At 34.1% G+C, this 144,179-nt stretch overlaps 9 protein-coding genes, 1 long non-coding RNA gene, 1 other non-coding gene and 5 pseudogenes across 17 annotated transcripts; 7 read left to right on the top strand and 9 right to left on the bottom strand.

The window, feature by feature from the left end:
• Positions 1 to 14,224: 14,224 nt before the first annotated feature.
• On the bottom strand, positions 14,225 to 15,891 carry LOC120196359. The gene is made up of 4 exons (XM_039198184.1): positions 15,508 to 15,891; positions 14,622 to 15,145; positions 14,443 to 14,575; positions 14,225 to 14,344 (listed from the first exon to the last, which is right to left on the bottom strand). The coding sequence occupies exons 1-4, from the start codon at positions 15,889 to 15,891 to the stop codon at positions 14,225 to 14,227; spliced, it is 1,161 nt and encodes a 386-aa protein (XP_039054115.1).
• A 3,303-nt stretch (positions 15,892 to 19,194) lies between these two features.
• LOC120196292 (elongation factor P-like) lies at positions 19,195 to 24,109 on the top strand. The gene is made up of 11 exons (XM_039198127.1): positions 19,195 to 19,438; positions 19,712 to 19,742; positions 19,836 to 19,849; positions 20,053 to 20,103; positions 20,421 to 20,490; positions 20,645 to 20,711; positions 20,830 to 20,897; positions 21,219 to 21,342; positions 22,219 to 22,258; positions 23,825 to 23,892; positions 24,098 to 24,109. Exons 1-11 carry the CDS (start codon positions 19,292 to 19,294, stop codon positions 24,105 to 24,107), a joined length of 690 nt encoding a protein of 229 aa, XP_039054058.1. The 5' UTR covers positions 19,195 to 19,291; the 3' UTR covers positions 24,108 to 24,109.
• Positions 24,110 to 52,408: 28,299 nt separating this feature from the next.
• Positions 52,409 to 53,395, top strand: LOC120196262 (potassium channel SKOR-like). Its single transcript, XM_039198104.1, has 2 exons — positions 52,409 to 52,693; positions 53,148 to 53,395. The coding sequence occupies exons 1-2, from the start codon at positions 52,431 to 52,433 to the stop codon at positions 53,299 to 53,301; spliced, it is 417 nt and encodes a 138-aa protein (XP_039054035.1). The 5' UTR covers positions 52,409 to 52,430; the 3' UTR covers positions 53,302 to 53,395.
• A 321-nt stretch (positions 53,396 to 53,716) lies between these two features.
• On the top strand, positions 53,717 to 59,551 carry LOC120196358 (potassium channel SKOR-like). The gene is made up of 11 exons (XM_039198183.1): positions 53,717 to 53,761; positions 53,818 to 54,154; positions 54,572 to 54,867; positions 55,783 to 55,863; positions 56,392 to 56,490; positions 56,841 to 57,062; positions 57,205 to 57,393; positions 58,100 to 58,175; positions 58,276 to 58,570; positions 58,846 to 58,967; positions 59,225 to 59,551. Exons 1-11 carry the CDS (start codon positions 53,717 to 53,719, stop codon positions 59,464 to 59,466), a joined length of 2,004 nt encoding a protein of 667 aa, XP_039054114.1. The 3' UTR covers positions 59,467 to 59,551.
• Positions 59,552 to 60,050: 499 nt separating this feature from the next.
• LOC120196273 lies at positions 60,051 to 68,819 on the bottom strand (annotated as a pseudogene).
• Positions 63,297 to 63,622, top strand: LOC120196274. Its single transcript, XR_005523151.1, has 2 exons — positions 63,297 to 63,437; positions 63,492 to 63,622. It is a non-coding gene; the product is annotated as an uncharacterized LOC120196274 (long non-coding RNA).
• Positions 68,820 to 70,925: 2,106 nt separating the features above from the next.
• On the bottom strand, positions 70,926 to 79,719 carry LOC120196272. 2 transcript variants are annotated; one of them, XM_039198114.1, is made up of 8 exons: positions 79,715 to 79,719; positions 79,378 to 79,380; positions 73,858 to 74,088; positions 73,576 to 73,752; positions 73,222 to 73,335; positions 72,746 to 72,928; positions 72,171 to 72,335; positions 70,926 to 71,464 (listed from the first exon to the last, which is right to left on the bottom strand). In XM_039198114.1, exons 3-8 carry the CDS (start codon positions 74,083 to 74,085, stop codon positions 71,159 to 71,161), a joined length of 1,173 nt encoding a protein of 390 aa, XP_039054045.1. In that variant the 5' UTR covers positions 74,086 to 74,088; positions 79,378 to 79,380; positions 79,715 to 79,719; the 3' UTR covers positions 70,926 to 71,158. The 2 variants fall into 2 exon arrangements, with proteins under 2 accessions (XP_039054045.1, XP_039054044.1); XM_039198113.1 differs by lacking the exons at positions 79,378 to 79,380; positions 79,715 to 79,719 and having other exon boundaries at positions 73,858 to 74,284.
• Positions 76,553 to 78,517, bottom strand: LOC120196357 (isoleucine N-monooxygenase 2-like). Its single transcript, XM_039198182.1, has 2 exons — positions 77,501 to 78,517; positions 76,553 to 77,390 (listed from the first exon to the last, which is right to left on the bottom strand). The coding sequence occupies exons 1-2, from the start codon at positions 78,515 to 78,517 to the stop codon at positions 76,743 to 76,745; spliced, it is 1,665 nt and encodes a 554-aa protein (XP_039054113.1). The 3' UTR covers positions 76,553 to 76,742.
• LOC120196356 lies at positions 78,554 to 96,749 on the top strand (annotated as a pseudogene).
• On the top strand, positions 94,284 to 94,356 carry TRNAK-CUU. Its single transcript has one exon. It is a non-coding gene; the product is annotated as a tRNA-Lys (tRNA).
• A 6,339-nt stretch (positions 96,750 to 103,088) lies between the features above and the next one.
• LOC120196250 lies at positions 103,089 to 104,961 on the bottom strand (annotated as a pseudogene).
• Positions 104,962 to 109,109: 4,148 nt separating this feature from the next.
• Positions 109,110 to 110,485, bottom strand: LOC120196355 (annotated as a pseudogene).
• A 15,182-nt stretch (positions 110,486 to 125,667) lies between these two features.
• Positions 125,668 to 126,698, bottom strand: LOC120196254 (protein CHLOROPLAST IMPORT APPARATUS 2-like). 2 transcript variants are annotated; one of them, XM_039198100.1, is made up of 3 exons: positions 126,153 to 126,698; positions 125,857 to 126,009; positions 125,668 to 125,759 (listed from the first exon to the last, which is right to left on the bottom strand). In XM_039198100.1, exons 1-3 carry the CDS (start codon positions 126,678 to 126,680, stop codon positions 125,733 to 125,735), a joined length of 708 nt encoding a protein of 235 aa, XP_039054031.1. In that variant the 5' UTR covers positions 126,681 to 126,698; the 3' UTR covers positions 125,668 to 125,732. The 2 variants fall into 2 exon arrangements, with proteins under 2 accessions (XP_039054031.1, XP_039054032.1); XM_039198101.1 differs by having other exon boundaries at positions 125,857 to 126,006; positions 126,159 to 126,698.
• Positions 126,699 to 127,898: 1,200 nt separating this feature from the next.
• Positions 127,899 to 130,013, top strand: LOC120196253 (protein FLC EXPRESSOR-like). Of its 4 annotated transcripts, none has more exons than XM_039198096.1 (5): positions 127,899 to 128,454; positions 129,221 to 129,281; positions 129,315 to 129,396; positions 129,488 to 129,555; positions 129,803 to 130,013. In XM_039198096.1, exons 1-5 carry the CDS (start codon positions 127,958 to 127,960, stop codon positions 129,959 to 129,961), a joined length of 867 nt encoding a protein of 288 aa, XP_039054027.1. In that variant the 5' UTR covers positions 127,899 to 127,957; the 3' UTR covers positions 129,962 to 130,013. The 4 variants fall into 4 exon arrangements, with proteins under 4 accessions (XP_039054027.1, XP_039054026.1, XP_039054028.1 ...); XM_039198097.1 differs by having other exon boundaries at positions 127,901 to 128,454; positions 129,315 to 129,365; positions 129,803 to 130,002; XM_039198095.1 differs by having other exon boundaries at positions 127,900 to 128,454; positions 129,221 to 129,363.
• Positions 130,014 to 130,647: 634 nt separating this feature from the next.
• Positions 130,648 to 133,550, bottom strand: LOC120196251 (transcription initiation factor TFIID subunit 15b-like). 2 transcript variants are annotated; one of them, XR_005523146.1, is made up of 7 exons: positions 133,374 to 133,550; positions 133,118 to 133,226; positions 132,253 to 132,970; positions 131,921 to 132,071; positions 131,717 to 131,789; positions 131,097 to 131,308; positions 130,648 to 130,977 (listed from the first exon to the last, which is right to left on the bottom strand). XR_005523146.1 is itself a non-coding variant. In XM_039198093.1 (6 exons), exons 1-6 carry the CDS (start codon positions 133,510 to 133,512, stop codon positions 131,197 to 131,199), a joined length of 1,302 nt encoding a protein of 433 aa, XP_039054024.1. In that variant the 5' UTR covers positions 133,513 to 133,550; the 3' UTR covers positions 130,779 to 131,196. The 2 variants fall into 2 exon arrangements, 1 of the variants encoding a protein (XP_039054024.1); XM_039198093.1 differs by having other exon boundaries at positions 130,779 to 131,308.
• A 6,081-nt stretch (positions 133,551 to 139,631) lies between these two features.
• LOC120196312 lies at positions 139,632 to 141,862 on the bottom strand (annotated as a pseudogene).
• Between the last annotated feature and the right edge of the window lie 2,317 nt (positions 141,863 to 144,179).

The following is a 144,179-nucleotide window of genomic DNA, read 5'->3' as shown; positions in this document are numbered from 1 at the left end:
ATGGCTGAGAGTAAAGCATCCGGGTGGAGATGGTCTACGATTCAGACACGATGATGTAGGCCGGTACACTCGTCATATCACCCGCCCATCATGGTTATCCAGGGTTTTTCCTGATGAGTCAATAGAAAAGCTGAACTTACACATCGACGACATGAAGAAATTGTTTAATAAGAAAGATGGTTTTACTCGAATGAATGACGTCGATGTTGTCCGAGTATGCCTTCTACTACTTTTGTATGCCGGCTTTTTAGGCAGAGAGGTCAGACAACCTATTCCTCGGGAGCTAATATTATTGGTAGAGGACCTAAATGCATGGAATCTGTTTCCGTGGGGTTCGTATATATGGAAAGCTACCTGGACTAAGTTTTCGTCTGCCTTTGATGGCCGCAAAAGTTTGCGGGGCGATGGGTCGAAATACACTTTGTCAGGCTTGGTTTGGGCCTTTAAGGTAATAATTTATATATAATGTTTTCAAAATTATAATTAATTATTTAATAATTACTAATGTTTGTTATATTGTTTGTAGATTTGGATATTCGAGGCCTTTCCCGCCATGAAGACATGCAATAAAAACTTCAAATGATATTCCCAGGTATTTCCTGGAAGAGGAAACGTCTGTTGGATTGGGAAGACTTAATACCATATTCAAAATTATAATTAATTATTTAATAATTACTAATGTTTGTTATATTGTTTGTAGATTTGGATATTCGAGGCCTTTCCCGCCATGAAGACATATGCAATAAAAACTTCAAATGATATTCCCAGGTATTCCTGGAAGAGGAAACGTCTGTTGGATTGGGAAGACTAATACCATCTGCGACAATAAATAATGTAAGTTAACAAATACTATCATATATAAACAAGTTATTAATAGTAACGTTTAACTTTGTTTGAGTTTTTATATTTTTTAGGAGGCCAACATTCATTAATGAGAATGACACCCACGGAGGCTGAGCTTGCACTGATTGGTGGCAAGCTAGTCAGCGTTTTCTTGATGGCACGAATGATGAGCAGCCTCCACTTCCTGCACTTCGAGAGCCATCACCTCACCCAGAGCCATCACCTGATCAACCGACTATACACCTCTACAACGAGAGCCATCACCTATCCCGTCACATCATCGAGCCTTCTCCACCCATCACCTCAGATAGGAGACCGACAAAGATGCCACGACTTATATCTCCCTGTTCTCCACCTCCACGTGATGAGTCAAGGGAGTTACGTGATGAGGTCAATGTCTTGCGGTGAGGAGATCGGTACTCTAGCGATACGATGATGCATGGCGTGTGAGGTGTCTACTTTACGTGGTGAGGTTGCCGCTCTACGTGAGATGGTAGTATCGTTGCAGAATGAGGTTCATACTCTACGCAACGAGGTAAGTTTAAGATTTTCCATATTTAACTTGATGATAAATTTACTCGTAATTTCACTTAAATTAACCATTTCACTTAGATTGCTTAGTAAATTTATTCGGTTGCTGCCAATACTGCTAAACTGTTTATTAACACTGTGAAGTTAGTATTTGTCTTTTTGTTTTTCTTTTGGTTGAAGTAAATTTATTTGGTTGCTGCCAATTCTGCTAAACTGTGTATTCTTTAACACTGTGAAGTTAGTATTTGTCTTTGTTTTGTCTTTTGGTTGAAAGTTTGAAATATTTGTCTTGTTTTCACTGTTTAAATATCATGTCTGTTTTTTACTGATATTTGTATTTAATTATTTAGCGGACCGATAAGGTGGATGCTTTACGTCGGGTTTTTTTCTTGCACGACAGAGTTCACGCATCAGACGGCGCACGTGCTATTAAGTCCCGTATACCCCAATAGTACGAAGACACCGCAAGAAGAAGCCTGACTCGCCTGTCATCCCTCAAGAGTCCACTCCTATCGTTGAAGAGGCCCCTATCATTCCTCGAGAGTCCCCTCCCACCGTTCAAGAGACCACTGTCATCTTTGAAGAGGTCCCTCCCACCATTCAAGAGCCCGATTCACATGGCGTCATATGTAGGATTCTTGAGAAACCCTCTGACGTGCCGGACATGAGGGATTCAAGTTGGCTCTGTAGAGTGACCGGCCAGTACATACCGGTATCTGAAGTGGAGAAAACAACTACCGGAAACAATTCTGGATAACACCCTTTGGGCTAAGACCGCAGTTGATTTTTATCTACATGAGCGGAGCCAGGGGTGTTTCACTGACATATGCAAGCTCAACGATGATATCTATTTGTTGCTTGATCAGTTGGTGGGCGTATATTAGGGTCGAAGACAATGGCTATTTCGATGGAAGGTAAGTCTTATATTTTTCTATATTTTAATTTGATTATTTTTTTTAAATTTATGTAAGTTACTAATATATGTCTTTTTTGTAAACAGCATATCGATGCTGGGTGTCACGTCTTCTAATAATTAGGAAACTTAAGGAAAAATAAAAGAAATACATGATATACAATTATGCCGACGTCTTTACGCCGTTCACTTGAAGAATCAACGAGATGAATCATTTGCGTTGGGCAATGGACAAGCTAAACTTTTCCTGCATGGTGGGAGGTCGATAAGGTTAGTGTTTATTTTAGATTGAGTTTAAAGGTATCATAATAAGTGCGCAAATGAATGAATTATTACTTATGATTGCAGTGTTTATCCTGTTTTGGAACGTAAACATTGGCTTCTCGTTGAGCTTCAGATCCCATCCTTAAGGCAATAGTATGACAGCATGATAAATTACATATCATTGGCTGATTTAAGAGATATTATTAAGGATAGAGCTCTCATTTGGCTAAATTCTTGGATGCGATAAATTATTGGACTCGTTCTGGAAACAAGAAGCCAAAGAAGCTCAATATTACAGTTAGCAGAGACGAGACCGCCCACAACAAATGAAAGGACCCAGAGGGATTGTGGTCCTCTCGTATGCTTGGCGTTGGACCGTTGATCACAGGAAGTATAAAGTATCTACCTCCCACCGATAGAGATAGAGTGCAGTAGGCTTGTGGTTTCGGCATTATGTGGCTAGATCGATATATACGAGACGCTGCCTACCTGCATCCGCGTTTATAAAATCCATAACAATTGGTATGTTTATAGGCCTTGTGGTTTGAAAAGTTTGGTTAAGTCCTAGAATTCAATAATTTGTTGTTTGTAGGTTTTAGATGTGTTAAAGTGTTGTTTGAGCAATGTTTGGTTTATACAGGTTAATCTCAGAAGTGAGCTGCGTGAAAATGATGTATGGCTGCAAAAGTTGATTCAATAATAGATGAGGAAATAATAATTGTTGCTTATTTTTTGATTGTTTAATTGATTTGTAAAAGGTGATTTGTAAAAGTTGATTTGTTTAATTGATGTTAACATAATTCTTATTTGTGCTTGTTTAATTGATTGAAATGTAATGGTTGATTTTGTTGATTTCAATCTGCATTATGTTGAAGGCAAAAAGTACTATCGCAATGCGAAATGAAAATCGCAACGAGAGAATCGCAACGCGAAATGAAAATCGCAACGAGAGAATCGCAACGCGAAATGAAAATCGCAATGACAAAATTGTAACGCGAAACTAAATTCGCATTGCGATTTTCATTTCGCATTGCGAAATTCGCGTTGCAATTTTCATTTCGCATTGCGATTCTCTCGTTGCGATTTTCATTTCGCATTGCGATAGTAATTTCCGCGTTGCGATAGACATTAATATGATTACCTATTAAGTGATAACAACTGAACAGATCATAGCAATTTTCAAACTTAAGTTACTAATACTTGCCTAACTGAAAATGTTAAAAGTTCACACATAAAATCAACATAATACAACGTTTGCATTTAAAAATCACCTAAGTTAACAGTCCCAAAAGGTGAAGCCAGTTGTGATTGGGATTTAAAGATGATTGCGATTTGATTGCCTTTTTCTTGACACCATATGAGCTTTGGATTTTGATGATGATCCATATTTTGGTAAAGGAAAAGATGATTGTGATGGCACTGGTGATCCATATGTCAACCTTGTATGACCACTTTCCTTGCACCGACTACATGTCAATCTCTTCTTCTCTTCACCCTTAGACGGTATACGATCGTGACTTTTTGGTCGGCCAGGTAGCCTTCTGTCCATGGCTGGTGGCAAAACTGTTTGTAAGTCATCTGGTATGTCCCACTCAGAAGGATGTGGAATAGGGTAGACAATCTCGGCATAAGTCTGTCGATATACTTCTGTAGTATAGCAATCCATAGCGTATGTGCTTGAATCATATTGGTTTAGATGAAGAGCAACTTTTATAACATGGCCACACGGATAACCAGATGTTTGCCATTTCATATAACTACACGTCCTTGCATTTAGATCGACAAGCCCATTTAAGTTATTATCCAGTACTTCAAACAAAGTGTTTGAACATGGTTCAACTCTCCATGACGTTGACTTCAAAACACGTTTCATTATCTTTTTTCTGTCCATGGTGTAACACAATGTTCCAATGTTCCTGTAAATTTAAATAATACTTAGTAAAATATATGATAAGTTACGAATTCAAAGAAATAATATATCTGCATGATTTCTTTCTTGTAGTACCACTGTGAATAGAGGCTCGAAAAACTCCATTAACATAGTATGGGTAATTTCCGGGAATGACGACTTAGAGCGTTGATTGATTCTGCACTATTAGACGTCATGAAACCATATTTTTTCTCCAAGTTGATGTACTCTTGACCATATTTCAAACCCGACATTCTAGTGTTTGAGCACACTGAGGCAAAACACGTCTTAAACAATTTATATGCTTATTGAAATCCACTTCCCGATAAGCTTTTACAGTCTTCCAGTATGTCCATTTGTGATTTTTTATACCAGTAGACCTTGATTTTAGATTTCTATACAAATGAACACCACAAAGTCCATGAAAAGCATCTGGGAAACACCTTCTAACAGCGTTGTCAATTGAGTTTGCCCTATCGGATATGATTGTCAGATTGCTAATAGGACCTATGCAATCCCTAAGATGCCCCATAAACCATGTCCATGAATCAGAGGTTTCAGATTTGCCAACCCCGTATGTATTGGCAATATCCCATTGTTAGCATCCATGGCTACTGCTAATAAGTTTACTCCAAGGTATCGACCTTTCAAATGTGCTCCGTCAACTATAATAACTGGGCGCATGCAAGTAATAAACGAACGAATCTACAAAATAATATACACAAATATAATCATTTAAATGTGAAATGCATGTAACTAAAAAAAATGAGTCAACAGAATTATTTGATTTACTAACCACAGCACCAATGGCGATAAACAGCAACTCAAAGCGTCCATCTCTATCTGTTTTGATATGAGTTACCGACCCAGGATTTTCAGCTTTAAATTGTGATAATAAGCCGGCAGTTGGCAAACGATGCTTCTGGCGACCCCTCAACAATTCCAAGGCATAACATTGGCTCTCCAAGCTTGAATATGATATACTAATCTTGAACCGAGCATTCATGTCAGTCATAATTTCATGTCCCCGATACCCTGCCATTCAAAAACATTAACTCAGCCAGAAAACCACCCAACACCTTTTTGTTTGCCTGTCTATGGTGAGAAAACTTGGGTTCTTGAACATGTATGTTATCAATAAAAGTCCTAACTTGAAACATTCGCAATCTTTTATCCTCTTTGCAATCATACGCCACATACATTTTTTTCAATCATACATCTTATTTCGAAATGATCTTTGCTTGATTTGTTAACTTTTATTTGATAGCCATCTTCCACACATTTCGTATACAAAGCTATCTTCAAGTCTTCTTTGTATCAAAACAATCATCTTTCTTGATACGAATAACTTTTGTGTAACAATCAACTGCTTTCTTTACCAACTCTTCTTCCGTATCTGAAGTAATTCTGGCATATTCCAGTTATACTCCCGTGGCATTTTCTTTTCTTCGGGGACTTTTTCTTCTTCTTTTTCTTCTTCAGGATTATATGAATTACAGAATAGATCAACATGTTCATTCACAGTCGTAACTTCCTCCTCATTATCATCAACAACATCTTCCTCGGCAACGGTTGTTTCATCATCAAAATTCGGGTATTGACCAATATCAAAATCATTACACGCAGGGTCTGTTTCTTCTTCTGAAACATCATCAAAATCCGAGTATGACCAATATTAAAGTCCGGGTATTGACCAAGATCAAATTTCGAATACTGACTAGTACTCACAATTTTTTCTGTTGGCTCATCATCGTCTAATTGGTCAATACGAAACCGGAATTGGTGCTGAAAGTTGATTAGGATTTGGATTAGAAAGGTTGTGGGTTTTGAGAAAAACATAGTTGATTACTACCCGCTACTGACCCAACAATACTACTTCTAGGTTCAACAACATACAATGTAACATCATCACTTGAAACACTAATGTAAGCAATGAATCGTTCAACATCTTCATTGTCGGTTAACAAATAAACTTTACCATTTCTCTGATAAGATAGCCTAAATACACTTAGGGGCTCTAAATTCAATTTCTTTGAAACACGTAACATTAGAGTTTCATAAGTTAACTTTTTTAATGACAGTTTTAGTTGAAGATTCATGGGTAAAGGCATATATTGTAAAACACCATGAACATTCTCCCATGACCCTCCAAAACACAAATCTATCCAAACATGATCAACATTATGATTTCATGGTGTAAATTAATTTACTAAACAAACGAGCTGCGAAACTAAGGCATGTTGCCGAATGGGGAAGGATGTAGGAACGGATATAGGAACGGATGTCGCCGGAGAGAGTGATAGATGAAGATGGAATGAGTTACGATTTAGGGATTTAGGTTATGAGTTGTTGCTGCTGCGTAGATATATACACAGAAAATTTGTGTTGTTAAACTAAAACCTATTGCGAACTTTGAAAATCGCATTGCGATTCTATATTATCGCGTTGCGATTTTCCTAATTCACAATGCGAATAAGTAAATCGCAATGCGAATTTGGAAAATCGCAATGCGATACTGACTATCGCAAAATCCCAATCACAACCGGCTTCACCTTTTGGGACTGTTAACTTAGGTGATTTTTAAATGCAAACGTTGTATTATGTGTATTTTATGTGTGCACTTTTAACATTTTCAGTTAGGCATGTATTAGTAACTTGAGTTTGAACATTGCTATGATCTGTTCAGTTGTTATCACTTATTAGACATTCATTTGACTATCGCAACGGGGAAATCGCAACGCGAAAATGGCTATCGCAACGCGAAAATGGCTATCGCAATTTGAAATGAAAAATCGCATTGCGATTTTCTCGTTGCGATAGTCAGTTTCGTGTTGTGATTTTCTCATTGCGATTTGTCGGTTTCGTGTTGCGATAGTCTGTTTTGCCTTCAACATAATGCATATTGAAAATCAACAAATCAACTATTACATTTCAATCAATTAAACAAGCACAAATAAGAATTATGTACACACCAATTAAACAAATCAACATTTATAAATCATTTTTTACAAATCAATTAAACAATCAAAAAATAATAATAATTCTTATTTCCTCATCAATTATTGAATCAATGAATCAACTTTTGCACCCGTACATCCATTTCACGCAGCTCACTTAAGGATTAACCTGCAAAAACCAAACATTTACTCAAACAAGACTTCCTACACATCTAAAACCTACAAACAGCAAATTATTGAATTATAGGTACTTAACCAAACATTTTCAAACCAAAAGGAGTATATATGTTAACAAAACTTGCATTTGACTTACCAATTAACAATGGATACTTTCATAACACGGATGCAGGTAGGCAGCGTCTAGAATATATCGCTCTAGCCATATAATGCCAAAACCACAAGCCTACTGCAGCTCTATCTCTATCGGTGGGAGGTAGAAACTCTGTGCTTCCCGTCGTCAAACGCACAAAGCACATGCATACGAGAAGACCACAATCCCCTCTGGCTCCCGACGATTGTTGTGGCACGGTCTCGTCTCTGACAACTGTGACATTGAACTTCTTTGGCTTCTTGTGTCCAGAATGAGTCCAATAATTAATCCCATCCAAGAATTTAGCCAAATGAGAGCTCCATCCCTTGATAATATCTCTCAAATCAGACAGTGATATGTAATTTATCATGCTGTCATATACTATTATCTTCAGGGATGGGAGCTGAAGTTGGACGAGAAGCCAATGAAGACGTTCCAAAACAGGGATAAACACCTGCAATCATAAGTAATAATTTATTTATTTGCGCACTTATTTATGAACACCTTTAAAAAAAATTAAAAAAAACACTAACCTTATCGACCTCCCACCATGCAGGATAAAGTTTAGCTTGTCCATTGCCCAACGAAAATGATTCATCTCATTGATTCTTCAAGTGAACCACGTGAAAAGCCGCCGACATTACTGTATATCGTGATTTTTTTTATTTTTCCTAAGCTTCCTTATTATTAGAAGACGTGACACCCACGCATCGATATGCTGTTTTACAAAAAAAAGACATATATTAGTGAATTACATTAATTTTTAAAAAAATTAATCAAAATCATATATAAGTCAAATATAAGACTTACCTCCCCATCGAAATAGCCACTGTCTTCAACCCCTAATAACACACCCCACCAAGACCGATTAAGCAACAAATACATCTCATCGTTGAGTTTGCTTATGTCAGTGTAACACCCTTGGCTCCGCTCATGTAGATAAAAATCAACTGCGGTCTTAGCCCAAAGGGTATTATCCAGAATTGTTTCTGGTAGTTGTTTCCTCTCCACTTCAGATACCGGAAGGGTACTAGCCGGTAACTCATACGAGAGCCAACTCTCATCCATCATGTCCGGCAACGGTGGGGGTTTCTCAATAATTCGATATATTATCCCATGTGAATCGGGCTCTGGAATGGTGGGAGTGACCTCTTCAACGATGACAGTGGCCTCTTGAACGGTGGGGGGGACTCTTGAGGGATGATAGGGGCCTCTTGAACGATTGAAGGGGACTCTTGAGGAATGATAGGTGAGTCGGGCTTCTTCTTGTGGAGTCTTCGCACCATTGGGGTGAACGGAGACGTAATAGCACGTGCACGCCGTCTGATGCGTGAACTCCGTCGTGCAAGGAAAACCCGACGTAAAGCATCCACCTTATCGGGCTGCTAAAAAAATTAATACATAAATCAGTAAATAAACAGACATGATATTAAACAAAGACAAATATGTTTCAAACTTGCATTGTATTCACCCAAGTCATTATTCTATCATAGTTCACAAAATGCATCAGATAACATTCCAGAAGTAAGCACTTATATAAACATTTAAAAGGACAACATATATAAACATTCAAGAAGAAGAATAGTTTACTTTCGCAACACGAAACTTACTTTCGCAACGCGAAAATGACTATCGCAACGCGGAAATGACTATCGCAACGCAGAAATGGCTATCGCAATGCGAAATGAAAATCGCAACGACAAAATCGCAACGCGAAACACAAATCGCATTGCGATTTTCATTTCGCGTTGCGATTTTGTCGTTGCGATTTTCATTTCGCATTGCGCTAGCCATTTCCGCGTTGCGATAGTCATTTTCATGTTGCGAAAGTAAACTATTCTTCTTCTGCAAATTGAAACTTGAATGGATTACATTACTTCAACCAAAAGACAAAAACAAAACCAAAATCAAATACTAACAAAAACAGTTTAGCAGTATTGGCAGCAACCGAATGAATTTATTAAGCAATCTAAGTGAAATGGTTAATCTAAGTGAAATTACGAGTAAATTTATCTTCAAGTTAAATATGAAAAATCTTAAACTTACCTCGTTGCGTAGAGTATGAACCTCATTCTGCAACGATGCTACCATCTCACGTAGAGCGGCTACCTCACCGTGTAAAGTAGACACCTCAACACGCCATACACCATCATCTTTGCGTAAAGTACCGACCTCCTCACGCAAGGCATTGACCTCATCACGTAACTCTCCTAACTCATCCCGTGGAGGTAGAGAACATGGAGATAAACGTCGTGGCATCTTTGCCGGTCGCCTATCTTGCGGTGATGGTGGAGAAGAGGCTCGATGATGTGATAGAATAGGTGATGGCTGTCGTTGTGGAGGTGTATAGTCGGGTCGATCAGGTGATGGCTCTGGGTGAGGTGATAGCTCTGGGTGAGATGATGGCTCCCGAAGTGGAGGCTGCTCATCATCCGTGCCATCAAAAAAACGCTTACTAGCTTGCCACCAATCAGTGGCAAGCTCAGCTTCCGTGGGTGTCAGCCTCTGTAATGGAGTGTTGGCCTCCTAACAATATAAAAGCTCAAACAAAGTTAAACGTGTACTAGTAATAACTTGTTTATAAACATATGGTAGTATTTATGTTAACTTACATTATTTATTGTCGTATACCATAGTAAATCTTCCTATTGCAAGGTCCGTTTCCTCTTCCAGGAAATAGCCCTGAGAATATCATTTGAAGTTTTTATTGCATATGTCTTCATGGCGGGAAAGGCCTCAAATATCCAAATCTACAAACAATATAATAACAAACATTAGTAATTGTTAAATAATTACTTTTAATTTTGGAAACATTATATAAAAATTCTTACCTTAAAGGCCCAAATAAAGCCTGTCAAAGTGTATTTGGAACCATCGCCATGCAAACCTTTTCGATCATCCAAGGCAGACGATAACTTATTCCATGTAGCTTTCCATAAATACGAGCCCCATGGAAACAGGTTCCACGCATTTAGGTCTTCTACCAATTTGATTAGATCATTCGGAATAGATTGTCTGGCCTCTCTGCCTAAAAAGCCGGTATGCAAAAGTATTAGAAGGCATACTCGGACAACATCGACGTCATCCATCCGAGTAAAACCATCTTTCTTATTCAATAATATCGTCAGGTCTTCCACGTGTAGATTCGGCCTCTCCAGCTCAGGAAAAACCCGGGATAACCATGATTGGCGGGTAATGTGTCTAGTGTACCGACTTACATCATCGTGTCCGAAGCGTAGACCGGTGATTAAGCAAAACTCCTCCCGCCCAAAACACGTATACGCAGGTGGAAAATTAAACCATATCTCTTCATCACGACGTTGTATAGTATCTGGTAGATCCCTAGTCATGGTTTGAAGAAACAGGTGTGTCAACATCACATCTCCACCGGGATGTTGTACTTTCAGCCATGGCCCGAAGCAAGTATCCTCAAACATTTTTCTTTGTGCAGGTGAAAGCTTCGACGCAATTGTTTTGGCCAGGCTGACTTTATTTCTTAAGGTCAATTAAGCCGAATAAAAGTTCTACAAAAACAATAAACATACTAAGTTAGATATACCAAAAATTACACTGTGAAGATATACCAAAAACAATAATAAACATAAAGAGTAGTAGTTTATTCTTCAAACTTAAATTTGCAACACTGTGAATTTCTTATTTGTCTTTGTTTTTTGGTTGAAGTAATGCAATTCATTCAAGTTTCAATTTGCAGAAGAAGAATAGTTTCTGAAAATAAAAATCGCAACACGAAAATGACAATCGCAACGCGAATTTGACTATCGCAACGAGAGAATAAAATCTCGTTGCGATTTTGTCGTTGCGATTTTCATTTCGCGTTGCGATTCTCGGTTGATTTAATAAGCAATCTAAGTGAAATGGTTAATCTATTATTGAAATTACCAGTAAACTTATCATCAATTTCAATATGAAAAACCTAATAATAATGCAAAAATTTCAAAAAGAAAATAATTAAAAAAACTAACCCTCGGTGGTTGATTTGGTTGATTTTCCATTTCTGATTGTGAGGGTGGCTCTGTGAGATGGAGATAGACGAATTTTGCCGGAGATGGGGACGGATTTCGTCGGAGATGGGTGAGAGAGTGAGAGATGGAGATGGGACTGAGTTGTGATTTTAGGTTTTAGGTTATGAGTTGCGATTATGGGATATATTGTGGACGGTTCAGTGTTCTAATATATTAATATTCGTGTTTGGAATTTGAAAATAAATTACGCTTTGCGATACTAATGGCGCTTTGTAAATCGCATTGCGATTATGTATTATCTCGTTGCGAAAGTCAGTATTGAGTTGCGAAATTAAGTATCGAGTTGCGAAAGTCAGTATCGCGTTGCGATAGTCAGTACCGCGTTGCGATTTTCCAAATTCATTGCGATTTTCCAAATTCGCATTGCGCGCATTGCGATTTTCCAAATTCGCATTACGAATTGGGAAAATCGCAACGCGAAATTGGAAAATCGCATTGCGATAGTCATAATCGCGTTGCGAATCTGGAAACTGATTTGCGATAATGGAGGTCGCGTTGCGAATTAGAGATCGCATTGCGATTTTGTTGGTCATTTTGGCAAATTCGGAAAAAGTTGGTTAAAATCGTATATTATATGGGATTTTTGGTCACTGAGGTTATTTTCTCTATTATTTATTAGTTTACTAAGTTAATTAATTTGTAAATTAAAACTATTTTTAATTAAAAATCCATCCATTCATCCAACTTCTTTATTATTATTTATTTTTGGGTAAACTATACCAGTGACTATCCAATTATAGTCCCTTTTCACTCTGACCACCATTTTTTAATTATTATCATTCAGGTCACCCAACTATTTAAATGCATTCAATGAGGTCACTGGTCGTTCACAGTTAACGGAAGTGCTGACATGACTGTTAATAAAATTAGTATAATTATACATTTGATAACTGCTATTTATATATTCTATCAATTTAGTCATAATTTTAATAAATTAAAATAAATTTAATATTTGAATCATATTATGACACATGTTAGTAGTGCAAAATATCATGACACATGTCGCCATCCGATTGGAGGATTTAATTTATTTTTAATTTATTTTAATTTAATATATTTATTTTTCACCAATCAAAGGATGACACGTGTCACTCTCAGGTGGAATGAAAATTAAAGGCACTAAAGAAGAGGCCATGAGATTTGAACTTATATTGTATGGGTGACAAAGGAGAGCATCAATCACCGGGACAAGGCAAATTATTTGTCTTAAAATGGATTACATGTGGTATATAACTTGTATCTTAGTGTAATTTTATATTCAAAATATTATATATATCTTAACTTAAATTCACATCTTAATAAAATTGAATATATATTTTATTTTTATCTTAATTAAATTATATATATATATATATTAGTCTTTTCTAAACTTAAAAAATATTTTTACCTTAACTTAAATATTTAAATTTTATTTTTATAATATTTTAAAATTAAAATAAAAAAATATTTTTTTATAGTTAAGATAAAAATAAAATATATTTCTAAATTAAAATAAGAATAAAACATATTAATATATATATTAAAATAAAAATAAAAAATGCATTTTCAAGTTAAGATAAGAATAAATAATATTTAATAATTTAAGGTAATAATATAATATATTTAATAATTTAAATTAAGAATATAAATATGTAACAAGTTAAGATAAAATAAAATATATTTTTAAGTTAAGGTAGGAATAAAATATATTTTATAAGTTAAGATAAGATTAAAATATATATTTTTAGTTAAGATAAGAATAAAATAAATTAAATAAGTTAAAAAATAAAATATATTTTTTAATGTTAAGTTAAGATATATTTAATATTAAGAATTTAAGATTATACTAAGAAGCAATATATATAATATGTACTCTATTATAATCCATAAAATGTGCTTATCTCGGTGGTTGATGTTCTCCTTTGTCACCCAAGGGACAATTTGATAGAATATACAAGTAACAATGACTAAATGTGTAATTATATAAATTTTATTAACTACCACGTCAACATTTCCGTTAACGGTTAACGGCCAGTGGCCTGATTGAAGCATTTAAATAGTTAGGTGACCTGATTGAAAATAATTCAAAAATGGTAGTTAAAGTAAAAAGGAGCTATAGTTTGATGGTCACTGGTATAGTTTACCCTTATTTTTTGTGAAACAAGTCAAACAACCATCTATCCAACTGACTAATCAATTCAATCGAACACTAAAAGTCTGATTGATCTGACGTAGATTTGTTTCATAAACCTAAAGTACACTTTGGGACCCAAAAAACAACTGGAATTCAAAGTTCATAACAATGGGTTTATAATTAAAAACTACAATGATACATAAATATTAGCAATGCATAAGTTAGATAGATGCACAATACCTGCATCTCCCACCGAGATTTGAGTCTCCACAAGAGTTAAGGTTAGCCATTTCTATCCTGTTCCATCTTATCCTTAGCATCAATAACTCCCAAGAAGATACCTAAATTACATAATCTGATCTTGCCTTATCAACAGCTATCTTACATATCCGACGCGACTTTGGTGCAACTATGAGAATAGATGGCATGTTTGTCGATTGTGTCCGGTTCCTTGGCACTTGCTGCAATGCAATAACCGTTTAAAGGGTCCTTTGTGTATATATATTTTCTTTTTCCTTTTAGGAGGATTGGAGACATGACGGAGAGCAGGATGGCGTACTTCAATTGTAGAAGATTTATTTTGTACAGCCATATCTGCTGTTGCAACTGGGTTTATAGAGTTTGAATACGATGACCAGAAAGCATGGACCGTGAAGTACTCCGAAGTCCGAGCAAAAACTCCTTCATAATTGCTGTAGGACAGCAACAGCATGACAACGTGGAAAACCATTCAGTTGCCATTCCCTACAGCTACAATCCCAGAGATCATTGTTCAATACATAAATTGCACCGAAACTGTCAGACTTCGAAAGTGCTACTATGTGACACTGGCATTGAAGCATGTTAGCTTTCAAAATGTGATGTTCTAATTTGAACTCCACAGCAGGAGTTAATTTTGTCAACCATTGGCTTGAATCCGACTTCTGAATACTCATCAATTCCATCATCTTACAGCAAATGGTATCAATCATCTTATTAGCAATCGGTATAACAGAAAGCTCAGTTATCCAACTATAAAATGCGTCTGCAACATTTGATGAAAAATGTCCATATCGATAACCTTGAAAGAGAACATTTGACCAGTGTTCAGGTCCACTTTGCAAGAGGCTTGTGCAAGATCCACTCACAAGCCTCTGGTGAAATATTTTTGACGTTCTGGATAGATTTTCTGAATCATCAAGTGTAGTTGCACGAGCAGCATCATAGAAATGTGTGATAATTACTTGAAGAACTTCTTCAGTACACAAGTAACTGAAATCCCTCTGTCAGATGATGGAGACAATAACCATGGTGTGAATTCTTGAAGATCATCGAAATAGGGTTTTTAAGCCCAATCTGTCTGTCTGCTACAAACGTTACTGGTTGGAATGTTGAAAGTGCAGATTTCAGTTGCACCAAAAACCAATGCCAATTATCTGTGAGTTGTAAATAAGTCTCGGTAGTTTTGGGTTTGTTATTTCAAGATAGCTTTTAGTTAGTTAGGATTAAATATTATCTTTAGTTTGAAATTTAAATGCACTGTACAGGTTGTTAGGAATCTAAGTAGAAGTATAACTCTAAGTGCTAGACTATAAAAGGACTTACTGTGTAAATGTTTAATATATGAAATACTGAGAAAACGAACCTGGTTTTCATCAGTTTCTACATTATCATCATTGACAACATCAGCTACAGCAAAAGCGACAGGGAAAATGCCCTCATTTCCATCCAAAGCTGTAACAGTCAGCAGCTTGGACTGATATTTTGATTTTATGGTCACAGTGTCAAGGAAAAGGAGGGGGCGGCAGCCATTCTTGAAGCCATGTAATGAAGCTTGCAATGCACCAAATAGAAGATTGTTCTCGACAATCTGCCTAATTAATAGACTAGGTAACTGATTGTAACCCTCATCATATGGAACTTGAGGCTTCTCTTTGTCAGACTCTAGTCCGCGCCACACATGTGCATATCTTGCTTTGAATCCATAATCCGGAAGAATTCCATTGATAATTTCCCTTGGTTTTAGCATTAGGTTAAGCTCGTAACTTTTCCTCTACAAGAAACATGACCAATTTACTAGAGACCTTGGTTTCACTAATCTTTTTAATCAGAAACAACTTTGTGGTAGATAACATTGCAGCTTGAATGGTCCAATGGCAACCTTCAGCTCTGCATTTTGCGATTATATACCTAGACCTATTAGTCTTAAAGGTATATTCAAATCCATGACCTATGGAGAACTTATTCATATCACAGCAACACGAAAATCATGAGCATTATTAAACTGTTCCTCCAGACCAGTTAAACAATTTAACAAGTTTCTGAAGTGCATTAGCATTAAGAGCTTCAGGAGTAAAGTTTTTGGATTGTCCATATCTCTAGTAAGAGAAGCCAATGAATCAAGCTGCTCAGTGTCTCCAGAAATAGAAGCAGCATGAAAAATACTAGGAGTCACGGGCTCATCCACCATTCCAGACCTGCAATGAATCCACCATAACCATATAAGATTATAAGAGTGATAGAAGATAATGACATTATTCAACCGTAGGATTGGACCTGGTTGCCTAATGATGTTAGCTTGAAGATGAATTTAGTTATAACCAAAGTCCAAAAGGCATCTTATTTATTCTGGGTAGGAAACACTATAATTCCTCATTACCTAATATTAGTAAAGTGAATACTACCTACTGTGGGACATAGACAACTGGTCGCTTGTTTGATTCTCATTTGTTAAGACATAAATATCCACAGTTGCCGAGTTTCCATGAAAATCCAGCAAGTGTTGCAGGTTTTTGTCGTTAGAAACTTTGATAAGCGACTTATTGTTGTGTGGAATAAAGTATTTAATGGTCAAGGAATCAGGATTGTAATTCCACATCTATGCCACATCTGCTTTCAACTCATCAAATTTGCTTTCAGTGTTTATACTAATCGCATTAGCTTCTTCACCAAACCCCCCCCCTGAACAAGAAATCACAACAAACTTATATTTCATCACTTATTGTCACCAATAACCTTGTGACCTATGTTACTCCAATTCTTCATTTGCTTGAAGCCTCATGTCAGACACATATTCAGACATGGAATGGGGCATGGTCCTTCAAATATATGGAAAAACGTAAAAAAAAAAAAAAAGAGTTGAGCATGCCTGTGTTGGGGACATCTATATCCAACCCTCACCCTCCAAGCAACATATATAGCTAGTGACGCATTCATGGTGACAAGAATTTTAACGATTGACACTCTCAGACAAACAAAATACAATCGTCACTGTTAAATCCTGCCAACCAGCCAGTACCAACAGAAAGGAAAAACTTTGGAATTGAGAACAAGGTCAAAGTATTATTCGTTGAGAAACAAATTCATCCAGCCAGCGCGTACCAGCGTTAGAAAAGCAGTTTCATATCTCACTGCTGAAAGAACAGATTACCAAGATTTACAAGTTGAAATGAGACAAATTACTATCAAAGAATTTACATACTACTAACCCTTTTTATGATAAAATTTTACTATTATGTTCATTATTTTCAAACGTCCATACAAAACAGCATTAAGAGAAAAATCATTCAGAATCCAGAGTTATTTTCAAATAAGTGAGAAATTAACTCTGTTCAACATGCACCAATTTCAGATTTTGCAATTGAAATCATGTCAATGTCTAAAGAATATAATGACATAACCTTAAAGAGTGGAAATTTAATTATTCAAGTGGCCATGAAAGTTGTTTAATTAAAATTTTGTTACAATCATATCACTCATTCATAATTAAGAAAGAAAAAAAAACTGACATTTGATGAGATATAGTATAATAAGAGTTTTAATATTTAATATTTATATATATTATAAATTTAATATAAATATAAATTATTTAATAAATTTATTTTTTATATTTAAAAGTTATATTAATTTAACCTTTATTATTCTCTCAAATTATTTAATTTTCGTTGTTTAGTATTATCCCTTGATAATTGATTAAATATCAAACTATATATAAAAAGATATCTAAACTTAAAAAATATTAAAAGTGAAAAAATCAGTTTTAAAAAAATACTATTAAATCAATATAAATATTTGATATAACCTGTCTAACTTAAAAAATAAAAATATATAATTATACTCTTCAGCTTTCCAACGTTAACAAAATGCCTCCATAACTATATTTTGTCACAATAAAGAGTCGTTTGGTTCATATAAGATAAGATTATATATAGAAATAAGATTATTAGAATATTATATTATTTAACATATTACTGAGAATATTATATTATTTTGTTTGATCTATTTGGTATGAATATAAGATTACAGTGTTTGGTTAAAGAAATATAAGATAAGAAAATATATATTCTACTAAATTGTCTTTGAGATATATTTTCTTTTTAACAAGTTAAATTCTTAATATTAAAGTCAAAAAAATTTACATCAAAGTTCATAAAAAATATTATTTTTTAATAAAATTTATTCACAAAAAACTTAATATTTTTTTATTTCTTTCAAAGTACATAAACATACAAACACCAATATAATTATATGTTTATTTTTAGATACAAAGATATTGAGAGATGTACATACTTACACGGTTATGAGTATGTGTTAATTGCTACACTTTTTTATTTTATTCATGCTACACGTATGAGTTATACAACGAAATATCATATCAAATTATTTGACAAAATTAATAGAAAACATAAAAAATATAATATAGAAAACTTTTATAAAAATTAATCTTAAAAAATAAACGTAATAAAATACATAAAAATTAAAACTTGAGTCAAAAGTACACATAATAAATAATCAAAATAAAGTTAAAATTTGATGTATTTTTATTTTACTTTTTATTTTATATGGATTATATTATTTTATTAAGTATTAAAAATTTGAAACCGTTAAAAAAGATAAAATAGATTTATAATCATTTAATTATATACAAAAAGAATGATAAGTTTGAAATAACTATATTATTTCAGGACTATTATTATCTTAAGGGAAGAGAACTATCTATAATCAAGAAAAGAAAAATAATAACATTCTCCGAAAAAGATTAAAAAATTACTACTGTAGATAATACTTCATTGTCTATGAGAGGGAATGCTCTTAGATCAAACATGAGTATGTGATTACAAAAAAAGATTATTCCCCTTATAATGATATTTTCCGTGAACCAAATACGCTTAATTTATATCCTAAAATTTTAATGTATTTATTTAATTTGTAAAAAACAATACATTAAATATTTGTTTTTAATGAAATTTTAACCAGTGATACAGGTAAATAAGTTAAGCAAGCCCTCTAAACAAAAGTGATTTACTGGCAGTCATTGTTAGACTATAGTGAAAGTGCAAAACCCTGGATAAATAGATAGAATATAGTATAAGAAACCTGTTGCCTATGCATAATCCCAGAAGCCTAAGTAACTGGAGCAGCGGGTTACGATGAAGAAGGGAGTTCAACTTGTTAAGAGACTGTCTCCATCTGTGTCCACCATATTCAATTTCAATGCTTCCACTCATTATCTACCTAGCAGCTCGCCTTGGTGGTCTGCCTCTCAACATCGCGGCGTCAAAGTTAACGCCATCCATGTAAATCACAGTTACCTTTTCGCGAACTTCAATTAGATCTCCATCTCCATCTTCATGCTTCACTCTTTGAATTTCTCTTTTTTGCTTTCTCCAGTATTGTTTCGCATGTTCTATGCAATTTCGCTTTATGACTTTCATTTTGCAGCAGAAGATTTTAGTTTTTTTGTCTTTAACCGGAAGAGAAGGGAGATTTTTTTTTTTAATTTTTGTTTTGATTTTGTTTATCTAAAAGTTTTTCTTTGTGAATTGTGATTACTCCTACTCGTACTGCAGCTAAGGCCAGGGAATGTAATTGAAAAATCAGGTTAGCTTTTAACGTAATGATCCAAATTTTTTTTATTTTCATCTTATTTTGAATATACTAACTGATGCTGCTTTTATTCTACGAATGCCTCAGGACGAGTCTACCAGGTACTTGTTCGCATTCTGTGCCCTTAAAGATTTGTTTTTTATGTTTCCTTTCATAAGAGGAAGTCCAAGGGGGAGAGGGGATTTGAATGTTGGACCTAATCTCTCGTCGAGAGGCATAATAATGGTTATTTCTTGGATGTTGCTTTAAGATTTGTTTTTAGGTTACTCTGTGGCTTGACATTTGTTATATAACTTGTTTGTAGATAGTAGAATCAGAGCATAAGCAGCGAGGAAGAGGAGGTGCATTGATGCAGGTTAGCTTATTTAGTTATATGATTTTTTCAGTCCGTGGGTACTTATTATCAGAATATTAGTTGCTTTTTTCTTTCACCTATTTTCGCATTGCTTAGTTACCCTGTTTTAGTGACAACATATATAATGAAAGGAGCAAGTAGAAAAATTGCCGAAACTCAACAAAAATTAAGAGACCAAAGTATAATATATTAATAATAAAATTGTGCAAATGTATGATTGGTGTACCTTTTTTGTATAAAATTTTTGTTTGATTATTTTCTAAAGATTCATATTGTCAATCTCTCTTTTTCTTTTTTCTTTTCACAAAAAAGTACAGATGGAGCTTCGTGATGTTGACAACGGAAACAAAGTAAGTTTCCGGTTTGGCCCTGAAGAGCCTGTTGAAAGTATGCATCATAACTTATTGCATTATTTACCCAGTTGGCTTAATTTTAAGGACTTTTGGGATATGGTTCTGGTATTGCATTTAGCTTCGCATTTAGATGCGACTTAAGGTTATTATTTGTCTGTGTTAGATTAATGCCTTATTATTTGATGCAGGAGTGTTTGTTGAGGAGAAGTCTTTCACATGTTTGTACACAGAAAATAATACTGCGTTTCTGATTGAGTGAGTATAATTTGTTTTTGCCATCATTTTTAAGACTTCCAGAAAGTATATTACTTTTAAACTGAAGGAAAATTTCTGCAAAATTAATGAGTTCTATTTCTTTTGTATTGTTTTTCAGGCCTGAGACATTTGACCAACTGCAAGTGCCATTGGACTTATTTGGCAAGTCTGCTGCTTACCTAAAAGGTCGATAAAATTAAGAATGGTTTGTTCACTGGTTGTGTACTTGGTCCGCTGGAAGTAGTTTTAGTTTACCTTCTATGACTAGTTTTAGCATGCATCCTAAACACCTTTGGAGTCTGTTACCTGTGTGCTCCACTTGCTGAAAGCATTAAGCCTTAGTGTTTCATATATTTTCCTTATTTTCCTAAAGTATGGTTGTGGATTTCTTTCGTTCCCCTCTACTGTTGATAGATAGTACTTTTCTTTTATTTTATGATCCGTTGGTTGTTAGCTTCCAGGATTTAACTTGTATCGTCTCACTAAATATTATTTCATTCATAACAGAGGAAATGAAAGTTAGACTACAGTTATATGATGGAAGACCATTGACTGCAGCAGTTCCAAAACGAGTGACATGTACTATTAAGGAGACACAAACTCCAATGAAGGGGGTTTCAGCGACCCCTCGGTATGTGTTTTGATATGTTAATGCTCATTTGTCCTTAGCTATATTACTATCTGTCAATTTGTTAACCCGTTTATACCTACATCCTTTGAAAAATGATTCTTCATTATTCTTGCCTGAACTTGTTCCAGAATATTATTGACATAATATTCAAACACTTATGCTAGCTATACCTACATGATTTATCTTGTTCACATGTATTATAAAGGACCAGTGGAATTTTATTTTACTTGCATGTTATGAGCCTTTTTTTTCCTTCAACTTAATACATTTATGAGTTATGACTATTCTATTAGTTGGATTATGATGAAAACCAAATTCATAGTTTTGGAATGATTTTAAATGAATTTGCTTTTTAGCAGGGGACCTTAAAAGCTTCAAATTCATTTGCACCTAAAAGATTCTAGCGTCCAACCAAGTTTTCCTTTATTTCTTTGCAACGCTTACTCTCTATCTATTGATGTGAAGAGATAGCAGTTGTCGTAGTAGATTTATGCAAATAAATTTATTTTCAACAACAGCTCTAACAATCTCTCTCTTGCTCTCAAAGGCATTTATAGTTTGATTTTTTTTCCTCAACCCAAACGGTATTTGCATTTGAAAGTTGCAACCTTACTCGTTCATAGAATTTTCATGGTTGAGTATGATAATATTGTTACTCATCATTTTCTTTTTGTATTTTTTTTCACCTTGTTTTACTTCATTGTGAAATTAGTAAATGATTGCTTGTGATCATTCAAAATGTAACGTCACTGCATTTTGACATCATAGTAAGTTTTGTTAAAATGGCAATAATCTCTGCCAAAGAATGCCACTTGCCGTACCTCTTGTAGACTTTTGGACTTCAATATTTTGTCTTTATACTTCTCAATGATGCAGGTATAAAAAAGCTTTGCTGGACAATGGCCTTAGTGTTCAAGTAAGTCAGACATGCAGTTGTTTTCTGTGTTAGTTGTTTTCAAGTAAGATTTGAAAAAGAAGTAAGATCCCACAAAGTAACCTTAATAATCTAAAATAGCTTAGATGTTTGCAAAGATTTAAATCTAACCTATAAAATATGTATAACAAGGTCCTAAAAACTTAATGTCTTAATCCCTCAAAGTGTTCACTAGGGGTGCTTATCGAGAGAGTCGATCGCGAGTTAGACAGTGCTCGACTTGTGCTCGTTAAAAAATTTTGTTGCTCGACCCGACTTGTTGCTTGTTAAGCTCGTTAAATTTTTGCTCGACTCGTGCTCATTAAAAGAACTTGTTGCTCGACTCATTGCTCGTTAAGCTCACCGAAATTTTTACCTTATTTTCTTAATTATAGGTAAAATCTACTAATACTATACAAAGCTTAATATAAACATAAATTAATAAATTTAACAAAAAAATGTCAAAAGAGTGTATGAAACAATTTCAAAGTCTAAACTCCAAAGTAACAATCCACAAATATATTAAAATAATAAATATGGTTTGATTTTTGAGTGTAGTAAAATACTAATTAATAATTTAGTATTTTTTTTATTGTTTATTAGAAAATTAATAGATTAGTAGTTTATCATATTTTCTATTATCTATTAGTAAATTAGTATTTTTTTAATGAAACAATTTTTTTAAGTTAACTACTGAAAAAATTATATAATAAAATTAACGAGTTGCTGGCGAACTTATCGAGCCGAGTTGGACTTTGCTCAAATCAACTCGTTAAGGTCTCTAGTCGAGTCATCCCGAGTCAAGTTTTTATCGAGATTTGACTGAGTCGAGTTCGAGCTGCTCAACTCATTAAGCACCCCTAGTGTTCACTTCTCGGTTTTAACTGAACTAACCGATCGAACTGAATTAATTCGGATAAAACGGTATGTCATTGAATTAGTTCGGTTCGGGAAGCGGTTAATTTTTTTCAATATTCGGTTAATGGTTAATTCAATTCAAAATCGGTTAATTAACTGAAAATATTAAATATTTTTTTTGAAAGACGAGGCTTCGTTAACCCCCCATAATCGACATTAAATATATTATATTATATATATATTAAATACATATTTTAAGCTAAAATCCATTAGAACTAAGGCCTAATTATTTTTTAACCACATTAGACCCATTAAATTTTAATCCAAATAAAAAAAAATACCTCAATTAAGCTCAAATTAGTCTAACTAAAATAAATTATAAAAAGTCCGTTAATTCGGTTACCGACCGAATTAACCGAACAAAGTTTGGTTCGCTTAATATTTTTTAAAAAAAGTTGGGTTCAGTTAATGGAAATTTGGTTTGGTCAGTGGTTGAATTAACCGTTTGAACACCCTATCAATTGAGATATTTCCATCTTCCATCACGTGGACAATATGCATAGATGTTATTGCTTAATTGTTGTAGAGCAGGTAGTGACAAGCTTTCTTCAACCTTGTGCTTATAGGATTCTATGGTGCTCTGACATGCCATTTTATCGATTTTGTTAATGTAAAAATATAGTGACCCATTCCCAATTCCAACTTCCTCAGGTACCACCCTATCTTGATACAGGTGAAGAAATAATTATCAATACTGAAGATGATTCTTACCTTGGCAGGTAAATTTCACTACACTATTTCTCCTATAATAAATTACATCACCTACTTTCTTTGAATCTCATATTTGAGGCTCTTTGTGGACACTTGGTTGCTTTTAGAGAACATTTTGCTATTTTCATTGAAGGGTGAAACATTTTGTATGTCAGGAATGTTTTATCTGCTTGCTTCTGGCCTTTAACTTTTTTTCCCCTTTCTGTTTTTCAGGGCGAACTAATACATTTTCAGGGGAAGGTTTTGAAATTGGCGGTGTGCTTTAGTCTAGCAACCCGTATTTATTCCAGATTTTTTATTTTTATCTGAAATTTCGTTGGCCTCTATGAAGTTATGCTTCAGACCGCAGGAAGAGCATTTTTTTTATCTTAAAGAATTAAATCAATGAAAAGTATATTTTGGAGAATATTTCAAAATGTTTTTCTAGGAAAATCCTACAGAAGTTGTCAAATGTGTCGTATTGGATAACTTAGTTGAACCAAAACGTCTTTTATGCACATTATTGTCACCAACATGCTTCTAGTCTTTTGTTGAACTAGCATATTTCCCTCTCCCTGTTTCCGCTTTCGAAATATCCTTAATTTAAAAATGAAGCGGCATGGCTAGGATCACAAGCGACATCTGATTCTCTTCTAAAAAAAAGAAGAGGAGGAAAACGTCTTTGATTACAAACACTTGATAGTTAGTACTACTATTAATAGAAACACCCTTTAATATTATATATATATATATACTTATTTTATAAATTAATATATGGAAAATGAATGTCTCCTTTACTGTGATAGTAAGACATTTGAGGGCTTGTCATAATTCTCTCGTGAACTTCTCTGATGTGGAAACGTGTACAGAAACATCGGAATAGATGGAGGCTAAAATCAATCACACATCCAAAAAACCCACCAGATCACTCTCTTCTACCTTTCTGCTGCACTAGAGGCAGGCCATAGACGGGATTTGGATTCGTTTATTGCTGATAAGATGGAGCTGCTGCTGTCAACATGAGACCTGATTCAATATCTTCTGTGGGGTGATCGATTGGAGATGAAAGTTCAGGGAATGGTTCAGCCTGCTCTGGCGTTGGAACCTCGTCCTGGGTCAACTCTGCCTGGAGCCATGGCGGTAACGGTGGCGCCGAAGGCTGCATTGTGGAGCTCAAGTAACTGCATTGATAATACTGGGAGGAATACACTGAGGCGCTGGAGTAACAGCTGTGGCAGTATGAGGGAGAGAATGAAGGGGAAGGCCGAGGCGTAAGGGACTTTCTCTTTCTCGACCAGAATTTGAGTTTCTTCACAGCTTTAAACATTTTCATGGTTTTCATTTCAGACAACCGAGTTTGCCGATGCTGAATATAAAAATATTCAATTTAAATATATGATTATAAAAATATTATATTCAACAAATATAATTAAATTACTAATAAAATTTTAACTTAATTAATATAATTATTATTGTAGCATCTAAAAGATGTAGGTTTGAATATATTTAGTCACATAGTATCTCTTGATTTATAGAATAAAATGTAACCAAAGCAATCAAATATGCATGTTCCAGATTCGTTATTGATTAAGTGTTTTGTGTTTTATTATTTTTAATTTTTTATGCATCTCATGTTTCAAGACTTGAGTGATGAGTCATTTCTTTGTCATGGCTCCTGTGATGGTCCATTTGTTTTTCTAAAAATAGTGATTAGGAAGCCTTTATCTTAAGCTTCTAAAATGGGTAATTAACGATGCTTATCTTTCTCGTTTCACTAACTTCACTCTTTTCTTTTTAATAGCTCAGGCATTGGGTCCAACCAACTCTCTGAATAGCTAATGGTCATGTACACATTACAGAAAACAACGTGCTTATTGCTTATCCATTAATAATACTAATACGAATGCGAATGCGAATGCGAATGCGAATGCGAATGCGAATGCGATTGCGATTGCGAATGCGAATGCGAATGCGAATGGGAATGGGAATGGGAATGGGAATGCGAATGGGAATGCGAATGCGAATGCGAATGCGAATGCCAATGCCAATGCCAATGCCAATGCCAATGCCAATGCCAATGCCAATGCCAATGCCAATGCCAATGCCAATGCCAATGCCAATGCCAATGCCAATGCCAATGCCAATGCCAATGCCAATGCCAATGCCAATGCCAATGCCAATACAATACAATTACATAAAAAGTGCTTATCAACCTTAGCCTAATTAACTATCCCCCGGGCCCCCCTTCTTCCTGATAAACTAATCCTAATTAACTTTGATATCAAACTTTTTCTATAAATGGGCTTGGTCATACAAAACTGGCTTATAAAAATATAAATTAAGGTGGTTTATCAAATAAATAATATATATATATATATATATATATATATATATATATATATATATATATATATATATATATATATATATATATGATTGCACTATTTTTTTTGAGTAGTGCACTGAAATTTGTATCAATTAAATTTTAACTTAATATTTTTTTAGAAGTGCACTGTAATTTGTATCAATTAAATTTTAACTTATTAATTTTTTTGAGTAGTGCATTGTAATTTGTATCAAATACCACTCACCTTTATAATAGTTTTGTTAAGGTTATACCAAGTTCTTAAGTTATCTTGATGATTGGGTATTTAACTTTGGATTCTAAAGGTTCATGTTTCGAATTGCATGAAAAGTATTTTTTTTCATCAACAAAATGACGCCGTTTCAAGTTTTTTGAACATCAAAATGGTCGTGTCAAAACGACGTCGTTTTGGTGAGGGAGCCATTTCATTGTCGTCACGGAATAAAGATGTCATGTCATCGCTTCATTAATGAATTAACGGCGGAGTGACATAATTGTAGCTAAATATAAACGTCAATGTTAAAATTGACAAAATTGAAACGTCAGTGACATAAACGAACATGCGCTTAAAGGTGAGTGATATTTGAAGTAGTTAACCCTTATTGTTATTGCTTGAATTATTCACTTCCGATGTGTGAGTATGCAACATAATTTTATTCCAGTCAAGAGTATGTTAGTTGTATCAAAAACACATAGTTGATATAGTGAGTAAACACATTAGATTCTTTAAGCAATGTCAGATGTTTGAACTATGATATTTACGAATAGAGCAAAATTGGGCTGGGAGGGTCACCATCACCTCTGCAGTACCTGATCTGAATTAGTCGATCAATAGATTATGATACTAGTGATTAATTAAAAAATACCCATAATCTCATATTTTTTTAACTTATTTTCTAAATAAATTAATATCATTGAATTACGTGAGATTAAACTCAATTAAAACAGTGGATTTTGGGCTAATGAGATGTGTTTTGGTGGGTTCGGGTGGTTTGAGAGTATCTCACCTCCAATTTGAGAACGATCTGATTGTATTTTTGACAATCAATATTGAGTCGATCAGGAACATCAAACATGTTTTAAGGGTGCGTTTGGTTCACGAAATGTAAGATTACGTGTGAGAATAGGATTACCTGCGGAAATAAGATTACTGGAATGTTGTATTTTGTGTTTGGTTCGTTTAGTAGGAATGTAAGATTACAGTGTTTGGTTAAAGGAATAAAAGATTATTGGAATATATATTTTACCAAATTGTCCTTATTATATATTTGTTTTTTAACAAGTTGAATTTTACTACAATATTACTATAATTAATTTATATATTTTCTTTAAAAAATTTAAATTCATAATATATATATATATATATATATATATATATATATATATTACAAAATTGAAAAGATAAATAGGTTTAATGAAAGGGTAAAATTTTATTTTAACCCCTGAACTTCATATAAAATTCTAATTATGGATTTTTTTGTAAATAAAATAGTCAGAAGAAGGATATTTTCAAAGAAAAAAAATTTAAGGGCATTTTAATCCAAAATGTCGGTAATCCAACAATACCTAAGGGAAGGGGTAATCACATTCCTAGTAATATACCCAAAAAATACTACTGTTGGGAATAAAAGATTACTAGGAAATATGATTATTGGCCAACCAAATGGGGGAATAACATTTTATTCCCCCGATAATCCCATATTACTAGAACCAAACACCCCTAAGGGTGCGTTTGGTTCACAGAATATAAGATTACCATTGAGAATGTAAGATTACCAGGGAATAGGATTACTGAGAATGTTGTATTTTGTGTTTGGTTGGTTTAGTAGGAATGTAAGATTACCGTGTTTGGTTAAAGGAATAAAAGATTATTGGAATGTATATTTGACCAAAATGTCCTTATTATATATTTGTTTTTTAACAAGTTGGAAAATATTTATATATTTTCTTTGAAAAATTTAAATTCATAAAATTTATATATTTTTTTACAAAATTGAAAATATAAAAAGGTTTAATGGAAGGGTAAAATTTTATTTTAACCCTTGAACTTCATGTAAAATTTTAATTATAGATTTTGTTTTTGTAAATCTAAAATAGTTTAAGGATAAATTTGTAATTTAACCTTCGTAGAATTTTTATTATTCAATGACAGAATAAAAAATATTTTTGAAAAACAATTTAAAGGCATTTTAGTCCAAAACGCCGGTAATCCAACAATACCTAAGGAAAGGGAGATAATGACATTCTCGGTAATATACCAAAAAAATCCACTATTGGTAATGTAAGATTACCGGGAATGACATTCCCGACCAACCAAACGGGGGAATGTGGATTTCATTCCCATGTGAATCTCACATTCCCTCAACCATACACACCCTAAGAGTATTTGGGGGTGGCTTCGGGTCTTTGTCTTAACTTGAAAAAAACAAATTGTTTGGGGTAAATATTCGAGAGAGTCAGTTGAGTGAGTGGGCCAGAACTATAAACTGTGGGTGGTATTCTCTTCCTACTTCCTATTTGGGTTTTCCGTTAGGGCTTCCTAGGAACTCTGTAGACATCTGGAAATCTATTGAAGAAAAGTTCCTATCTAGGCTGGCAAGGTGGAAGGGGAAGCTTCTCTCCTTTGGAGGTCGCCTTACGTTGGTAAAATCTGTTCTTGTTAATTTACCAGTCTATTATTTATCTCTTTTTTAAATGCCTGCAGGTGTGGTATTGAGGTTGAATAAATTCATTGCTAATTTCCTTTGGGGTGCCTCCCTTGGGAGGTCGATTCATTGGGTCAGTTGGGAGAGTGTATGTAAACCAAAGGAGCTTGACGGTTTGGGTTTTTATGATCTCAGGGTTCGTATCGGGCTCTATTAAACAAATAGATTTGGAGATTTGGTGTTGAAGCGAACAACCTTTGGAAGAAGGTTGTGGTAGCTAAGTATGGTTATGACTAGCTCTCTTTGGTTTTGAGACCCTTCCAGATGAGGAAGGCTTATTGGGTTTGGAGGAACATATTCGACCTTGTCCTGAATAATGAGTGTCTATTTGGTAATAATCTTCATTGTGTTGTCGGAGATGGTAGGCTGGTTGAGTTTTGGGAGGATTGGTGGTGTGATATTCTGTCCTTAAGACTAGTTTTTATGTGGATTTTTTGCGTTGCTGTTAAGAAGTCGGGTAAATTTTCAGAGTTTGGTGTCATGGTGAATAGGGCTTGGGTCTAGAATATTAAGCTTTAGAGGGTGTTATTTGATTTAGAGATTTATGGTTAGGACGATTTTTGGTCTACTATTAATAGAGTTATTCCAGGATAGAATTATTTGGATCGTCTAAGGTGGTTGGGTGAATCAAGTGGGATTTACTCCCCCCTAAAAGTTTTTGTTTATTGATGTCTAAGGAGGGTTGTACTGAAGATAAGTTTTGGAGGTTGATTTGGGCTAAGTTAGCCCCCCGAAAGTTGAAGCATTTGTTTGAAGAGCTTCATTAGGGAGAATTTCTACGCTTTTGAAATTATTAAAGCAGGGTGTGGTTAATGTCACGCCCTCAGAACTTCGACGCCCCAAACTGTCGGAATATCAGAGTCAAGGTCTGACGGGTCGTGCGGCCTTAGATGCTTCTTAACGCTTCTCGGTCTTCTTGCGACTAAGTAAGCCTTACCCAAGCTAAGTGAGCTAGCAAACGCACAAAGGTTGGAACCAAGCCCTCAAGGTTTCAAGGATTGCGAAAGCTTTAACACCAACGTGGCTACTCCGAGTCACAAGATTGGACTATCGTGTGGAAGTACAAACACGAGTGTGGCTACTCCTGGCCATCGAGATAGGCAACAACACAAAGAGAAAAAAGAACTAAGAACTCAGAAAGAATAGAGTAAAGGCCTTAGAGCTATATTACTCTCTCACAAAGAGAAGAATAGAATGGGTGATTACAAATGAGGAGGAGAGCTATCTATTTATAGTTAAGCTCCCTCTCAATCAATGGCCAAGATCATTTTACATGAAGGGCTAGGATTTATTCCCACTTAACCCAAATCCCTAAAATCAAGGAAATCCCACCTAACATTATCCTTCTAGAATCCTCCAAGGAACGGGCCAGATCTGATGGTTTTGGGCAATCCCAACACTCTGTATAATTCTCTTACATAAATATGCGCACACATGTCTTGATTCGAATCCACGAGCCTTGACGAACTACTTGCCTTGGCTTTTGCCTCATGTAACTTCACGATCTTTCGCGCCATACATCACATCAACTTGGTTGCCTTTCGACGCCTCCACTTGCTCATGTCCCCCCATAAGGACTCGGCCTCCCATAACGGTTGTGCTTGCTTCGGCTTTTGCCGCCAAGTGATGAAACGGGCTAACATGCCCACAAGTGCATCTCTACCATAGGAACTCTTTACTACAAGTCTTGATTTGCCTCGATTTGGACCCTCTTGGCCATGTAGCAAGGTCTTAGATCCCCTCCAAACTTTGTTTCATCCGCTTTAAAGGTTAGGACTTGCCCGACCTACACTAACTTAAAATGGCAAATTAAACTCAAAAGAACACAAGAATAGTGTTGAGATGTACATTCCCCTCTAATTTTTTTTACATTTACTCAAATTTTGCGTCAACCCTTATTCCTCCATGAAGTCTGACACTCCTCGTATTGAACACTTGCCACCATGCATCGACACCCTCTCATGGCAAAGTTTGATGCCCCTTCTTGCCTCCTCCCTTCTAACACGAAGGTTGAAGTTCGTTTCCCACCTTGGAAATAGGTGGTGTCTCCTGCACTTGGCTTCTACTCGCCTTGGCAGAAATGAACCGTACTGAGCCAAGTCTCAACGTCCCCTCGATTTTTGGTTCGTCCTCTTCCCTGGATAACTCGATCATGGGCTCATCAATCACATTGGATGACTCGGCTACCCTCAGGTAATTTCGTAATACTTCTGGCATCTCAAGTTTGCGCCCCATCGTTTGCTCAACTCTTACCCTCGGCTTAGCATCTGTGTCACTTGAACTAGTGCACACATCATCCCCAGATTCCTCATCTGGTTCATCACTGAGTGAACTTTATCTGCCACTCGAGGAACAACATTCCTTACCATCTGACTTGCCTTCATGTCGTCTGCCGCTACCCTCGGCTTTCAGCTTAGCTTTGGAAGTCTTGTTCTTCTTGACTCCAAATTCCTTGATGGACTCAACGGTTGTCAAGGCTTTAGACAGATCTTTGACTTCCCTTCGCTCCAACACTTTCTTCGCCCACAGCTTCAATCCGAACATGAAGGTGAAGAACCCATCTTCTTCAGTCAAACTGGAGACTTTGAACATGAGTCTTCTGAATAGGCTCACATACCCTTTAAGTGTCCCTTTATGCTTGAAACACCCCAACTTGGACAACGCCTCTATTCTGGCATACTGTGAGCGAACTTGTTCACTTTGCACCCTCGGCTTGACGACTTTATCTCTTGCTATCACACTGAGTCCATTCTTGTTCTCGATTGATTTGACACCCACAGTCTCGTCACGTCTCGATCCTGGGTTGACTACTTGAGAACTTGTAGTTGTACCATGCTTGCCCCTTGATTCAGCTACTTTGGAGCACGTAGCCTCACCAAGTCTTGCTCCTGACTTGATTGCTTGAATGTTCACAATCGCATCGAGCTTTCCTCTGGGTTCGACTGCCTCGACATCAACAGCCTTGCCTCGTCTTGATCCTTGCTTAGCCGCATTGATCCCATCAATCGAACCAAGCATTTTTATTAACTTGGCAGCTTTAACACTTGTGCCTCCACTAATTCCTGCTATTTCTCCTTCTCCCATCCTCTCCAAGATGGTTGTAAGGCGACACTTCTCGCGACATCCTCTAATCAAATGAGGACAATCACAGAAGTATCACTTAAGCTTTTTCTTGCTCACCTTCTTCTTCGCCCCAGACTTAGCCTTACCATTCTTTCTCGATGGCTTACCTTGGTTGCGAATAGTCGATGGCTCACATTGACCACTCGAAGAGCTTTCTCTACCATCTCCCTGCTGCACCTTTTCCCGGTCTCCCCCATTATTGCCACTATCCCCGGTCATGGGCTTGGACGACACATTGCTACTTGGCTTGACATCTGTAAACCCATTCAGCTTTCTGGCTACAACTATGGCCTCCGAAAGTCTCTGGGTATTACCTTGCTCTCCCCCGAGCATCACCCCTGGTCTAAGTCCTTCCAAGAAGGTCTTGAGCGCACCCCATTCACTCATTGCTCCCTTGCATATGAGCAGCTCTCTCTTGAGCTCATCCATCTCGTTTTTGATAATTCTTGCTAACCACCGTGTATTAGAACACCTTTGTCGAAAAATTCGTAAACACCTATAAATTTTCTATTCACTATTCACGTGAATAGTAATTAATAGTAACCTCACAAAAAAATTGACAAAATTCACAACCAAAAGCTCTGATGCCAGTTGTTGGGAAATAAACGAGTAAATGAGTAATTTCTCTATAACCAGATTAGTGAGAATGCAAAATAAAAACGGAAAAATCATCCTCAAATCATTCTAGCTCTCTCTCAAGTGTTTTTTGTAAACACCTCTAAATTTTCTCCCTTTAGTAAAAGATATGCAGTAGTTCGAAGACGTGGCATAATTGGCTGAACTCCGTTATCAATTTCAGGAATTATTTTTCCACTTTTATTTCGCATTCTCACTAATCTTGTTATAGGGAAATTACTCGTTTACTCGTTTATTTCCCAACAGTTAATAGCAATTACTATTTGTGTGTGTTGTGTAGAAACAGCCCTGAATCGATAAATAATCTCTTTTGTCACTGTGAGGTCGTTTGGGGAATTTGGCAAAGATGGTGTTCCCTTTGGAAGATTGAGTTTGTGATGCCTGACAATGTTAAGGAGCTGATTAGTGTTTGGAGTGACCTGCTGATTTATGGTTTAGTTAAGTTGATTTGGAAAATGGTTGTCTTCAAAATATTTTGGTTTGTATGGCTTTGCAGAAATGGTCTTTAATAATAGAATGCTGCATGAGGATCAATTGTTCGATTAGCCCTGTTGAGGATCGATTTCTGGTGCCAGTGTAAATGGCCTTTTATTGTCTGTTCGATGATGGATTTTTATAGGCATCCATGCTTGGCCTCTCTCGGAAATAAGCACCGTGGTAAGCTGAGGCAGTAACCTGGTTGTTTATTCTTTTTATTTATGGGATCGAAGTGTTTTATTTCTCCTGTTTTGGTCTGGTACATGTGCCCCGTTCTACTGTGTCGGCTGTTTAGATTCAACAGTTTGGGTGAGTTAAATGGGTGGGAATCGTTTTGGTATTTGGTTTTGGAGTCAAATGGGTATCTTTGTTTAGAATTGTTGCGAGGACTGTTAAGTTGGTGGTGCCACTGTGATGTTTTCGAACGTGTGTTGTTTCATTGTTGACAATTGCTTGGTGCAATCTTTTTCCTCCGTTTGAGTAAAGTAGATTTTTTTAATGAGGTTCTTGTTTTGTCGTATTTTATATTTCTATTCTCTATACAAAACTACCCTTTTCAAAAAAATATATTAATCTTAGCAGTTTCACTACATGGTTTTAAATTTTCTATTTATTGAATTGTTAATAGAAATTAACATTCAATTAATTTTTGTTTTTTAGCTGTCTATTCTCTCACATTAGATAGAATACGAATGTTATGAGGGAAAGTCTCAGGTGCGGTAGTCTTAATATACGGTTAAAGAAATGCGCTATCGGAAATTTTATTATTTTTTTTAACATTTTAGTAAATAATACCTAAAATATTAGTATTTTTACCGAAAATGTTATTATTGGGCGTTTTACCGGAAATGTTTAACATATCTGGTAAAACTCTACCTAAAACATTATTTTTCTACTGAAAATGTTAATATTGGGCACTTTACCAGAAATATTAAAAAATATTAATGTTTTAGGTAAAAAAATAATGTTTTAGGTATTTTTTTTTACTGAAAATGTTAAAAAAATATTAACATTTCCGGTAATGTATTTGCTTAGTCGTATATTAATGCTATCATATAGTAGAACTACCCATGTTATGAACATGTTCATCAACCAACATCTTTGAATATATTATTTAAAAGTTAGAATGGAAATTAAAAAGAAAAAAAATAACTACAGTAAAAAAGAAACTCATATATAATCATAATAAAAATAATTTAAATATATATTGAACTTTTAATATAATCATTTATATCTAATTTATTGATTAATAAATTTGATTAAGTACGATTGATATTTATTATGAGAATCACCTTCTTAATCTAATTTTATTTCAAAATTAATTTCACATCTTGTTTGACTAATGATAATAGATAACTTACATTATATCTACACAGGGAAAATTTTGCTTAATACATAATGACATGTACATCCAAGAACGAGAACGAGGGGCGAGTGCATATAGAGGGTGGGAAAAGTTATTTTCTCTCTCAAAATTTATAATCTAATAAAATTTTAAATCATTATTAATTTAAATATAAATTAAACTAGATGTTTATCTCATTTAAATTATTAAATTAAATACGTAATGAATTCATATTATTTTAGATTTAAGTGCCTTACTCTTTTATTACTTAATCTTAATTCTATCTCTTACAAGAATCCTTGTCGTTTTTAAACCATAATTTGGTTGAGTATATCGGCGGCCAGTGGCACTATCCCTTGCCGCAAACGTTTCTAAACTTTGAAGCCACTAATCCACTTGCCCCATTTTTATATGTTTAGTGTATAAAATTGTAAGCAGTCCATTGGCGGGAATTTGAAAACACATTTTGGAGGCTTTTATTTATTGATGTTACCTTAGCATTGTTCGGCTGACACTTGGCTAAACTCACTAAAAAATGCAGAGAAAAAAAATATTTCACGTGATAATCCTCTCTAAGAATTAATTGTTCAAATGGTACGAATGATACAGTATTTGTATTGGTTGCCATGCAGTCGGGGCGAAGCAAATATTGGTTGCCATGCAATCAGACAAGTAGGTCGCCATGCAGTCGGGGCGACCTTGTAGGTCGCCATGCAGTTGGGGCGAATTTGTTTTGATGCACGACAACACGAACAACAATTCATGTGGAGTAGTGCAGACAAAATTTAACAGTTGAAGCCAAAATAGAAATAATAAGGAGAAAAGTCAAGGAAAGCGAAAGCTATAGCTAATACCAAGCAAATTTACTTCTCCCTTGAAGCTCAAATTTTGTTACGCATTTTCTTCTTCTTTTTATTGTTTATTTTAGCTATTTGAAACAATCTTCAAATTCATGTCTAGGGTTTGCTCTATTATTGAATATTCTAAACGGAAAAAAGGGGGTTGATGAAGACAGAAGGAAGAGGCTGAAATAAAAAATGGAAGAATGTTTGGTAGTGGTGTTGTTTTATTACCAACAGTAGGGAGTGGGAAGGTGGGGTTGGTCGGGTAGGATAGTGACACATAGGCATCACTATTTATATTTTCTAGGGCTTCATGATTACTCCAAATACAATTCTAACATGTTTCTAATTCAGCAGATATGACATTGCAAAGACATCACGTTTTATGGGCAAATTCCACGAGATGATGCTCTAAAAAAATTTCACGAGATAATGCTCTCGTCGGATTAATTGCTGAGATAATGGTCTCAAATATATTTAGTTGTTTTTTAAAACCTTAAACCCTAAACTCTAAACTTTAAACCCTAAAAATTCTCCCTCCAATCAATTTCTTCTTATAAAAACAAATCTGTAACCACCATCATGGTATTTGCTAAAATATTTTGGTTGTTGCTAAAAACCCTAAACCCTAAACCTTAAACCCTAACAATTCTCCCTCCAATCAATTTCTTCTTATAAAAATAAATCTGTAACCACCATTATGGTATGTTGAGGACACTGAAAGGGGCAGAGGATGGTGATATCTACCATGATGGTGGTTACAGATTTGTTTTTATAAGAAGAAATTGATTGGATGGAGAATTGTTAGGGTTTAGGGTTTAAAGTTTAGGTTTATGATATAAGGTTTAGGGTTTTTAGTAATAACCAACATATTTTAGGGTTTAAGGTTCATAAAATCAATAGTTACTTATATTATTTGTTGTATATTGATTTTTTAAACCTTAAACCCTAAACCCTAAAATATTTTGGTTATTACTGAAAACCTTTATAAATTCATGGTATGTTGAGGGCAAGGAAAGTGGTAGAGGATGGTGATATCTACCATGACGGTGGTTACACATTTGTTTTTCTAAGAAGAAATTGATTGGAGGGAGAATTGTTAGGGTTTAGGCTTTAAAGTTTAGGGTTTTAGTAATAACCAAAATATTTTAGGGTTTAGGGTTTACAAAATCAATAGTTACTTATATTATTTGTTGTATATTGATTTTGCAAACCCTAAATCCTAAAATAGTTTTATTATTGCTAAAACCATAAACCATAATGGTGATATCTACCATGATGGTGGTTACAGATTTGTTTTTATAAGAAGAAATTGATTGAAGGGAGAATTGTTAGGGTTTAGGGTTTAAAGTTTAGAGTTTAGGGTTTAGGATTTAGGGTTTTTAATAACAACCAAAATATTTGAGAGCATTATCTCAGCAATTAATCTGACGAAAGCATTATCTCGTGATTTTTTTTAGAGTGTTATCTCGTGGAATTCGCCCATCAAACGTGATGTGTTTGCAATGCCATATCTGCTGAATTAGAAACATGTTAGAATTGTATTTGGAGTAATCATGAAGCCCTTTAAAATAGAAATAGTGATGCCTATGTGTCACTATCCTACCCAACCAACCCCACCTTCCCACTCCCTACTGTTGGAAATAAAACAACACCACTACCAAACATTCTTTCATTTTTTTATTTCAGCCTCTTCTTTTTGTCTTCATCAACCCCTTTTTTTTATTTAGAATATTCAATAATAAAGCAAACCCTAGACATGAATTTAAAGATTGTTTCAAATAGCTAAAGTAAACAATAAAAAGAAGAAGAAAATGCGTAACAAAATTTGAGCTTCACGAGAAAAGTAAATTTGCTTGGTATTAGCTATAGCTTTCGTTTTCCTTGACTTTTCTCCTTATTATTTCTATTTTGGCTTCAACTGTTAAATTTTGTATGCACTACTTCACATGAATTGTTGTTCGTGTTGTCGTGCATCAAAATAAGGTCGCCCCAACTGCATGGCGACCTACAAGGTCACCCCAACTGCATGGCGACCTACTTGACCGACTGCATGGCGACCAATACTTGCTTCGTCCCGACTGCATGGCGACCAATACGAGCACTGTATCATTCGCACCATTTGAAAAATTAATTCTTGGTGAGGATTATCACTTGAAATATTTTTTTCCTCTGCATTTTTAGTGAGTTTAGCCATCAAATTCACCTAATTCTAACATATGTTAGCTTTTTTCAAATATAAAAACAATCAATTAATATATATATTATCGAAACCATCTTTCAATTGGGCCCCAGAATTGGGCTTAGACTTAGGAAAATGATTTGGAGTCGCCACCGACCATTTTAAAATAAATTTAGGTGGGTCGGACACCATCTTACCTGATCTGCGCCTTACCAGAAATGTGTCAGGCTCGGGAGTCGGTTACGGTCAAGGAAGGATTGGCACCCTTGAACCGCCCTTTCGGTACCAATTAATTTGTCGTTATCTTTATTTGCGAAAAATTGAAATTTGAATTAAAATTTTAAAAACTCGATTCAAATTACTTACCTTTGATTTGGTTGGAGTTCTTCTAAAAAAAGTAAAAAATGTTATATTAAAAACAATAGATAAATATTAAATAAATCAAAGAAAAAACATAAAACTAATAATAATAATAATAAATCAAAAGGAGAAAAAATAAAATAAAAAATAAAAAATAAATCAAAGGAAAATAAAATAAAATAAAATAAAAATATATCAAATAAATAAATTGAAAAAATGTAAAAAAAATAATAATAAATCAAAAGATAAAATAAAAAAATAAAGGAAAATAAATCAAAGAGAAAAAAATGAAATAAATAAAAAAATAATAAATAATAAATGAATCAAAGGTAAATGACCAAAATAAAATGAAAAAAATATATGAAGGAGTAATATGAAATAAACACAAATTGTTGAATCAAAATGTTACAAAAGATTGCACCTTCCACATGTAATTATCCCATATTTCCCAAATTTGGGCTTTTTCCACCTTTGCCAAGGCTATTCCACGCATTTAAGTTTTTTTAAAACCTAATTATGCATTGTCTTGCGTCGTTTCTCCACTTTCCCAACTTTAATTTCATGGCAACGCTCTTCCCTGCAATAACCACTGAACATGCGACCTTTGGACGGCCAATACCATGTGTGTTTGAAGCATTCCATTTACCTTGTTGTGCAGCATCCAAATTCAACTACTATTAACAAGGTACTAGTTGGTTGCTCATTGTTCTCGTATTTTTCAGTGTGATTTGTGTCTGTTGGATGCCAAATGATGTGTAATAATTCATGGCAAGTCCAGATTTTGAGAGTACTTGTGTTTGGGTTATTGGCTTCGAACGATGGTAAGGTTTCTTCCATATGTTTTCTTTTCTTTTCGGTTGTTTTCGTTCCAGCTCGCCCCTCCAATGTCGATTTTACATATTATTTATAGCACAAAGAATGGCTATTTTAGAGTCCTATTCGACTAACATTCTAAAGTTTGTTGGCCTCTTGGTTTGTTGCTTGGAGTGACATTGGTGCCGAAAGAACTGGCGTCAAATACGACCGTGTGGAATGGACGAGGAGCCGTGAGGTAAGAGGGATCTCCTGGGCTACTGGCTTGGAACGAATGATGGGTCTGTAAAGAGAAAAAAAGAAATGTATTAATTTAAGTATATATATATATATATATAATATACTATATGTATATGGACAAAAATTAGTGTCCACAGCTGCCCCTCTTTGTCCTTTTTCGTGAAACAAAAAATAGGACAAAGATAAAAGGAGACAAGTTTTCGTTCGGTGGAGTTGACAATTGAATCTTATAGTTCAATTAAGTATAACTCCCTGTTGAATTAAGTTCTGGATGGCTCATCCGTCGCGAAGTTGAGTCCATCTTGAAATGATATGTAATTGAAACCGTAGTTCAGAATTTGAATCAGGATGCGGCTTCTCGTTGCCCCAATTGTAGTCAACCTCGGTCTTCTTCTCGGTTTAAAGACCTTGGTTAAAAAAATTTGACTGGAAAATAGTTCATTGACTCCTCCATGTGGTTGATAGGCCCTTGAGCTAAATGAAATCGAGCTTGGAAGGTCTTTGTTGACATATAGTTTTTCTCGACTTAAGCTATGCTATCGAAAAGCGATTTTTTCAATAAGGCACAGTTAACTCAGGTCTTCTTCTCGACTTGAAAACCTCGATTGCAACCAGACAGTAGTGTGATTGAGGTGTCATCGAGATGAATGGAATCGAACTTGACAATTTTGTTGACAGATGAACCTTTTTGCCTTGAGCTATGTTGTAAGTTTTATTTGCCTCTGAGCTGAATGTAATCGAACTCGAAGGTCTTTGGATGGCAGATAGCCCTTCTCGACTTAAGCTATGCTGCAAATGTTGTGCCTTTGAGCTGAGTGGAATCGAACTCTACGGTCTTTGGAAGAGAACCCTTCTAGCATTGAGTCATGCTGCAAATGATGTGCCCTCGAAGTTGAGTATAGTCGAACTCGAAGGTCTTTGCATTTCAAGAGAAACATTTTCAAAGGTTTTTTTTTCAAGAAAAACGATTTCAAAGGTTTTTCTGTGTTTCAAGAGAAACGATTTCAAAGGTTTTTTTTGTGTTTCAAGAGAAACGTTTTCAAAGGTTTTTTTTCAAGAGAAATGATTTCAAAGGTTTTTTGTGTTTCAAGAGAAACTGTCTCCAGGGAGGCAAAATTTTGTTTCAAGAGAAGTATATTCAAAGATTGGTATTTCAAGAGAAACTGTCTCAAGAGAGACAAAACTTTGTTTCAAGGGAAACTGTCTCAAGAGAAACAAAATTTGTTTCAAGAGAAACTGTCTCAAGAGAGACAAAAATTAGTTCCAAAAGAAACTGTCTCAAGGGAGATGAAATTTGTTTCAAGGAAAACATATTTAAAGATTTTGTTTCAAGTGAAACTGTCTCAAGAGAGACAAAATTTGTTTCAAGGGAAACTGTCTCAAGAGAGACAAAATTTGTTTCAAGAGAACCTGTCTCAAGATAGACAAAATTAGTTCTAAAAGAAACTGTCTTAAGGGAGACGAAATTTGTTTCAAGGAAAACATATTCAAAGATTTTGTTTCAAGGGAAACTGTCTCAAGAGAGACAAAATTTGTTTCAAGGGAAACTGTCTTAAGAGAGACAAAAACTTTGTTTTGAGTAAATTACTCTCAACCGAGATGACCTCTTGTTTCGAGAGAAACAATCTCTAAGGTGATCGATAATCTGCTTGTTCGTGCATGTTAAAGAAATCCTTTCAGAAGCTTTAATCGTTGACTTAAAGAAGTCAAATCTTTGGATGACATGTTTGTTGTAACACTAAATCACTTCATCAGGCACGATATCCTTATTTGTGAATTTGAAATCATGGATGGATCATTCGCTGTGAAATTGAACTTTTAATTGGATATCCTTCATCGTGAAGTTGAAATCCAAGGGTTGAATTACTGCTTGTAGACACGCTTCCCTTCGTCGTAAAGTTGAAACCGTGGATGACCCCTTCGTTGTGAAGTTGAGCTTTAACTTGAATATACTTCGTCGTGAAGTTGAAATCCAAGTTTGTATTGTCTCGAGTCCAATATCCTTCGCCGTGAAGTTGAAATTGGCTCTGAATGAAATTGTAACCCCTTTCACCATGAAGTTGAGCTTGGAATTAGATATCATTCGTCGTGAAGTTGAAATCCATTCTTGTATGTTGGTTTGAGTTGGATATCCTCCGTCGTGGAGTTGAAATCCAATTTCAAACAAATTGCGTCGTTTCGAGCTCAATATCATTCATTGTGAAGTTGAAATTGACTCTGAGCGAGACTCGAAAAGTTGTTTTTTCGTCACATAGTCGCCCCTTCACTATGAGGTTGCGCAACTACCATCAACTTTTGAATGTGCTTTTGAATCAAGTATCTTTCATCCTGAAGTTGAAACTTGACTCAAAAAGCTGCAAAAAATATGCTAAAAATGATGAATGTGATGCTCTTAAGTATGTCTAAGATGTATGCAACATGAATTAATTCTGTTTTATCTCTGGGTTGGACCTCATTTTTATCTGCTGGTCTTGTCCTTGGAATTGACCATACCCCATTTTCTTCTTGGGTTATTGGTAATGTCACAAGTCCTATATGATCTCTCGAACTGATTGTTCTTAAGAATATGAAATGCTCGAAATTTGGCATTGTTCATTCTTTCTTCAAAATAAGAAAAATGAGCCTTAACAGCTTCCAGGACTTTTCACATTTGAGATTGTCCTATTTGAAAATGTTATTTCTCTTATTTTAAGGGGGAAGAGAAAAAATGTAAGAAATTCTATAAAACATTGCCCATAATCCAGGCTTGCAATCGAATAAAATCATAAACATGAGTTCAAATAATATTAAAGGAATCAATAGCTCTTTTAATGCATTCAGAGTTATAGCTCTTTGACAAATATTCAAGTGGAGTTGGCTTTAGGTTGACCTAAGGTTTCAGCCATAAAAAAATGTCATTTTTCGGTTATTGCAACATGCTTTTTCTTTGGCTTGACATTTTAATTGGATGCGGATAAAATGATGCAACTAGCATTATCAATTACTAGACCTTCTATTTCGGTTCTCTAAAATCTTCCATTTGTTCAAGCTTTGTAAGCTCCTCTAACAAAGGTAGTGCAGAAATATCGGTCTAAAAATGAAATTCCTGAGTGCTCGTGTGAAATTGACTATAGTAGGTGTTCCTTAACTCCCTTAGTCCATTTTTACCAAAACTCCTTATTTAAATTTGCCATTTTCTGGCTTGCTGAATCCATAAAGCCATGGTGTTTAACCAATTTCTCTAGAGGGACATATTAATATCATTATATAGATATTATAATCACCTTTGTCAGGCTAGCTAAATATTATCCATAAAGCCGGGGAGTTTAACCAATTGCTCTAGAGGGACAACTCAAGCTTTATTGTATATTGTAATCACTTTTATCAGGCTAGCTGAATCTTATCCATAAAGCCGGGGAGTTTAACCAATTGCTTTAGAGGGACATATCAAGCTTTATTGTAGATATATAATATTATAATCTGGGTATACGGGTCTAATTTCTTAAGTTTGTCAAGAAGAACCTGTTATAATCTAAGTGTTTTTGAAAGTCAAGGAATCTCATCTTTAGAGTTCAATTTCCAAGCAACTTACCTAAACTAGATTTGCTTACTCGACTATTCCACTTGTGAATATCATTATCATCACTGAATGTCATAAATAAATGTATAAACCAATTAGTTTTGCAATCTCACGTGTTAGTTGCCCCATTCTGTTCACTCCTAACACATACCTGAATACCAAACCTTTGATGGACTCTTCATGAGAAGAGAAAACTAGCTCGGTCCCCGTAAGAGAAGAGCATGTAGTTTGGTGTATCTTTTTAAATTAGGATCAAGGGGTATTTGTTTTTCATGGTTCAACATTGTCATTTGTCAAAGATTTATAATCTCAATTATTAAAAAGCTTTTAATTAAGGCGATATTCAAGGAATTCAAGTTTAAAATTTACTAATTTCCTCAGAAGGAAGCAAAATGTTTGAACATCAAGTGACTTTTAAACATAAAAAGCACAAAAGAAAAATAATTTCAAATAAGATGATAATATAACAAAACTCCTGATGGATGCCCCAATCAACTCGATCAGAATGCCTTATTACACATTGAAATTCAATGCCCTGAGTTGATCAGATATTGGACCTTACGTTTTAATGCCCCACAGTTTTCAGTGGTGTGCCTTGAGCTCCCAATATGATAGTGCATATGGTGTTAATATCATGACCTTCAGGATATGGGCCTCTCTAGGTTTGGATTAAACTGGAGTCACAAGATTCTTCTCAACTAACGTTGGGAGCAACTCCTCATATGTCATTGGGATTGGACTGATGCAAATCTTTTTACGAAAAACATTATGAGGTCTAATCCCCAGATTAGTCAGGTAAGATTCCCTTTCATTCCTTGGTTTTGTTTGAGTTTGTTAGGAAGTACCAGATGGTACAACATCAGTGGTTTTTGAACTTGAGATCGTAACACCTTTGTTGTTGTTGTAAGTGTTGACATTGTTGATCTATCTCTCTTTGTTCTTCATGGGAGGCTTCTTACCGGAGTCATCTCCCTCAATTTTTCCTTACTTTATGGCCAAATCGATCATCTCACCAGCCATAACTAAATCTGAGAAACTTCCCGATGTGATTGCCACCGGTGCCCGAAGTAACGTGCTTTCAAGGTTTGTAGAAACAACTTCCTAGTTTCCTTTTCATCAAAGGGTGGATGAACTTGCACATTCAAATCCCTCCATCACTGTGCGTATTGTCGGAAACTTTCGTTATGATTTTTCTCCAGGCTTTGTAGCATAACCCGGTCTGGTCTCATATCGTTAATATGTTTGTACTGCTCCAAGAAAGACTTAGCTAAGTCTTTCCATGTCTTGATATAAGTTTGGCTGAGCTAGTTGTATCACCAGATAGTTGAACTGGACAGGCTCTCCTAGAAGCAGTGGATCAGGAGTTGGTCATTTCCCACATACCCTGCCATTTTCTGATAGAACATAATGATGTAGACTGAGGGGCAACTGTTCACGTCGAACTTCTCGAACTCAAGGACCTTGAACTTTGGTGGAAGCACCAAATCTGAAACTAGGCTCAACTCGATGGCATCTATTTCATAATAATCATGGTCACCTTTGACCATCTTAATCTGGCCTTCTAATATCCTGATCTTCTCTTCCATATTTTTTGCCTTATCCTCATCGTGAAAATCCAGGATATGATAATCTTCTGGATGATTGTCAGTGTTAGTCACAGAAGTTTATACATCTGCAACAGATACGACTTTCCCTTTGGTAGCAGATGAGTCCCTTGCGGTACAGCTAAGATCCCTGGTGAGACAACCATTTCTAGGGTTGATGGTATAGTTACCCCTTCCGGTGAACCTGCCCCAGGCGCACTGGTCTGTTGTAGATCGGACAACTTGGCCATAATTTGATCGACCAAGAACTCTTGGTTTTTCATGATTGTATTAAGAGTACTCAGACTACTCTGGTTTATCTTGTCTTCCAACTCTCTCTGGAGCTTTAACATATTTTCCTCGAGTTGAGCAATTTTTGCTTCCATCTTCTTCTTTTTCAGGTGGGTGTTATGCGGATGGGGTGTGTCCAATGCTTGAGCTGGTGTATCCAGTATGTGTTCCTTTTGATGAGACATTCTCCCGTTAGTTAATGTGAATGTAAAGAAAAATAAAAAATGCAAAATATGTCTAAATGCATGATGCATGAAATGTTAGGCATTGATCCAAAAACATGCTTGTTATTATAAATAATCCTTATTGGGGACAAAAGTGTTTTATCTTTTAAGAGACAAAAATATCCTAACAGATTCTGACATGTTGACTAGTCTTCTGCCTTCGTCTGTCACTGGTCGAATAACCTGTCGAACCGCTCCGGCTTTCTGGTAAACTGTGCAAATGTTGAGTTGCTTTTTGTACTGGTCCAAGAAGTCTTGAATGACTGCATCTATGGCATTTGTCTTTTGTTGAACTTGTTTCCAATGAATACATCATTGGAGCCCTCAATTGATAGGAACTATGTGAAGTTCATTTGTCTGTTTCTTGAATTCGTCAGCAATGGTCTCCAATTTCAGCTATCGTTTTGCCATTGTTGTCTTTGAAGGGACTCCCAAGATCAATAACCTTCATCTTGCCCCCACAACCTCTTCCAATCAATTCTTCAAAGATAGACTTTCATTGTGCTTGATGTAGACCCGGTTCATTCTGAGTCCTTTATAATATAGCAGAGTGATATACTCTTCAATTGTGGGCACCATGTCTTCTGGATTGAATATGACACATAGTCTCCTTGTAGACTGTCCTCTGTAGTTTCATCTCTTGTATTACAACCCCTTTGTCCATTAATGCAAATTATTTATGTTTAACGAACACGTTTTTGGTGGATCAACACCTCTTTTGAATGATGCAAATGATGAAAATTAAAATGAAAGAAAAAAAATGAAAAGAGTTAGTGAGGTAAATGAAAATGGAAAGTCCTACCCCACATGATATCTACCTCACATGCTTTATTATTCCTACCCGGACATGATCTTTATCACACATGCTAATTTCAAACAAATTCTAACCGTATATTTGTCTAATTCGCATGCTTTGCACAAAAAGTAAAGCAGGAAATAATTCAGGCAGCCAAGGGTTTGAAATGAGGTTTCGGGGTGGGCTCTAATTCTCTATAGTCTCCCGGTTTAGGTTCTAAAAAATGGTACCCGAGTTCTCCTTGTCGGTGCCCCCTTAGGCTTACCAAACCCTTAGTCCTAAACCCATCACAGACTTGTGTGGACTAAGTTAAACTCGAGATGAAACATTCCCTTATGCCCACACGGTGATTAAATTCACACGAAGACATAAGGTATATGAATCCCGAAGGCTACTTGCTAGGCCCGCACGGTGAATAAATTCACACGAAGACGTCGCTTTCACCCCCACTTAAATAGGGTTCGGAGCTCAGGTATAGAGCCTTAGATGAAAACAAGTTTGGGAGACTGAAATCATTAGAAAACGATTAGTACAACTATTTACTCGAAAATATAATCAAAAGTAAGCAATAAGGATCAAAATGTTACCTTAAAATTTAAACTTACCCTTTTCGTTAAAAAGACAACGGGAAATTACCTTAGCATGACTCACTTACCTTCCCCAGCAGAGTCGTCAAGCTGTCGAAACCGTCTTTCGGTTGGGCTCCGAATTGGGCTTTGACTTAGGAAAATGATTTGGAGTTGTCACTTACCATTTTAAAGCGAATTTAGGTGGGTCGGACACCATCTTACATGATCTGCGTCTTACCAGAAATGTGTCGGGCTCGGGAGTCGGTTACGGTCAAGGAAGGATTAGCATCCTTGAACCTCCCTTTCGGTACCAATTAATTTGCCGTTGTCTTTATTTGCGAAAAATTGAAATTTGAATTAAAATTTAAAAAACTCGATTCAAATTACTTACCTTTGATTTTGTTGGAGTTCTTCTAAAAAAAAGTCAAAAATGTTATATTAAAAACAATACATAAATATTAAATAAATCAAAGAAAAAATGTAAAACTAATAATAATAATAATAATAAATCAAAAGGAGAAAAATAAAATAAAATAAAAAATAAATCAAAGGAAAATAAAATAAAAATATATCAAATAAATCAATTGAAAAAATGTAAAATAATAATAATAAATCAAAGATAAAATAAAAAAATAAAGGAAAATAAATCAAAGAGAAAAAATGAAATAAATAAAAAAATAATAAATAATAAATGAATCAAAGGTAAGGGACCAAAATAAAATGAAAAATATATATGAAGGAGTAATATGAAATAAACACAAATTGTTGAATCAAAATGTTACAAAAGATTGCACCTTCCACATGTAATTATCCCATATTTCCCAAATTTGGGCTTTTCCAAGGCTATTCCACCCATTTAAGTTTATTTAAAACCTAATTATGCACTGTCTTGCGTCGTTTCTCCACTTTCCCAACTTTAATTTCATGGCAACGCTCTTCCCTGCAATAACCACTGAACAGGCGACCTTTGGACGACCAATACCATGTGTGTTTGAAGCATTCTGTTTACCTTGTTGTGCAACATCCGAATTCGACTGCTATTAACAAGGTACTGGTTGGTTGCTCATTGTTCTCGTATTTTTCAGTGTGATTTGTGTCAGTTGGATGCCAAATGATGTGCAATAATTCACGACAAGTCAAGATTTTGAGAGTACTTGTGTTTAGGTTATTGGCTTCGAACGATGGTAAGGTTTCTTCCCTCTGTTTTCTTTTCTTTTCGGTTGTTTTCGTTCCATCTCGCCCCTCCAATGTCGATTTTACATATTATTTATAGCACAAAGAATTGCTATTTTTAGAGTCCTATTCGGACTAACATTCTAAAGTTTGTTGGCCTCTTGGTTTGTTGCTTGGAGTGGCGTTGGTGTCGAAAGAACCGGCGTCAAATACGACCGTGTGGAATGGACGAGGAGTCATGAGGTAGGAGGGATCTCCTAGGCTGCTGGCTTGGAACGAATGATGGGTCTGTAAAGAGAAAAAAAAAAGAAATGTATTAATTTAAGTAATATATATATATATACTATATGCATATGCAAAAATTAGTGTCCACATATATATATTATAAATATATATGGTGATGTAACATGGTACACACAAATGCTACACCTTTATTTATATTTGAATAAAAGTTATAAATCTAATGCATTAAATTATATCCCAACAACTCTGTTATATATAAATATTAAATTAACTTTTAATTTGATACTATTGCTGTGGTAACACCTAAAAGTATATTTGGATGAAAAGTTATAAAATTTTAATGATTTATAAAATATTAATTTTTGGAAATTATATTCTTTAGATAAATAATTATTTTAAAACAAACTATTAAAATTTTAGAAGTTTAAAAAATATAAAAATTAGTGATATTTAAAATACATAATCTTAATAATATAAAATATAAAAAATATACATTAAATTAAATAATATGGTATTTTAAGGTTTATTTTTTTACTTTACAATGGAACTAAATGAATCGAAAAAAAAGTGAAGAGAGATTTAAAAAGTCAATGTGTAATTTGAACAAGAGTTTTGAGTTGCTAAAATATATTTTCTTAATTTGTTTTTTGTAAATTTTAAAATCCCCTGTTACTTGTTAGCTCAAAAGTAATATCACTTTTAAAATTTTAAAGTTCTTAATAATAATTAATTTCCTACTTGAAATTTCTTATTCAAATATATTTAATAGAACATAAATTCGATGATATTTAAACATACAATATTTTTAATTTTAAAAATTAAATAATTTAAATATTCTATCAGTATAATAATAAAATCAATTAAGCAACGTTTCATTGTCATTGTTTATGGAGTTTTTTCTCCTTCCGATTCTAAGGCTTCGTTTTAATTATTTGGACCAACCTGGTTTGCATATCTAACTTTAATGGGTAAGTCTCTAGCACGGATGTTTTGCATACACAATAAATTGAACTTGAAATCTTTCAAACAGCTTACCATTTAAGCCAACACTTATTGGTTATTATTTACGGAGTTTTTAAACTCCACTTATATGCAATAATCAACCTTTTCTTAAAATTTATAAAAAAAAACTTTTTCTGAAATCATGAAAAATATATTTTATCTGAAATTTCAAAAGGTTCTATCTTATTTTAGAAAATTCTATGCTAGTTAAATATTTAAATATTTATAAAAATATTAAATATTTATATTAATTATAAAAATAATATAATTATCAAATATACTAATAAATTTAAATATTTAGATAATTAAATATATGATGGGAGAAGATAAAATAAATAAATAAAATTGGGCATCTAAGGTGGCGCGAACACGTTGGCGCTGTATTTGTATTTGTAAAGGCGTAACCATTTTTATATTATTTCAGTTTTATTTATGGGTAAGGCAAAAGGAGGGGAGAGCTTTTGTGTATAAATTCTGGTAACCTGTAGATTGGCCTCATTGTCCAAAATCCTTACATACCAACAAACTCTATATTTCCCCCCCAAACTGAGAAAGCTCTTCCACTTCTCCTCTATTTTTACACCCAAACAAATAAAAGGAAATCTGTTGGCTCGTAAGTTCAGGAGTTTTTGAAAATAGTAATCTATATAAATCTCCTCGTAAGTTCAGGAGTTGCTGAGTCTTTACAAATTTTCAAAATTTCAACCTCTGAGATCAACAGGTTCTTCTCTCCTTTCCTTTTTATCTTAACGTCTATTAAAAGCAACATCCTTCGTCTACGATTAGTTCTAACTTTTCATTTGTGTTTTCTCTGCTTTGGATGAAATATTTTATTTTGTTGTTGACTTCTTGTTGTTACTGTTGTTGTTTGATCAAATTTGAGATATGATGCAACAATAATTCAACTAATTAAGAAAGTTAAAATAGTGTAGATAGATTAAGGGAAATGCATTGAACCTGTTCGATCGGTTGTTGGCGCGGCTGCTATGGCGGACATTGCAGGAGTAGGAGAGTAAGAGATGAGAATGCTCCGATGACGAATGAGGAAGAGTACGAGATTGAGGAGTTTAGAGAAGGAACCATAGCGTCGAGAGGAAGCAGATTTAATCTGCTGGCTGCTGACTTGGGATTGGCCGCAGCTCGTGCTCGGAAGAACTTCAGTCGTCAATCGTTATTCGACGGGATCAAAGACGGCGTATCTATTCATCCTGACAACAGGTAAATTATTAGCCACCCGTTCATCTACTATTATTATTAGAATTTGAATACTAATAATAATAGCCATCAATTTCTTTAGAAGTAATTTCCTATAATAAGATATAAAGTATATAAATGGTCAACTATTAAAAATTATGAAATAAAAGAAAGCAAAAACCGGTACAGTTGGAAATCGAGTTTTTGAGGCCACAGGAGTGCATCCGTCATTCCGCCATTGCCTTACGCGTGGCGTACTGCAGTTGGATTTCATTCTCTGTGGGTCACTTTGTTTCGACTTTAAACAAGTTGACATGAGTCGACGGCTCAAATGTTTTGCTAGGTCCTTTTCTCGTTCGTGCTTGGCCGGATTGTTGGGGTTGTTTAACTTAAAACTCCTTTTAATTTTTGTCACAGTCCATCGGAGATAACCACTACGGCTCACGGTTTGACTGTGACGCTAACCCCTGAAAAAATGTAAACCCAAATCGGATCACATGAAGTGAAGAAATTAAGTGCAATTTACACAAGTGGTGCTTTTATGAATTATATATGCCTGATTGAAAGTTGGATCACATGGCCATTACCGACTTAAATGCTCTGATAGATTAAATAAATTATCGGCTCATCACTACATATCTGTTAAGAAATTTGCGTCTCTCGCAATTTAATTTTTTTCATCAATCTAAGGGATTGACATGGAATAAAGAATAGGATTAATAGTTTAAATTGAAAATATAAGAGTCATATGATAATGATAAAATAATCAAATAATCGATCAATTTAATTATTTTTTCAGTTGTTATGCCTGTGATTGGAATAAAAAAGATCAATTATATTTCTCTAAGATTTTAAAAAGGGGTTCAATTAGAGTTTAAATTTCTTTTCCCCTAGGATTAAAAGGCACGGTCATTTATAGGAAAGAATATTATCCTATTCATTATTTAGCGTTCTTTTAACCCTATAAATATAGTTACAATTTTGATATACGTTACTATTATTCCTTTAAAGTCTAATATAATAACATGTTTTAGGATGTGAACCCTCCAATAGAGTTTTAAAAGTAGAATCTTTGAATATAATACAATTTCTCTTATAAAACATGTTTGTGATATTATCACATAGTAAAAACAAAAATAATAATACTGTTAGATCTGTAATATCTACTGTTAGATCAGTAATGAGAAAAATAATATGTTAAATATTTGATTTTCAACATTTATAATTTTTTAAATAAAAACAATTAGTTTTATTAAAAGTGAAAATATCTAAAATTATAATAAAAGTTTACAATTATATCGTCGTAAACTAAATATATAATTTGAATATTTTCTTATAATATTGAATAGTGACAGATTTAGAAATATTTTTAGGGTGAACACACATACATTAACATCGTAAAATTTTTTAAATGGGGCGACACACATAAAATTTTAGGGTAGGTATCATTAATAAAATAGATAACTAACTAAATAAAATTCAGATTTCAGGGTGGACACGTGCCCACCCTAAGAATACATGTGCATCCGCCAATGACATTGAAACTAATCACTTTATATCATACAAGGACCATACATAGAAAATATTAAAAACTCAACTAAAAAACTTGAAGAAAAAAATAGATATGAACAAATCTGATCGCGTCGACAAATAAATCACAAAAGGAGATTAAACTATTGAAAAACCATTGACAATCGTAATTCAGAGTCGAGTATCATGAAAAACTATATACGAACATAAAATGACGTATCCAAATTCAATCCGAGTGTCCATAACAGGGAAGATCAACAAAATTACATATAAGCGTCATCTTGATTAATCGTAGCGTCGTCAAATTCAACTTTGAGAAAAAAAAATAAAAAAAAAAAGATCAAACGTTTGAGAAAGAATACGAAAAATATACTACAAAGATATAACAAAAATTGTGCCATAAAGGTATAAAGTAGGGAGAGCAGCTCGGTAGGGAAAGATATGTAAAACTTATAATTAAATGAAACAATGAATTAAATAAATATTAAAAAGTAGTTTAATTGTTCTATAGGAAGAGAGTTGCTCTAATTCAATCCAATGATTATATCTAGCTTAATTTAAGGAAACACACCGTTTGCTAGCAGGTTTTGTTATTTATTTATTTTGCCCATGGACATTGTTCTGATATAAGCAGCATTAGCACTCAAGCGAGGTGTACAAGCCACGTCATTAAGATGACATTATCCAATAGATAGATGCTTGTGAACCGAAAAGGAAAATTGGAAATTCATAAACGAAAGTGATAAATAAATAGGATTAATAAAATGGAGATAAAATGCCTCTCTCTTTCTCTCTCTCTAGAAATGTTATAAATAGCTATTTTGAAGTTTTGCTTGATTGGTTAATAAAAAATAGATATATATTATCAACTTTTATTCATCCTCTCCTCTCTTTTTTTTTCTTTTACCTACCAAGTACATACAACTTAGCGTCCAATTATTAAATTGTTTCAGCACCAAAAGGGTACTTATCTTTTTTTTTTCCCTCAAGGATAAATTAATTTTTAGTTCTTCAATTTGGTAACTCTTGCTAACTTTATTTTTCAATTTTTTGTTTCACATTGATCTTTGAATTTGGATTTTTAGCTCATTTTATTCTTTTTTTTAGAGTCTGCCACATTATAAAAAGACAGTGTCTCACATGATGTAATCTTATAGCGTCACACCATCAAAAGGATAAAATGAAAAAAAGTTGCCAAGTTCAGGGATTAATATCGATCATAATAAAGTTTGAGGACTATTTTGGAAAACAATCTCAAATTCAGGGACTAAAAATTACTTTATCCTATTTCTTTTACTGTTGTTTTGACTTTTGAATGACCCAGAATCGATGTGTTATATATATTAAATGCAGGTGGTATCGAACATGGACCAAGTTCATACAGATATGGGCGTTGTACTCTTCCTTCTTTACTCCCTTGGAGTTTGGGTTCTTCAGGGGTTTGCCGGAAAATCTGTTTATACTAGATATTGTTGGACAAGTAGCTTTCCTCCTTGACATTATTTTGCATTTCTTCCTTGCCTATAGAGACTCTCAGACCTACAGAATGGTCTGTAAGCCCACTTCTATTGCTATTCGGTTAGTTTTTCTTATGTTTCCCTTTTTCATCAAATGTCTAATTTCAATTCGTGTTTCATTTGAACTATTATTTCGTGATTTCTGAAATGTAATTTCTTAATCATGATCGTATAAATTTACAACTCGCATTTACCAATAGCAACAAGATAAGCAAACTTAATCAGCAAGCACAGGATAATCAGAATTCTGTTGTTCATTTCAAAAAGTTGATTCTACTTTTAGCAAATAATACCCTTGATTTAAGCTGTTTTATTATGATGTAGCTTATATTGTACGGCAACATCCCAATTATTACTTTAGAAAAGTATATTAGAGATAGTACCAATGTCGTCGGCACTTGCCTTTATATATCTTGTCCCTCCCCCCCCCCCCCCCCACACTTGTATTCTTGCAAATCTCTCTATGAGTTGCTACTGAGCATTGCGCTGGTTGTATTCCTTATGTGTCATTGCAGGTACTTGAAATCTAATTTTCTCATTGATTTACTTGGCTGTATGCCTTGGGATATGATCTACAAGGTATTGCTTTCTTCCCCCACCTACGCCTCATTTCCTCAGGTTTATACATATAGTAACAACTCTTTCAATAATGAAGAACTTGTGGGGTAATGTTTTTCTTTGCATATGAATTTGAGCATGTATAAGCTATCAACAAATTTAGGTATATCTGCTGTTTAAAAAATTATATTTACAAAATAAATGTTTTTGTGTTCATGGAGAAATTAAATGTTTATTCTGATTACATTTGCATGGCGACCATAATGGTCAAAGGTCAAATTATGAAAGCTGTTGTACACATGTACTAATTCTGAAATTATATTTGACCTATATAAAAGGTTCTGATCCTTATATTTGACCCTCAAATAATTTCTAATTTTCTATATGCATGGTAATAAACTTTTTAACATATATGCCCTTGAAAGAGTTATGAACAAGATCATGGTATTGTTCCCTAAATAGAATTCCTCTTGGACAGCTTAACATACCATATTACCATGAATTAGATCTTTTTAGAAAATGAAACATGGATATGGCAGAATTTTCTAGGGTTAAATGGTTACTTCGAGCTGTAAATTTGTAGTTGTAGCTTCCATAATAACCATTTGAGAAATTTTTTTCAAGCAGGCTTGTGGAAGAAAAGTAGTGAGGTATCACTTATGGATTGGGTTATATCGGGTCCACAAAGTCACTGATTTCTTCCGAAGGATGGAGAAGGATATACGGATTAATTACCTTTTTACAAGGATTATAAAGCTTATTTTTGTTGAACTCTATTGCACACATACAGCAGCTTGTATCTTTTACTACTTGGCTACTACACTGCCTCCGGAAAAAGAGGGGTACACATGGATTGGAAGCTTAAAGTTGGGAGATTATAGTTATTCAAACTTCAGAGAAATTGATTTGTGGAAGCGGTACACAACTTCCTTGTATTTTGCTATTGTCACAGTGGCGACCGTCGGTAAGTAACCTGTTTGTTTAATTTACTCTATCCTGTAAATTACTGAACTGATTCTACTTGTTTTTCTTTATTTCCTAAGTGATTTTAGGTTTCTACGGATGGGAACTAAACATATAACTTACGGGGAAACAATTTTCTTGTTGAAAGTGTATTTTCTTGAATAAGTTTTTTTTTAATCTACAACTCAACCAATTTTGTACAATTTTTTAAATTATATCAATAACTCAACCAAGGTCTCATCGGCTGAATATGAGGAGCTTGTATGTAATGTATATCATCAAAGAGAAACAATTTTCAGGTTTATCTATATTTATCTAAAATTGTAATGTGCTATACTATTATTGTTGCAGCATGTGTGTGTGTGTTTTTTCCGTTGGTTTTAAATCTATTCTTAATTAATCTTGTCCTCTGTGACAGGTTATGGAGACATACATGCGGTCAATTTGAGGGAAATGATATTCATAATGATATATGTGTCCTTTGACATGATTCTTGGTGCTTATTTGATTGGTAACATGACAGCGTTAATTGTAAAAGGATCCAAGACCGAGAAGTTTAGGGATAAAATGGCAGATGTTATTAAGTATATGAACAGAAATAGACTTGATAGGGGTCTCCGTAATCAGATCAAAGGCCACATGCGCTTACAGTATGAAAGTCAATACATTGAGGCTTCTGTTCTTCAGGATATTCCCATCTCTATCCGAGCTAAGGTAACATATAAATAGTATGCAGTCTGTTGTTCCTTTTATATTTCTGTTAGCACATAAAATATCAATGTAAATGAAGAAAATTCCAAAGTTCCAATCTTGGATAACCAGCTACTAAGAGAGGTAAAATATCCTCTCTTATGCAGCGAAATTCCCACAAAACTTTTTGAAGATTTCTTTTTCATTGTCCATTGGTTTCCTTTCTTGCCTACTTGTTAACTGAGATTAATGAGGAAGCAACCATGACCTAGTGTGGAGATAATGTTTGAAGAAGATCTACACCAAAATTTGTCCTCACTTCCTTTGATGTGTGTTGAGCTCCTGTAGGGTGAAAGGAGCTCTAGGCACAGAAACTGTGGTCATATTATTGAGTCAAGGACACTCATTAATGAGATCAATAATTATAATATTCTTCACATCAATAAAGGAATCATAAACAATATTCTAGCATTTATTTAATATCTCTTATCAATAATTTTGTAAGGATGTAAGGTCACACAAAACCATCTCCTTATTAAGATGTGGTGTTTACGATATATCAGATTTCAGTGGAAGCACCTATCTCAATCTGTTCTTGTTAAACAACATTTTTTTATAATAATAAATTAGGTTATTAACTTGTTTCAATGCAAAATTAACTATATCACTCTTCTACGTTGATAATAGTTTTTGAATTATTAGATTAATCCATGGATCTGCTGTTCCAATCAAAAATTAAACTGTTGCAAAACCTTTGTTCCTCTTGTGAGTGAAATATTGCAACGTGAATAAACTCTAAATTATAATGATATAGATAAAGATAAAAATCATATATATATTTTTCTGGATGTTCTCTTCATTAGTATTTTCGCTAGTGCTCAATACATTTATTTTTATGCTTTTCATTCAATGGTTTCTATTTTGTTTGTGGTTTTGCAGATTTCCCAATCTTTATATATGTCATACATTGAGAAAGTTCCTCTTTTCAAGGAATGCTCTTCTGAGTTTATTAATCAGATGGTAAGTCGGTTTCTGTTCTCAAATAAATGCAAGTTGCTTAAAAATACATTTTTTTCCGTTGCTTCTGATTTGGTATAAATGGTTCATATGTGCTGCGCAAGCCGCAAAACTCATTTGTGCTTGGTTGTATTGAACTTACTCTGCATCATGTTCTGTAAAAGAGAGTTGACATGATTCAACATCTCTACGCTAATATTACATGGAATGCTGGGCCTTGAAGAAAGCATTTGCATATGGCCTAAGCGTCTATGCATGCAATTATATCTTCGAATAACTGCTTTTAGATATAGTAAGTCAGGACTGCTGTTCCAAATGCTTATTTGAAGCAGTATGATATCCTTTTTTCAAAGAAATTTGGTCTCTTGCACTCAATAATCTTTTTATATCACCAAAAAGAAGTCATAAAATGTTTGCCCTGTCTAATGCTGCAGCCACATTCCACCTTCACAATTACATAAAGAGGAGGAAAAGAAAGAAAGAAAAAACTTTTAGATATAAAGTTAACCCTTGATTCTTTTGATCTTGCAGGTTATTAGACTTCATGAAGAATTTTTTCTCCCAGGAGAAGTAATAATGGAACAGGGAAATGTTGTAGATCAACTTTATTTTGTCTGTGATGGTGTGCTGGTATGATTCGTTATGTTTTTATTGTGCTGGTAAATAAAATACATTTATATCTTATTTCCCTACCTCTACCTATCCCTAGATATCTCTTAAGCCTTTTATATATATGAATATATATTCATGCAAGCATGTAACATATTTATGTATTTTTTTAACTGAAGAAGCTGGTCTTTCCACTTGGTGTTTAGCTTCTGGGATTGGTGGTTCATCATGCCCTTCTGATTGTAATTGTCATTGTTCAATACTTTGTTATACATTTTCTGCTCAGCCCCCTGTATAGTTTCATTGAATTGTGATCTCAATGTTCTAACAAATTGATTAAATGATGCTTAACCCACAGTATCTTTGTACAGGAGGGGGTTGCTATAGGGGAAGATGGATCAGAAGAGACTGTTTCGCTTCTGGAATCCAATAGCTCATTTGGAGAAATTTCTATACTCTGCAACACCCTTCAGCCTGATACTGTTCGGGTTTGTGAATTATGTAGGCTCCTGCGGTTGGATAAACAATCATTTTCAAATATTCTCGAGATATATTTCTATGATGGGAGGAAAATTTTGAACAATCTTTTAGAGGTAATCCAGTTGCCTCGTATCTCAATTGCTTATACCCCGTGTCTGCTCTAATGGCTTTATCATAGAAAAGTGTACACAGGCTGAGTATTACCATTTGATCAGAAAGTTAACTAAATGTAAATTTGACAACCTAAAATTGCAGGGAAAAGAATCCAATCTTCGAGTTAAGCAACTGGAATCAGACATATCATTTCACATTGGAAGACAAGAAGCTGAACTAGCTTTGAGAGTGAATTGTGCTGCATATAATGGAGATTTGTATCAACTCAAAAGTTTGATACGAGCCGGAGCTAATCCTAACAAAACGGATTACGATGGAAGATCTCCCTTGGTAAGTATAATTATTTTAACTGAAGGCTTTAGGTTGGTTTTCAAATACGTTCTATTTTAATTCAACTTTGATGAGATCTTCATATCATGCATAGATGCTTCTATATATTGCTAGCACTTGTGTTACTGTTAGTTTGTGCTAAAATTGTTTTAGTTCCATATAATTATAATTACTTCATTTTTTTTGGCATAAAGCTATGAGGTTAGATAGTTTGCAATAATTGTCCTTACTATGGTAATATACCTATAGGCATTTTTAGCACTTGAAGCTTTGTTTTCTTTTATATCTTTCTTTAATATTAAAGGAAATCATGTATTTGCACAAGTAGTGAAGATCAAAACAGATGGAAAATATGGTAAAATCGTAAAAGCATCAGAAAAGCACGTTTCATTGCAATTTTAACACTCAAAAATCAAAATTTACTTCTAAAATTTCTGTAGACTATGTTTTACTTCTTTTGGAAATAGCTAAAATGAGTTACCTAGGTCATAACTATTCACGTCCATTGAATTTTCTCCATATTCTATGCTTCTTATCATCCTTAAGAAGGTTTGTTATTCTGACATGACATAAAATCCCCAGAACTCTCGGTTACATTTGGTTTCAAATCAATTCCTTAAATTTTTCCGCTCTTTAGCTACACATTACAAATGACGATTGGGAGAAATAAAGCTCTTATCTGAAACCAAATGTCTGTTTTGAACAGCATCTTGCTGCATTGAAAGGATATGAAGATATTGCAAGTTTCCTTATTCGGCATTCAGTAGACATCAATATTAAAGGTAATTATCTTTTATAAATATTTTAAAATGTTACTTTGGTTAATTAAATCTGTAGTCTTTATCATTTGGCCTATTGTTGCGATAATAATTTTTTCTATAGATAAGTTTGGGAATACACCCTTGCTAGAAGCAATAAAAAATGGAAACGAAATCGTTGCTGCTTTGCTAGTTAAAGAAGGAGCTTCCTTAAACATAGACGATGCTGGTAGTTTTCTGTGCACAGCAGTTTCAAAAGGGGACTCAGACTTTTTGAAAAGGCTTTTGTCTAACGGAGTTGATCCTAACTCCAGAGATTACGACCACCGAACCCCACTTCATGTAGCTGCTTCTGAGGGCTTATATTTGATGGCCAAGCTTTTGATAGAGGCCAGTGCTAGTGTTTTTACCACAGACAGGTACATTTAGGACATTGATTTCACTTGGTTTTTATGAACGTGACCATGTTTAGCTTATTCATCTGAGGTTATTTGTTTCTAGCTATACTGTCTGGTTTGTAACTGGATTTGGATCAGCATTTAAAATATCACAATATAATTGCTTTTATAGGTTTACCGAAATGTTGTACTCTTATTTTCCTTTTACGTGTTTGGAGGGTACTGACATAAGTCAGAGAAATTTGCATTACTTCAATATCATGAGTATTTTTCAACAATAATGTCTTTCTATGCAGATGGGGAAACACTCCACTTGATGAAGGCCGGATGTGTGGCAACAAGAATTTGATCAAGCTACTGGAAGATGCAAAATCTACTCAATTATCAGAATTGCTTTATTGTTCGAAAGAAATCACAGGTATTGCTGGACCTGTGAGACCGCCTTCTAATTTGCATTTCACATGACCCATGCCATTTACTGATCATACCTTTGTTTGATTTATTTCAGTTCAATAGTCAGAACTTGTCTCTAATAGTGGTTGCTAACTATTAGAAGATCTAGGTTGCACGATTAAACCCGGTTTGGTTTCTATTAGAACATCTAGGTTGCAGTCTAATGGCTGCTCAAGTAATCTCTGTTTGTGCACTAATGATAGAATTTGTGGGTAATACCAGATAAAATACACCCGAAGAAGTGCACGGTTTTTCCTTTCCATCCTTGGGATGCTAAAGAACAGAGGAGACCTGGAATTGTGTTATGGATCCCTCACACGATGGAAGCGCTTATTACAATCGCTGCCGAGCAGCTAGACGTTGCAGGTGCTTCTTGTATATTGTCTGAAGATGGAGGCAAAATTCTTGATGCAGATTTAATTAATGATGGACAAAAGCTGTATTTGATCAGTGAAACACGGTAGTTGGTAACATAGGTACGTTCATTGTGATGGAGTTTGTAACAATGTCGCTGCTGCTTTGTTCTTGTACCAAGTCCGCATTCAGCTCCAGTCGTAAATATGATTTTGCCTTTAATAAAGTTGCACCTCTTGTGATTCGCCCTCACATCCAACCTATATGAGATTTAAGTTTTAATACTTCTAGTACCTTCCTTTCCTAGACTGCTCTTATTTATTTATATTTATTGGATTAAAGAAATCAGTAGGTGGGATTATAATTACCACTTACAGATACGGGGAGTGAAAATGGAGAGATTATGGGTAAAAAGGAATGAATTTTAATTACAATATTAGTCATTAATTTTTTTCTACGATCACGGGATGTAATTTTAAGCAACACAAAACAGAAAGATGATTGAAAAGCAACGCCAGTTCAGTTCCTTTAGAAAGTTGGATTTTTTCAAGCCTTCTCCGACGCTGTAGAAAGGCTTAGAAAAATGGTGTAAACATTAAAGAAAAAGCCAATATACAGCCATTACCAAGGATAGGCTGAGTTAAGACATTGAGAACCAAATGTAATTCTATCAATTTATATGTGAAGGTCTAGCAGCCTCGACCAGACATATCACCATAAATAGGTCCATAAAATCCCACAACTAATTTATCGCAAAAATTACTAATTTCCTAGCAAAATTTGTACAAGGGTAACATTCTAAGCATGAACTTAGTCAGAAACAGGAGAATGAACCTCAGCTTTTCATAAACATTTTTCTGAACTCATCATTTGATTTTGGCTTCTCATCTTCCTCTGTCCTAGTTCCTGGTTTGTTAGCAGTCCATCCAAGTGCTTTAACATTTCTTGGCACTGCAAATGTGTTCTTCCCCTTGAGTTGGATGTTATCGTCACGCTTACGACCAGTGGATTGTGGTACACGAGGTGCTCGAGATCCCAGTGAGTTTTCACCAGATTCTTTAGATACAGAACTCCCGTGCCTTCCACCTTGGCTGCTAGCATCATCTATAATTTCAGTTTAGACACATTTGAATCTAACCAAGCAAGCTATAATGTAACAGGGATACAGCAAACCAGAAAAACTAAAAAACAAACTTTATAATTGTAAAACTAGAATGAAAACAAACAGACGCAGAGGGTTTACACTTTAGTTTTCCTAAGTTTTTTTTACATATATTTAGAGAACCATACCCCACTCATGTCTGAACATGTCTCTGACACACACATATATACCAGTGTGCTAATGGTTTCACCAATCCTAATCCTAAAAACTCGTTAGTGCAAGGCTCTGTCAAGGAGAAAAAAATCCTTCATCTTTCAAATATGGAGGGAGTTTTTACAATTATTCAAGGACTTGTTTCTTTTTTTTTCTATTGAATACTAAGCACATCCCAGTCTCCTATATTGTCAACAAAAAAAAGGGAAACAAGAGAAAAGGAAGGTATAAGAGAATACCTCCCCTTGTAAATAATAACCTTCAAAAGAAAAGGGTTGCAATCTGAATCAGCTCAACATGACTAAGATGTGTAATTACATGTTTCACTTTCAACCCTGCTTCCTCTTCCTCTCAGCATATCTTTCCTACTAGACATTTTATTTTCAATGTTTAACTAGCATACAAGTTTTCAGGACGCTCAATTTCAAATGTAAACGTTTGTGCATACAACACAGTGCATATTGAAAAGGTTCGTAATACATTTTAAAAAATTAGGCATCTGTATCAATAACTTGAGAGGTATATGGATCAGTGCATGATTGTAACTGTAAAAGAAAGATATGGAAAAGAACGTGGTCCAAAGACAGCAGGGAAAGAGTAAAATCCATAACCCTTAGTTTACCACCAGGTGCAGTACGAGAAAAAGATTCTCTCTTGCGTTGCTTTGGATTTGACCATGCAATACTCAACTTCTTTCCAAGCAACATTTGCTTATTTTCGCTACAGCTGCAGCAAGGTGTTCTTCATCCTCAAAATCCACATATGCCAGTTCCTTCAAAATTCAATAAAGGCCTAAAACATCATTACTGATCGTATGACTTATAGATAGCTTCAAATTCATGCCTTACTTGAATTTGACCCAAATTAGGAAATAGGAACCAGACCTAGGTGCTTTTAGTTAAAAAATTTCGATTAACTTGAGCTCTAAACGCTAAGCACTAAATTTTTAGTTCAGCAATTTTTTTTTTTGATAGAATTAGTTCAGCAATTTTACATACAAATGTGTATCTACCTGTGCATATTTTTCTTCTTTCAACATTTATCTAAACATATTTCACGTCACCACAAACCAAGTGTGCCATGGACTAATCAACCAAAGGAGACAGTAAAAATTGCTCATATAACTGTCCAATACAATATAAAATTCCAGCCTGAATGCCAGAATGACTTCTATAAGCACTTATGCGGCCAGTTTCTCATTTCTATTGTAGCATGTTCAGTACAAAAACAAAAATAACAAAGCACCTGCATGTGTGCGCAAGTACACACAGTCAAGGGTAGAGAGAGAGAGAGAGAGAGAGAGAGAGAGAGAAACCCTTGATTTGCCAGTGAACTTGTCAAGCAGAATTCGAATTGCAGTGACCCCACCAACATCACTAAAGAATTGATGTAGCTCTTCATCTTTCGCCTGGTATCCAAAAATATAAACTTGTCATCATCCGATGGTAAACAATACGAGGAAAAGGCAAATCTATACATTAATCTGAAAGAAGAAAAAGCAGATGAAGAGCAGCATAAAGGGTTCCACTTACCCGTCTTACCGTAATGCTCATATTTGATACAAATGCAGTGCACTGATCTGTATATAACCTGGATTTAGGATTAGTGTCTTTAATATGCTTCTCATTTACTTGTTCCTCAACCTTGCCCTTTTCCTCTTCCCCGTCCTTTACTTCAGCTAAGTTCAGCCTTTGAGTGTTCTCTTTCTTGTGCAATTTCTTATTTTGCGAAGTATATTTTTTCCGCTTTGCTGGAGACTGATCATCAATTGCACTTGAACCTGATTTCCTCTTATCAAGAGCACGAGCCGTGTTCTTAAGGGTCTGCTCTCTTTGATCTGTTGCTCCAGTGAAACATTTAGATTCCTGCTGTAACCTAAACAACTGTAGCTCCTCAAGACGAGGAGTAACCTGAGAAATGGATTAGAAAACAAGAGTAATTCTAACTTTGATAAACGCAGGCAGGGCTATTCATCAACCAGATTACACCTTTTCTTTTCAATAAAATATTGTGAAGACATACAGTCGGAACTACCAGAGGATGTTAAAATGTACTAAAATGCCTTTTTTAGACTCAAGAAAGTTAGTTTCATAAAGGCAGCAGAAAGGGTACTTGCATAGATTTGGATTAACTAATCATGAAGCTTCATGAGCATAACTCACTCACAGACAAAACTGGGACCAACAAATATCAAGTAAACACTACTAGCTAATGACATCAAATTAAAAGCAGGAAATAGAAGTACTGAAAACATATAGTCAAGTCTAATAACTTTTCAATAAGTAAAGCCAATGAAAAATATTTTAAAGGCATAGTGTACCTTTGATAAACATCCCCCTGAAACACAATAATGTAAATAAAATACAGTTGTTCAAGACTAAATAGTAGAAAATTTCATTGATAATAGAACCATGTTTTGCAACATTTAATTACTAATGATAGCATAACAAAATTAATCAGATCTATCATTCTTTTCACACCTAATGGTAAATCTCCCACCTAGTCAAAGAATAGTGAATGCAATAAAAAAAATAGTATACATGGATAATCAGGATAACAGCTTTAGAAAGTAGACAAGACTAGAAATGGTAGTCGGCATGATGATCACTAAAGCAGTATTAGGGCAATTGATGGAGACAGCAGGTGACTCAGGATTTCCACTTTTACTCAACAATAAGCATCCTGTTAGTTTTTTAGAAGATGAACTAACACAATATTTGCTTCTTTGTTGAGTAAACTACATATTCTTTTCAAAACAGGCGTGATGTAAAATAACAAAGGTTGCTAGCCAAAATACAAAATACCTGACATCTTCCAGAGTCTATTTTCCTACTGTGTCCTATGTATTTATTGACTTGATTTCAACCCATATACAAGGAAGCGGAGTTCCACAATCATAAAAGGAATGGTGTTAACTAACTGAAGCAAAAGAACATGAACAGAAGAACTGGGAAAAATAGTAAATTAGTACCTTTTTCTCAGCACGGTTGAGATCTTCAAGTGTTCCAAATTCCCTCTCAAAGCGCAACCAAGACTGGCAGATGTCCTGAATGATTCTGTTTTTTAGGAAGGAATATATCATCTAATTTACAGGATATTTATAGAGCAACTGAAGAAAATTCAGGATTACAGCCTAAAAGAACCAACACAAATTACAATCCCATAAGATACATTCATCCTAGAAACTAATAAGTAAAAAAATTATAAGTTAATGTAGACGCTCTAGTAAGACTAACTGTAAAATGATGTGAATAGGACCAATATAGGTTGTTGGCTGGCTCTATCAATTGAGAGATAAAATCAATTAAACTTCAAAAAGATTGTAGTGATGAGAGGAACCATATGATAGAAGAATATTAGAAGTATGGTCTTAAGCTGAACTGTAGCTCTATCTCATAAAGTTTGTACCCATACACATGCATAAACAAGTGATACGGGCCGAATATATGTTATGAAAGGCCATTAATTTGGTAGATGAACAAAATCAAAACATGACAGCCTCTACCGTACTCTCTTTCTTACGATATGCACCAAAACCTCCTAAACCCCTTGACAAAAACCCTGACACAACCGACTTCACTTGCTTGTCTTATCCATTAAACCCTCCTAAACTCATATCTAACAACTTGTCATTTTCTTTGTAACCACTCCAAAAAAAAAAAAAACTGCAACTCCATATCAGAAAAGTTTAATGGGTTATTTTGAAAATATTGAGCACTGGTGAATGTTGAAGAGAATTATTCAATGGTCCTGCTAAATGAAAATAAGTTTGTGCAGGTCTATTACCCCCATCGGTTTTGAGTTTTAGTAATGGAAGAGGCCTTTCGCCAAGTTCACCTTGACTTCGAGCTTGAGGACAATCTCTTTCTCCAGGAGGGGAGTATGTTATAGACCAAATCCATGTTAGGGAATGCCGTTAATTTGGGTTAGTTAATTAAATCTTAGACGGAGATCTATTTCTTTCCTCAAGTTTCCTGATTATGCTTTTAATTTAGCCAGTTTATTTCCCTTGTAAATTAGGTTTTATATTTATGTAATAAGATTAGTCCTTTAAAAGGACACCAGAAATAAAAAATGCTAAGTAGCATTTTATCAATAACCCTAAAGAGATTGGGTCTCTCTAATGAATCCTAAGGTTTCAATCTCCTTTTGATGAGCTGAAAGGTTTCAGTCTCCTTTTGATGAGCTGAAAGGTTTCAGTCTCCTTTTGATGAGCTGAAAGGTTTCAGTCTCCCTTTGATGAGCTGAATTATCAATCACAAACACACGGTTGTAACAAGAAGTCTAGCATAATAATTTTTCTGTATCATACTAACAGCTAGAGATAGAACATGTCAATCTTCAAACAGAGACATTTTTCACTTCCATATGATAGAAAAGAAAAACAATCTTTCTTCCAATTCATCTACAGCACAAAACTTCCATTAACTTTTCCCTTCAATTCTGGCACTTTAGACATTTAATCCCAATGAGCCTTAATTTTCTAGCTCCAGGCCAAAGCAAGAGTAGGAACAATTCCCCAACCATTTTATTGCGAGCACCTTAACACCTTCCCCAAAAGCAAATAAGTTAAACTAATCAATAAGTATGAAAAACGATATATGATCTAAATTTTAATGCTACTCCATGCTTAATATTCTCTCACTTCAGAATTGCAGTCAACAGTAGCAATAGAAAAAAGATGGAAAAAAGCAAGAAAACATATATATTTGCTGCACAAATGGAAAACAGTCATTTCCCCCCTAACAAACCCATAAAACTGAAGAAAACAGACATTTGAAGATAACCATGTCCTACAAATACAAATTATATTTACATAATCATGGAAAACATACCTCTGAACCTGTTCCACTAAATCTTTTGCTGTAGCATCTCTTATATATGGCCCTCGCTTCATTTATATGATCTAATTCAATTTCCATTGATATATAACTTTTCCATGCTTCCAACATTGAACCACTGCAGAGATAGATGCATTCATAAAACCGTGACACATCAGGTTGTTAAAATAACTATAGAATAATGCATGCAAACTATGAATAGTCAAACCAGCTTTTAATCAAGCTCTCCCAAACACCACGAGTTGCATTTAAATCCTTTCCCAATTTCAGCTCTAAATGGGCCCAATAAGCATGCAAACGCAATAAACCATCGGTGTTCTTCATGTGTGGTGATAAATAATCTGCTGCTTGCTGAAAGGAAGGCCACATAGAGTAAAACTCAAGCATATAAAAGGAAGGTATTACAAGCTCATACATCATGAAGAATAAGAATTCCAAAGTGCTTTTACATACAATTACAATGACTCTTAACAAGGCAGTGTACTTATGTTAAGTTTGGTTACATTAACACTCCTATTCAAAATAAACAATATGTATTCCTTTTCTTTGTTCAAACCAAGTCATGTGAAAAATTACCAAGTGAAGTTAGTTTATTACTAACTCATGTACTAAAACATGAGGAATAAATAACTCCTACCAAACATAGCATTACTGTGTTGGATAACCGTCAATCACACTGCCTTAACCATGAAATTCATTTTAAATATGGAAATGAAAAAGTAAACATTCAGACCCGAAAAGATTCCCTAATCATTGAATAGCTCAACACATCATCTCCACTAGCTGATGAAATCCTACGCCTCAAGCCATCTACTCGGGTGAGAAACAAATCAAGGTACTACAACAAACAAAAGAGGTTAGAAGTATTCAACACATGAACAATATCAAATGAATTCACAACATAGATAAATAAATAAATCCATACTTCCTCAAGGGTCGAAAATGTGCATTTGAGGGACTTCTCAAACACCTGAAATAATTTTTTTTAAAAAATCAATTAAAATGCTGTAAATAGAACCATGAAACAATTAAAGCATTTTACACATTTCTCATTACATACAAGTGAAGGAAATTTCCTTTTAAAAAATCCTGAAATTATAATAGACAACTGATAGTTCTAAAGCCAAACTGCCGAAATCAAACAGCTCTAATGCCACCATGAAAGAGTGATGACATTCAGTATATTTGGATGCAGAAATAAGATTATATAACACGATGATAGCACAGTGACAAAAGCATGCTCACAGGGTAGCACACAGGATTTTGCAATTGAACTTTTGTTTTGATAGGCCTGCATAAATGCTCTCCACATTTTCATATTCTTCTTTTGAGCTCTTAATAAAATCTTAGTGCAATGCTTGACCGGCACAAGAAAAAACGCACTCTCATTTTTCCCTGTTCAATTGATTTTTAAGAATTTCCTAAAGCTCCAAGCCAAGATTCAGGTATTATATGCAGGAGCTATAAGTTCTTAAATGATGACTAAAGATCAAACTTTGAACAACTATTTGATGCTTTATTATGTAGTCCAGAGAGAGAGAGGAAGAAATAATCTCTGAAAAACACAACATACATCAGATATCTATTTCTCAAGAAGCAAGGCCACGCTCCAAACACAGCAAATATCGAACCCAAAGTTCTCCAACCCAGGGACAGCTTCTCGTAGCTCTGTAGTAAACATCCTTCACAACATTTCCTGCCTAAAGGGACAAAAAGAAAAGAAAAATAATGTCTAGTATGGCAAACTCAATTATAACTTGTAACAAGTAAAAGCAATAACTTTGATGTTTAATTGAATAATAGCAAGTAAAACCAGGAAACTTCAAGGTTTTATCAAGATAGCGTGTATAATGAAGCCAAATATCACTTGATACAGGAAAGTTAGTTATGGCACGCTCGTACAGAATCTGAACTTGGGCTGGATCACCAAAGGATTTTTCAAATCTAAGTAGCTCTGCAACAAATGAATTATAATTCAATTCAAATGGGCAGAATGACATTAATGCCAACCCTACAATAGGGTAAATAGGAAAAACAAATATTTTAGTCTCATAAGAAAGGAGAGACTGTCTGAAGCATACATGAAGAACCAAATTTGACATCAGAGTTAGAACCGAATAATGAATTTCCACACAAAGTATATTTTAGAGTATGATATATATACCAGGTGATGTTGAAATCTTTCAGACTCAGATACATCCTGTCTAGTAATCTGTTCTTCAAGATGTGCACGGGCATTGTACATCTCTTCTGCCTTCTGGTAAGCTGAAGCAACATGGGAAGAAATCTCTAAATCATTGTCGGATTCAGCATCAAGGGAATTTCCTTGCTGAACCTCCCATGCCTTGTAGGCTAGAAGAGTGGACTTCAAGTTAGCAAGGGGAATAGACAAGTAGCGATGGAAATACTCCGTATGCGCTGGACCTGTTTCTCTTTAGCCTGTAAAAAAATAAATGGATAATCAGCAGTCCAACACGTAAACATGTTCTTTATGAGAAAGTATTTAAGTGTAAAGATAATGGTATCATGCTCAGACCTGGGTGTCGGATTGGTCAATAGTTAGTAAAATAGCTTGCTCAAATTGGGTATATGCATCTCATATTAGAGAGCCTTGAGAAACATGCAGAGCAGCAGCTGTAACAGCTCGCTCAAACAGATTTCTTGCCTTTGAAATCCCATCGGCTGAACAATCACGCACTTTTGGATCATGTTCTTGCACATAATTGAGGTACTCACACCAAAGGGGGATAGACAGATACTCAGAGATACCTCATTCGTAAAGCTTCTGGACTGACTCGAAATTCAAATCACTCGAAAGAGAAGTTTCGTCTTTGGCCCAATCTATCCACATTTCAGGACTCAGTGGAAACAATGTATTCATGTTTTCCCTTGCTTCCCGTAGCTTCTCTATTTCACCACTTCTCCTCAAAAGCTTTATGTACTGTGAAACCGAATCAAACAAATACAAGAAATACTAGCATTGTTAGTAGTAGGAAAATATGTTTACGTTTACTTTAACAAGGTAGAACAATAGATACTAGTGTTTACCTGGACATGGGCATCGTAGTTGGAATGATTGGTGGAAAGCTCGTATTCTAGGGTTAATAGCTGCTCTTTCTGATCTGCTTCATCTTCTGAATCGCTTGAGTCCGAATCGCTGCTGGATTTCTGACTGGTTTCAGGGTTTTCAACAGTATCGCTCTCATCCATTCCAGTCTCTTCCGGCAAGGGAACCGGTGATTTCTCGAACTCCTCCATTTCCCTTTCTTTTCTTTCTGTGTTCTCTCTTCTTCACCTTTAGTTTAAGAAGGCGAGGGCTTCGGCGCTTCACTTTTATCAAGACCAACTGGTAGAGCTATGATAATATTAATTTGGGGAAATTCACGTTTAAAATTTTTATTTCGATTTAATTATACTCAATTTCATAAAATAACAACACCAATAATAATGTTTCGGAAAAAAATAACGGAAATGATCATTACAGCACCGGAAAGGAATGTTACGATTTACGATATAATCATTTTTTAGAAAACATTACTGTGCGGTTTTCAACCTACAGATAAACTAATACATTAAAAATAGAGAAATTAATTTCAGTGATCAAAAATCTCAGATAATATATGATTTTGATTTTTTTTTTTATTTACGAAAATGACCAACAAAATCACAATGTGATCTCTAATTCGCATTGCGATCTCCATTATCGCAAATTCGCGTTGTATTTCGCGTTACGATAGTTGAAAATCGCGTTGCGATTTTTCATTTCGCGTTGCGATAGTCCAAGTTTTCATTGCGATAGTTTCCAAATTCGTTGCGATAGTCTACAGTTGTCGTTGCGATTTTCCAAATTCGTTGCGATAGTAAAAAAAGGGTGGTCGGGAACTAAGATTCTATAGTTGGTAATGCTCAATCTCACATAGTATTGGAAACACTATTAGGAATGGTATTTAAGACTTGAATTTCTCACTTCCTTGTTGAGTGAAAGAGAACAAGGGGGATTCTCGCGCGCCGCCACCGCCGCCATCTCGCGCGCCGCCGCCGTCTCGTGGTCGTGGTAATACGTGTCTTCGACACGTTCGCGCGGATACTATCTTTTTAGAGAAAATTATTAAGAAACATTTTTTTTTTTAACTATCACAACGAATTTTCGCAACGAATTTGGAAAATCGCAACGACAACTGTAGACTATCGCAACGCGAAATGAAAAATCGCAACGCGATTTTCAACTATCGCAACGCGAAATGCAACGCGAATTTACGATAGTAGATATCGCAATACGAATTAGAGATCACATTGCGATTTTGTTGGTCATTTTTGTAAATCTAAAAAAAATTGGTCAAAATCGTATATTATTTGGGATTTTTGATCACTGCGGTTATTTTCTCTTAAAAATAAACGAATGTAGCAGTTTGTCTAGCAAGTATAATAGTTGTGTATGCAGTAAATGAAAAGAGTAAAAAATATATTGTTTAGTCTAGTGATAAGTAAGAGTTTATTTAATTAAACAATTATAAAATTAACAATATAGTGTGTGAATGTGGATTTAAAAAAATATTAAGTAAAAATTGTACTATATAATTTTTATTAGTGCAATTACACTTGAATAAAGTTGTCATTCAAATTACTTATGATATTATTGATAAAAAAGATCCACATATTTTATTAGAGATTGGTACATAATTTTGAAATTTAGCCTTAAATATTAATTATTTTTACTTATTTTAGCATCTTATAAAAGGATAAGTATCAATAAATAATAACGTGTATTAAAAAATGATTAGCTACCACTCTTCTGATTTACACATGTTTTCATTGTTTTCTAAATTTATAAATGGTTGATATATTAACTAATAAAGAGAAATTTTTTACTCGTATTGTATTATTTGTGAATTTAAATTTAATCTTATGATAAAAAGAAAATGTAGATATATTATATCTCTTCATTTATCACTTGATTCAGATTTAGAGAGGTTCTACTCATCCAAAATTCGACTTAATTTTTGAAATAAAAACTCTCATCCAATTTGATGCAAATATATATAAAAAGAATACCATTTTTATTCAATAAAATAAAAATCTAATTGGAAAAAGAAAAATATTATTACAATTATACCTGAATATACAAAAGAATAATTATATTATTATCTCGAGTTAAAAAGTTTCATCCTAAACCTAATCCGAATTAAAAAAAAAATCTTAAATATATAAAGAATAATTATATTATTATCTCAAGTAAAAAATTTCCATCCTAAATATGAATCCAAATTAAAAAAACAATCTTATAAGATTTGATCGAAACCTGTCGAATCCGAGTATCATGCACATTCCTAACTGCCTGCATTATAAGGAACGGACTTCAAATTTCAACCACAAATTCCCAAAAGACTTATCTTCACATACCATAGAAAGGATATAGAGGATATTTTGGTTCCACCAAAAATTAAAAAAGAGAAGTCATAATAAAATTGGAAAGGGGAACCAAAGACTATTGTTAACATCTCAATTCTTCATAAGAAAGATATACAAACACACACTACACGTGAATCGAGCCAATATAGAAAGTATGATACATACATGGCATCCTCTGCAATCTAAAGTTGAGCTCTAGAGCTTGGCCAGGTAGAATTCTGAGAAGCCTCAGCAAACTCAGGGGGGTGGCACAGGGTTAACAGGTATATTCCGAGCTAGTCGCAGACTAGCGTCAAGAAATGCCTCAGATGACAACGCAATAGATGTAGCAGGCACAGAGTTCATATTGGGTAATGAAGGTACTTTGATAGGGTAAACTTCAGTGACTTCTTCAGTGCTCTCATCCAGATATACAACATCCTGCATTGTGAGTTGGTGGTATTCAACAACCTCCCTCAGGAAACGATTCTCACGTGCATAGATAGAATTCTCATGAGCTAGTCGCGCCTTCTCTGCCAACAGAGTCTCAAGTTGAAGACGAATCTGAAAATGGGAATAAAAAAATTTCAAAATTTTAGAATGGCTTACATGACGAAAACTTAATTACTTCCCTTATCACTTACAATCCACACTGGGGACTAAAGATAAACTCGAACTATGTTGAGAGCGGAATAAAAGAATAAACTGTCTGGTTAGCTAAGCTAGAAAACCTGATAATGTTTTACATAGTTTTAGTGCTACATGATGAGCCTAGCATGCTGATGCCGATGTTCTTTGTCATAGAACACATTCTGGATACATAGATAATGAGGCACATTATGACATTATGTAACATTGTAATCTACAGGAAGCTCTGATTGGAATATCCTTCATTTTATTCCTAATATACTTTCCCCTCATCCAGTGGGGAGGAAGATACTTGAAAATGCTTCATGCATCAGCCTCTATCATTTCCGACATCTAATTGTTACAGAATATCAAGTTTGGTTTTAACTACCTTTTTTTCTGTATTTTTGTTCAAAAATGGTAGAAGTTTAACAGGAGTATTTCATATGATAGTATGAACAATTAATTTCTGGATATTTTTAAATCAAACTAATATTAAGATGTCAAAAATGCACTCGATCAAAAATGAGTGGGCGATTGGTCCATACAAGGAGTAAATTTGAACTATGTTTCAAACAAAAAAGACATCCAGATCATTCAGGTGAGTAAATATAGCAAAGGATAAAATGATAGAACTGCATACCAACTCATCGTCATCTGGGTTATCTCCCCTTTCATGATTCTCTCGAAGGATTCTATTTTCTTCCTCCAGCTGAGCGCACCTCTCCTTTGCAAAAGCCAAATCAGCTTTGACAGTTTTTAGCTCTCGGAGAAGCAGCTTTGCCTTGGCAGCCATAGCCATCGCAACCTGTTAAAAAAATTGAATTGCCAAATCATGCATCCAATTTTCACAATAAAGTAATTACAAAAAAAAAGGGATTTATGCAACTTATTTCACATCTATAAAACAACCTGTCTTCCACATGATGAATACTATTTAATTTTATATTGTTCTTGCTCTTACATATATGCCACTGAACTTATGAATAACTTTAAAAAAGGTTTAAAGACATCAATAACAGAGGGATACATCAAATATAAGAAATAAGGAAGAAAAGCAATCTTATATTCTTAGCATGTTCAAACCATTGTTACTTTTATATTGCTAAAAAAAACCTGAAATCAGACTTCTAGAGCTAGAAAACCACAGGTTACAGGTATTGCACTCAGCAAAATATATCCATCATATGAACCAGTGACACAAAGCGGCCACCTTACGTCGCGAGATGCCTTCAATTGAATTTCCAGATCAGCTTGCAAGGATGTTCGTGCTTGGTGCTGCATTTGTGGTTGTTTAGCAGCGTGATTCGGTGCCATAGAACCACTATGCTTTTTCCTGATATGTTTGCGGGTTTCCTGAATGATGCCTGCTGTCCGATTCTCCACAATCGTAAGACCCTCCTGAATGCAAATCAAAGAAGAATGAATAACTACAGGATTGTAAACAATTTCAGAAGTACAAGAGAGACATGATAGTTGTATGACAAATAGATTGACAAGTGGTAAACGTTTGGTTACCAAAAAAAATATAAGTTGCAAGAAATAGTTTGAATAAATAGAAAGTGTCCTTCATTTATTTTTCTTTTTTCCCTTTCTAATTATAAACAAACAGTTTATAAAAGCAAGCTAACTGATACCAGGAACATTTATATATTTATTTACCAACAAAAAAGTAAGAGAATTTATGAACTGACCTCAACAGATTTTCCAAGGTAATTTAGGGTTGAGGCAATTGCACCTAGGCCCTTCTGCAAAGTGGGATTGTCTGTTTTGTTATGCCTATCATGTAACTGGTATACATTACGGTACTGCAGATAGCAGAGAGTGAACACAAATATTCAAATATAGGTCAGACCAAAACTCATAAATGAACGAGTAAAGAAGCATTTCCGTCTATGTTCTCGCACACTTGAACAAGTGATTATATCAGGAAAAAAGAAAATCCAAAGCAAAATAGCCGCAGGAACTTGGAATGGAAAAGGAAATAAAGTGTATCATGAAGCCGATGCTCTTTATTAGTATATAGTACTGGTGTGTTGGATTCTGACTTTATCCGGGGTTGGCCCTTGATGCTGCTCCGATTTAGCTTGTCCACCTGGCTCAAATTGGCGGTGCTCATTATCGTCATCCAAAAAGGCTTTAGCTTTCCTAGCAAGAGAACCCCAAAACCCTTGCTTGGATTCATCTAAATTTTTCAATGAGGCATATTGATGAGGCTCGGATTCCTGGAGTCAGAAACGTGTTCCGTTAGAGAAGTTTGGGGTTTTTTGAGGAAAAAGATTGCAAAAAGAACCGACAAAACGTAGATCAAACAGAAATATTAAAAGAACCTTGGGGGTGGGGGTGGCGGTGGAAGTGGGCGTGGGCGTGGGCGTGGATAGAGCAGCAGACGAGGAATGAAGGGAACTATAGCCGTAAGCGGCGGAGAGAGAAGAACCTAAGCGGGCGGAAGATCCCCTAATGGCTTTGGCTGTATCCACTTCTACGTCTACCAAATCATCCGTTGCAGGTGCTGAAGGCAATATTCCCCCCTGCTGCTGCCTCCTCCTGTAAGCCATTCCCTGTTCCGACTTATTTGCTCAATCCATCTACCTCTACTATACTTTTTCTGTTCCTGCTGGCTTCAATCTTTCAAGTCCCAAATCTCTCTTTCTACTCCCAATCCCCAAAGACTACATCTATTTTTCTTCTTTTGTTTCCCTTTGATTAAACCTCTTCTTACTCCGTTCTAGCCAGCCGGGCAGCAACTCAGTAGCAATGCGATGTCAACGCTCATCGTCTCTAGCAAATCCAATTTAATATTGCTGCCAGTCTTACACTTCACTGGCATGCAGCTTGTAATGGCCCATAGGCCCATTCCCATACATAACAATTTACATATGGTTAGCTGGCTTGTTTTGTAGTGGACTGATCCCTGTAAACCCGTTAGTTTACATGCTCAGTTTGGGCTTACTGGCTTCCTTGTTTGCTTTCCATCCTATTCTATCCACTACTTTATTTTTCTTTCTCCTTGGTGGTGGAAAGCTACCCCATTTTCATATTCAATAAAAAAAATTCTTTAAGTCGTTATAAATATATAATATTTAAAATTATGTGAATTTGTGTATAATAAATCATATTTAAGACATATAATAAATGGGTTATTCGAACATTTTTCAAATTCGAGATAAGGCCGGACTATAAACACCTATATTAACAATGACTTGTCTCTCTAAAAGAAATCATCTATAGTTTTATCATATTTTGATGATGCGATTTGTGATGATAGACTTGTTTTTATGGAATCTTGTGTAGTTGTATTTAGGCATGATGTTAAAATTAATCTCTAATATTTATTAAAATTATTATTTTATCTCATATTATATTTTTTTAGAGTATTTGACATCTAAAGTTTCATTTTAGGAAAAAAAATACCTCTAATATTTGACAAAAAAAATCATTGTCTCTTATTTTTTTTAGGCATTTTAGCCATCAGCTTTTCATTTTAGGTTAAAAAAGGTCATTATTTTGGAGCGATAAGCATATGTTAACTAATGATTTTCATCTATAGAGGGAGTTTTTTGTACTAAAGTGAAACGTTGGGGGCTAAAATGCTAAAAAAGAATAGAAGCCAAAATGATCATTTTGATAAAAATTGGACGATGTTTTTGACATTATGCCTTGTATTTAATTATATGGTTTTATTATTATTATTATTATTATGAGATAAGATTTTGTTACACAATGTAAAACTCTTTTAATTTTACACATATTTAGGACCGTTGAATGAGTGAAAATAGATGGCTGAGATTAACGGTATGAAATGAGAATATATTTACTAGAAAAAAAAGAAATCAAGCTCGATCATCTATTTCCACTCTTACAGCGATCATAAATATGTGTAAAACTAAATAATTTTATATTGTCTAACTGAATCCTATCCCTATTATTATTATTATTAATTTACTATGTTGCTTTGCATTGACTTGCACTTTTGCATGCAGCCAATCAATATCCACTTTTCAAAATGATCCCATCAACATCGGCATCACCGAGCGTTTAGAGCTACAACCCTTATACACTGCATGCAAAATCAAAAGTAAAATCTGCAGCCAATTCATAAAAAACTCGAGCAAGCTACAACATTTTGATGGAAATGGTTCGTTAAAAAGGATCAAGGAGATCATAGTGCTTTCATAAGAATATAAACTGCTGCAGAGCGGTCTCTGCTGCACAGCCCTAGAGCCATCAACGCAGAAGCTGACGATTTTGCGAAACTAGGAGCAAGGAGTGTTTTCGGTCTTCTTTCTTACATGCGTTTTGCAACGTTGGGTCATTTTGTTCTTTTGTTTTCAAGTGGATGTAACTGAGATCTTGGCAAGGTACATGCATGTGAAACGGTTTTCTAATTCGTGTTGTTTTGGCTGCTTAAATATTTCAGTAATTATGGTCTTCTTGGATAAATTGAAATTAGTCAGGGTTGGAAAATTTAATAATAACATGAACTAAGCAAAAAATAGAAGCTAATAAAATTGATGAGGATTGTCAACTCATTTTATTCATACATTGACTATTTTAAAAGGGCAAAATTTTCGAGATAATGTTCTCGAAAATTTTATTTAACGATATAACGTACTCCCAAGATTAATTGCTCAAATAGGGTGAATTGCACAGTGTTGGCCGTAGGTCGCCATGCCTTCCGGGCGACCTACGGCGGTCGCCATGCACTCCTGGCGACCTTGTAGGTCGCCATGCACTCCTCCTGCTCCTCGCGTGATTCCTCTTGCCCTCGGATGCCCTCACATAGCTCGTTCGAATGGCATCGGTCGGATGCCCTCGATCGGATGCCTTCGGATGCCCAACGTGTTGGAACGTGCATGACACATGCAATCTCTCTCATAGCTCGCCGGGAAGACATGGCGACCTACGACCAACACTGTAGATTTCACCCTATTTGAGCAATTAATCTGAGGAGTGCATTATCTCGTGAATTAATTTATTCGAGAACATTATCTCGAGAGTTTAGCCATTTTAAAAGCATAGCAAGTACAACTGATGGGGACGTCAACTCATCCGCCTTTTACATACTTATATATTGATAAAAGCATAACATAGTTGGAAGCAGTGCAGTGCAACATGCATGCTTTGTTCTTGATACACACATACTATATATTGTTCTGATAGACTCGATTATTAAAAGCTTTAACAGCCTAAACGAACGTTGATAAAAGGTGAACTAAGCGAGGTGGACGGGATACATATTAGGGGGAAGCCTGGGCTTCGCAACTGCAACCAGCGGATTCGCAATAAACAGACTGTCCTTGGCCTCGGTCAGGTCGATGGTCGGCCCATTAGCTGGCGGGATGCTCCAACTGAAACACTGCAGCAGCCTTGCAAAGACCATGAAGGTCATTGAGCTCCCGAGCAAGATGCCCTTGCACCCACGCATGCCAGTGCTGAAGGAGATGAAGCGCAGGTCTGCTTCAGTCAGCGTCAGTGAAACACCATCCTCCTTATCCATGAGGTGCCGCTCTGGCTTGAACTTGAGTGGATCTTCCCAGACTTTAGGGTTCCGACCCAGAGCGGTGCGGCTGAGAAGCACATGACTTCCTTTGGGGATGAAGTAACCAGCAACGGTCGTATCCTCCAGGGACACATGAGGGACATTGAACGGTGCAATCGGGTGGAGCCTAAAGGCTTCTCTGGCGCATGCCTTGACATAGTTGAGTTTGGGGAAATCAGTTTCTTCCACTAGCCTCTCCCTTCCAACAACCCTATCGATTTCCTCCGCAGCTTTCTCTAGTATCTCGGGCTGGTTCAGCATCTCAGCTAGAGCCCATTCCACCGCGTTCGACGGATTATCCACCGTTGCAATCATAAATTCCTACAAAACTCAAATTTAACCTTAAGTTTTATTTGACTGAGAAAGAATGATGAAACTTGTGTGCATAACGCGTGTGGAGGATAGATAATATAGAGAGAAAGGTAGCTTACAGTTAGTTGAGCTTTGATCTCATCCGGTGTGAGGAGGATGCCACCCTTCTTATCTTTCAAAGAGATCAAAACATCAAGCAAGTCGTCCGCTTTCTTTTCCTCAGTCTTCTCACCATTTTTCCACTGTTGAATTCTCTCATCGATTATGGGATCGTGGTATTTTCCGATAATCCTTAGAGCCTCCTTCATGACTTTCTCATGGCCATCCAGATCAAGCCTTCTCAACCTTGGCATGTAATCAGAGACACAAAACGAGTAAAGATAGGCAAGAATAGTGAAAACGGCACTAACATGCTCTTCTTCTTCAAACCCTGGCCCACCATCCTCCTTACCCTCCCCGAAGTACCTCCTGCTGAAAAGAATATTTCTAGGTACATTCCCGCAATACTGCTGTGATGCCACCCTCACGTTTACCAGCCCGCCTGCAGATACGCACAGGTTATACACGTAACGCACAAGGTTATCAGCTTCTTCATCTCTTTTCTCCTGGAGCCACCGATGTCGGATTGGGGCAAGCATTTCATTGACCAGCACCTTCCTCATCTTCTTCCACTGATCTCCCATGGGAACAAGAGCTGTTGTTAAGAAGCCTTTGGTGGTTAAGTCCGCGGCCATGATAGTTGGTCTTGACGCAAAAACAGCGTCCTTCTCTTTCAGGAATTGACGGGCGATTTCAGGACAAGTGACGGTAATTACATGCACGTTCCCAAAGCGGATATACCCAATCTCAGTGTTGGCATCTTTCATCAGCTGGTGTATCCACCTGAACGTCGGCCTGTTCCGGACCATTTCAGGGAGGCTTCCCACAATAGGCCAAGGTTTGACAAGGAGAGGCGGAAGACGGGGTTGCATGTCTCTCCCCTTGTCCACAAACAGGAACTTGTGGAGGTAAAACAAAGCGAAAGCCAGGACAACAAGTGTGGCTGAAAACTGCAGGAAAGCAGTAACAAAGGGTGAGGAAACATTGCTCAGCTGGTGGAGGGAAGAATTCCACAATGCAGAAGTAACGTTCTCCATGGCTAGCTAAAAGAAAACAGCTTATGATGAACTGAGATGATAAGTGCTTATCCTTATGTAGAGAGGTTGCGGACCTACGGTAGCGAAGGAATCGAGGGATGAAGCAAGATGAAGAATGAATTGAGCGTTTTTTGTCGCTCCAGAACAGAAAACATTAAGTAAGCATTATCACTTTCCAGATTCCCCTCATCCCTCCCAAAAAAAAAAAAAAAAAACTTCCCACCGCAGGTCCACAGTCGAAAAAGTTTGTTACATATCTCTCTATCTTCCATATCAGTTCACAGGTTAATCGAACATGATCAAATATCTCTTTTTATATGGTAATAATTATTATAAAAAGTAATTTTATTTACATGGTAATTAATCTTATACATAAATATTTTTCTTTTAATAGTAACTATTATACTAAATTAATATTATTATAAAGATTTTTTTTCACTCTATCCGTAATTATTTATTGAGTTATATATAAACTTTCACCACAATTATTTTGAATATTTTTAAAAATTAAATTTTATAAAATATATATTTCAATTCGAAGATTTTTAAAATATATTTTTACATAATTTTATCAATCGTAAATTTTAAATAATAAATAGTCAAAATTGAAAAAGTAATCAGAAAAAAATTAATAAAAGACAGTTTTAGTTACACGTAGATTATATATTTTTATTCACAAATATGAAAAAAATATTATTATAAAATTGTGTATTTTACATATAAAAAAATTAGTTCACACTACTTGAATTCTTTCCTCCAACTCCACTCTATTTAACACCCCATTCTTCTTTGGCTAGATAGTTAATACATCCTCAAATAACACAATTAACAATTAAATTGGTTACCGATTTCTATGTGACCTTCTGCCATTCCAAGCTGTAAAAATTAATTTTCTTAACATCACCCTACCTGTAGTTTTATTTGTGGCTAATTTAAATACGTTTCTGAGTTAAAACATATCCATATACTATATGTTTTAAGGATTAAACTTCCATTAATAAAATGAATCAAGAACAACGAAAATTACCAAAAATTGTTAGGACCATATCCATTTACTATTAATAAATATAGTCCCTTCAATAATCTTTAGAACAAATAGTTAAAAGTTTTTAATTTATATCTCTTCTCTCTTTTAAGTTGTGGGTTCAATATTCATTATGAGTAAAATTCTCTTATCTTAAATCATAAACCCTGAACCCTAATCCCTAACACAAAAATAAGGACAAAGGAAGTAATAGTTTGAATCTAATGACATATTATTGTTATAGCTTAATTAAATCCGTGAGTTTGAAATCTTGAAATATAGCTGTATTTAATATATAGCGATAGTATTTCGATCATTTTTGTATTTATATTTGAATAGATGAAATTAATCTTTATTTAAACTATTAAATAAATAAATAATTTTTATATTATATATAAAATATATTTAATCTATTGACAAACTAATACAGAGGTAAGGGAAATCTTCTCAACCTAACTTCCTCCATTCACAAACACCAGAATTTGAATCTCTTTACTTGAGGGATTTAATATTTACTCCCACTAAACCAATCGGTTGTTAGTAATATTTTATATTAAATTATTCAAACACGAGAAAATTTATATATTTTCAAGAAGAAAAACACACACACATCGTTATTGTATAGCATATAAAGGTACAACTATTCAACTACACACAGATATTCTCCTTCGCTTCTCGTGTCTCGTGGTCCTAACTCCTAAGGTTACTACATCAATTAATCTTCGTTTACTGCTTCCGAATTTCGTAGCAATCTTTTTTTTTTAATTTCTTTATTTGCTGAAGAAATTCTTCCCATCCGCTTTAGTATCTGGCTTCACCATCTATACCAGATATCGAACATGTACTGGAAAACGCCCTGTTCGGCAAATACGAGCTCGGCAGGCTCCTGGGTTGCGGCGCCTTCGCCAAGGTTTATCATGCCCGTAACGTACGCACTGGAGAGAGCGTGGCCATTAAGGTCATCAACAAAAAGAAGCTTTCCAATATCAACTTGATGTCTAACGTCAAGCGCGAGATCTCCATCATGAGTCGCTTGAACCACCCTTACATCGTCAAACTCTTCGAGGTATTGGCTTCTAAAACTAAGATCTATTTCGTGATGGAACTCGTCAAAGGTGGAGAATTGTTCGCTAAGTTTTCTAAAGGAAGGTTCACGGAAGATCTCAGCCGCAAATATTTCCAGCAGCTCATCTCGGGGGTTGGTTACTTCTACACCCGCGCGGTGTTCCTCCGTGACTTGAAACCTGAAAACCTCCTCCTCCTCGACGAGAGCGGGAATTTAAAGGTGTTGAATTTCGGTCTCAGCGCCGTAACCGACCAGATCCGACTCGACGGGCAGTTGCACACCTTGTGTGGGACCCCGGCATACGTGGCACCAGAGATATTGGCAAAAAAGGTTACGATGGAGCTAAGATGGACCTGTGGTCACGCGGTATCTTCCTCTACGTCCTAAACGCAGGCTACTTGTCTTTCAATGACCCAAATATTATGGTTATGTACAAGAAGATTTACAAAGGTGAGTATAGTTGTCCCAAATGGATGTCGAGCGATCACAAACGCTTCCTGTCTCGGCTTCTGGACATGAATCCCGCTACGAGAATTACGATTCATGAGATTCTCAATGATCCGTGGTTCAGGAAGGGTGTTTACAAGGAGCTCAAGCTCCACGAGGAGCATGGCAACGATGAGTTACCACAGGTTTCAAACTTGAATGCATTCGATTTGTTATCATTCTCATCGAGTTTGGACCTGTCTGGTTTGTTCCAGGAATCGCATGAGCTGATCAGTGACCGCGAGCACTTTGTATCGAGAGAGTCACCCGAGAAATTGGTGGAGATGGTGGAAGAGGTTGCTAAGGGATAGAGGCTGTTGAAGGTGAAGAGGAAGAAAGAATGGGCCTTGAATTGGAAGGGGAAAACGATAACTTTGGGATAGCGGTCGTGGTTTATCGGTTAACGAGAGAGCTGGTTATAGTTAAGTGTGTAAAAAGGTGACTCGACCTATCTGTAAAATTTGACTGAAATCGATTCGAGTTAAAATTGTTTTTGACCTACGTTGTGACGATCTGAAACGAACTCAAATCAGAACTGGTGTTAACCTGAACCCGAGTTGGACCTGAAAATTGTGGATCTGAACCTGACCTGCACCCGACCAGAGAACGACCTGAACCCGAATTGAACCGAAAATATGATATCCGAACCCGAACTGCATCCGATTAATATGAACCCGAACTCGAGATTGACATGGTAAATAACTGGTATTACCCGACCTGTTTTCAACCTGAGCTGTAATTGACTCAACATGTAAATGATCTGACATGTTAAAGTGATTTGATATCGTTCTGACTTATAAGTAATATGTTACAATTAATATAATTATGTTATTTTAAATTTATAATAAACTTATGATAATTAAATTAATATGATTACTTTTTGAAATTTAATTTTTATATTAATTATAATTTGTATATTATAAATTTGATTTTTATATTAATTTCAATTCTTTATATTATTTATAATTCTTATATTATAAATTTTATTTATAATCATTAAATTAAATTTAAATATTGTTTTATTGAACATGATTTTATTAAATTATATAAATTGAGTTAAAATATTCATAAATCTAATTTACTTTTAATGTGAAAATTGATTAATAATTTAAGTATAACTTAACTTGAAATTTTAAAATAAAAATATATTAATTTAAATGATGAACTTATTAAAGATTTGAAACTTGAATAACATTACAAATACTAAAACAAAAAAAAATTATAAATGAAGTTAATTTTATTACACTTGAAAACACTAAATTTACAATAAAATCAATTAAACAAAATTTCATTATCAAATGATCATCATCCATAACAAGTAAAGTATTTTCACCACTCTAAGTTCGAATGTAAAGATCGGACCCCTCTTTTGCCTCCGGGGAAGCTGTTACGGTGAACCATTCTTTCAACTTTCACAAACTTGGTGCAAAGTAGAAATTAAACAATAACCTGGAGGCCGTCTTGCCTCGATTGGTTTCCGTCCGGTTATCAGCTCCAACAAGATAACCTCGAAAGCATAAACATCAATTTTATCATGCACTTTTCCATGTTGGAAATACTCGGGTGCCAAGTACCTACATACCTAAAATATGAGAGAGAAAAAGACAAATCTTTACCGAGTATTTCATGAAGCAAAATAAAACGAAAAAGTATCCTTTAGCTTTCTATAGGACAATGTTGTTGACAGCATACCCAAATGCTCCTTTAACAATTTTGCAAAGGAATGGAATTGAAGGTGCGGATGTCCAAGTTGGTAATCCAAAATCACACAACTGCAACCATTACAATTGCAGATATCACATAATCCAATTGCAAAACGACGACTTCTATCCGTTTTCAACTCGAATTAAGGACCAAGATCCTTACCTTGGGCGTTTTCTTGGAAGAAAGAAGAATGTTGGAGGGCTTGATATCTCTATGAAAAACACATCTTTCAGTTCCGTAGCTACTACAAATCCTTAATATACTGCAATTTAGCAAAATAAGCTAATAGGTCCAAAGGCTTTATGCTAGAGAATCAATTTTGAAATACCGAACATACAAAATGTAAAACAACATTGTACACATAGGAGATGCTGACAACCTCTGTCAACATCCAAACCAGTTTACACCAGGTGTGAAGAATGCAATTGGAAAACTAAAGGATTTGGGATGGATGAAGTGTGTTTTACAAATATCAAAATACAATTTTGCAGTATAATTTAAGGCCCTGTAAGCAAAACATGTATTCTCACATCTGTTTTGAGCTATCACTATTATAGCCTTGATTATTGGATTCAAAGAATGTATAGTGAATAGAATCAATTACATAACCACATAATTTGTTCAAATTAGTACTGCTGCGTATCCCTCCAAAAAGAAACTTTAACAGATAAAAGAAGGCTCATTGACAGAGAAACTTTAAAAAGTAATGGAAAGACGTAAACTTCCACTTATAATAATTTGGTGAAATAACAGTCAGTACAATAGCCGATTTGATCTAAAGTTTCCCCACTCAAATGCCAATTTCTGTCTTCGGATGCCATAAGAAGCGTAATGAACACTTTTAATTTGTAGAAAGCATCAAAACCATGCAAACTAAATAGATTTCTATCCATTACCAATTTTCATTGCTTCACTGAAGTACCCAATTCTACTTCCAAAACTATAACATAACATTCAATCATACAACTTACAGGCAAAACAATATAACCATACCTCATAGGAAAGAACCCTCACCTTTAAGCTTGAAGCTACCTGTCATTTCAATCAACTTCATCAAGATATATACAAAAAAAAACAAATTCCAATTAATAGAATAACACTAAATATCACTCAAAAAAGACCAAAAAGAAAAATAGAAGCTTTGTGCTCACCCATGTAAAAAGTGCTGAGAGCCCAACATCTACTCTAATCCAGAAAAGCAGCAACCCTCTGCAAAATATGAACACATAAACAACTAAACAAAGAAATAAATGTTAATAAAATATACACACACCAGAAACTATATATATTTGGAATGTCTGTCTAATCAATACTTTCTCTTCACTAACCCAAAACTGCTATAAAGTAAAAGTAAACAATTAAAAACTATAATTATTTCACTAAAAATGTGTAGATTATTAAAGTTTGATATCAATTCACATACAACTATTTCATATACAAGAAAAATAATACAGTATTCCATTATACATGAAAACTATGTCTTTGTTTGATAATCGGTTTTTGCTCATTACAAAGTTACTAAGAAAGAGGATTAAAAATGGATAAATGACTAAAATGCAACATTAATTCTAATATAGACTACTACTTTCTAATCATGCGCTGAAGCAATGTTTTTCCCCCTGAAAAGTTAGCTCATTTTATCCCATTTTCAAAAGCAGAAATTAGAAACTGTTGAAAACATTTTGATGTTTCGATATAACAAATTAATTTAAAAGAATTTTAATTTTGAAAAAGGTTTTTCTAAGCATATTTGATATATTAAATCGAATATCAAAATATTACTCAAAGTATTTCAAAGTTCATTTTAAATCCTTACTCAAGTGTAAAATTAAGTTTTAATATTAAAATAATTTCAAAATGATTTTATAAAATATTTCGAATCATTTCAAAGCCAAAAATTCCAGATTGCTCATAGGGAACCGATTCCCCCCAAGGGGGTACCGATTCCCCCTGAATGGTTTTGCTCCGAGAAAAACAGAATGCTCGGAGGGAACCGATTCCCCCCAGTGGGTATCGATTCCCCCCACTGTTCAAAGGTCGAAATATTTGAATTTTACACTTAGGGAACCGATTCCCCATGAGGGGGTACCGATTCCCCCCATACTTCAAGTAGAAATATTAATTGTTTTCACACTTAAGCAGCTCCAATAACTTCATTAATGATCCCCAACGTTCAGAAGTGATTCAAGGTGTATTTAAGTAAGCTTAGAAGCCATTGATCAATAACAAGAAACAACAAGAAACTAGAATCAAGAGAGAATCAAAGAGAAAGCATCAAACCTCAAGTTTGAGCATTTCAAGCCTATTTTTCATTCAATGTTCATTTTGATTTCAAGAACACTTATTGTGCTCAATTGTATTATTCTTGAGTGTTCTTTTCTTTGTTCTAGAATTGTGCAAACAACCTACCTTGTGAGGATTTCCTTGTAAGTTTGCAAATTTATATTGTTCTCTTTGGGAGAGAGTGTTCTCAAGAATTTGGGGTATAATTCTTGAGGGTTTATAAGTTTAATCTTTGTCCTCAAAAGAAAGACAAATTAGTGAATTTGTGGAAAATCCTTAGTGTAGATAGCTAAGGTAGTGGACATAGACTTTGGTTGAGAAAGTCGAACCACTCTAAATCGATGTGCAATTACTTTCAATTTTCTGCAAAAGATTCCACTAAAATTTTAATTGCCAATTCACCCCCTCTTGACCATATTCGTCGATCGATTAACTCAAAAATTGGTATCAGAGTCTAACTCGTTTGAAGGTTTAATCGCCTCTTGAGTATATTCGGGAAGAGTTACATCGATAATCAAAGTCATCAATGGCCTCTACTTCAAACTTCGACTCCGGTCTCGATTCGATGCCGATCAACAAGCCTCATTTCTTCAATGGGGCTAACTATGCCTATTGGAAAAATAGGATGATGTACTTGATTCAAGCAAGTGACATGGGAGCATGGAATACAGTAGAAGAATGATACATCAAGTCTCTCACTCATCCAAGATTGTGGAGTGAATGAGAGACAAGAATGTTCCAGCTCAACTCCAAAGCCATTCATATCATATTTTGTGCTCTTGGACCAGATAAATACGGAAGAGTTTCATCTTGTACAACCACCAAAAAAATATGGGACAAACGTCAAGTCACTCATGAAGGTACCGATGAGGTAAAGAAATCTAAAATTAGTATTTTAACGCATAACTATGAAAATTTCAGGATGAAACCAAATGAAGATATCAAAGCTATGACGGATAGATTTTCAACGATTGTCAATGGTGTCAAATCATATGTAGAGATCATTTCAAATGAAAAGCTTGTGAGGAAGTTAGTCTACTCCCTTCCAAAATCGTGGCAATCAAATAAGTCAGCAATCATCGAGTCTAAGGATCTAATGTCCTTAACTCTTGAAGAACTAATTAGTTCCCTTCTCACTCATGAAATGATGCTTGAAGATGAAGTGGACCTCGATAAGATTGACGAGACACCAAAGGAGAAGGAGAAGAAGAAAAATATTGGAGTTGCTCTCAAATCCACAAAAGATGAGAGTGATTCGAATGACGATAATGATGACGAGGAAATGGCATTATTTGCCAAACAATTCAGAAAGTTGATGACGCCCAACCGAGGAAGAAAATTGAAACGTCATAAAGGCTTCAAAACTGAATCGAATGAGAGACCCGATCTTTTGCTATGAATGCAAAAAGCCGGGGCATGTCAAAATGATTGCCCACAATTGAAGAAAAAAGGTCAATCCAAAAAGAAGCACAAGGCTCATGTAGCTACATGGAGCGATGAAGAAGGTTCCGATGAAGAGGAACAAGAAGTTGCAAACTTGTGCTTGATTGCTATCGAGGAAGATTCTAAGGTAACCTCTAACTCATTTGATTTGGATGAATTATCTTATGATGAGTTATTAGAGGTTTATAATGGGTTGCCTTTGGATTATAAGACTCTATTTTCAAAATACAAAAATGATATTTCAAAATTGAAAAATGAAAATAGTCTTATATCCGAGGCCAACAATGAGCTTGAAAGTAAGATCAAAGAATTGTAAATCAAAATTAATGATTTTGAAAAGAAAAATACTGATTTGCATAACTTACTTTCAAAAGTTCATGATGATCATCAAACGAATTTGATGATCTTAAAACTTCTTTTAATAAGTTTAGAACAAAAAGTTTTGAAAAATGTGAGAATTCAAAATCTAACTTTGTTAAGAAAAATTTTAGAAGCTACAATCATAGAAGTCCTCAACGAACCTTGAATGATAAAATTGTTAGGAGTATATGGGTTCTTAAAGAATCCATTACTACTAAAGATAAGGATGTTCTTCATAAATGGATACCAAAGGGAACAAGGATTTTAGAAACTAATGAATATGGACCCAAAACAATTTGGGTACCAAAAATTAAAAAATCTATGTTTGTAGGAAAAGAGCATTGCTAAGGGCACGGGAAACAAATCCAATTCATGGTACCTTGATAGTGGATGCTCGAGATACATGACCGGAGAAAAAAGCCGGTTCATAGAGCTTAACGCCAAAAATGGAGGAGAAATGACTTTTGGTGATAATTCAAAAGGTCACATTGAAGGTATTAGTACTATAGGTAATACCTCTTCCATACAAAAAAAATATGTTATGTGAATGGATTAAAGCATAATCTATTGATTTTCAATTATCGATAGAGATTCAATGTCATGTTTGAAATTAATGGTTGTAAAGTCATTGACATTGCATATAATCGGGTTATGCTTGTTGGTCATAGAATAAGAAACATATACATGGTGCATTTAGATTCTATTGATATGACTAATTTGTGCCTAGTTGCTAAGGATGAGCATGATAGTTGGTTATGGCATAGGAGACTAGGACATGCTAACATGAGTGTTTTGCAACGGTTAGTTCAAGGAGAATTGGTTCGAGGGCTGCTTAAACTAAAATTTGATATGATAAAATCTGTGAGCTTGTGCTAAAGGAAAACAAAGCGATTTTCTTTTAATCCATTAATGATGTGTCAACTAGTAGAGTATTACAATTGATCCATATAGATCTTTTTGGGCCAACTAGGACTACTAGCTTGGCTAGAAAACAATATGCATTTGTCTTGGTAGATGATTATTCTAGATATACTTGGGTTATATTCTTAAGTACTAAAGATGAAGCATTAGAAAATTTCATCACATTTTAAAAAGTAATCCAAAACGAAAAATGTTACTCTATCACTAGTATTAGAAGTGATCATGGCACTGAATTTGAAAATTTTGGATTTAATGAGTTTTGTAATTCTAATGGTATTAACCATAATTTTTCAGCACCTAGAACCCCTCAACAAAATAGAGTTGTTGAGAGGAAAAATCAAACTTTAGAAGAAATGACTAGAACCATGCTTTGTGAAAATAATTTACCAAAATATTTTTGGGCGGAAGCCACAAATACCGCTTGTTATATTGTAAATCGAGTAATGATTAGTTCAATTTTAAAGAAAACTCCATATGAAATTTTCAAAATAAAAAGCCTAACATTAGTTATTTCATCCTTTTGGATGTAAATGTTTGTTTTAAACAACGGTAAAGAAAACCTTGGCAAATTTGATGCTAAAAGTGATGAAGGAATTTTTCTGGGTTATTCCTTAAATTCTAAAGCTTATCGAGTATTTAATAAAAGAACTTTAGTTGTAGAAGAGTCTATACATGTTGTTTTCGATGATAATCTCCTTCCGAGGAAGGATTCTTATGTTAATGATGATGTAGGTATTATAAATACAAATGACGTTAGACATGGCGTTGGAGAATCATCATCAAAGGAAGAAACAAAAGATGAGGAAACTCATGATCCTCTCAAGAATCCAACCATTGAAGAAAGGGAAGTATCTTATCCAAGAGAGTACAACTATGTCAAGGATGGTGAGATTATAGGTGATCCATCCAAAAGGGTAACAATTCGAACTTCTCTTAGAAATATTTGTAATTATGTTGCATTTATTTCATTCATAGAGCCTATGAATATTAAAGAAGCATTAAATGATGAACATTGGATTATGACTATGCAAGAAGAATTAAATCAATTTGAGAGAAGTAAAGTGAACATTAGTTGAAAGGCCTAGTAATAAATCTACTGTATGTACTAGATGGGTGAAACATATGCTCCCGTAGCTAGGATGGAAGCAATTAGAATGTTATTAGCATTTGCATGTTTTCATGAATTTAAATTATATCAAATGGATGTTAAAGTGCATTTTTTTATTAGTAGTTCAAATTTATGTTGATGATATAATATTTGGTTCTACTAATGATGTTATTTGCCAAGAATTTTCTAAGCTAATGCAAAGCGAATTCGAAATGAGCATGATGGGAGAGCTCTCATTTTTCTTGGGACTCCAAATCAAGTAAAGAAAAGATGGCATCTTCATCATCAAGCTAAGTACGTCAAGATATGCTCAAGAAATTTGGACTGAAAATGGCAAGCCTCATGACACTCCAATGAGCTCTTCAACAAAGCTTGACTTAGATGAAGGAGGTAAATGTGTAGATGTTAAATTATATAGGTTAATGATTGGATCTTTACTTTATCTAGCTGCAAGTAGACCATACATTATGTTTAGTGTTTGCTTATGTGCTAGATTTCAATCATGCCCTAAGGAATCACATTTACTAGCTGTTAAGAGAATCTTTAGATACCTTAAGGACACTCCTAGTTTAGGACTTTGGTATCCTAGAGACTCTAGTTTTAGCTTGCATGCCTTTTCTGATGCGGATTATGGAGGATGCAAATTAGATAGGAAAAATACCTCTGGTACTTGCCAATTCCTAGGAAATATGTTGATTTCTTGATTTTCAAAGAAACAAAATTGTGTTGCATTATATACCACTAAAGCAGAATACATTTCAGCTGGTAGTTGTTGTGCACAAGTTTTATGGATGAAACAACAACTTTTTGATTATGGAATTGAAGTAGGTACCATTCCTATCAAGTGTGACAATACTAGTGCTTTGTCACTAAAAATCCCATCCAACACTCTAGAACTAAGCACATTGAAATAATACATCACTTCATTAGAGACCATGTCACTAAGGAAGATGTAGTTCTAGAATTTGTTGATACTTTGCATCAATTAGCGGATATCTTTACAAAATATTTAGACAAGGAACGTTTTTTGACACTTAGGAGAGAATTAGGTTTAACTGACCTATCTTCACTAAGTGTTTAAATAATTTTAGCATTTTAAAGAATAAATGAAAAATACTTATAATAGTAATTTCTGATTACATTCATTGCTATTAGTTAGGGGGAGTTTATGATTCTTGATGAAAAATTAACTTTATGTTCAAATGTAGTTTAAGGATTAATTTGATTGATTGAACATAATTAATTTTTCATATATGAGTTACCAATACCACTAGAGAAGATTAATTTAGCATTTTGAGTGTTTAAAATACATATTTTTGAATTATAGGGCAGAGGGAATCGATACCCCCTTGAAGGGGAACTGATTCCCCCTTTGAAGGGAAACTGATTCCCCTTAGGGGAATCGATACCCCCTGGGATTCTAGTTTTTATGGGCAGAACACCCTATTTTTCTTAAACCCTCTTTATCTTCTTCCATTGTCGTCGTGCTCTTCTCTCCTCTCTCCTTATCTCCTATTTGCTTCATAACATCTATTTCTAGTCAAAATTTCATCATTTTTCAAATCCTAAACCTGCTAGCATCATTAAAATCGTGCAAACAACATCAAAATCCACTCAATCTCATCTTTCAAGGTAAATTTTTCTAAACTCTCTATTTTATTGATTTTGAACATATGACTAGTTTCAATTAGTTCTAGATAGAAATAGTGATCGGACATTGATTATTAGTGTTTAGAAACTAAATTTTTACAATTAATTTCATCAAAATCTCACAAATTTTCTATTAATTTTTGAATTTTCGAAATTAAAAAAAATGAAAATCTTTAATTAATTTTAAAATTGATGATTTTTTATTTAGTTATGTTATTTACATGTAAACTATACATACTATGGTTTTTCATACATTATTTTCAATAGTTTTTCAAAACTTTACCCATTAGGATTTTTTTTGAGAACCTTGAAATATTGAGAACTCAATTGATTTTTGGGATTGATTACATTGCAAACATGTGTTTTATAATTGCAGGTTATTCATTCTATTCCGATTTTCTTAAACCATATCAAATCCTAAACGTACTAGGTCTTCATCTAGTCGTTCAAACCAACTACCAAATCTACCTCCAAATCCTCCTCCTATTCCTGAAATTCCTATTCCTAATCTCGTTGATCCTAATATGACTATCCAAAACTCGTGCTTCAATCATCCTGGTCCTAGAAATCATCGTTTTTGGTATTATCAATATTTTGACTCTTACAAAATTAGAGAAGAACGTATCCCTTCTCTTCAAGCTATGATAGATATCGATTTTAGATATCTTCCTCTTTTACAAGAGTGGAAATTTGATAAACTTTGTGACCTTGAACCTATAGTTTACCATCAATTTGTTCGCATCTTCTATTCTAATGACGTTTGTGTTAAAAACCGAGCTCAAACCAAAACTATAGTAGTTCGTTCCTATCTCCTAGGATAATTCTTCCATCTTGACTCGGCTTATATAGCCAATGAATTAGGGTTAGATAATGATGGTATATCAAATGAAAAACGGTTTTTAGGTTCTCGTTATAAAAGATGGGATAGTGTGAGTGTCTTAGATCTTCATGATCGTTTTCTTCATCTAATGATTTCTTGGTGGTTTCGATCATCTGGAGGTCGTTACTCAACTCTTAGAGCCTTGGATTTTTGGTGGTTACATTGTTTCCAAAACAATATTAAAATAAACCTACCTCAGATTATTTTTGCTGAAATTATTGAAACCGTAAATCTTGTTCCTAATAAGAAACTCTGTTCATCTCTAGTTTACGGTTGCATTCTGAGTAATCTATTTTCTAAAGCTGGGCTTATAGTTAGTCTAGATGTCGTCTTTCCTCTCAAAAAACAAATTAATCTTCTTTCCTTAACGAGAGCGGGATGAATAAAGAATAAGAAAACCGGTGAATGGGTTCGATCTTCTGAGAATACTCCGGGAGCTAGTTCTTCACAAGTTCCACCAGAAGCTGACGACGATCCCGAGCTTGAACAATTAATGCAAGATATTGACGAAGCCGATGATGAGCCGGAGCAGCACGAGGAACAAGCTCAGCAAGAAGATCACGTGCCTTCATATTTTCAATCATTTATGGAGACATTTGTTTTTCGTTATGCATCCTTGGATTCTCGATTCACTTCCATAGAATCTCACTTATTGACTATGGAAGCTCAACAATTGAAAATTCTCTAGGAGATGCGTGCAAACAATGAAGCAACCAATGCTCGTATTAATGCACTCACTCATGAAATGGCAGCTATGTGAGCTCATTTCCCACCTCCTGATCCTCCTACGGATGCTTGAACTTTGATCTTTGCTTTGCTTGTTTGGATTGAACTTGGATATTTGCATTATTGTTAAAACATTTTGAATGTTTTTGGATTGTTTATTTTTGGTTGTTCAAACTGATGTTTAATACATTTGATTTGGATTTCGTGTTTATTTTGCATCTTTAGACATATATGACCAATTATCCATTACATGTTTATGAATATTGATTATGAAACTAATGGCTAACATCTCTTTTGATTGTGATCTTAGCAGCTTAAGCTTTATATTAATAAATCAATTGGCTTACATTTTTCAAAATTCTTGTTTAAAACGTTTTTTATAGGGTCTTTTTGATTTAACAAAAAGGGGAGAAAGTGTTAAAGTAAGGGAGAGTAGTATTTTTCAAAATTAAAATTCATTTTGAAATTAGAAAATCTTAAAATGTTTTGTTATATCAAAAAGGGGGAGATTGTTGAAAACATTTTGATGTTTCGATATAACAAATTAATTTAAAAGAATTTTAATTTTGAAAAGTTTTTCTAAGCATATTCGATATATTAAATCGAATATCAAAATATTACTCAAAGTATTTCAAAGTTCATTTTAAATCCTTACTCAAGTGTAAATTAAGTTTTAATCTTAAAATAATTTCAAAACGATTTTACAAAATATTTCGAACCATTTCAAAGCCAAAAATTCCAGATTGCTCAGAGGGAACTGATTCCCCCCCCCCCAAGGGGGTACCGATTCCCCCTGAATGGTTTTGTTCCGAGAAAAACACAATGCTCAGAGGGAACCGATTCCCTCCAGTGGGTATCGATTCCCCCCACTGTTCAACGGTCAAAATATTTGAATTTTACACTTAGGGAACCGATTCCCCATGAGGGGGTACCGATTCCCCCCACGCTCCAAGCAGAAATATTAATTGTTTTCACACTTAAACGGCTCCAATAACTTTATTAATGATCCCCAACACCAGAAGTGATTCAAGGTGTATTTAAGCAAGCTTAGAAGCCATTTATCAATAACAAGAAACAACAAGCAACTAGAATCAAGAGAGAATAAAAAAGAAAGCATCAAACCTCAAGTTTGAGTATTTCAAGCCTATTTTTCATTCAATATTCATTTTGCTTTCAAGAACACTTATTGTGCTCAATTGTATTATTCTTGAGTGTTCTTTTCTTTGTTCTAGAATTGTGCAAACAACCTACCTTGTGAGGATTTCATTGTAAGTTTGCAAATTTGTATTGTTCTCTTTGGGAGAGAGTGTTCTCAAGAATTTGGGGTATAATTCTGGAGGGTTTGTAAGGTTACTCTTTATCCTCAAAAGAAAGAAAAATTAGTGAATTTGTGGAAAATCCTTAGTGTGGATAGCTAAGGTAGTGGACGTAGACTTTGGTTGAGAAAGTCGAACCACTCTAAATCGATGTGCAATTACTTTCAATTTTCTGAAAAAGCTTCCACCAAAATTTTAATTGCCAATTCACCCCCTCTTGGCCATATTCGTCGATCGATTAACTCAGCAGAAACCAAAGATAATACAAGGAAAACGATGAATTGAATTACATATGAGAGGAAGACGGTGGCACAGTTGGATAAGGGTTGACTCCAACCGAAGAAGTTTGTTGATTACTTGAAGAAGAAATGCTGGCAAACCTTTCGTCTCCAGATTTTCTAAAAACTAAACCATAGGCAGGGAAAATAGGAAACAACAATGAAAGAGGGAAAATGAGAGAAAAGTGGGAGATTTTAGATGTTGAGCGGGAAGAAAAGAGACCAAAAATAAGGAGTGAGGGTTTGGCCGGGAAGAGGCTGACGGGAGAAAATGGTTAATTTTGGGGCATGTTTTCAATTTTATTCCTATAAAATTTATATTAATAAACTATTTATAATTAATGTTAAAATAATTATATATATAATTATTTAATATAATAAATTATATTAACTTATATTAATATAATCTAGTTTATAATTTATAATTATTATTAATATAAAATATAGTATATCAAATTAATATTAATATAAACTATATGTTATAAATTATATAGTATAGTTTATAAACTATAGTTAGAATTGCCCGTCCAGCTCAGTTGGTAGAGCGCAAGGCTCTTAACCTTGTGGTAGTGGGATCGAGTCCCACGATGGGCAATTTATAATTCTGACTGCCGGAGGTCTTCCACGGAAGTTGCTCTCAACCTGACGTTGAGGGCAGCCTACTACCTTACCTCCCTCTCACCCCATTATATATGGGAATAGGGTCAGCTAACTTTATAAAGGTAAGCTAATTTTATAAACTATAGTTAATATAATTAATATTAATACATTATAGTTTATAAACTATCTATTATATTAATATAAATTATAGTTAAGATAATTAACATTAATATAAACTATATAGTACATTAATATAAACTATAGTTTTAAATTTATACTATGGGTTATCAAGTATAAACTATATAGTACACTAATATAAACTATTGTTTATAAAATATAGGTTACATATATAATTTATATAACATATAAATAGATTGTATATATATATATACTATAGGTTATATATATATATAGTTTATATATAATATATAGTTTATACATACATGTACTATAAGTTACATATATAGTTTACATGTATACATATACTATAGGTTACATAGATTAACTATTGTTTATGCATGGTGTTTATAAATAATTTACTTTATATGGTTTACATATATAGGTTATATATATATATATATATATATATATATATATATATATATATAGTTATATATAATATATAGTTTTACATACATGTACTATAAGTTACATATATAGTTTACATGTATACGTATACTATAGGTTACAGATTAATATTGTTTATGCATGGTTTATAAATATTACTTTATATGGTTTATAATAGGTTATATATATATATATATATATATAATATATATATATATATATATATATATATATAGTTTTTATATACTATACATAGTTTGTACATACATATACTATAAGTTACATATATAATTTACATGTATACATATACTATAGGTTACATATATTATTGTTTATAGACTATAGGTTAATGTTACATATATAATCTATATAAACTATTGTTTATATAAATTATATATGAATTATCAAATGTGTCTATACATATATAATTTATAAAGTTTAGGATTTAGGGTTTATGTTTAGGGTTTAGGGTTTTATAAACTATATACTTTATATTCTATACTTATCTTTATATTTAAACTATATAAACTATATAATTTATACATACTATATATAAATTTTAGTTTATATTAATAAACAATATAATTTATACATAGTATATATAATTTATAATTATACATAATATAAATATAAGTTGTATATTTAAATAATTCATATAATTTATATACTAACTATATTTATATTAAAACTATATAGTTTATATATAATAATATAAATATAAACTATATAGTTTATACATAATATATATATATATATTATAGCTGTTTCAATTTTTTTCTCAACTTTTGAAATGAATGTAATTTAGTCCATTTTACAGATTTTCTTCACATTTTACAATTATTTTGATTTTATCCCTTGGTGTTGTTTAATTTATTTAATTTATTTAATTTATTTAATTTCATATTTATTCAATTTAGTCCTTAAAATTATATTTTCATCTGAAATCGACCCATACTTATTACTTATTTATATTTTTAATTGGCCCATAATTTTTTAAATGGGTATAATTTATTACTTTTTATATTAATTTCAACCTCAGATTTTAAAATTATTTCGATTTGGTCCCTCATCAATGTGTGTTGTTTAATTTATTTATATTTTTACTTGTAATTTCATATTTGTTCAATTTAGTCATTAATTTAATGTTTTCATAAAATTGATCCATGATTATTTATATTCTTAGTAATTTACTCTAAATTGTATACAATTATAAATTGCAATTTAACGTTTGCGAAAGACAAAAATAATTAATCCAAAAATAAAAATTGACTCGATTTGAACTCAATTTGTATATGATAAAGATTCGACCTGAATTTTATCTGCCAATGATGTCACCTGATCTGAATGAGATTCGCCTGAAGTCCATCCGAACATGAATTAACCTGGTCTTTATCTGTTCCGGACCTGAACTGTTTTGACATGAACTGACATCGATACGAATTGAAAGTAACCCGACCTGAATCAGAACTGTACCTGGTGTCAAATCAACTTGAAAATGACCCGACCTGATTTGACCTGGACACGACCTAATCCGAGTCGAAGCATCAAATTTACCTGACTTGACCTATATCCGTTTTTACCCGACCTGACAGGATCCGACTGAAATCTAAACGATTACCCGATTTTACATCCCTAGTTGTAGTGGAAGCCAAGAGAACGTGCGGTGATGCACACCGCTACAGGGATACTTGGAACAACAAAATCAAACCTCTCCTATTACGATGATTGATATCAAGTTGAAAAAGAAAGAAAGAAAGACAACGGGAAGAAATATAACAACAAAATCAGGAAGTAACAATAGTTTTTCCAATAGAGCTACTATGCATCGGTGTGAAACGAGAACAGAAAGGTTAGGATTGCGGTGAAGTTATAATTATATAAATATGATATATATAAATTTTAATTTGTTTATTCTAATGTCATGTATTATATTTAATTTTTATACCAATAAACAATTGGTACGGTGGGATAAGACAATAAATTCGTTAAATAATATCAGGAATTCGAATCATGATATTTGCGAATAAAGTAAACTGGATTTAGAGGGTCATAATTGTCTCTGTAGTACCCAATCCGGATTAATCTAAAAAACATAATAAGAACATTTTTCTACAATCATTAGTACAAGAAACTAGCCACTTAAGAATGACTGTAAACATACTATAAAAGCAAATGTAAACATATCATAAATACAGAGTTATTAAAATTTAAAAAATAAAACAGTCAACCGTCAACATTAAAACTGATACTGTCTCCAATCACGAAAATAAAGAAAACAAAAAACTAACTACGACACAATAATTTCCTCCTTACTCAAGTCTCCAACCTTACAACATAATATAAGATTGGTTTTTATGTTATATTTATCTTATACATAGTCTTTTGCATATAACTATATTTTAAGACAAATATTATTAAACTTTATATTTTTACAATAATGATAATAATAATAATAATAATGTTTTTTGTCTTAGTAAAATTGTTATGATTGACACTTTATAGTCAAGATTTTTGAATTTTGACCTTTAATTAATTAAACTTTATAATTAATACGTTTTAAAAATATTTTATTCATACATTTTAAAACATATTTTTAAATTTTTTAATTAATAATATGTTTAACATAATTAAAATTTTTCTTTAAAAGATAAAATGTAATAATTCAACACCAGTTAGTAGTTTTAAGCAAATTGACCTCAATTATTAAACCACATTTTCTGACAAAACAAAGGTACGTATCTTTTTTATATGGGCCTGCAGTCCACTAAGACTTTCTTCACGTAAACCCACCCAACTCGAGATCTGCTCATTTTGTTTGCGGGATACGAATAAGACGTAAGATTAATTTAAAAGGAAAAAAAAACAAGGATCAGTAGGTGGGATGGAGGGTTTTGCTTTTTAAAATCACAAGTGGAATTATTATTTTTAAATAATTCTTGGAATATTTTAGAAAATGAAAATTGACGGAGTGTTCCATGTTCAAGAAAAAGTCTCAATAATTTAACAACAAAAATTAAGATTTAAGATGTCATAACAACTCAGCCAAACGTTAGCATAAATCGTTCTGAACTTTTTTCTAAAATTAAGCGTGTCTGAGTGTGGTTTGAGGAGAAAAATTGAATTCCTTTATTGATTAGACAAAATGTAATGACGCGGCTTAGTTTTCAGACACAGATACTGATGGAATGTCTTGAATTGGGTCCCGTTTGCTTGGGTTGATTTAGAGGCAAACATATTATCTAGTACTTTATATTAATGAATCATTTACTGCAGCATCTCTATAGATCATGTGGCCGAGTACAAGTCACACACCGATCAATCTCTGTTCCCTCCAGCCTTTATCTATATTAATTTTAATTAATTAGTTAATTAAAATTTAAAAGGCGCTTATACATAGCTCATTATCTCTGGTGCTGAAAATTAGGCACAAGATTTAGGTTCTCTTTAATGTATCAAGCTTAAAATATTTTCTAGGGTTTATTACACGTTGACAGCATTTTAATGGAGAGAATGTGCCTAACGTGACGTTTTCTAACAATTTCTGTAGAGACAAAACGACATCGTTTACTTATATAATGCACTCAAGTAAGATAAAAAAAAATAGAGACAACTGTCATAATTTTTTTTACAAAAATAAAAATATTAAACCCAAAGATATAAAAAAAATAAAACATTACCTAGAGAATGACGACAAATATAAAAAGAATCCAATAACATTCATAAACTCTTTTTATATGTCGAACGAGACGTTTTACAAAGTGATAAAGGAGTAGTGAGCGAACCAAGTTATCTGACAGATTGTTTCGCTACACAATTTTGATTATATCGGCAAATAACCTCTTACCAAAGAGTGGAACTAACTATAAGTGACTACCGACAAACCAATAAAAAAATAAATATTGTGAGAGCCTTTGTGAGAGCACCAAAACGATTGCAAAGGTATACGAAAAACGTACCAAAATACATAAGGATTGTGCCAAAGAACATATAAAACGCGTATCATAAGAGCAGACAAAACGGGTCATAAGGACAAATATTTTTATTCAAAATTAAAAAAAAAAACTCAAGAAAAAAAGGAAAACAAAGGACGCAATATAAAAAATAAGATAACTAATAATTATTGATAGTCGACAACTAGCATTAAGATTAGGGATGACAAAAAAAATCGAATCCGTCGGGAAAAACCGAAAACCGAATTAAACAAATCGGGTTCGGGATGATAAACGGGGACGGGGATGGGGGAAAATCGAATGTTTTAAATGGGGACAGGGACGGGTTTGGTAATCCCCGCCCCGATTACCTGAATACCCCCTGATACCGGTCCGATAAATATTAAAAATAATTATTATTATATATATATAATATTAATAAATTTAATTTAAATTATATATATATATAATATTTATATATTTAATTTAAATGTATATACCCGGCCCGATACCCGTTTAAATAATTGTTTATGCTAAACGGATACTGTTTCCCCGTGGTTTTTCCTGATTACCCGATGGGGATTATCGTTTAAATCCCCGCGGTTTTTAAGCGGGGATATGTACGAGTTTTTTAAACGGGGATGGGATGGGAAACCAATCCCCGGCCCGAAACCGCCCTGTTACCATCCCTAATTAAGATTGATGTGACTGACAAAACAAAATTCAAAGAAAAAGAGTAATACACCTCAAAGAAAATGTTGTAATAATTTTAGCATTATAACTACTTTTCAAATTACTTGCTAAAATATACATTTTTTTAGGTGAATTTGATATGTAAAATTCTATTTAAATTAATCGTATGTAAATTTAAAAAAAGGTTTAAAATTATAAAATAAAAAAAATCATAGAATGTATTTAAAATTTTGATATTTGAATTTTAAAGATAAAAAATGATGCCTATATAGGCCACTAAGTTTCCTACAAGGTTTTCTATTACTTTAAACTTGGTTAATATTAACAACATTAAAAATGTGAATTTTTTATAATGATTTTATCTTGAATAGTGATCTCTGACGAGTAATGATCGAACAATAATGACAATTGAAGAAATTGTTGATATTTTTATATAAAAAAGCGATCACATTATCATAATGTTAACAATTTAATTGTCCAATAATAAAATGTTCAACATCGAAAGTTTAATGTCAAAATTAAAATATTTTAAAGTTTTATAACCAAATAAATACACAAACTAAGTTTAGCAAATAATGAAATAGTTTACCCATAAAAGATGTTAATGTTTACGGTTAAATAAAACGCTAATATTTTTCTTTCGTATTTTTTACAAGAACGTGGAATGTCAACATTTTGCTCGACATTATTTGAGATTTTCTGGACCGACTGATGATCAAAGGGATGACAGTCTCATACAGGACATACGCAAAAAAAAAAAATCTGGAGGTGAATTTTTAAAATTTTAAGAGGGAATAATTGTCTCCATCCCTCGTGGATCCCTGGTCTCATACAATAACTAGACATTGTTGGACTTTTGGAGGCTTTGATGTCAAATGTGGTTGACCTTCGCATGGTGAGTTTTAAGAGGGTAAAACTGTAACTATATTTAATGTTATATGACATGGGAATTAGGGGTGTGTAAAATTACCCGATCCGGTTGACCCGACCCGTCGATCCGCCGACCCGGATCTAAAAAAACCGGATAATTCTCTAAAAAATTAATCGGCCGGGTCGGGTACCCGGCCCGACATTTTCGGGTCGGGCCCGGGTCACAAAATCTAGTTTTTCCGGGTACTCAGTTACCCGAGTACCGGGTTAGTTTTTATTATTTTTTATATATAATTATATAAAATATAATGAGTTATTTATATTATAGATTATTATATTTTGTATTTCGAACTTTTAAATTTTATGTTCGATATTAGAGTATGTAATTCGAAGTTTCAAACATTTAAATTTGTGTATATATTTTTTTAAATTAATAATTTAAAAATTAAAAATTAAAAACCGGGTATCGGGTATCCGCAAAATCTGGGTACCCGATTACCGGGTACCCGTAACATCCGGATCAGAACACGGACCGAGAAATCGTTGACCCGAAAGTTCCGGGTACCGAAAATCGGGTACCTGAAAATCCGGATACCCGGATTTGTACACCCTAATGGGAATATATATTGGGTTTGAGTTGAATTTAAATACCAAAAAGTATTTTCTCATTTAAACCACGGATTTGCAATGCCACAGATAATTCCCTGATATATTCAAGTAATTTAATTAATGTATGGGTTAGTTTGAAGTTAAAAATATATTTATAATTTAGGCCATAGGGATAATATGTTGGTTTGTTTATCAAAAAAGAAAATTTTAAAAGGAAGAAAACTCGACTACGTTTCTTTGTTTTGCAACACTTACAATTTAAACCAATCAAAAAATGATAGCCCATTAGCATAAGAGTCTAAGCTCGAGCCATAAGTATAAACTTGAATAACAAAATGTCTAAAGAAAAGCAACTACTTACAATATAACTAAACACAATTCGCAGTACTAAACACGTCATCCAACACAATATTATTTGCATGATTATTTGGATTTGATAATAGTTTTTATATTTTTAGTCGAGGTTTATAATTTAAGTGATTGGGTTTAGTTTTAGGGGACGTACATGTTTAAAGGATTGCTATAATTTTTCATTTTTCAGTAGTTGTCTCTCTCAGACCCTACGTTTCTATTTTTCAACCACACATTATTATAAAATCCATCGTCAGCTAACTGACTCTATTATGTATGTCACTTTTACAAAACACGCAGAGTCAAAGCAACTGCCAATGTCAAAAATCAAAATGAAAAGCCTCCTATGAAATCAGTCCCACTTTATTTGAGGTCAGGTTCCTTTTTTATCTTGGTTTGTGGTCATAGTTAATTGTTTTATACATACACAAATTTCTCTGTCTTTATCAAATTTATTTTCATCCCTCGAATTACTTCTCACATGTCGTATATCGTTACGTACGTTTTCGCATTATATATATTCTTCTTAGACAACCCAAATGTATGATCATAGCTTTAGTGTTGAATTTGTAGCTGTTCTTTCTTAGTGGTTATTTTTTTGTTGATATATTTATATTCAAAATTTTAAATTATTTTTTATTTTAATAAGTATTTGTTATCATTCATATACTTATGATAGAATTAGTTTTCAACATATTTTCATATTCTATTATTGTCAGTTTTGAAACTTTTATCAATGTAGAATGTACTTATCTTTCATATATGATGATAATATTTATTTATATCTTTATATTTTTAAATTGTTTGATTGAATATTTTAAAGTATATCCTTTTATTGTGAAAGTAAAATTTTATATTAAATTTCAGTGGTGAGAGAAAAATACAAATATGACGCCCTTGAAATTAATTTGAATCAGGTGAAGGAGTCAGTAGTTACCATTCAATGGTAATTTTATAGATAAGACGGGGTAAGAGATCAGATTTATGTATGATAAAATACTAAACACGATCTAATATTCTCAAAAAATTTCAGGTTAGGTCATTACTTGTAAGGGAATAAACCATTTTTTATTCGCTTATACTATTTTTGTAAATATTTATTAATAGTTTTCTATTTTATAAAATTCTTTTTTAGGGTTTTATTAAATTCTAAAATAAAAACAAATTCTTTTCTTTTGCGTCTCTACAACATAAAATTATAAATTACATATAAAAGAATATATTATATAACTGAAAACATAAAGCGATGAGATCATTATATTTTAAACTCTTTTATTTTCTCTTGTTGATGACGGGACTGCTTTTCTTTTTGTATCGGCTGGCGGCTGCCGTGGCCAACGGCATCCTACTAAATGAGGAGCGGGCTGAAGACAAATTAGCAAACGGCCCAGCCTGCTTTTTTCCAATCATAGCCAATAGGCACCGGACAAAACTTAAAAGACATCTTACGTGTCCAACGCAACCATTACCATTTCCAAAAGGATTATAGATAGGAGCATTAAATATCACAAGTAAACATCATTTCCATGTACATTTTATGTCAAACATCATCAAATACGTTAAAGAACATTTGGCGTGCAAAACTCTTATTAATCAAAGTAATCAACTCAATCGATATAAGCACTGAGAAAATTTACAAAGCTTGCTAGCTTTTCATGTATGTGTATATATTAATTTATGAAATATAATTAGCTTCTTTTCCCCCCCCCCTATGATCTGAGTGAGTTGTAAAACTTTCGGGTACGAGCATAAAGGATTAAGGCGAGGAAGGTCCCTATAAAACAAAGTGTACCCCATAAAACGAAGGTCCTCCTATAGCATTCCATGCCAAAGCATTTTCCATCTGCATTTCCTTCCCTGCGATAAACAATGGCTGCTAGGTAACCGAAGAGGAATGATCCAATTGGGATGTTGGTCACCACAACGTTATGGTTGACGCCGAAATTTTTTGTCCCGAATAGCTCGGTCGTTAAAGATACGGATATGGAAGTAATTGCGTTGGTGCAAACTCCTACGATGGCGGTGCTGATGTACAGCCATAGCTCGCTCCGTCGTTGACAAGTAGTAAGAAAAAAGCTCCTCCTGTTGGTGCCATTAATGCCACCACAAATGCAGTTCTTGATATCATGTATTTGCTCCTGAAATATCAAATTTTAATTAATATGAATACTTCAATGCATGATCATCAACCTTCAACTGCTTTTCATCTGTTTGCTTTTAAAACATATTAAAAGGACCCCATATTGCCTTAAATGTAATGTGATCATAAACTGTGCGATGTTAGACTGTACCGAAGATGAAAGGAAGTTATTAATTGCCGTTACCTTGAGAAAAAGTAATCGACGATAGATGGTACAAGACGGCCAAAGAAACCGAAGGAAGAAGATAATGAAACAAGAGCAGAAGCCGAACATCCGCGAGATTCGGCTATTTGTCCCAAGTTGTTGAAGAACACCAAGCCAAGTGTAACGCCGAAAAGATATACAAAGAAATACAACCAAAAGCTCAATCTCCTTAACATCACCTTCACACCGATCTCCTCCATCACACTGATTATCTCATTTGTTTCACGTATGTTATCATCTCCAATACTACTTTCGGTTAGCCCTCCACTAATATCTTCGCTAATAGAACTGATGCTCATGCTTTCTCTAATCTCTTTCACCCCACTCTCCATATTGTCCATGGAAGCATCATTAATCTCCTCTACGTAAACTTTTTCCTCTCGTTTTAATCTGTTCAATATTCTGGCTGGTACACTTTGTCTTAGTACTAGACCTAGGGGAAGTAGAAGTGGGGCTAATAGCAACGCTGCCATGCCAACTGCACTAGTTAAAGGTGATAACCTGGTTGATGCTGATCCCAAACTGCCCACGACAGCAAATGCTCCTGTGGCTGTTGTTATGATTAGAATCAATATGAATGCAGCCTTGGTCCTCTTTGTTTTAACAACATTAATAACTCTAACTACTGGTGCAGATATGACACTAATGGTGAAAGGTAAGACAGAGCTAAGAATAAGATAGGCTCTGGCTCTCTCCATGGCTGATGAAGGGAAGACAACTTCCACAATATCTGTGTAGATTTTTGCACTCAATCCCTGGTAGCTACCGGTTAATCCTATGGCGAGTTGACGGTCGAGGGGAAAGTTTCCGATAGTAACGATGTAGCAAACAGTGTTGATCCAGCAAATGCTATTTCCAGCCAGAACAGTGAGGAAGAAAATGGCAGCGTATGACAAGTTGGAGACATGGCCTATGAGGAAGAGATATTGCACCCCGTAACCGATCAACCCGAGAGCGGAACCAATGATGAGGACGAGCCACATGGGCAAGTAGTTGGCCGCTATACCTGATAGCCATCCGAACAGCTTACCGGCATCAGAGGCAAAGGCAAGGTTATTGAGCTGGATTTGTGAGATAGAGAGGAGATGCTTGAGTTGGGATGAGTAAGCTGGGAAATTGGAGTTGGTTCCATTAATGGATTGAAGCCAAATAATAGCAACTAGGCTAAGCATTTGAAGAAAAGTTCTCGCCATGGCCAAATCCAAAGGCGAAGTGAGATTTAGAAATGAACAAAATGAGTGACTTGGGTTTGTCTGTGTTGCAGTACTAATGGCGATTTTAAAGGGGGAGATGGAATCAGTGTGTTGGCAGTGGAGAAGGACACAAGACGTGGCTTTTTCGACAAGAATTAATTAATGAACTCCGATATTATTTTTCTCACCTAATTTTATATAAATTAAGGATGGATGAAATGAAAGGCAGTAAAAGTTACAGGTGAGGTAAAATTGTATATTTCAATATAAGAATGTAAATAAGATGAGATAAATTGTGGGTTATTTGTGTTTGATTTGATTAAAGTTCAAATTAATATTTGAATTGAGTGGATCTGATTCAAGCTCGAATTCGACTCGAATTTTTAATAAGTCAAAACGAGCTATTTGATAGGTAACTCGAAAAATTAAAAAGATAATATATTATTATTTTTAAATTAAATTATTAATAATATCAACATATATATATATATTAAAATAATATAATATCATGTACTTAAGGTTCGAGTTTGAGCTTAAACAGAGCTTGAGTTTGAGCTTCAATCGAGTTAAGTCTGAGAATATTTTGAGTTCAAGTTTTGTTGAGTTCAAGCCGAATTTCAATTTTTATTTCGAATTTAAGTCGAGCTTCATAATTTTAAGTTTGTGAGCTTTCGAGTTGAATTGAATATTAATTTTTAATTTAAAGTTCAAATCGAATTTAACAATTTTAAATTAACAAACTTTCAAATTAAGTCGAATTCTATAATAATCGAGTTCGTCTCAATTCATTTACAATCTTAATTATATCTACTAGTTTCAATGGTGACATCATTCATGCATGATGGATGAGATGTGCGGACCAAAAATTAATGTGCAAAGGCCACATGGTTAATTTGAAACCATCAAAAAACCACATACTGGTTTCGTTGGGCCCAGTTTTTGAGCAGATCTTTCAAGATAACCTCGAGTAATTAAACAATTAATGAGAAGTTTGAACTTGTCGTTAAACAAACGGCAGAGCAGAGGCTTAGCGGCCATTGATACCAGCAAACATAGCAGGTGGTGATGGATTATTTCATTACCAGCTTTAGCTTCAGCTTCAGCTACATGTTTTATTGGAAGAGTATCATTTACATAACAATGAGGCCCTCAAAGATGCGACTTGAGACAGAAACGGTGCTCTGTTCAAACCTCAGCCTCAGCTCGGTCCGTCGGCCTCAAGGGATGAAATCACCTCCTAAATCATGCTTGCGCCCACTTAGTTGGAGCCTTTAATTTCGGTTGGCAAATATAAGGGAAACCTCAACCTTGTAATCTGCCCTGTATACTTACTCAAGTGGGAATGCACACTCCCAATCCTCGACAAGGGCAGGGTAGGTACCCACAGGTAGGAATAGATTTTGGATGATCGTATCTTAAAAAGATTTAAATTCATATATAAATATTTTAATATTTTTTAATAATATATCTCTAAAATATTATAAATTGATCACTTTAATACGAAACTTTACGTATGTCTCTACTAAAAAAGAGACCCAAATTATCGGACTAATTAATGTCCCACCGTCCAGAATTCCTTTTTTTTTTCTTCTGCTACATCAAGAATTCCCAACTTTGGATACCTTGTATATGCATTTCTTTTGTTTGTTTGTTTTCATGCATATTTTGTTTATGAAGTATGAACGCACATGCTTAATGAAGTTGACAGTCTCTTATTTGTGAGGCAGATATTGCTCCCAAGTTTTTCTTAATTTCATCATTGCTTTGCAGCCGTTTGCACTTTAGACACGACAAATTTGATGGTAACAACCAGCTCCTGAAATAGAAAGACTAAAAGTCCAAAAAGTAATTCTTAGAAGACAAAGCATGCATAGGCATCGACTACGCATTGGAGTTTAACATTTTATCCGTAAAAGTAGTTCAAAAAACAAAACAAATTTTGTAAATATAAAAGAAATATAGATGAAGAAAAAAACTTAAGATTTGCAGTAAATTCGTCAAAGAAAATGGTATAGAAGTTACATGTCTGAGACCAACTGATATTTAGTGGTGAAATATTTAAATGGCTTAAACACATAAAAGGTGCCCAATCTATGCCTTTTTTTAGTTTAGTGCTTAACGTTTATTTCGTTTTAGTTTGGTGCCTAACTTTTTATTCTGTTACTTAAAATGGGTCGAGCCGTGACCGACCGTTAGTTTTCTCCATTAAGTGGCACGTGCCACAATCTGATAATTTTAAATTTTTATATAAAATTAGAAAAATAAAATTATATATTTAAAAAAAAGAAGACGTGAAATTCAAAATAACCCCAAAACTTTGAAAACTTCATTTCAACCTTAAACCTACGTCAACCGTCGTCCTTTGCCATCGAAAAGCTCCACCTAACCTCACTCTCCCCGTGACCAAAACCCTATGAAATCGTGACTGATCAACGCCGATCGACGGCAAATCAACATTTTAGACTCCGCAAACCCTAGGATGAAAGTCGCATTCCCAAGCGATTTTGACGGCCAATCGACGATAACTATGTCAACTTATAACTAGGATGATGACAATGACTACGTTAGCGACGGTGGTCGTGGCCGGAAAGGGCGGCGACGACATGCTAGTGTTAGGTTCTGGGGTTTTAGGGATTTTGAGTTTTTTTTTGTAATTTAAAAGAAATAAGAGTTTTAAAAAATATATATATAATAATGTTTTTAATATTTTAAAAAATAAATTTTAAAATTATGAGATTATGACATGTGTCATTTAATGAAGAAAACTAACGGTCTGTCACGGTTTGACCAATTTTGAGTAACGGAATGAAACGTTAGACACTAAACTGGAATGAAACGTTCGACACTAAACTGGAATGAAATAAATGTTAGACACTAAATTAAAAAACTAGCATAGATTTGATACCTTTTGTATATTTAAACCTATTTAAATTATAGACCACGTTAATAATATATAGTGTGGAGACACGTTTATCAGATAAAGTTCAACTATTTTATGGTATGATTTTAGAAATCCAATAAATTTATAATGATTACCCCACATGAAAAAAGAAAAAAGAAAATAGTAATAGTTATATAGCATTTTTTTTTTGTTTCTTCTTTGTTGAAGATTGGTATATATATCTAGTACGCGGTGCTATTCTTGTCGTTGGTTAATTTGATTTATATGTGTGGTTTGTGATAATTATGAGTCTGTTATCTCATTTTAATAGAGTATATTTTTACTATCCTTTTAATGGAAAATATTCATTTTCACGGATTGCACCGTTTATCAATTCTTATATTCTCGATCAATATTAATATTTTCATTTTATAATATTATTTTTACAGCTGTTGTTTTGATGTCAAAATAAATTCATTATTCTCAATAATATATAAGAAAGAAATGAGTAGTAAAGAGAAGTAAAATTGATCCACATGGACTTAAAAAATTTCAAATTTCTGTTTTAATTGCTTAAACCAACGAATACAGTAAATAAAATATGGGGAATTTTGATAAAAATGATTAAATAAGAAAAAATAATTTAAAGCGAAAATAAAGAAAGAAAACAGAGATTTGAAGGTAACTATAGTAAAAAGCAACCTCGACATCGCTTTGACCCAAATCGTTTCTGATAATCGAAATTGGATTTCCACTTCGGATTCACATCGGTTACAATCTACACAACATTATCCTTGTAACTTGCTTTTCACTTTGATAATCGATTTTCCAAGGCCAATCTTTGGAAATCCAGTTTTTAATTCAATCAACTACTACAATCGTTGTTAGCGCAAAAACAATTTTAATTTAGGAAAAACCTGACTCGAATTATGTTGTCTCTCTAAGAATTGAACCCAATCTTAGTTTTCCTTAGAGGACTGCAATTAAGTGTGTTCACAGAAAGTCGGATTTGCTATTTGCTGATCTTTCCTCCCAACTTTAAATCAGAACAACATCTAGACCAACGAGTTCTTTTTGAAATGAAATTGTTTTGATTTTAAAAGGATAGGTCCTATCTAAGTTTCTAGAAAACTGAGAATGACATCATGAAGATATTAAGTACTTTTCAATTCTCACATATTGAAATGAGTCGTCGCTTAGCCTTTCGGCTTATGAGAAAATTAGTTAAATATGATAGAAGTCATATTTAGCATGTTTAAAAATAAAACTTGAAATAAAATAAAAATTAAAACCAAAGAAAATACTTTTATCAAATAACAGAAAGCTGTTGAATTAAATCTAAAAACAAGTGTGTATTCTGAACTTGGTCCATAAATAAAGGAAAGGTCAGTGTCGGAACACCGGCATATGCAGCCTCAAGAGTGACATAGCACCCTCAGCTGATCGCACCAAGGAATTACTAGTCCTCCATCACCCCAGCCGTCTTTAATTCGTGAAGAGTCCCCGCGTGACACCCACAAGTAACGAACACCGCTATCTTGCACCCCAGCTACAATTTCATCCATTTGGGAAGCCTAAACTGATAGAGAACTTCCCATGGATACATAGAGTACCGAACCTTTAGGCTGCATGTCCAGCCATTGAAGGTAGCCATGACCATTAAGACTAGTAGTTGTTGAAGAATGCTCTTTCAGGTCAAGGTAAGGCACGCTAGGGTCGATTGCATAGACGGGAAAAGGTAACCTTTCATTAAAAGCATCAATGACATGGGATTCAAGTTCGTAGACAGAGGTGAATAAAGATACTGTGCTTTCGGCATTGATGAAATACAATCCAGAACAAGGTTCAAGACTTGCCCGCTATTTCCCCATAAAATTGTTGGTAAATCTGCTAAACGTGTGGGAGTAAGCCCAGGGATGTAATCCACAAGTTCATTTCCCTTCTCTAATATGCACAAGAAAGAGGCGAGTAAAGATCAAACTACACCCATTAAAACAAATTTATCAAGTAAACCGGTTAACATTTCCCAATTAAAAATCTAAGTTGTTAAACAAGACAAGTTTCACTTAAAACGTTAATAAAATAGAACAGACAAAACAATAGTAAGAAGAGAGACAAACCAAGTAAATCAGCAGGGAAATGGTGGTTTACGAGAAGGTTAAAATGGTTAAAAATGGACAAGACAGAAGCGGACATGGTCCAAAGGGAAGCCACCGGAATATTCCTTCGTTGCCCCGGTAGAAGCGTCTAAGGCATATAGTTATCAGCTATAATGGCGGTGACTGGGAGTTCAACATCAAGGCGATCTAGGAGGTCCTCGAACGGAGCTTCCATCTTGGTGAGGAGTGAGGACAGCTGCGAAGAAGGCAGGGAAGGGCTCTAACAAGTTCAGATGGTCCTACGTTGGGGATGGTCCTAAATCGGACGTTGAACGGCTTCTTGTCGGAAGAGATGAAACCCAACCACTCTTCGGTGACAACAAATGTGATGAGAATGTTTGAGGTTTTAGAACAAAGCAGCTTGCAGGGGTTCATCATCGGATTAACGTGTCCTCTTCCAGGATAAGGTACAGGCACAACATGACATATGCTGCTTGATGATTCCATCGCCTGGTATTTTTTATTTTTGTGTGTGGTTATCAAGAGAATTCAGAGCTCTTTAGCAGACTGGAAACTAATCGATAACCGAAGCGTTGCTGCGTTGGGACTTGCCGCTTCATAACATATGGCCCAAACAGTTAAAAAAGTCTTAGATATATTTTTTAGTTGTTTTAATTTTAATTTGTACAGAAAAGCAAAGGGTAAACCACACCATTCATCACTAAACTTTATTCTATCTCCTATTTTACTCACGATACTTTCAATTTTTCAATTTAGTCACTAAAATTTATAGATTGATTTTTTTATCACTCAACGATGACATTAATTATTTTATTATTTTTTCATATGACATGTCATATTTTTATTAATAATTTAATATTATATAGTATTATAATAGAAAATAAATTTAAAAATTCTAAATTATACCTTTAAATTTTAAAAATCAAACCTTAAATTCACAAATTATATTTTAAACCCTAAACCTCAAATTATAATCCCACCCACCCTTATCCTTGACAGGTTCACCCTTCACCGGCGGATGTTGGCTCGATCGTCGGTTGATAAAAAATGTTGAACAACAATTTTAATGAAAGAAGAAGAATGGGTTACCATTGTCGTTAAAAGAAGAAAGAAAAAGAAAGTGTTGTCGTTGAGAGAATAAGTTAAGAGAAGAAGGTGATACCGTTGTCGTTGAGAGAATAAGGTGTTGCCGTGAAAGAAGAGAAGAAAGCGTTGCCGTGAGAGTATTTATTTTAATTTAGGGTTTAGGATTTTAGGTATAATTTGATAATTTAGGGTATGAGTGTAAAATTTAATATTTTATTTTTATTTTTATTATAATCCTATATAATATTAAAATATTAATAAAAATATGGCATGCGATAAAGATAATAAAACAATCAATGTCATCGTTGAGTGACAAAAAAATCCAATCTATAAAATTCAGTGAATAAATTGAAAAAATTGAAAGTACAATGAGTGAAATAGGAGAGAGAGTAAAGTTCAGTGATAGATGATGTAGTTTAACCAAAGTAGAATTATAATATTTATTTAAATTTATTCTGATATTATTTTTATTTTAATTTAATTATATTAAATGTTAATAACAATATTTTTTAAAAATTTATGAACAAATAATATTGTAATACCCCAAAATTTGTCTAGTGACTAAAATATAAGTTTTGAAAGTTTTGTGATTAAAGTACAATTTTGAAAAAAAAATTATATAGTTTAGCCCGGAAATGAATAAGTTGGTCTAAAACAAGGATTTTCGTGGGAATCATATTTTTGATACGGGAATTGTGATAAAAGCTATAAAGCAGTAAATTTCGGTATTGAAATCAGATAATCAGATCGAACCGGAATTTTACAAAAATTTGAAGGATGTTATAAAATGGTTGGAAATATTATTTTCATATTTTCGATCAGAGAAATTTGGCTCAGAACAATGCAATTTTTCAGATTTGACCGAACAATGGAATTTTAGTGACTAAAATGCAATTTTTGAAAATTGCATGGTCAATTTCGAAAGTCAAAGTCAAGTTGTATCATCTTTGACCAAGGAATATTTTATTGGAAGATAATACAATGGCATTTGGTAATTTTCAAGATTTATTAAGGGCAACATGGTAAAGTGTATTAAATGAATTTAATATTCATTTATATTATATAATGACATGTGTATTAAGGGATAAGGTCTAGCAAATTGAAGAAAATTTCAGTTTCTTCTTTCTCCAGCAGCTGTGAGACTCAAATTACAAGGTGAGAGGATTTGCTTTTAAATTTTTGGTTCATTTTATTAGAATTTTAAGTTAGGTTATTAAAGATAAAATAACCTACATGAATTTCTCTTTCATTTGGCATAAAAATCTTCATGTTTTATGCTCAAGTTGGTAAGATATTGATGAAGGGGAAGTGTGATTTTTTATGATTAAATATCAATTCTTGATATTAGAAGTGTTGTAAGAATTGAAGAAGAACCAATGATGCAAATTAATGAAAACAATTTAGATTTTCGAATCTGGCAGTGAGTTTGAAAATTCACCAGAAATTCTATAAAACTTATTTGGAGGTTATTTTTTATATATTATGTTCATATATCAATCTAGTTTTGTTTAAAACAAACGGGATCAATTTCAAGGTGTATACAAAAATATATGAATTTTTAACTGAGGAAAAGTCAGAAAAACGGGCAGCAGATTCTGCATAAAACAGATTCTGTCAGTCAACTTTGAAAATTCACCATAAATTGTACAGATTGAATTAGAAGGAGTTATTTATATGGATAGATTCGTATTCGAGTATATTTTTCAATGGAAGAAATGGAATTAAATTTCAGTGAGTGTATCAATACAGAATATTAATTCTTTAAAGGTAGTGCAAGTTGTCTGAATATGAAAACTTTAGAATTTAAGTTGAAATGGATTAGAAGATGAAGAGTAATTTTTAAATGTAAAAGTACCATTTGGGTGAGTTAGAATAATTCTGGAAATTTTGGAAAGTGTGGTGATTTTTGGAGTGTAAGTATTAAGTTGGGATTGAATTTCAAGTTTATCAAGTTGTAAGGTTGAAGTATTGATTTGAACTTTTATTTTAGTTGCTGGAAATTTTATATATTTAATGGGAAATGATCATAATAGTGAAGATCTATTATGAAATTAAAATACAAGTTGAGTTTAATTCTGGAAAGAATTTAAAATATGTGGTTTGATTTTATAATTGGTAAAAGTTGAAGATCATGTTGGGAATAATTATTTGTGGAATTGAATAAGTGTTTTGAGAAATTTGAAGTTATAATGGAGTTATGAGTTAGGTTGATATCGATTTAGTTATCGATTTTTTTATAGATTCTCAAATGTCAAAAATGAGCTTATGTTAGAACGATACTAATATGTAGTTTAAACATTTTGTGTTATAATTTGGTATTGTCAGATTACAATAAAACTAGCAATCCAAACAATCTGAAAGGAAAGGACAAAGCTTGTGACTAGTATTATTGTATACAAGTTCTTAAGTGAGGCAAAGGTGAGTGCAATTTATTTATTTAATTATTTTGATCGAGGACGACTTGCGATAATTCAACCTCACCTTGTTTATTTCAAAGATATGAATTATGTTTTGATTATGAAATTATATCCATAATTTCTTTAATAAGTTTTATGAAAGTTTTTGGACATGAACTGTCCATGTCACATTTTAAGAATGTGAATTAAGTATATTTTCGACTATGATATGATGTTTATCAAATGGTTAAGAAATGAACTAAAAGCCCACTGTATGTTATATTGAAAGTCAAAGGTACAATTGGCATGCCATGAGGTGGAGTGATTATCTTTTCTGATTTTGATATACTGTGGTGTATCGGAGTGTACATTAGTATATATATATTCTAATCTGAATGCACTTGGTGTGCATATTGTTAATTTCGATGTGATAGCACTGTGTGTGCTTATATGTTCTGACTGATGATCTGATATCTGTATTGCGCACACTCGTCTGACTCACGTATCTTATATTCTCTTAAAATATACTTTGGGCTATAAAAATGAAATAAGAAAGTTCTGAAAAGTGTCTGACTACAAAGAATTATGAACTGATTATTCTGTCTGATCTGATTATGTATGATCTTGTGAAAATTATTAGATGATTATTTGCAGGTTTATGATAAAGTTCAACATGAGATATCTGGTTTGAATGTTCTGAAGAATTTTAGTCTGTTTTATTTTAATGATTTTATATATTTTGATATTTTATTTAATTATTCTCACCTTTAGTATTACTGCCTCACTAAGTTATACTTAGCGCGTGATGATTCTCATGCGTAGATTCTAGTAAGGATAAGTCTGATCAATAAGGAGCTATCAGAGCATCTTTTGGAAAGACATACATATCATCAGTATCAGTAAGACATCTATGATGTTTCTTTTGACTTATAGTGGCATGTATAATTATGTCAGTAGTTTCTAATTATCGTATTTATTTTAAATAAATTGTAATAGTAAACTAGAACTATTTTAGTTTATTTTACTTAGTTTAGTTTTATCGGTAACTATGCATGACAAGAATTTATTACATTATTATGTTTTTAAAAGGTTTTACGAAAAGACATGGTTTAGTAAAATTACTGAATAAATAATAAATTTATTTTCATGTAATAAAGAAATAAATTATAATCTGAAATATACTTTAAAATAGATTTTTAAAGTTAGAACAAGAATATTTTAAAAAGAAACAAATTTTTACGGAAATTTCAGTTCAGTAAATGTTTTCAGTTTGATGTGACATCTTTAACTCGTATATCGAGACATATACGAGTTAAGGGTGTTACATTTATTGGTATCAGAGCTACAGATTTAGCTGATTCTCGGCCTAAATCGAGCCTATAATATATCAAAAATATGTGCATGCCACTAGGATGTCGAAATTACTGATATGGTATGGTATAATGATTTTATTTATGATGCTGCTCTTTACTAACGTAAATTTGTGCTTTTGTTTAGATATCGGGTTCGGAAGGCATAAGACAGGCCACCGAACAAGAGGGAACTGGTAGTGGGAGTAGTAACGAAGTAGAGCATGTACCTCAACATCAGGGAGAGCATGTACATCAAGGAGTACCCGCTCCAGATCAGGGAACTTTCTTACAAGCTCTAGAGGCTATACTGGCTCGATATCAGCCGGCAGCAGCACCTCCTCTTCCTCCGCCCCCACCTCTCCCTCTAGTTCTGAAACAATTAAAAAGTTTAGGAGCTGTAGAATTTAAAGGCGAATCAAACGAAGGCCCAGTAGAAGCAGATATGTGGTTGAATGATGTGAAAATAAACTTGCTCGTTATTACTCAGATGATATGGCGGTTTTTCTTAGAAGCATTTCAGAAGAAATATATTGGAGAACATATTATTACTCAGATGAAGCATGATTTCTTTAATCTGATTCAGGGTGGTAAATCGGTGTACGATTATGAATGTGAGTTTAATAAACTTGCTCGATATGCCTCAGAGATGATTCCCACTGAAAGAGACATATGTCAAAAATTTATTCGAGGTCTTCGTCCCAGACTTAAGGAACTTCTGTTGGCTACGAACTTGACCACTTTTCAGGAAGTAGTGAACAAAGCAAAAGATTTGGAAATTGCAAAATGAGAATTTTCTGATAGAGCAGAGACGACAATCTAAAATATCCGGAGCATCATCATCTTTTCAGTCTAAAAGAGGTTGAGGTTCCGGTTATCAATATCAAAATAAAACTGAAAGTGGTGCTTCTAGTCGTAAAGGATTTGAGGCAAAAGAAAAAGGCTGACAGACTCAGATGACAGTTTCAGGAGCCAGTAGATTAGCTCAATCACAGGATCAGATATTGCCATGTCAGTATTGCGGTAAAAATCACCCTGGAGTTTGTAGAATGAAGACTGGAGCTTGTTTCCGTTGTGGAGATACCAATCACTTTGTCAGAGATTGCCCTTTAATTGGGGAGAGATCAGTGCAGAAAGAAAGGTCTGTAGAAGTATATCAGAGAGGCGGTAGAGGCAGAGGTAAAGGGAGGGGATATTCTGAGACAGCCTCCCAGTCTGACGTTCGTGCTCCAACGAGAATTTATAACATCAAGACTAATGATGATCGTGACGACCTAGAGATCATAGCAGGTACTTTCTATCTTTATGATGAGCCTGTATTTGTTTTGATTGATTCGGGTTCTACTCGTTCCTATGTTAGTTCAGAATTAGTTAAAAATAAGAATATTCTGTTAGAACCCATTAATAGTGATATGATAGCTATAAATCTACTGGGTCATAGTGCTAGAGTCACAAGGATTAGCAGAAATTGTTCGCTAAAGATTCAAGGGGTTATATTCCTAGCGAATCTTTTGGAGTTACCGTTTGATGAGTTTGAGATTATATTGGGCATGGATTGGTTATCTCGGCATTATGGTTGGGTAGATTGTCGCATGAAGCGATTATTTATAAAGGATGCAGAGGGTACCGAGATAATAGTAATTGGAGAAAAAGCGGGGTCTTTGCCTAATGTAATATCAACCTTTACGACAATGAAATTGATGGAAAAAGGTTACACAGCTTTCTTAGCAAATGTGCTTGATACCCGGACATCTGAAATTCGATTAGAGAATATTCCGATAGTTTGAGAATTTTCAGATGTATTTCCTGATAATTTACCCGGATTACCTCCTGATCGAGAAGTGGAATTTAAAATTGAAGTTTTCCCGGGTACATCTCCTATTTCAATGGCTCCATATAGGATGGCTCCAACGGAACTCAGAGAACTAAAGGCGTAATTACAGGAGCTATTAGATCGAGGTTTTATTAGACCGAGTGTATCTCCTTGGGGTGCACCAGTACTTTTTGTTAAAAAGAAAGATGGCTCGATGCGATTATGTATAGATTATCGTAAACTGTATAAGGTGACGATGAAGAATAAATACCCTCTTCCAAGGATCGATGATCTGTTTGATCAGCTCAATGGTGCTTCAATATTTTTGAAAATTGATCTTCGATCAGGGTATCATCAGCTAAAGATAAAAGAGGAAGATATTCCAAAGACAGCTTTCAGAACTCGATATGGTCATTATGAGTTTGTTGTGATGCCGTTTGGACTAACCAATGCTCCAGCAACATTTATGGATTTGATGAATCGAGTCTTTCAGTCGTACTTGGATCAATTTGTGGTTGTGTTCATTGATGATATTTTGGTGTATTCGAAGACTATGGAAGAGCACGACACACAAATCCGTATCGTACTACATACGTTGGGAAATAAAAGTTATATGCTAAATTGTCAAAAGGTGAATTTTGGCTGTCAGAGGTTGCCTTTCTGGGTCACGTGATTTCAGCAGAAGGAATTAGAGTAGATCCCAAGAAGGTACAAGATATAGTGGAGTGGAAACCTCCGCAAAATGTTTCAGAAGTCTGAAGTTTCTTGGGGTTAGCTGGATATTATTCGGAGATTTGTGAAGAATTTTTCAATAATTGCGTCTCCACTTACTAAACTACTTCGAAAGGATGTACCATTCGTCTGTAATGAAAAGTGTCAAGAAAGTTTTGAGAATCTTAAAAAGATTCTGATTGAGGCACCGGTATTAGTATAGCCAGAGTTAGGAAAAGATTATGTAATCTATAGTGATGCATCCCATAATGGTTTGGGATGTGTTTTAATGCAAGAAGGTAAAGTGGTTGTGTATGCTTCAAGGCAGTTAAAGACGCACGAATGGAATTATCCGACACATGATTTGGAGCTAGCAGCTGTAGTGTTTGCTCTGAAGATATGACGCCACTATTTATATGGTGAGCGATGCTATATTTATACAGATCATAAGAGTTTAAAATATTTGCTCACTCAGAAAGAGTTAAATCTAAGACAAAGGATATGGATTGAACTTCTCAAAGACTATGATGTGATTATTGATTATCATCCTGGAAAGGCTAATGTGGTAGCTGGACGCACTTAGCCGAAAAACCTTTGTTGCTATGAGAGCGTTAGATGCACGACTATCAATAAAAGATGATGTTTCATTGATTGTAGAATTGAGATTGAGACCTGCCCTATTAAATCGTATCAAGGATCTTAAGAATAAAGATAAAAAATGTTTAGATAGAATTGAGCAAGCAAAGAAAGGAGAAATGACAGATTTTGAAATTAAGTCTGATGGATGTTTGTATTATCGGAATCAAATTTGCATACTCGATGATGAAGAATTGAAGAAAGATCTTCTTTCTAAAGCTCATTATAGTCCTTTGACTATGCATCCAGAAGGAAACAAAATGTATCAAGATTTAAAGAGTCGGTATTGGTGGGAAGGTATGAAAAGAGTTGTCACTGAGTTTCTTTCTAAATGTCTAACCTGTCAGCAGGTAAAAGCATAACACCAAGTACCTTCGGGGTTATTGTAACCTATCTCAATTCCTCGATGAAAATGGGAACGAGTTACTATGGATTTTGTAACAGGTTTACCTTTGACACCTAATAAGAAAGATTCGATCTGGGTGATAGTGGATAGATTGACAAAGATAACACATTTTATCCCAGTTCAAGAAGATTATTATATGAACAAGTATGATGAGTTATATATCAGAGAAATAGTATGACTTCATGGAATACCCATTTCGATAGTTTCCGATAGAGATCCGAGATTCACTTCGAGATTTTGGAAGTGTTTGCATGAGGCATTGGGAACCAGACTAAATTTCAGCACATCTTATCATCCTCAGACAGATGGTCAATTTGAAAGAACTATTCAGATACTTGAAGACATGCTGAGGGCATGTGTTATTGATTTTAAAGGATCGTGGGAAAAGTATTTGCCTTTAGCAGAGTTTGCTTATAATAACAATTATCAATCAAGTATCAAAATGGCTCCTTTTGAAGCATTGTATGGAAGAAAATGTCGAACACCACTGAATTGGTACGAATTAAAAGATCGAGATGTAATTGGTCCAGATCTAATTAAGGAGGTGAAGACAAAGTGAAAGTAATCCAAGATAATCTCAAGATAGCAGCTGATAGACAGAAATCTTATGCTGATTTAAAAAGAAAAGATATTAAATATCAAGTGGGTGATAAGGTATTTCTTAAGGTGTCACCTTGGAAAAAGATTCTAAGATTTGGACGAAAAGGGAAATTGAGTCCAAGATTTATCGGGCCATACGAGATTGTAAAGAGAGTTGGACCAGTAGCTTATCAGTTGGCGTTACCTCCAGAGATGGACAAGATTCATAATGTATTTCATGTATCAAAGCTTCGAAGATATCGATCAGATCCTTCACATGTAGTTACACGGGAGGAAATTGAGATTCAGCCAGATTTATCATACGAAGAGGAGCCAGTAAAGATTTTAGCACATGAAGTCAAAGAACTAAGAAGTAAGACGATTCCATTAGTAAAAGTTCTTTGGCGAAACCATAAAGTTGAGGAATCAACTTGGGAACGAGAAGAAGACATGAAGAAAAAGTTTCCTCATCTATTTAATTCAGGTATATAAATACATATGGAAAATTCGAGGACGAATTTTATTTAAGGGGGGAGGAATTGTAATACCCCAAAATTTGTCTAGTGACTAAAATGTAAGTTTTGAAAGTTTTGTGATTAAAGTACAATTTTGAAAAAAAAATTATATAGTTTAGCCCGAAAATGAATAAGTTGGTCTAAAACAAGAATTTTCGTGGGAATCATATTTTTGGTACGGGAATTGTGATAAAAGCTATAAAGCAGTAAATTTCGGTATTGAAATCAGATAATCGGATCGAACCGAAATTTTACGAAAATTTGAAGGATGTTATAAAATGGTTGGAAATATTATTTTCATATTTTCGATCAGAGAAATTTGGCTCAGAACAGTGCAATTTTTCAGATTTGACCGAACAATGGAATTTTAGTGACTAAAATGCAAATTTTGAAAATTGCATGGTCAATTTCGAAAGTCAAAGTCAAGTTGTATCATCTTTGACCAAGGAATATTTTATTGGAAGATAATACAATGACATTTGGTAATTTTCAAGATTTATTAAGGGCAACATGGTAAAGTGTATTAAATGAATTTAATATTCATTTATATTATATAATGACATGTGTATTAAGGGATAAGGTCTAGCAAATTGAAGAAAATTTCAGTTTCTTCTTTCTCCAGCAGCTGTGAGACTCAAATTACAAGGTGAGAGGATTTGCTTTTAAACTTTTGGTTCATTTTATTAGAATTTTAAGTTAGGTTATTAAAGATAAAATAACCTACATGAATTTCTCTTTCATTTGGCATAAAAATCTTCATGTTTTATGCTCAAGTTGGCAAGATATTGATGAAGGGGAAGTGTGATTTTTATGATTAAAGATCAATTCTTGATATTAGAAGTGTTGTAAGAATTGAAGAAGAACCAATGATGCAAATTAATGAAAACAGTTTAGATTTTCGAATCTGGCAGTGAGTTTGAAAATTCACCAGAAATTCTATAAAACTTATTTGGAGGTTATTTTTTATATATTATGTTCATATATCAATCTAGTTTTGTTTAAAACAAACAGGGATCAATTTCAAGGTGTATACAAAAAGATATGAATTTTTAACTGATAAAGGTCAGAAAAACGGGCAGCAGATTCTGCATAAAACAGATTATGTCAGTCAACTTTGAAAATTCACCATAAATTGTACAGATTGAATTAGAAGGAGTTATTTATATGGATAGATTCTTATTCGAGTATATTTTTCAATGGAAGAAACGGAATTAAAATTCAGTGAGTGTATCAATACAGAATATTGATTCTTTAAAGGTAGTGCAAGTTGTCTAAATATGGAAACTTTAGAATTTAAGTTGAATTGGATTAGAAGATGAAGAGTAATTTTTAAATGTAAAAGTACCATTTGGGTGAGTTAGAATAATTCTGGAAATTTTGGAAAGTGTGGTGATTTTTGGAGTTTAAGTATTAAGTTGGGATTGAATTTCAAGTTTATCAAGTTGTAAGGTTGAAGTATTGATTTGAACTTTTATTTTAGTTGCTGGAAATTTTATATATTTAATGGGAAATGATCATAATAGTGAAGATCTATTATGAAATTAAAATACAAGTTGAGTTTAATTCTGGAAAGAATTTAAAATATGTGGTTTGATTTTATAATTGGTAAAAGTTGAAGATCATGTTGGGAATAATTATTTGTGGAATTGAATAGTGTTTTGAGAAATTTGAAGTTATAATGGAGTTATGAGTTAGGTTGATATCGATTTAGTTATCGATTTTATTTTATAGATTCTCAAATGTCAAAAATGAGCTTATGTTAGAACGATACTAATATGTAGTTTAAACATTTTGTGTTATAATTTGGTATTGTCAGATTACAATAAAACTAGCAATCCGAACAATCTGAAAGGAAAAGACAAAGCTTGTGACTAGTATTATCGTATACAAGTTCTTAAGTGAGGCAAAGTTGAGTGCAATTTATTTATTTAATTATTTTGATCGAGGACGACTTGCGATAAGTCAACTTCACCTTGTTTATTTCAAATATTTGAATTATGTTTTGATTATGAAATTATAACCATAATTTCTTTAATAAGTTTTATGAAAGTTTTTGGACATGAACTGTCCATGACACATTTTAAGAATGTGAATTAAGTATATTTTCGACTATGATATGATGTTTATCAAATGGTAATGTATGTTATATTGAGAGTCAAAGGTACAATTGGCATGCCATGAGGTGGAGTGATTATCTGTTCTGATTTTGATATATTGTGGTGTACCGGAGTGTACATTAGTATATATATATTCTGATCTGAATGCACTTGGTGTGCATATTGTTAATTCGATGTGATAGCACTGTGTGTGCTTATCTGTTCCGACTGATGATCTGATATCTGTATTGCGCACACTCGTCTGACTCACGTTTCTTATATTCTCTTAAAATATACTTTGGGCTATAAAAATGAAATAAGAAAGTTCTGAAAAGTGTCTGACTACAAAGAATTATGAAATGATTATTTTGTCTGATCTGATTATGTATAATCTTGTGAAAATTATCAGATGATTATTTGCAGGTTTATGATAAAGTTCAACATGAGATATCTGGTTTGAATGTTCTGAAGAATTTCAGTCTGTTTTATTTTAATGATTTTATATATTTTGATATTTTATTTAATTATTCTCACCTTTAGTATTACTGCCTCACTAAGTTATACTTAGCGTGTGATGATTCTCATGCGTAGGTTCTAGTAAGAATAAGTATGATCAGTAAGGAGCTATCGGAGCATCTTTTGGAAAGACATACATATCATCAGTATCAGTAAGACATCTATGATGTTTCTTTTGACTTATAGTGACATGTATAATTATGTCAGTAGTTTCTAATTATCGTATTTATTTTAAATAATTGTAATAGTAAACTAGAACTATTTTAGTTTATTTTACTTAGTTTAGTTTTATCGATAACTATATTTGACAATAATTTATTACATTATTATGTTTTTAAAAGGTTTTACTAAAAGACATGGTTTAGTAAATTACTGAATAAATAATGAATTTATTTTCTTGTAATAAAGAAATAAATTATAATCTGAAATATACTTTAAAATAGATTTTTAAAGTTAGAACAAGAATATTTTAAAAAGAAACAAATTTTTACGGAAATTTCAGTTCAATAAATGTTTTCAGTTTGATGTAACATCTTTAACTCGTATATCGAGACATATACGGGTTTAAGTGTTACAAATATTTAGGGTAAAGTATAGTAATGGTCACTGAACTTTTCTAAAGCTTTCATTTAGGTCCCCCAACTTTTAAAACATACAATACAGTCGTCCAACATTTAGTCCGTTTGCAATATGATCCCCGACGTAACCGGCCGTTTGACTCCGTTACATTGTCGTTAGTACATTTGTAATATGGTCACTAGACTTTTCAGGCACTTGCATTTAGGTCCCCCAACTTTTAAAACTTGCAACACAATCCTCAATTTCCAAAACATGTAAAAAAATCTAATTCGTTCACGATATATCAATCCCATAATCAACATGAACTTATTAAAAAGAATACGAGCTCACAGGACGCCGAAAACCACAGGTCGGTTCAATATAATTCCCAGTAAACTTGTACCAGCAGTCTCTCAGATTGAGCCTAGCGATTTCACTATGTCGATACTTACAATCAATTCCCTGATTTAAAGAAAAACCAAACAAGAAGATAAAAAAAATAGCCTAAGACCCTCTTCACTTCTATTCTGATGGACTGAATATATTTCATAAGGAGTACTAAAAGTTTTGATTAAGAAGAAAGAAATAAAATTAGATGGTTTTGGTTCAAAACTAACACTGAATATTCAGATCATTGACATGCAGTTCCAGAAACATATAAATTTCAAAAAAAAAAACACAATGCGAGCTGAAAATGGGAAAGTGCGAAAGAAGAAAAGCTTACTTCCGGATAGCCCAAAAGAAAAAATAAATATATTCTTGCAAGTGAGAGGAGAGGCTAAGAAATAAACGCAATCGGTGTTACGTTCTAGCAATTCTTCCTCCAATTTTTCTTTGTAAATAAAAAGCTGAAATACAGGGCACTGCTTGGGTTTACAATTTTACATGACGGAAAATTGAAGAACAAAAACCAAACGAGAGTGCATGTAAGCGAAATAGACTGAGAGGTGAATGTGTTGTTTGAGATTTCATTATATTTAATCATCTGTTGAAAAATCTTTAACCACAAGGATTAAACGAAGAAATTATTATGTCATTCATACAAAATAATTCCAGCTTTGTTGGTGACTTTCAACAATGATACTTAGTTCATCTTAGTATTTGTCATCGAACATCTATGATTCACCTGAGATGACTTGTATCTAACATTACACCTTAAATCGTTGATGGTCCCGATAATCCCTTGGTCGGGTCTTATAATAATAAAAGAAAATTTTATAAATCTTTATAATTCATCCATTCATGTTAAAATTTAAAGAAACAAAATTCATCTATTCTTTTTTTGTTTATCTATAATACAAAAATAGATATTAACTTTTTTTAATAGATGACATTTAAGTGATTTACAAATTCTACAGTATATATATTTTCTGCAGTAATTATATTTAATAATTTATTATATATGTTTGTTGGAGGGAGCCAAACTTAATAATTTAGTATATATGTATATATATATATATATATATATATATATATATATATATATATATATATATATTATTTTTGGGGCCATGGTCCCACAAGTCCCCAAGAGGTTTTGCCTCTGTATAATTTATAATTTAAATTTTTATGGCCTTGAAGCCTATGGTTTAATCAATAGGGATGAGTGTTCAATCGAATTGAGTTAAAAAATTGAGTTATCCAAATTGACGAGTCATATTTTATAACTTAAACTTGATTTGAAATTTCTTGAAGTCGAGTTGTTCGAGTTTCCATTTAAATTTAATTTCAAATATTTATAATATTATGGTACTATTTACTTACAATTTAAATGATTTTCTATAACCACATACAATACACATATATATATATCATATTTTTCATATCTACTTATTATTAAAAAAAATTGAGATATTCAAATTATTATTAGAGTTATTCAAGTTGCATTTTATAACTCGACTTGAATTTAAAATTTTCAAATCGAATTTATAAAATTCAACTTAAAGTCAATTCAAAACAATCTATTTCGAATTGAGTTAAATCAAAAATATCAATTTTTTAATTTAAGTTTTGTTCACCATAATAATTGGTACTATCTTTCCTTTGTTTCCTTTTCTTCAAAGGAAAGAAAGAACAGTCCAAATCAGAGCACTGAAAGTTATCAATGTGGCCAAGGATGGTGGACTAAAAGAGAGGGAAATGGGCTGTTGCAATGCTCACAGTTACCCTCCATTCCTTGTCCTTGAGCCAGGACCACCTAAAGTTAGGATTAGTTCGATTCCTTTACCAAATAAGCATTAAGTTACAAAAATTCCCGACTATCATCTATTTTTTTATTTATAGACTAATTTAATCTTTTAATCTATTTTATTTTATTTATAATATCAGATATTCAAATCCTAACATTACTTAGATCCCATGTTCAAGTTCTATAAGGTGCAAATGTTATGTGTAGAATAAATTTAATTTAAATTATATTGGTGTATTTTTCAATTAAAAGTAAGAGAAGAATATTGGGGAATGTATAGATGAATCTTGTAGGGTAATTACAAAGATAAATGCTTGTTAAGATATTGGCATTACAAATCTTGATTTTACAAGTACGGAAGAATGTAACAAAGGTTTTTTATTATTATTAAAAGAATGAATGTAACAAAGTTAAAAAGAAGAGAATATATTTGTGGAGTCGCTTGACAAGGTTACTCCAATATCAATAATCAAAGGCATTGGCAGTCTCTGGTGGATGGGCCTCTCACCAGAAAACGACAGTAGATGACATAAAAGGGATCCAGAACCCACCAACCAATAGCATAGTAGAAATCAAATCACCGACGTACAAAACAAAAGAACCACTGGTCTAGTCTCCACGAGAATTTTATACACACAGTAATTCACTGACATTTGACCTTTCTATTTATAATAAATGTACAGTAAAAACCCTAATTCTAGGCCTTGGCCGATTTTGTTGATGAAGCATAGGCCAGAAACAGACCGTTGTTTTTTGTTTGGGTATGATTATGATTTAAGACTGGGAGTGGGAAGGTCAATCTATCTACATAATGGAGGCGAGGCCCACCACAGGAAGCTTGGGATGAAAAGATATTTGCATTTAGACAAACAAAAAGCACATAAATATTATGCATGCAAAAAATTCCGCAGACTAAAAGATATCTTCATCAGATATTTGAAGCAACGTCTTGGTTATCTTCTCTCAGGAAACTCTCTTCACAAACCGACCCTGTAGCAACCACAAAGCAACACTCTTAATATCCAATTTTCAATGCATTTTACATTAACTATTAATAATTGTAAACCAGAAAGAGACGAGGCCAAACCTTGAGCCTGGGCCGTTTATCTGCGTTGAGTTTGCGGACTTCATACCTTATCTTCTTGCAGAACAATCTAGTCTGACGCTTCTCTTTGTATCTAAGAACACTCGCTTCCCTTCTTGTTCTTTCTTCTAGCTCCATCATCGGCACTTCTCCCATCTACACGGTTTTAATTGTTAACCAATACTCACTTACAATTTCTTATCCATGAGGGAACTAACTAACCATAAAGAAGGGAAACATAGATGCTCATAATAATGATCAGAAACAATAATTAGAAGAGGAGTTAATGGAATACTAACATAATAGCCGTTGACGTTGGTGGCCGCTGAAATGGAACAATCATCAGCCCATAGAGGCCCACGATCCGACCATGCATCTAATACATCTTGGTAATTCAAATTCAAGTTGAGGGAAACCCTTTTCTCATCATCTAATTCCCAGAAACCAAGTTGTTCTGTCTTCACAGCTTTATTATTATATTCGCTCTCTTCGTCCAAGTATTTGGCGGCACTATAAACCTTGTGGTCTCCCTCGTCGTCTTCTTCATCCGCATGCTGGAGTCCGGTGTCCCAGACCATGATGTCCCAGCTGAGATGACCATCTATCTTATCCCTGGACAATTCTCCATTTTCATCGCCCAAAAGACCATCCAATTCGTCGATGATCTCAATCTCTCCACGTGCGTAGCTTCCTTTGGTGCCGTCGAGTTCAGAGGGAGTGGCATCCGGAACCTGTTGTTCTTCCTTCTTTGGGCTCCTTAACAATGAATTGTACCCCATGTAGCTCCCTCTTGTCCTTGTACTCTTAGTTTTACTCCCATCTTTCATATTTGCACCGCATTTTTAACTTTACGGATTGAGAGATATTTCTTTCGTCTTTTTGGAAAATGCCTTTTTGATCCTACGTGGCACCTTATCCTCATGCTATTGGGTAACTCACCCTATAGGTTCTTCTGATTGGCTATATGATTCCAGCTTGGAAATAGAGAGTGGGACCATTTGAACCTTTTTCTGCATGTGATTGTGGTTCGGGACCACCTTTTTTTATTGCTCAAATTTTGATATACATATGATTTTTGAAGTATTAACCAATGATATTCAACGTATGAATAAGATATCTTTATATCTATTTTTTTCTTTTATTTTTTTATCCTCTCTTGTCTTTTTTTCTTTTTCTCTAGACTCTATCTTTTTATTTCATATATTTGAGTTATTTTATTTTATTTACTTAATATTTCTCTTCTTATATGAAAATGGTAGAGGACTTTGACTAATCTTGCAACAAGTCTTTTATTTTCTCATGATGGTTTTGTGATATTCCTCCCACTAATATTTATTAGATTATTTTAGATCCATACACTTATTCTCTTTTAATTGATAGGTGTTTGTAATCACTAAGATAAATCACAATTGAACTGTGATAAAATCAATTTAGAAAGTATCCTCATTGTCGTGTGATATGAGATGCATGTTGGTTATAACAAATTAACATGTTTTTTTTTTAGAAAAAATACTGTTTGAGTAATTGTCGGTAATATGCGTACAAATTAGTAAACACTGGACATGCAATAGAAACCTTTTTTGTTCCAAAAAGGTGGGAAAGAAAGTTATGCATGCATGTAAAAATAAAATGAGGTGTAAAGAAAGAAACACGGCTGCAACAGTTTGCTGGCCCCAAAGACATTGTGAAGAATAGCAAACCTGCGAGGGTCATCAAAAGGGGACAAAGATGCAGTCCTTAGCGCAGCGGTGACTAAGGAGCTTGCAGGAGGCGCATGGTGAAGAACCTGACATACCTCTTTGATCTCAACAAAACTACCAAAAACTATACAGAATTGAAAGATTAGGCCTTAGAGATGAAGAGGAAGCGGAGATTATAAGGGCTGTTTATAATGTTTGAGTGGCGATGCTAATGTGGAATGAGTGCACATTGATGTTTCCTTGTTATGGTAAACCAGCCCACAAAGGGACTGGTTTAAGTGACTTCCTTCTTGGCCTCAAAGCCCACAATGGCAAAACATTGAAAAAATATTATACAATTTGACAACTTATAAAATGTGTAAAAAAAAAGGCAGCAGCCGATATCGTTTCGACAGCGAATCAGTATGGCCGGTCGTAACAACCTTACGCCGCCGTCATCTTTAACTCGCTCCATAATCGAACGCCACACCATTCATCAACACCATCACCTCGAAGACCGAATTGCCATCCAACACCGCGAGATCCAATCCCTCCTCCTCGACAACCAACGCCTAGCCGCCGCCCATGTCGCTCTCAAGCAGGATCTTGCACTCGCCCAGCAGGAAACCCGTCATTTATTGGCGGCCTCTGCTAACGTCAAATCCGAGAGGGACGCGGAGGTGAGGGAGATCTACGAGAGGTCACTGAAAATGGACGCCCAGACACGTTCCGTCGATGCGATGACCTCTGAGTTAGCTCGTGTACGGGCTGATGTAAAGAAACTCATGGCGGGTAACCAGGAGCTGAAGGCGGACTTGGAGGCTGTCAACGATGAGCTAGCCAAGGCAAGAATGGAGGCGAAGCAAGTTCCTGTACTTATGGCGGATATTGAAGCTGTAAGGAAAGAAATCCATAAAGGAGGGTAATTCTCTGCAAAGGTTATTCTTTTTGAACATTCCTTTTACTTTTTAAACTATGGATGGAAATTGGAACTTTATTGATTGCCATTTCTTTGATGATTCTAATGGGAACTGTTTGATGATTACAAGATTGCCAAGGCAGGTGTTTGAAAAGGAAGTCATCAGTTTCATGTCTACGATAAATGCTATCTGATAATTTGGTACATGAGTCGAGAGGCTAACTGCAAATAAAGTGAACATAGAGATTATCTTTGATTATAAACTAGTTTAAGATTTAAATCTTTAGTATTATAAGTGGCCATGAAAAGTGTGTTCAAGTTGGGGATATGGGATGTGTACCCCTAAATAACCCCATCCTATCGTTACTCATGCTGGTGGATGAGGATGATTTAGGGTACCTGAAAATGCACCATATGGAAGTGATTGCTTTGTTAAGAATGCCTTAATTAAGAATGCCTTAAAATGCATACTCATATACCCAATTTTTAAGTTGCATTTGAGTAATTCTGGATTTGTGAATTTGACTTTAACCAACTGCTGATTCCGGTCATTTCAATTTAGGTGTTTAACGTGTGTCAATGCACAAGGTAGCAAATAAGAACTTACCGCTGAAAGATTATAACCTACCAACATATAGAGTAGTAGTTATATATGGATGTGTCGATACGATAGACAGTTATGAAACCAGTAGAATTGAGTCAATTAGTAAGTTGGTAGAGAAGCACCAATCGATGTTACCTCATAAAATCATGTTTTTATTTGCAATAGGTCTGCTATTGAACTTGAGAAGAAGACACGTGCTAGTAACCTGGAACAACGTCAGATACTGGAAAAAAATATGGCCCTTGTATATCGGGAACTAGAAAAACTACATTCAGAACTTGCTAATGCAGATAAGAGAGCAAGGGACACAGCTGCACCATCGACAGCAACAGCGAACCCAAGTAATGTGATCTACTCGTCTTGTTCTCTGATAAGTTGAATCTCAACTTCCTTGAATAAATTCTTGACCTTTTAACATATTCTTGCATTTAGACCTCACATACAATGGAAACTATGGAAATATTGATGCCAATTATGGAGGAAATTATTCCATGCCTCAGGTATGTAGCCCTTTCTGATTTCACTTTATATCTACAATCCAATTCATAGGTGGAGTTGGTAGATAGCATGAAACTTGAGAAAGTAACCCGAACATGGATTCTAAACTTATTTCTAAAAGTAAAACCGTGGAATCATAACCTTACTCTGACTGATTGATTTGTACTTTAATTTATCCGTTTTACCTCCCGCTTGCCACGATTGTTCAACAACCGGTTATCGATAACTGTTTTATACTTTTGATTTCAGGCTGATGTTGTATGTACGCAATTTGTTGCTGAAGCTGGGACGATGCTCCCTGTTACTATAGAGGGCCAAGGGTCGCATACACCTAATATGAATGGTTTACCTTCTGTGTCGGGAGCAGTTTCTACTGTTCCCTTCGAGAACCAAGTAGTTCGGCTTTAGCCATTTCTAACTTGTATAAAATCCAAATTCTAACTTAGAATTACTTGGGCAATACTTAATTGCGAAATAGGCTTTCCGCAAAAGGTGCATTTGAATAATTCCATCTCTTGCGAAATAAGCTGATATATATTGCACATCTTGAAATAAACGTGTATACGTAGCGTCTAAAGTAAGCTTCATTACCCATCATATCTCGTCGTTAGATGACTTGTATTTATAATAACTCTTACGGAACCTTGTACAAATAAATTACATATAATTAAGCAAATCAATTAATTACATTGGAATAAAGTATATCGCTCAATGCTCCTTCCATCAACTAAGATTTAAGACGATTTTCTGCGGAATACAACATAAGAAAACGGTGCCTAGAAAACGCTAACATAGCCAGATCATAACTTCAAAAACATCATGTAGACCATAATTATGAAAACCCGACATCCACTATTCTTCAACTATCTTCTCATACTTGAGTAAACTCGCAGCAGCCACATCGTGTATAATCCATGATTGAAATCCATATTCAAGAACTTAACGTACCCAATCAACCAGTTTAATAAAACTCTACGCACAATTGCGTTCGGCATATAAAAACTATTACCACTTTTGGGTTAGAACACGTCACTATAATTCAAGCCCAAAACAGAAACCAATTCGCCTACTTTAAAGCATAAGGCCTCAGAATTGTGATCAGTATATGCTGTCATACATTGCTCCAAATCTGTTTCTTCAATTGTCCAACATTTAATGAATTCAAATTTTCAAAAGTGGCTAATATAAACTACTTCCCAGAATGGGAGGCAAAACCCTCGTATATAACAGCAAGCACATGCTTATATAATTCACAAGTTTGTTTCACCGCATTAAATGATGGGCAGAAGAGCAACAAAATCAAATCCCCCACCAAGGGGTTATACCCAAATAAAAGGGTATATATGTGATTTGAAAGAGCAGCACTCACCTGAAATTATCAACCTACCTTAGCAGGAAGCAATTTGAAGTTATTCCACTTGCTTCTATAAAAAGATCCACACAAATCCAATCAATCCGGTGCCTAAAATAAAAGCCCCTGCTGCTAACAGTAGACGAGAGGCAGGAGAAAAACGGGTATTGCTCAAACAAGTGAACAACCTACCTCTCGGTCTCCTGTTCAAGAACAACCCTGTGAATGGGGACAAACTACAACCCTTAGATCATAATTCTTAGTACATAAAATACTCGAAGCTGAAAGTTTCTCAGTATGGACGTGAACGGTTTCCACCATAGTGATGTCTATGTGGCCCAGAACCTCCATCCCTGTGCCTGTCCCCACGGCCACCACCACCGCCATAGCCACCTCTACCGCCTCTGTCAAATAGCACCATTTAACAATGAAGCCTCAATAAAAACAATTTATTTAAGTCAAGAACATTTTGACTCATTTAAAAAAAAGGACATACTTTTAGTTGAACTTTCTATTGTTTACTTCACAGTAAAACTAACAAGCTTAAGGGACAACCTAATAGTACCATACGCAAACCATGCATAAGTTGTATAAGAAATCTGCTAACAGTAGTTAGAGGTGATCAATTGAGGTTTGGTTTCCAAAGTAAATTACAGTAAGCAAGACCTTAAAACTAGGAATTCGACATGGTAACATACAATTTAGCAGAAAGAAAAAAAATGCTATATTGGCACCGTAAGTTCATAAACTTCATGATGAAATTATTAAAGATCTATATGAACTAAAGAAAAAACCAAGGGTTAAAATGATACCCATAATCATATACTTTAGGGGCAGTCTTCTCAGCCATTGCCACACTAATTGTATAGCCTCTCATGACATGATCTGCGAAAGAAGATCCCAGAAGCGTTAGGACAAACATCAGTGTATATTTTAATGTTCCATGGCCACTGATCTTTATAGCCACGCTTCTGCTTAATTCTTCCAGCCAAAACAAGAAAAGTTCAGTTGTGTACTGTTAAAGAAACCGCCAGCAGAGTGTGCAGCTTGAGGATCTTCATAAGTCAAAACCGCGTCACCTTTTGGATTTCCTTTCTCATCAGTGTATATTTTTATGTTCCATGGCCACTGATCTTTATAGCCACGCTTCTGCTTAATTCTTCCAACCTAAACAAGAAGTGACCATCAAAACAAGCAACAACAGAATAAAACAAATATCAAATGCACAATCATATAAAACAAACATGATATCTGCTCTGGAAATAAAATAAAAACACCAGTATGCAATAGATGACATAATACCCATCAAAAAACCACAATGACATAAAATATAAGATATGACCATTACTTGTCCAATTCCGCCAAAAAGGTCTCTTAATTCTTCAATAGTAGCATCAGGTGGCAAACTTGATATGTAGATTCTGGTATTGTCACAAGAATCCCTGCAGTTGTCATCACACTGCTTGATCTTACCTGGAGCATCAAAAGGACCACCACAACCACCTCCCTGATGTCGAGGACCACCAGACACATAATCACTGTCACATCCACCAGGATGTCCACCCCAACCACCGGTCCTTGCATCATTCAAACCCTCATCACCATAACCACCTGCAGGTCCTCCATAAGACGGAGGGTATGATGTTGGTCCACCAGTATAGCTTGTAGGTGGAGGAACTGAACCCATTCCAGAATTTGTATTCCCATCATATGCATTAGGAGGTGGTGAGTAACTTCCACCAGCACCGCCACTATAAGAACTGGGCGCCGAAGGAGGAACATGACCATACCCACCATCTTCCCCGCCTTGACTACCTCCATAGGAACCACTTCTACCACCACCACTTTTATTATCATAATTTCCCCCTCTGCCTCCATAGTTGTTACTCCTCCCAATATCATATCCACCTCTCACCCCATCTCCTCTACCACCACGATTAGCATCATATACCCCACCACCACCTCCTCTGTTGTATCCACTACTACCACGATCACCGGAACCCACAGGAGAGGATGCACCGCATTTGTTACACTCAACTCTTCTTGCAAAGTTCAAGTTCCCACAGCTACATAAACATACCAGTTTAAATTTCACAAATGCAGGCAACTAACAGTAACATTAAAATAGCAGCAAACCAAAATTTTGCTATCTAAGACTAACAGTACAACTACATGAAGGGGGGAAACTTCCCCCATGGAAAAGATAAAATTACCTGGGGTTCGGGCAAAGCCAATCACCATCTCTGCCTCCTCCACGGCCACCACCTCTTCCACCGCCACCTCTTCCACCACGGTCTCCTCCTTGATAGCCTCCACCGCCTCCTGCATAATCCATGTCCAATACATTGAACACAAGAACAAAGGTAAAAGACGGTAGATCACTGTACAACACAACTATGAGAAACTTACGGTCAACAACAGCATCCCAAAATCAACAAAAAGAAAACCATTAACCACAATAAATTTTACCGCGATTTTGAGAACTGCGACCGTAACCACCACCTCCCCCTCTGCCGCAACCACGGCCACCGTAACCAGCGTCCCCTCCATAACCACCATGACCACCCCCATATGAAGGTGGATCAGCTTCGCCTCCTTGACCGTACATCCTTTAAAGATGAATCTAGGGGTTTTGGGTATACTTGATCTTATCCCCCTTGAAAAAAGAGATCTTTCAAGGGTGCAATAAAAGTTAGGGTAAAATATAATAATGGTCACTAAATTTTTATAAAGTTTTTATTTAGGTCCTTTAATTTTCAAAACTTTCAATACAGTCTCTAAACATTTAGTCTGTTTGCAATATGGTCCCCAACAGTCGTCAGGGACCATATTGCAAACGGACTAAATGTTGGGGGACCATATTGCAAATGAACTAAATATTGAGAGACTGTATTGTAAGTTTTAAAAGTTAGGATACCTAAATAAAAGCTTTAGAAAAATTCAATGATCATTACTATTCTTTACCCTTTATTTTATGTAGAAATATAAATAAAGTATGTCATACAATAGAGTAACATTCACTAAATTTTTTTATTTTCATCTATTAATATTGTAAATCCTTGAATCAAAGTATCAGTGTGAAACAAAATAATTTAAGTAGAAAAAAATAATTTAAGTGGAAAAATACAACTTCTTAATTCTCTCCTTACATTATCATTTTCTTTCCAAATTCAGAAAGAAAAAGAAAGAGAAAACATTTACACGTATAACTAGTTCAAAAGTGCAGGAGCATGTGTTTTAATGTAACATTATGTCTTGCAATTTAGCTTAAGCTACCCAATCCTCGAGTAAAATTTACATACTAGAATATATATAGGCCTATATTATAAATAAGTATATAAAGTATACTTTTTTTATCTAAGTATTTAAAATATTTTTGGTCAAAATAAGTAACTTAAGTATTTAATTTTTTTCCATCTAAGTTATAAAAAACATTAATTAAAGATCTTTAGGAATTAGATGAAAAAAATTAAATACTTTAGGTACCTATTTTGATAATAAAAGATAAGTTAAAATATTTATTTTGATCAAGAAATATTTTTCAGTACTCAAATGAAAAAGATGATATACTTTATTTACTTATTTTTTATGTAAGTCATATACTATGACAGAGCACCCAAAGGAACTACTAAGATGACAGGAGGAGCTACACACACTTAAAGAAACCTTGGTAAGTGAAACTTTGTATATGAATAGGCCTTGTTTTTCAGAGTGGAAGGCCAAAATATTGGTGTTCTATTTTGGGATTCTGAACATTATACTATACTATGCTATCAATCTGTTAAGAGTGCCAAAACCTCATTTTCATTGATACCTTATGCCAAAGCAAGCTGAAGAGGAGTTTTACCTTCTCCATCTACAGCATGTGGGCCTGCTCCCCTTCAATTTTAGGACCACTCAGTTTCATTCATAGCATCGAGGAAGATAACAAGTAGGGTTGTTAAAAAAATCGTAATTTTAATCGGTATAACCTATATATTTAACAGGTTAATTAACTGAACCATTAATGTTAAACGGTTTCGATTATCCGAACTGCTAAAAAATGATGGTTAACAATTAAGGTTACATTTATGAATTTTGATAAACGGTTAACCATTAATAAATTAAATTTATAATTATATTGAGAGATGTAAATAATGATACTGGTGTAAGTATGTGTTAAGTGTTACAATTTTTTGGAGATGTATGTAAGTATGTGTTTAGTGTTACACTTTTTGTAGTATGAATTATAAAACTTTAAAACATTCATGTTGTGTTATTTTTTATAGGGTTGTTCACTTTTTGATAGGCACCCCGAACTTGACACTTGGAGGATTGACACATTTCGTATAGTATATTTTGTTGTAATATTTTCATTTTCATACTTGATTTTATTTTGGGTGACATGTATCTATATTTTGAAATACTTGTTTTATTACGTATTTTATTTATTTATATTAATGTTCGATAAATTTAATATTGGTCATTTGGTATTTTGCATATATTTGCGAAATTATATTTTTAATACTGTTTTTGGTTATTATATGGTTTTAAAATATTTAAAAATATTTTGAAATTTTTTATTGTAATCCGTTAGATTTAGTCATATCGTATAGGTTGAGTCTAGGGTTTACATTGATAACGACATCCATTTTTCTCATTTATATTATATATATATATATATATAACATTGACATAATTTTTCTCATTTTTATATATTTATAAATATATGTATAATTGCTTATAAATTTTGCATATCATCGTGGAATCAAAGAAAATGGTGGACCGTGCATTAGAGCCGAATTTAAATTAGGATAAAGTATAGTAATGGTCACTGAACTTTTCTAAAGCTTTCATTTAGGTCTCTCAACTTTTAAAATTTGTAATACAATCCCCCAACATTTAGTCTGTTTGCAATATGGTCCCCAAACAGTTACATCAGGAACCATATTACAAACAGACTAAATATTGGGGGACCATATTGTAAACAGACTAAATGTTAAGGGATTGTATTGCAAGTTTTAAAAGTTGGGGACCTAAATAAAGCTTTAGAAAAGTTTAGTGGCCATTACTATACTTTACCCTAAAAATTAATAGTGTGATGTGAAATACAAAGCCTAAAGGCCTTACTTTCGCTTATTTCTTATAGTGCATTGACTGGCTCCCATATATTTGAATCCCCTGATTGTGTTTATAGTTTGAAGCCTAACCGGCTTTGCTTTTGGGCCACTGGAATCAAATCTGACTTGTCTACATGGAAACTGGCTCCTCATGCTATGGTGTAGCCCCAAGCCCCAGGTCCAGGCCCTTACAAGTGTAATACGCATTCATGATGATTTGGCTGCAACTTTTATTTTATTTGAATGGCGGCTATGAAACAGTTTTGATCTTTATTTACTTTATATTAGTTTACGTCTTTTATTTCAAAATTTTAAATAATAAATTTTTAATAGTTATGCAACAAATCTTAAAATATTTAAATGAGACAACCTTTTAATATTTATAAGTCAAATATATAAGGTTACATTAAGGGATCAATTTATAGATTTTTAGGATAAACGTATTTATAAAAAATTTAGGGCCTAAAACATGTTATTAGAGAGTATTGCTGCCCTCACTTACCTAAGTTTGAATTCTACGATCATCATTTTGGTGGGTAATCTGTAAAAATTCTTATATAAATCCCAATTGGGTCTTAGGTATGCACTAACTCTGAATAGAGAGAGTCACCCCTGACATAAACTTTAATGTACCAAAAATTTATTAAAAATATATGAGAAGTTCAAATTTTCAGAGATGACTATTGTCCTCACTTACCCTCTGTCGGTTTATCCCTATAATGTAAATATATATTTAAATTATTATAAAAAAAAGATTATTATAAATATATCAAACATCTTTAAAAATAATAATATTAAAATTTTAATGAATTTATCAAATGAGCTCAATGATAAAAAGTAATGTTATTCCAGCTCAGTTGGTAGAGCACAAGGTTCTTAACATTGAGGTCGTGAGATCGAGTCCCACGGAGGGCATTTCATAATTCGGAGGTCTTCTACGGAAGCTGTTCTCAATCTGGTGTTGGGGGCAGCCTATTATCTTACCTCCCCCTTACCTCACATTACATATGAGAACAAGGGACAACCACAATAAATTAAGAAAATTATAAACATATGTTATTTTACCGACATCCCGAGACTATTAAAAAAGAAGATTGAAACCTCAATATTCTTAACTAAATCCAAGTGTGGGAAGCATTGATGATGTATTGGACGATAGTGTTTTTCCTGAGTCAAAGGAATTTGTTAGAGAAATCTACGCCCCAGAGATGCTGTGGGCGACCAAAGCAACAGTTTATCAAAGCAGCGAGGGACTTACTACTACTGCCATACCCTTTCCTAATACAATCCAAACAAAACTAAATGCTAATCCGTAATTGTTTCCATTTTTCAATCTTAATTTCTTTTTTCCCTTGTGGAACAACTGCTTTCTACTCGATTACATTCAATGTGAGGCTTTAGTAAAAAGAAAAATGATCTCATGCCACGTACAAGTATGAAGTAAAAAATTAACTGACTCTATTCTCATAATAGGGTAAGGGGGAAGTAGGGTAGTAAGCTGTCCCCAACGTCAGGTTGAGAGCAGCTTCCGTGAAAAATCTCCGTTATGAATTGCTCTCAGTGGGAGTTGATCCCACGACCACAGGTTAAAAGCCTTGCACTCTACCAACTGTTGCTAGATGGGCAATTCTACAAGTATGAAGTACCATTCTCTAAAATCCTAAATCAAACTCCATTCGCAATGGCTCTTGCAAGCTATTTTTTATTTAAAATTTAAAATCTAGTTTTGATATTTTATTTTTAATAAATTAGATTTTTTTTAATTTTGTTTGAGAATTTTAATATTTTTTGTTCAAGATATCATGACATGATATCTGAAAAAAATAAAATATCTTTTTTCAATTTTTATGTCTATACTTTTTCTATCAATTTAATTATCGATCTTAAAAAATGAATGAAAAGAATCATTTCAATAAACTACCTCAATTATTTTATTTTTGAACAATAATAAATCACACCGATTGGCGCCTAGAATTTCTTCATTTAAAAAAAAATATTTATTTTAATTCAACTACTTGCTAGCATCGTATCAATAATTAATTCAATTTGGTACAAAATTGAAATCGTTAAAGCTATTTAACTAAGCTAAGTGATTAATACGTTTTCCAAGGTTTCTCCATGGCGCCGAACAAGTGCTCAGTAAACTTTATCCCACTGGAACTTGTCCCATGCTTTTTCATGCCTTTATTGCTCACTTTGATTTCTTACAAGCTTTCGCTTCAAACCATGTCAATGGCACCATATTTGGAACTCGACAAAGTTGTTTAACTGGAAGACAAAAATCAACGCTGTCCCAAAACATTACCCTGTAACTTTTGTTAAAAAAAAACAGCGACATCCTTAGGCTCTCTACTGCATCCCGATGCTACAGAGATGATACGATGGAGAAAAGAAACTCTCCTGAGATTGATCACCAGAGAGATGAACTGAATATCATGTCACTGAAAACAGCCAAGCGCAGAAAAGGGTTCGTAGGACCCTTTAAAGTTTGGTCTGTCGAACAAATCCCGATGATGGCTCTGGTGACCAGTTCACGTAAAAGATTATGGTTTAAACCCGATGTAGGTTAGGACATACGCCCGACGTGTTAAGGCGTTGCCCGTTCAGTTTTGTGCGTATAAAACAGGGCATGGTTCCTTTTTTGGATGTAAATTGTGAGCTTTAAAATAAATAAACCATATATTCCTTTTAATCCATACCACAATTATAACACTTGCCAGTGGAGCTGGACAAGACTAGCCGAGGCAGGTGCCTCTAGACAACCCCACGGCTCCACCCACTTTCTCTCTCCAATCCATCTCTTAAAAGTACCGTCGGGCATTGGCCTCGAAAACTATGAAAATCCGTAAGTAGAGACAACAGAAATGAACACAGCTCATATTTCCACTCCCTAATTTACCTAGTTTGAGAACTACTGAAAACCAAAGTGGGTGTGTTGAGTTCAAAACCTAAAAGACTTGCAGTTCGAACTACGTGACAAAGCTTTGAAGATGCTGAATATCTAAAGAGGGACATATTTAGATGATAAGATTTAAAGACAGAAAGGATCTACTATAAGCTTTCTTTTTTGACTTTATATGTGGAATCAATAACTCAAATTAAGCTTCACTTTATTATACAAAATGATAGTAGCAATTAAATTTTAAAGGCGTATTAAGCGACGTAAAGAGCAGAAAGTTTCCTTAAGTATTTGCAGAGAGAATAAAAATGGTCGATGAAAAGAAGAAATAAACGTAGCAATGATCAAAATGGATTGGATGGGTCTAGAAATGAAAAGAAAACTGGGGTTACGCTGGAAAGTGATTGGTGGGTTTATCTATCTAGGTTATCATAGCTAAACAGAATATTATACAAATTGGGTGTGATATCAGATATAATTAATAATAAGATAATATTCCTATATAATTATGCAATGACATAGAATGGAAGAAAGGAAGAAAGAAATAAGGGTTGGCTACGGGTCTCTTTCACATTGAGCCTGAGTGGTTACCCAAATAAAAAATATTAATGGCAGCAATCACTAGGATTATTTTAAATATTCATTGATTCTTTCAGCCATATATCATTTTGTTTGTGAGTGGTCGAGCTTGAGAGGATCGGAGAAAAAACATATAAATAAAAAAGGGGGTGAGATTCAAAAGGATAAAACAACACAGGACCCAAAATCTTAGATCAAAGATATAGAGACCACCTGACACTGAAACTTAGAAGTGTGTAAACCACTGCAAAGACGTAAAATTTCTGTGAGGAGCACGTGTGCTTATATATTACATTTACTACAATCTTTAAATTTGCTCTTTGAGCCGGGAAGCCCAGCTGAACCAGAAATCTTGTTGTAAGAGATTTGGTCAGTTACTTGTGTGTGTTTCACCCTTCTTCATGTCTCCACACTTGGAGGTTTCTGAGCTAGATACAAATCTTAACCCTACACTTAAAATCAAACAAGAAAAAAGATGCTCAGAGACTTTTTTTTTAAGATAAGATATGCAACTGTTCAAGATTTAATGGTCGATTCCTTCTACATTGTGGTATGTATGGTCATAATGGCAACGAAGAAGAATAATCCTAAGGAAATTGCTGGAATTTTCTTCTTTTTTTCTTTAAAAAATATGGGTTTTCTTCTTTGTAATGAATTCCATGCAAATGCATGCATGTAATTGGGGCTTATCAGGTCAAAAGGGGAAGGGAAACAGAAACCAAATATCAATGATGATAAGTAGCCAAGTTTCCATGGTGACATGATGGGGGAATGTAAACTTACCCATTTGCTTCTTGTTGAGGAAGAAGCAAACAAGACAGAAAGGGATTCTTTTTCCTTCCTAAATTCTGTCTATCAAAACAGCTCCGACAAAATGGCAGAAGAAACAATAGTTTAAAACTTCTTATCAATACTTCTTGTGTTTCATTTCATTTTTACTTTTACATATACGCGTTCAGAACTAGTTTAGAGTAGTAGTAATGTTCATGCATAACAAGAGACGATAAAAAAAGTCTTATCAAACAGGAAAAAAAATTGGGAGATCAGTTGAAAAAGATAAAAACTAGATTTTTAACTAATTTTGGTTCATGGGATACCAATCCAATATTCAGAGAGAACCCCCAGATTTATACCTCATAATCATAGTATAAAACAGATATTAGGAGAAGAAATGAATAAGATCAGTAAAAGGAAAAAACTATACGTTAGTAGTGGTGGCAGTACCAACATTAGCCGCAGTCCCACCAGCACTATCATCTCCGCCACCGCCGCTACCCGCACCACCATCAACAGTTTGAGCGGCTGCCACCGACACATTGACATCAACAGCAGTAGTTGTGACAGTAGACCTTTTTCGTTTCTTCTTCTCGTAAGGAATCCCTCTAGCTTTGCCTGTCCTTCTCTCACTTCCCTCAAATAAATCCTCACAGCTCTTGCTGCAAAAGGGTTCGATTCTGGATGTCCACCGTTTTCTTCATAAGCAGCTCTAAGCCGTCCGATCAGCGCGTCGAGGCTACCCCAGGCTTGCTTGAGTGGGCAAGAGCAAGGAGCGGGTGGGTTTGGATGTCCGAAATAAGGACAACCCATCATGTGAACTTTAGTTTTGCCAAACTGATCAAGGTATTTCAAGAACTCGATGACGTGGGCACCACTGCAACGAGCTAGCGTTAACGGAGGCTTATGGTTCTTCAAGTACTGCAAGAAAGTATTCCAGTCTCGACGCTTTTGTGATTCGTATCGACTCGGTGGAGCGGGGGAAGAAGACGACTCAACTGCTCCACCTTGCTGTGAAACCGTTGGCGGCGTTTCTGAAGCTATAACTACACCAGGTGATGAACCCTCGTTGATGCAATTCGAGTTGGTTGCGGCACCCCCTACAGAAGCATGATCCATTCACACGAAAAACTGACAAAAACAAAAACAAAGGGATGGTGTTTCTTTTTCTCCCGATGATCAGCTTCCCACCTATTTTTTTCAACTTGGACTTTATTTGTCTGGATTTCAGGTGCCGGAGAATGAAGACAAGCCGAGGGAGGGCTCTGCCTAATCTATTTAAATTCTAAGCTCTCTGTCGATCGATCACTTGCAAATTGTAATCTCTTTATAGCTATGGCTTCTGTTTGATCAGGTAAGGAGTAATAGTGTCTAGGGTTCATGGAAAGAACTACTGGCTCACCTCTCCGTTCCCGGACCTCTGGGAACTTTTCAAGGGAAAGATTTGCTTCTGTTCCCCCTTTATTCGTGACTAGGAGAGTCGAGATAAATGATTTTGAATGAAGAAAGGAAATCAAGACAGACGAAGAAAACCAAAAACAAGTGGATGATGGAACGGGGAAATACAACTCGTTACAAGTACTTTTTTAAAAAAAGAAATTACTCCGAAGAAAGGGGTGAAATGATATTTATTGTATTGTACTGAAGATTAAGAATTATATTGAGAAATGTAATGTTTAGATGGAGTACAGGGTTTCACACAGAAATGGAATATATGATAAATATCTCACATGGTGGCCCGGCCCTCGATGGAATCACTGTTGACCTGGACGGACCCGCCATTTCTTTTTACTTCGTCATCTTCGGTTCATAATGAGATCTATTTTAGATTACATTCATCATTTATACGGTAAAGGTTAGAATATATGATATATATTTTTAAATTTCAATTAGAATATACAGTACAATTTAATTGAAAAAAAATTTATGATAAAATGATATTTTTATTATATTCCATAATATCTTTTTCTTTTTTTACATCATATGAGTAACATGTTTTATCAATTGCATTAATATAAAATTAATAAGAATATCAAGTTGGAAATGGTCAAAATTTATTATCTGACTCGACTTGTTGTCCGTACAAACAGAACTAAACGGATTGCGTGTAATGCGTGTTGGGAGTGTGAGAGTGCGGGAATAGTCGGGGTCCAGTTAATGGGTGCCCGCTGGGCGCTCACAGTTGCGGTTTAAGGTAGCTGATTGTTCTTTCACCACATGCATTTGTCTGTGTTTTCTGTCAAACTTGATTCTGACTTGCCACGTGCATCCAATATCAAAACTCAGATGTTTTACTGAAAATTCATATTACCATCCTCACACATATTTACTAGTGTATTAACTAAAATAACTAATCTTTAATATGAAAACCACACACTACTATTTATTTATAAAATTATAATGTGGCATGTCTTCCGCCGATGTGGCATGGTTAATGTTCAAAATGCAACACTTGTATTTAGATTATGAAGAGATATTTAAATGGATTGGAGAGCTATATGTCATCATGCAAGCAAATAACTATAGTTAATTTGGACATGAATACGATTATGTAATTTGGGTTACCCAATGTTCGGCATTTACCATGCATCCATTTCTCTATCTTGAAATGGGAAACTTCAATCAATACTTTCCAGATGTCGACCCCTCTATCTTTACATTTTGGTATATACGAATTACTTCTTTTTAAATAGTAGTCTCGTCAATTTATTATTTTGGCCATAAAATTCACCCTTGAAACAATCTTCAAGTAATTAGTTTGTAAATAAATAATTATATTTTTAATATTTAAAAAAATGAATCATCCCAATTTAAAAACACGTAAAATGTCGAAAATAATTGTGCATCCATTATAGGCTTTCTAATGTGTAGCTAGAGTCATTAAAATAAACGTTGGGCGCAAGTGTGAGAAATCAATATCATTAAATCAGAGAGGTCTGAGGCGTACCATATCAGGGAAGTTTGCATTGTATAATATTTCAATAAATGTCATCTCCTTTTCCTTGTTCCAACAATAAATGTCATATCTTTGATTGACGGATTTGACTTGATGAAATGATCCCTACAAAAGTAAATATGTTAATTAGATATTCACGGTTTTCATTAACATACGTTTTTTTTATAATTACTTATTTGAAAAAAATGATAGGTGCAACATAATAAAGTATAGCAAACTGTACAAGTTTTGTTTCTGGACAAATATATTCGTAAACGCCACGGCTAATGCAATTATGCGGGGGAGAGGACAACAATATTCCCATTATAAGGCTCGTACTTTTGGGTGCAGAAATGCAGAGATGGGCGGTGTATACACATTTCTTGCTTTTCTTTTTGGATGGTTGGAATCGTATTTTTTTAAGACAAGGCGGGTCCAATATCATGATGTTTTATTTGGAGAAATGGCAGTTTTGTTTCATTTCCCGGACAGAGAGTTTTCCCATAATTTAAACCTTTGATCCAAAGGAAAGAGGCATTTATAAAGGAATAGGATTATCAACTTAGCAGTTTTTCTTCATGTGATGTGATTAAACTGTTTACAACACAGACATTTTACAACATTTTTTTAAAAGTAAATTGTTTCATTTCGGAAGATGTTGAAATTACTGGCAAGTTAATATATTTTTCAATATTTTAGTATTCAAATAAGTATGATAAATTATATAAATATAAAATAAATTAAAACTTAAACAAAAATATAATCAATTAAATGTATTAACAAAGAATACTATTTTAGTCTTGATTGATATTAAATTTATATTAATCCCCTCTAAAAATTTCATATAAATCTATAACAAGACTTTAAACATATTCAAATAACAAAAATAAAAGTACAAAATTTCCTTTATTTATATTCCTATACCCTACATCCCACGCATCAACCAAAAGTTATATATATATATATATATATGAGTTAGAGTCCATTTA

The sequence above is a fragment of the Hibiscus syriacus genome, unplaced genomic scaffold (assembly GCF_006381635.1).
Source record: "Hibiscus syriacus cultivar Baekdansim isolate YM2019G1 unplaced genomic scaffold, ASM638163v2 tig00117032_pilon, whole genome shotgun sequence".
In the NCBI taxonomy this organism is placed as follows: domain Eukaryota; kingdom Viridiplantae; phylum Streptophyta; class Magnoliopsida; order Malvales; family Malvaceae; genus Hibiscus; species Hibiscus syriacus.
The sequence above is the reverse complement of the archived record's forward strand: the minus strand, read 5'-3'. Positions and strand labels throughout refer to the sequence as shown.

Excerpts from the sequence above, each read along its gene's own strand:
- LOC120196292 (XM_039198127.1), top strand. The coding sequence starts at position 19,292 with ATGAAGAAGGGAGTTCAACTTGTTAAGAGACTGTCTCCATCTGTGTCC. Across the intron at positions 20,491-20,644 it reads CCCTGAAGAGCCTGTTGAAA|GAGTGTTTGTTGAGGAGAAG; the intron begins GTATGCATCATA and ends TATTTGATGCAG. Across the intron at positions 21,343-22,218 it reads GGGGTTTCAGCGACCCCTCG|GTATAAAAAAGCTTTGCTGG; the intron begins GTATGTGTTTTG and ends TCAATGATGCAG.
- LOC120196272 (XM_039198114.1), bottom strand. The coding sequence starts at position 74,085 with ATGGCTTACAGGAGGAGGCAGCAGCAGGGGGGAATATTGCCTTCAGCA. Across the intron at positions 72,336-72,745 it reads AATTGAAGGCATCTCGCGAC|GTTGCGATGGCTATGGCTGC; the intron begins GTAAGGTGGCCG and ends TTTTTTTAACAG. Across the intron at positions 71,465-72,170 it reads ACCCAGATGACGATGAGTTG|ATTCGTCTTCAACTTGAGAC; the intron begins GTATGCAGTTCT and ends TCCCATTTTCAG.
- LOC120196253 (XM_039198094.1), top strand. The coding sequence starts at position 127,958 with ATGGCCGGTCGTAACAACCTTACGCCGCCGTCATCTTTAACTCGCTCC. Across the intron at positions 129,397-129,487 it reads GACAGCAACAGCGAACCCAA|ACCTCACATACAATGGAAAC; the intron begins GTAATGTGATCT and ends TCTTGCATTTAG. Across the intron at positions 129,556-129,802 it reads GAAATTATTCCATGCCTCAG|GCTGATGTTGTATGTACGCA; the intron begins GTATGTAGCCCT and ends TTTTGATTTCAG.
- LOC120196359 (XM_039198184.1), bottom strand. The coding sequence starts at position 15,891 with ATGCTAAAACCAAGGGAAATTATCAATGGAATTCTTCCGGATTATGGA. Across the intron at positions 15,146-15,507 it reads TAGAAACTGATGAAAACCAG|AGGGATTTCAGTTACTTGTG; the intron begins GTTCGTTTTCTC and ends ATCATCTGACAG. Across the intron at positions 14,345-14,442 it reads ATAAATCTTCTACAATTGAA|CAAGTGCCAAGGAACCGGAC; the intron begins GTACGCCATCCT and ends ATTGCATTGCAG.
- LOC120196254 (XM_039198100.1), bottom strand. The coding sequence starts at position 126,680 with ATGAAAGATGGGAGTAAAACTAAGAGTACAAGGACAAGAGGGAGCTAC. Across the intron at positions 126,010-126,152 it reads CCAACGTCAACGGCTATTAT|ATGGGAGAAGTGCCGATGAT; the intron begins GTTAGTATTCCA and ends AAAACCGTGTAG. Across the intron at positions 125,760-125,856 it reads ATAAACGGCCCAGGCTCAAG|GGTCGGTTTGTGAAGAGAGT; the intron begins GTTTGGCCTCGT and ends TGGTTGCTACAG.
- LOC120196357 (XM_039198182.1), bottom strand. The coding sequence starts at position 78,517 with ATGGAGAACGTTACTTCTGCATTGTGGAATTCTTCCCTCCACCAGCTG. Across the intron at positions 77,391-77,500 it reads AGATCAAAGCTCAACTAACT|GAATTTATGATTGCAACGGT; the intron begins GTAAGCTACCTT and ends TGAGTTTTGTAG.
- LOC120196251 (XM_039198093.1), bottom strand. The coding sequence starts at position 133,512 with ATGTACGGTCAAGGAGGCGAAGCTGATCCACCTTCATATGGGGGTGGT. Across the intron at positions 133,227-133,373 it reads TCGCAGTTCTCAAAATCGCG|GAGGCGGTGGAGGCTATCAA; the intron begins GTAAAATTTATT and ends TGGATTATGCAG. Across the intron at positions 132,072-132,252 it reads TTTTTGGCGGAATTGGACAA|GTTGGAAGAATTAAGCAGAA; the intron begins GTAATGGTCATA and ends CTTCTTGTTTAG.
- LOC120196262 (XM_039198104.1), top strand. The coding sequence starts at position 52,431 with ATGACCCAGAATCGATGTGTTATATATATTAAATGCAGGTGGTATCGA. Across the intron at positions 52,694-53,147 it reads CCCACTTCTATTGCTATTCG|GTACTTGAAATCTAATTTTC; the intron begins GTTAGTTTTTCT and ends GTGTCATTGCAG.
- LOC120196358 (XM_039198183.1), top strand. The coding sequence starts at position 53,717 with ATGGATATGGCAGAATTTTCTAGGGTTAAATGGTTACTTCGAGCT. Across the intron at positions 58,176-58,275 it reads AGTAGACATCAATATTAAAG|ATAAGTTTGGGAATACACCC; the intron begins GTAATTATCTTT and ends TTTTTTCTATAG. Across the intron at positions 58,968-59,224 it reads TTGTTCGAAAGAAATCACAG|ATAAAATACACCCGAAGAAG; the intron begins GTATTGCTGGAC and ends GGGTAATACCAG.